The sequence below is a fragment of the Podarcis bocagei genome, assembly GCF_964188305.1.
Source record: "Podarcis bocagei genome assembly, chromosome: 11".
Classification (NCBI taxonomy): Eukaryota; Metazoa; Chordata; class Lepidosauria; order Squamata; family Lacertidae; genus Podarcis; species Podarcis bocagei.
Window position 1 is genome coordinate 9,177,315 of NC_138136.1, and position 127,448 is coordinate 9,304,762.

The window sequence follows — 127,448 nt, forward strand, 5'->3', positions numbered from 1 at the left end:
AGTCAGACACGACTAAATGACTAAACAACAACACACAGGGCCGTCTTAACCAGGGGGTGCGAGGGGTGCATGGCACCCGGGCGCCCAGTTTGGGAGGGCGCCAGGCTGAGAGTCTGGGGCCAGGTTGAGGAGTCTGGAGAAGAGCTCCTTGTGGAGTAGTGGAGCCCGGCTGCGTGGGACTCGAACCCGCAGCTGCTCAGAGCCCACGTGGTGGTGTCTCGTAAGGGGCATTGCGTGCAACTCGCCAAGGCTCTGGCGTGCCCCTCCGCCACAGAGAAAGCAAGAAGGCAAACATGCAGCACGGATTGAGCCAGTGCAGCTGCCGTCCCTCCGTGTCGCCTCCAGTGGGGGAAGAAAGGCGCTGTGCGGGAAAAAGACCGGCTGCCTTGGCCAAGGGGGAGACAGCGGCAGATTTAAGTGCTCCCCAGGGAGGGAGGAAAGAGGGAGGGGGCACTGCAGCCACGAGTCCCGCCTGAAGGTGGGAATGTTAACGGCATTTCCGTGCGCTGCTCTGGTTCGCCAGAAGCGGCTTAGTCATGCTGGCCACATGACCTGGAAGCTGTACGCCGGCTCCCTCGGCCAATAAAGCGAGATGAGCACCGCAACCCCAGAGTCGGCCACGACTCCGGTCGTGGCCCCAATATGAATCTCTTCCTCGTGGTGTCTCCGCTGCCGCCACCCACCCGCCAAGGGGTCCTTTCGCATGTGAAAGGGATGTGGCCATCTCACGGCCCTGCTCCGGGTTCCCTCAAGACTCGCGTTGCTCCTCAGGAGCTGATCTCGCAGAGTTACGCCACGGAGGGGGCGTCGTGGGCAGACACGCGTCATAGGAGCCCCCAGTATTGCTTTCCAGGCGGATCCCTTCACCTGACAGCCGTGCTCCTCCCCGATGCTTTCCCGCCCCGTCCAGGGAGACGCTACGCCTTTTGCCCCGGCGGCAGGGAGTGCGGGCTGCCCGGCTACACCGGCTTCTACGGCGGAGAAGAGCGGCAAGAGCACAGGCCACAAAACATGTCTTGAGGGTGAAGGAAGGAATCGCAGTAGGGTAGAAGACAACTGTTGTCTTTGTCTCACCAAAGGAAGCCTTCCTTCAAAAAAGTCAACAACTTTGGGCAACCCGGGGTGTGTGTGCGCTGGGTGGATCTTTGCATCCGGCGCCACATATGCTTAAGACGGCCCAGTGGCGTAGCGTGGGGGGTGCAGGGGGGCGGCCACACCGGGCGCAACATCTGGGGGTTAGGGTTAGGGGGCGCAAATCCACGGGTTAGGGGGCGCAAATTACTTGCCTTGCCCCGGGTGCTGACAACCCATGCTACGCCACTGAGACGGCCCTGGTGATGCACTTGAAACCAGACTCATGGTTTGTCTCTAAAGCATGAGCAGTCATTGAAGAGCAAACTTTAATTACAACTTGTGGTATTCCTGGAGTGAGACAAACCACAACCCCAGGTTTATACATAATGCAAAGCCAAACCATGGCTTAGCTTTGGGGAGTGCACAGTTCCACGACTGGTGGGGAGCGAGCTGTGGCTTGCTTGTCTGTGCTAAGCTATGGTTTGGCTTAGTGTTATGTGTGTTCTGGGCCATTGTCATCAGTGCTGGATTTACTTACAAGCTAAACAAGCTATAGCTTAGGGCCCCACTCTCTTGGGGGCCCCCAAAAAATTTAAAGGGGAAAAAACCGGTATTAATTGTATTTCAGTTCAACAATTACTTTGATAAAATACATATTTTGTTATGTGCAAATGGCTTTAGATACATATTAGGTCCATAAATTACCATATAGCATATATTCAACACACAAAACAGCGACAGTTTGTTGTTGACAGCTGGACATATTACCTTCAGGAGCTTAGGGCCACATCAAACCTAAATCCGGCCCTGATTGTCATAGTCAGTTTCTTTATATATGTCATTTTCTACAAACACGTCTTGACACTCCCATACAGGTGCGTTTAGTTAGGTAGCTGTTGCTTCTGAATTACCTTTTGCAGAGTTTTTAGAAAGGTCTTCTGGGCTCCTGCCTATTTTTAAATGAAATTGAAAGCCCTCTTATCAACTTTATAAAATTCATTCTTTTACTACAGAATGTGCATTTGTCTTCTTATGCCTAATTATTGTTTTGGTCCACCTTTACTGATGGATATTCATCAACAATTTGGGGTGGGTTTTGTTTCTTTCAGTTTGCATTATCGGTGAGAAAGTTGTGTGTTTTCTCTAGGCAAAGCTGTTTCCTGTTTAATGTTCTGTTTGTGCTCCGCCTTATTCAAAATTAATTTCAGATCACAACTCAGATTTCTGTGTTGTGCTGGTATTAATAATTCCGGGTGAGACATTGGTGTCGATTTCCCCATCTTGCTCATGTTTTGTCGCAGTCTTAATAAAATCTGGTCCTGTGCCCTGGAGGTTTCCCCTCCAGTATAGGCAGAGATGTCATGAGAATTGTGATGCAACCCAAAGCTTCCCACAGCTACTACTAGCCGCATTGAGAAAAGGAGGTAGAGTGCTTTCAACCAAAACATATATATTGTTTAATTTCCTGCATCTGTGTTATTATGACGTCACACTGATCTGCAGAAGTTATCAACTTATTGGCTGGGATCAAAAGAATTGCTTAGGCTTTTGTCAGGGACTTGTGCAGAACTTTTAATGTTTATTTTTCTTCAAGGAGCAGAACGGCATGCCATCTAATAAACTACTTTTGAAACTACCCTCCATTCCAAAACCAGTAAGGGTGTGGCTATAGGATTAAAATGAGTCATAAAGTTTCATTGGACTCATGGATTTGGTTTCACAGTATTGTACATTCTGCCTGTTTATTCACTTGTTTCACACTATTGGTGCCAACTAGGGATGGGTGTGGGACCCGGGTGGCGCTGTGGGTTAAACCACAGAGCCTAGGACTTGCCGATCAGGAGGTCGGCGGTTCGAATCCCCGTGACGGGGTGAGCTCCCGTTGCTCAGTCCCTGCTCCTGCCCGCCAGCAGTTCGAAAGCACACCAGTGCAAGTAGATAAATAGGTACCACTCCAGCGGGAAGGTAAACGGCGTTTCCATGCTCTGCTCTGGTTTGCCAGAAGCGGCTTAATCATGCTGGCCACATGACCCGGAAGCTGTACGCCGGCTCCCTCGGCCAATAAAGCGAGATGAGCGCCGCAACCCCAGAGTCGGCCACAACTGGACCTAATGGTCAGGGGTCCCTTTACCTTTACCTTTTAGGGATGGGTGATTCAATTTCAGTTTCTCTCCATTTCTCATTCCCCCCCCCCCAGTCTCAAGTTCACTTGTCCACATTCCCACACCAGTTTGCAAGTTTAGTGTAAGTTTCTCTTAGTATACATGTTTGTATGCAATTTTGCCAAACATACACATTTTTGCATACAATGTCCCCCAAATATAATGCCTTTTGTATGTTATTTTCGGTAATATAGACATGTCCGTGCATACTTTACCCTAATATATGCAATTTTGTACACAGGGTATACGGTGTTGCACAATTTTGAAGGATTGTTGTGTTTCACTTCTCATATTATTTCAGAAAAGTGTGTGTGTTTTGGTAGGTTCACCAATAAAGGTGAACGGAATCAAATTTCTCCCCATCCCTTGTGCCGGCAGAAACTTCTGTCCCAACACAAATAGCAGCTTTGGAAGAATGGTTTTGCCAGGTGTTTAACTGGCCTCTGTGAATCTTAGGAGATTCAGGACAGACGAGAGGAAGTATTTCTTCACAGCAGCTAGTTCAACCATGTTGCCCACCAACTTGGATGAATTCAAAGGAGGATTAGCTAAATTCATGGAGAATAAGAGCGTCTCCACCCCCATCGTTCTGCCCGGACACTGAGGTCCAGTGCTGAGGGCCTTCTGGCAGTTCTCTCACTGTGAGAAGTGAAGTTACAGGAAACCAGGCAGAAGGCCTTCTCGGTAGTGGCGCCCACCCTGTGGAACGCCCTCCCATCAGATGTCAAAGAAATAAACAACTATGACTTTTAGAAGACATCTGAAGGCAGCCCTGATTAATATTTGATGACTTGTATTTTAATATTTTGCTGAAAGCCGCCCAGAGTGACTGGGGAAACCCAGCCAGATGGGCGGGGTTGTTGTTGTTTAGTCATTTAGTCGTGTCCGACTCTTCATGACCCCATATGGACCAGAGCACACCAGGCACTCCTGTTTTCCACTTCCTCCCACAGTTTGGTCAAACTCATGTCCGTAGCTTCGAGAACACTGTCCAACCATCTTGTCCTCTGTTGTCCCCTTCTCCTTGTGCCCTCAATCTTTCCCAGCATCAGGGTCTTTTCATGAGGTGGCCAAAGTACTGGAGCCTCAGCTTCAGGATCTGTCTTTCCAGTGAGCACTCAAGGCTGATTTCCTTCAGAATGGATAGATTTGATCTTCTTGCAGTCCATGGGACTCTCAAGAGTCTCCTCCAGCACCATAATTCAAAAGCATCAATTCTTCAGCGATCAGCCTTCTTTATGGTCCAGCTCTCACTTCCATACATCACTACTGGGGAAACCATAGCTTTAACTATACGGACCTTTGTTGGCAAGGTGATGTCTCTGCTTTTTAAGAATTATTGTTATTGTTATTGTCATTGTTATTATTGATTATGGCTATGTTTTACCTCCACTGTCGGAGGCATTATGCCTCTGAATATCAGATGCTGGGAATCATAAGTGTTGAGAATGCTGTTGTGTTCGTCTTCTGCTTGAACATCTCCTATGGACATCTTGTTGGCCACTGTGAGAACAGATGCTGGAACTTTTATGTTCCCTGCATCCCATGGTCCTAATCCTGATCAGCCTACCAGTGACCGGTTTGTTTTTGCAATTTCGAAAGTAGTTAAGTGTCACATGCAATTTGACACTTAGCCACCGTCACGTTTTCACTTTTTTAAACATGAAGAACAAATAAGTGCAGGGGTGATCAAGACTATGGCAAATAAGAAGGGGATCTAAGGGGATCTAACCCTTGTACTGCCGTGGTCGCAGTAAAAAGCACTGAGTCCTGAAATTGCTGTTTTCGTTGGCAGGGAAGCTGCCTATTGCTTTTTTAAAAACCTACAAACCCACCCACCCCCAATGAAAACACGTTAAGAGACAAAAAGGACATTGAGTGATTCTTATGAGAGCACCCTAAATTAGGATGTCTCTAGTTTTTGGTAACTCACTTGCTGTGGGATTATTGTACTGTGGGTTGGGGATATATATACAATGATACCTCGGGTTACATATGCTTCAGGTTACATACGCTTCAGGTTACAGACCCCGCTAACCCAGAAATATTACCTCTGGTTAAGAACTTTGCTTCAAGATGAGAACAGAAATTGTGCGGCAGCAGCGGGAGGCCCCATTAGATAAAGTGGTGCTTCAGGTTAAGAACAGGTTCAGGTTAAAAACGGACTTCCGAAACGAATTAAGTGCTTAACCCAAGGTACCACTATATATCTATATCGTAGCAGCTTAGAAACTTTTCATCCATGGAGAAATATTGGCTCCCTCCAGCACTGACAGCAGCTGCCGGAATCCAGGGGAGTGAGGAGGAAGTGATATTTACATGATATTTGCATTCCTTGCAAATTGGCATCTGCTCTAAACATTTCAACCATAAATGAGGACCTGGCCACTGTGTTTGCTCCCCCCCCCCCCCGCCCTCAAACGTCCCTTTTGATATTTAATGCAACATGATGACTGTGGTTACTAAAACCTAAAAAAGACATTTGCAAGCTATCAAAAGCGAGGGTGCCGCTCATACGACTAAATGGGAAAGACTGCTGGGTCTCAGGATATTTATAGAAGGTTAACCTCGCCCCCATTTGGCCTTTCAGGGAGGTCCTCTTGATTACTGATAGTGTGTGCCTTAGCCATGTGTACTGAATGCAACACTGAGAGTCACAAGTCTCCCCTCCTAGTTTCCTTTTAACTTTACAGCTCACCACAATAAGTGTGGCCCACCCAGAGAGCTGGCTGAGTGGTGAGTTTTTTGTTTTGTTTTGGGGGGAAACTTCTCCTCTACTTCTTTATGAAGTGCTACCACGTCCTACAGAACTGTCTCTCTGCATCAGCTCATGCCTTCCAAGTTGTTCACTGCAGACAGGATTTAGGGCTATCCTATTCCCATGCTGCTAGTACAGCCGTACCTCGGATTGCGAGCGTGATCCGTGTGGGAGGCACGTTTGCAACCCGCAGCACTGCGTCTGCGCACGCACGTGAGGCGATCCGGCACTTCTGTGCATGCGCTATGTCATTTTGTGCTTCTGTGCATGCGTGAGCGCTGAAACCGGGAAATAACCCGTTCCGGTATTTCCAGGTTCGTTGCGGTCCGCAACCCGAAAACTCACAACCTGCAGCGTTCGTAACCTGAGGTATGACTGTACAATGTTGTGATTGTTGATAAAGGAAAGAGCACAGGCTCTTTCCCTAGAAACCGGCAGCACAGAGTGTTGCTCTGTTGTGCTTCTTCAAAATATTTTTTGCTTGGGGCGTGCTGCGGACTCCTTAATGCACTTATGGCTCCTGCATCAAATCACTCATCTGGATTTGACCTTCTAACATCCCTGCAGCTCAGGCATCTTGCCAGGCATTTAAGCCACCTCCGAGTTTAAAAAGAAATGTTCCAATTCATTGCATGTTGATTTCTTGCTGTGAAAGTTGGCTCTTTTGGAATGCCGGATGGGATGGAAAATACAACCTGCCAAAGCATTTCGTAGAATCAGAAAGAAAGGAAAGGTACACCATTCATTTAAAGCACATGACTTCCCTCCAGAGAATCCTGGGAAATGTAGTTTATTAAGAGTGCTACAGTTCCCAAGATTCTTTGGGGAAAGTCGCATGCTTTCCTAGGGAAGTTTATTCATCAGAATCAAAGGCAAAGGTAAGGTAAAGGACGCCAGTCGAATTCGACTATAGGTATCAACAGTTTCTTGGCAGTGGGTACAGACTTAGGCCCCCTTTGCACTATACATTTAAAACAGTATGATACCACTTTAAAGGGGATGCGGGTGGCGCTGTGGGTTAAACCACAGAGCCTAGGACTTGCCGATCAGAAGGTCGGCAGTTCAAATCCCTGCGGTGGGGTGAGCTCCCGTTGCTCGGTCCCAGCTCCTGCCAACCTAGCAATTTGAAAGCACGTCAAAGTGCAAGTAGATAAATAGGGACCACTCCAGTGGGAAGGTAAATGGCATTTCCGTGTGCTGCTCTGGTTCGCCAGAAGTGGCTTAGTCATGCTGGCCACATGACCCGGAAGCTGTACACCGGCTCCCTCGGCCAATAAAACAAGATGAGCGCCACAACCCCAGAGTCAGTCACGTCTGGACCTAATGGTCAGGGGTCCCTTTATCTTTACCTTTACCACTTTAAAGAGTCATGGCTTCCCTCTAAGAATATTGAGAACTGTAGTCAGCTGAGAAGATCATGAGCATTGTTAGGAGGCCCTTATTACCTTCTCAGAGGTGTAATTCCCAGAGTGGTTTAACAATCATTCCCTCTCCATACTGACCTCTGGAATTACAGCTCTGTGAGGGGAATAGCGCTGTCTCTTGACAACTCTCATTATCGTTAACATATTACAGTTCCCAGGATCCTTTGGGGGAAAGCTGTGACTGTTTAAAGCAGTATCATGATGCTTTAAATTCACAATGCTGATGGGGCCTTGGTTTTGCTTAGAGTACAACTACTGAAATCAATAGGACGTAAGTTAATCATGAAAAATTAGGCCACATTGATTTCAATGGATCTAATCCAGGGATGACTGAAGTTTGGTTCACTGAGGACATCTAGTAAATCCAAATCAATCATTCTGTCAAAATGTATACTCTTCGCTCTCAAATGTAAACGTTAAACTGTCCCCAGTGCCATCATAAGGACTCCAGCAATCGCCACAATGCAGAATTTAGCGCATGTTTGTAATTTGTAAAGGACTTAGCTGGATAAACTGGCATTCAGATCAGTGTGGTACATATACATAAATAAAAGGCATTGCAATCACCTGTCATAATATCCTATATTGTTATAGGTCAAGATGAGAAGGCCCTCTGTGGGACTGACTTACTTGCTGTGAGAATTCAAAGGCTGTTTATCTCGATTAGTTAAAGACCTATAATTGCAGCAGTTTGACCTCAAGGAAGGCAATTACTCTACAAAAGCTCTCTACAGGAAACCAGACATTAGACTTGGCTAATTAGGCTGACATTCACAAGCTGCCCTTATCAGAATGCAGATGGTTTGGCAATAGCATCTATAAATGCTGCATGAGTTGTTCACATAAAACTTCTGCCACAATAATAGCTAAGATTGGAGTTATTTTCTTGCTGCCTTTTAATACCTTTCTTCAAGAAAGAAAGGAAGAAAAGATCCCTTTTCCCAGAGGCAGTTTCCCAGGAAGAAGGATGGAAGCTGACAGCAGCCTGGAGACCAAGGCAATTTATTATGGGGTGGAATGAACGTATTATATGAGGTGAATGTTGTTGTCATTCCATGTCCCGATGAAGCTGATTATTCATCTTGCCACCTGTTGGAACATTCTTTGAACCTTCATACTGTACCATCTCTGTGCTTTGTTTTTGTTTTGTGAGTGCAATTTGTATTCATCTTCTTGTATGGTTTATAGCTGGGATGTGCTATCCTGACTACGACATCATCTGGATGAGCTCTACCATTGGTCAAAGAACAAATGGTTTGTTGTTTAGTCATTTAGTCATGTCCAACTCTTCGTGATCCCATGGACCAGAGCACGCCAGGCACTTCTGTCTTCCACTGCCTCCCGTAGTTTGGTCAAACTCATGCTGGTAGCTTCGAGAACACTATCCAACCATCTCGTCCTCTGTCGTTCCCTTCTCCTTGTGCCCTCCATCTTTCCCAACATCAGAGTCTTTTCCAGGGAGTCTTCCCTTCTCATGAGGTGGCCAAAGTATTGGAGCCTCAGCTTCAGGATCTGTCCTTCCAGTGAGCACTCAGGGCAGATTTCCTTAAGAATGGATCGGTTTGATCTTCTTGCAGTCCATGGGACTCTCAAGAGTCTCCTCCAGCACCATAATTCTAAAGCATCAATTCTTCAGCAATCAGCCTTCTTCATGGTCCAGCTCTCACTTCCATACATCACTACTGGGAAAACCATAGCTTTTCCTATACGGACCTTTGTTGGCAAGGTGAGGTCTCTACTTTTTAAGATGCTGTCTAGGTTTGTCATTGCTTTTCTCCCAAATGGTTTAGAACAATACAATTCTAAAGAGTTGGAAGGGATCCTAAGAGCCCTCTAGTCCAACTCCCTGCAACTCAGGAATTTCAGCTAAAGCATCCAGGACAGATGGCCATCCAACTTCTGCTTAAAAACCTCCTAGGGAGTCTGTTCCACCATTGAACAGCTGTTACCATCAGAAAGGTCTTCCTAATGTTTGCTCAGACTCTCCTTCCTTGTAACTTGAAACCATTGGTTTGGGTCCTAGCCTCCAGAGCAGGAGTAAGCAAGCGTCTACGTGCCAGTCCTGGTGGCTATCAAATAACTATTACTAAATAACCCACAGTCTGACCTCCTTATGAGGAATATGTGTGGCTCATCTAGTTAGGAACTACACCCCCTATTGATCATGGACATGCTATAAGATAACTAAAAACAGAACACTTGTTATTCTACCAGATGATCAATAATAAGAAGAGTTATTCTATTAGTGCATATGATTATCACATTGCTTATGCATGCACACACACCCTTACAGGAATCAGTACTTTTAAAGCTGCAATTCTCTACTCGCTTACCTGAGCATAAGACCTCTTGTATTCAATAGTGCTTACTTCTGAGTAATGTGCATGTACAGGATTGTGCTGTAAAGCTACAATCCGCTGCACATTTACTTGAGAGCAAGCTCAGCTGAAGACAAGGCTTTTAAATGGAAAACTTTATCCCTGTGAGTATCTCTGTTGGATCCATTATTCTTTTCACATAGAAAATACTTTTTAATTGTTTTTTTCCTATATGGAATGGTTTTTAATTGCTTGCATATATGGAATGGTTTTTAATTGTTCTAACACACGGAACTCTAATTGTCAGTGGTTGTGCCATAGTCCAAGAGCCAAATGCTCCTAGACCGTTTCCCGGCCTTTGAGAGTACAGGAATCAGTACTAAAGCAGGGCTGGCGGACGTTTCACCATTCACGTGTTTCTGGACTGCAACTTCCACCAGCTCCCCAATGACTGGTGGACTACAGCTCCTATCAGCACAGCCAATGGTCAGCTGTGGACGGCCACACATTCCATAATCTCTGGTCTAGATTTGTTTATTTATTTATATTTCCAGCATTTATACCTCACCTTTATAACAAGCATTTAGGACAATTTACAATAAAAATGTATGCTCTGACTTTTAAGAAAAACAGTTGAACAAAGGATAGAATATCATTTTAAAAATACAGCCGTACCTCGGTTTTTCGAACAGCTTAGTTCCCAAACATTTTGGCTCCCAAATGTCGCAAACCCAGAAGTGACTGTTCCGGTTTGCGAACTATTTTTGGAAGCTGAATGTCTGACGGAGCTTCTGGTTTTCGAATGTTTTAGAAGTCAAATGGGCTTCTGGAACAGATTCCGTTCAACTTCCAAGGTATGACTGTACAATTGTCAAAATAAATAGCAGCAGGCAGACCAAAAAACCCCTAGAGGAATATAATAATTAATATAATTTATTATTTATACTCCACCCATCTGGCTGAGTTTCCCCAGCCACTCTGGGCGGCTCCCAATCAAGTGTTAAAAACAATACAGCATTAAATATTCAAAACTTTCCTAAAAAGGGCTGCCTTCAGATGTCTTTTAAAAATAGGATAGCTGCTTATTTCCTTGACATCTGATGGGAGGGCGTTCCACAGGGCGGGCACCACTACTGAGAAGGCCCTCTGTCTGGTTCCCTGTTACCTCACTTCTCGCAATGAGGGAACCGCCAGAAGGCCCTCGGCGCTGGATCTCAGTGTCTGGGCTGAACGATGGGTGTGGAGATGCTCCTTCAGGTATACAGGACTGAGTAAATACAGAATCAAGTAAAAAAAGCGAAAATCAAATTTAAACTGCTAAAAAGAAAACCCAATGAAGATAATTAACTCCTAAGATGCAAAATGGAAAACTCAAAAAACAAAAACCAGAATACGGAATGGGCTTTGCCTGGTTCTAAAGGATAACAAAGATTTGGCCTGGCAGTTTTCCCTTGGGAAGGAGTTCCATGATCCACATGCCACCACAGAAGGAAACTCTCTCTGGTAACCACCTACTAATCTATGCAGCAAAGGGCCTCCGGGGATGATCTCAGTTGCTTGGCATGTTCATAAAGTGCTATTCTCCTTCCTTTGGTGGTATGCGAGCACCTTTGGTAACATACATACTCATAAGTCAAAGTAATTATAATAATTATGGTGAACCAGCATTGCTGGGTTTGGTCATACAGATGATAATGACATAACTCAACTTCGACAGGGTATGCAAAGCTTTGGTACATACTAGCATCTTTATAAGAAATGTCCCCCAAAAATGCTTGCAAACCATGAGACCAAAGATTTAAATTTTTTAACTAAGACTTTGATCATTATAGGTAGGAGTGCTGAACTACAATAATACCAATATCCAGAATTCAATTGGACACACCAAAGGGCTCCTGCTTTCCCAATGTTATTTTTGAAAGTGTTTCCTTTGGATGGCAGACTGTGTCACTAAGCAGTGCTTGAATTTTTCTTCAAAAGGATCAAGGTGTCTTCGTGAATCGCAAAGCAGCAGCACAAAGTGGTTGTTAAGAGGGCTAATGCAAACTTAGGCTGCACTGACAGAAGCCTAGTGCTCAGATCATGAAAAATGATAGTTCTGCTGTGTTCTGTGGTGGCTGCATTTGGAGTTCTGGGTAGGGGTCTACGCATGACATTTTAAAAACGACACTGGTGAACTGGCGGATTAGCAAGGTGGCGAGCGGTCTGGAAGCGAAGTACTGTGAGGAATGAGGGAAGGAGCTGGAGAAATTTAGGCTGGAGAAGAGAAAGGGGAACCAGGGGCGTAGGAAGGGGGGGTGCAGATGGCGCGGTTCACCCTGGGTGTCATCCTTGAGGGGGGAGACAAAATGGTGTCTCTCCTGGGAGTGACGCAGTGGCTCGGGCCCCTACACTGACTGAAACAGCAGCATGGGTCTTGCATCTGTCAAGTGGACTCTGTGGGTGGCTCACCCCACCCCCGCCGCTCCGGGTGCCGGAGCAGCAAGCTACGCCCCTGAGGGGAACGTAATACAGTGGTGCCCTGCAAGACGAATGCCTTCCAAGACGGAAAACCCGCTAGACGAAAGGGTTTTCCGTTTTTGAGCTGCTTCGCAAGACGATTTTCCCTATGGGCTTGCTTTGCAAGACGAAAACGTCTTGCGAGTGTTCCGATTCCCCCCCCCGCTTTCCCCCCCTTTTTCTAAGCCGCTAAGCCTCTAATAGCCTTTTAGCCGCTAATCCGCTAAGCCTTTAATAGCAGCTAAGCCTTTAATAGCCGCTAAACCGCTAATAGCGCTAAGCCGCTAATAGGGTTGCTTCGCAAGACGAAAAAACCGCTAGACGAAGAGACTCGCGGAACGGATTAATTTCGTCTTGCGAGGTGCCACTGTAGCTGCCTTCAAATATCTGAAGGGCTATCATGCAGAAGCTGGAAAAGACTTAAAAAGGTAAAGGGACCCCTGACCATTAGGTCCAGTCATGACCGACTCTGGGGTTGCGGCGCTCATCTCGCTTTATTGGCTGAGGGAGCCGGCATACAGCTTCTGGGTCATGTGGCCAGCATGACTAAGCCGCTTCTGGCGAACCAGAGCAGCGCACGGAAACGCCGTTTACCTTCCCGCCAGAGCGGTACCTATTTATCTACTCACACTTTGACGTGCTTTCAAACTGCTAGGTGGGCAGGAACTGGGACCGAACAACGGGAGCTCACCCCGTTGCAGGGATTCAAGCCGCTGACCTTCTGATCGGCAAGTCCTAGGCTCTGTGGTTTAACCCACTGTGCCACCCACGTCCCTACGGAACAGACTTATTCTTTGGCTAAATTATAGGGCAGAATGCAGAGAAATGCACAGCTGGGTCTCTACTCCCAAGGTTTTGGGGCTATGTCTGTTGAAGAGCAGTCCCCACCCTGTGCCACAATGCCACATGGCAGACTACTTTGGAAAAAGAGTTGTCCAGATCAGTTTGTCATATAGCATGGGGAGGTCTACTGCTCAGAAAAAAAAATGCGTCAAAAATTCCACTGGGCATGCCAAGCTCCTAAAACAGCTCTTTGGTTCCCAGGCATTATAAAACCTGTGGTCCTTTTCAACATTAGAAGTCAAGGACTCATCATGTATCTAGGTCATCTTGTCATTCTTTGAAATGACAAATATCAGATTCGGTCTGTAGGAAAAGGCTTCCCATTGCTTAAGTAAAACATTTTATTGCGAGTGTGTCTTTTTAAATGAGCTCATATTTGTTGAAAGGCCAAATGATGCAATATTCAAAGCACATCACTTGGCTTGTTAGTGCCATAAATACACATTATGAATGAAGACATGTTTTAGGAAGGGAGAAGCCGGCTGGGGTAAAGATGAATCAACGATCAGAAATATTAATATCCCTCAAAATGAATACTTGCTTTCTGTTCTGCCCCTGCCCCCAAATAATGTTACTTTAAAAAAAGTATTTGGCTTTCTAGCAGTCAGATGACTTTTATATTCTGCATAATCGTTCCTGAGTTTAATACAGGAAAAGCTTATAGTGTCTTCCCCTATTTTAAAAATGAGATGCAACTGAAAGGAGAACGGGGGAAGATTAAACCTTCCCAAGTGGATTTTGATATTTTCTATTCTCATTTTAAATAAAATGAGTCGCCTTTCATTATTTTGGTACATTTACATTTCACTTTTCCTCCCAAAAGTGATCTCAACAACAATAAAAAAACCCCAAATCATTAAGCATTTAAAACAGGGGTCAGCAAACTTGACTTGGAAACTGCAATTAATCCAGAATGTGGCAGCTAGACTGGTGGCTGGGAGCGGCTGCCGAGACCATATAACACCAGTCCTGAAAGACCTACATTGGCTCCCAGTACATTTCCGAGCACAATTCAAAGTGTTGGTGCTTACCTTTAAAGCCCTAAACCGGCCTCGGTCCTGTATACCTGAAGGAGCGTCTCCACCCCCATCATCCAGCCTGGACACTGAGGTCCAGTGCTGAGGGCCTTCTGGTGGTTCCCTCGCTGTGAGAAGTGAGGTTACAGGGAACCAGGCAGAGGGCCTTCTCGGTAGTGGCACCTGCCCTGTAGAACACGCCCCCAGCAGATGTCAAGGCAATAAACAACTATTTTACTTTTAAAAGACAACTGAAGGCAGCCCTGTTTAGGGAAGTTTTTTTATGTCTGATGCTGTATTGTTTTTAATATTCGGTTGGAAGCCGCCCAGGGTGGCTGGGGAAACCCAGCCAGATGGGCAGGGTGTAAAATATAAATTATTATTATTATTATTATTATTATTATTATTATTATTATTATTATTATTATTATTATTATTATTATTTAGAGATGCGCATCCAACTGACCTTTCACACTTGACCAGTGGGAGGCGTACCAAATGGGAACTACTGCTCAGCCCTGGTGGTCTCAGCCCATCTAAGGCTGCCAAACCATGGACAGTCATCTGCCTCCTTACACATCTTTAATATGAGCAGGCAAGAACCCATCACCTGACTAGTCAGGGTGGAGTCGCCCAGGACAGGTAGACAGTGGGAGATACATGCTCCCCCAGTGTTGACCTGAGGTTTAGGGACCACACTGAAAGGTTGTTAGCCTGTTGCTATCATGTTTGTGCTCCCTGCAGGTCTTGTAAGTTACGAAAACTGCCCATTTATCCTATTGGCTGTCTCCAGTCTTCATTCTTGGTTCTTTTTGGTTAAGGGCAGGGTCAAAACAGCTTCTGCATACACATAAACTCAGAGAAGCATTTCTCCTCGCTTCCTCTTTTTCCTCCAAAAGTTTATTTATTGTTCATGAAGGCACTGATGCCAAAACACAATCTGTATATTTAGTAGATGCATTTTATCCCATTGGTCCAGCTTCCTCTGGCAACAACAGGCTGCTCAAATGGACCATCCTTTGCACCAGTGCTTTCTTCTTATATATCTGGATGAAGTCTTCAATGATCAGCTGAAATCCAACTATACGGATGTAATTATATGAAGTCATTGCCCCGCATGCATTCATTTCACACAGATAAATGTCTGAAAAAGAATTAAAGCCTGAAGTTTATAGATTGGAACATTTATTTTCTTCCACCTGCCTGGATTCTGGGCTGTATCTATACATGCAGAGAAGGGAATAAATGTTCCAGTCAGACCTTTGAGATAATGATTGCATACCATGGGCGCAATCTGCAGAATTTCCAGCTGCCACCCCAGCCTGCGTCCCATGATGAATGTGGAAAACTGTATCCTAACAAAAACTAAATTTTCAAGAAGTAAATATTTAAAGAAGGACAGACACAGCACAACAAAGCACATTCATTTATATTTCCATCCTCAGCTGCCAAGGATCTCTCGGGTTTATACCCATCTAATGTTCAGCGTACCATATGTTTCTGAAGCAGCGGATTAGAGAACTTCTCCATGCTTGTGAAAAACATTGTTGCATTTGTCCTGGCCATTTTCCCTCAGCATTTGTTGTTAATTTACAAGTTTCTCACATCCCTCTGATGATTTCTGTCAGCCTGTTTACATGTTTTAAATTTCCCATGGAATGTACGTTTGCCTTACTGGATCTGCAGCAGATTTTCCATAGGAAGAGTTGATTGAGCACAACTGTGCTTTGCCGAGCATTTCAGAGCACTGACATCAAGTACCTGTGGCACACATTGAGCTCAAATTCCCCAAGCATGACTGTCAGGAAGATACGTCCTCTGGTTGTGTGCAGCACTAGAATGAAGGGCTCTGTACGTCCTTAGGAATGATAAATTTAAAAGCCCAATATGGCTTAGGACCAGAATGCCCCAATGAATGTTTGCGTTATTTTGTTATGAATAAAAAAAAATCATTTTAAATTAGAGCTAAATAATTATTTCACTACAGTGGTACCTCGGGTTACATACGCTTCAGGTTACATATGCTTCAGGTTACAGACTCCGCTAACCCAGAAATAGTACCTCGGGTTAAGAACTTTGCTTCAGGATGAGAACAGAAATCGTGCTCTGGCGGCGCAGCAGCAGCAAGAGGCCCCATTAGCTAAAGTGGTGCTTCAGGTTAAGAACAGTTTCAGGTTAAGTACGGACCTCCAGAACGAATTAAGTACTTAACCTGAGGTACCACTGTACTTGCTCTTGCATGAGCATCCCCAACCCAGATATCATCTTTAGAGCTCCTTCTTCACTGTCTCACCACAGATTGCTGGAGTCCAAAGACAGGGCCTTTGCTGTGGTGGCCCCTCATCTCCAGCATTTCCTCCCCAGAGAGGTTTGCTGGATGCCAACTATATATTTTTGGCGGCAGGCGAATGCCTTTCTATTTGCCCAAGGTCTTTTAGATGTGCTGATATGCTTGTTTTATCTTACTAGCGTAGAGTTTTCAAATGATTATAATAATCTGCCACAACAGCGAATGTTCTGTTGCTTTATTATTTAATGTGATGCTCATCGTTCTAAAAGGTCGGTTTTAATTATTCACTGCTGTATGGAAGCCTTTTATGGTTTGCAATGAAGAGAGGAGTTATCTGCAGGCAAGTAAATAAGTAAACGGGACGCGGGTGGCACTGGGACGCGGGTGGTGCTTAGGACTTGCCGATCAGAAAGTCAGCGGTTCGAATCCCCATGACGGGGTGAGCTCCCATTGCTTGGTCCCTGCTCCTGCCAACCTAGCAGTTTGAAAGCATGTCAAAGTGCAAGTAGATAAATAGGTACCGCTCTGGCCGGAAGGTAAGCAGCGTTTCCGTGCGCTGCTCTGGTTCGCCAGAAGCGGCTTAGTCATGCTGGCCACATGACCCGGAAGCTGTACGCCTGCTCCCTTGGCCAATAAAGCAAGATGAGCGCCGCAAACCCAGAGTCAGTCACAACTGGACCTAATGGTCAGGGGTCCCTTTACCTTTTTAAATAAGTAAATATTCAAGGCAAGGAAGAAGGCAAGGAAGGGGGAAAGGCAAATTAATCTCTGTAGAACTTGCAACACAAACCTCAGCCAAGAGACAAGTTGCTGAAAGGAGCCTCACATTCATACTTTTTGAATCTTAAAGCAAACTCCTCTTTTTTCTTTTCTTTTTTAGTTAAATGTGTTCCTTGTCTGGCCTGCATATGGGTCAGTCTGGTTCAATGGAAAGTGTTGGATGGCTTTGGATCAAATCCTAACAGAGAAACAAAGTTACTGGGTGGCCTCCTGTGTGTGACTCATACAGATCATCTTTGCAGAGTACCCTCCTTCTTCCTTTTCTCCCTTCCCTCCCATGTTTCCAGTTCAGATGTTAGTGTCAAACTGGCTGTGCACCAAAAAAGGAAGGCCTAATGGAATAATGTGTGCGAAATCCACAACCACCTTAGCTCAAAGGAAGCCCTGCTCTAATTCCTGTTTTCCGTGGAGATGGGGAGAGGGCCAATGCAATCTGTGTGATTTCTGATAAAATGTGTATAGTTATGCACACGTCTGATCTCTGCCTTCAGGCCTTAATTCCTTGCTTATGAAATTAGCAAAATTACTCATCTACCTCATCAGGCTGTTGCAAAGATGACTCACTAATAGGACTAGGGCAGGGGTGTCCAATTTTTTCCCAAAGAGGGCCAAATTTGAAGTGAAGGGCCGTGAGGGCTGACCAAAGGCCAACCAAAGTTGCTGACCTTTTTTAAGGATTGAAGTTGTTGAGGTTTTGGGGGGATTTTACCCCAGGGAATAAACTGCCATAGGCCCCTGAAACGGACTTCAGACGTGCCTGGACTAGGGGACTGTTAATATTCCTGAGAATGAAGTATGTATCGTATGGCCCATAAATCTCATTGCATCAGTGAATATGCCAACAAAAGGCTGCCACTTAAATGATTAAAAACAACATTTGAATATATTGTTATGAATTTTGAGGGTGGGGATGGGGTTAGAAAGAATGCCCGGGCCTCTAATTCTTGCAATAACCAGGCTAGATTCCTGTTGAGGTATAGGCCACTAATGGGAACAAAGGAAGGGGCTCTGTGCAAGATGGAAAATGGATGAAACCCCCTCCCTCAACTCACGGGTTGTTAGAAGGACAAAGACAGAGTTGAGAGCAGAGAATGAAGTCATATGAGAAAGAAGGAATGCAGCAAGATGGGAACCAAGAGAGACAGAGAGATTTTGATTTCTGTTTGAATCCAAGGCTGCAACAATGGGAGACACAAGGCCCCCTTGGGGTGTTAAAGCTGTGAATCCCTCCATCATAGGCTCAGGTTGTATATATAAACAAACCATATATCATAAAGACACCACAGTCTCTGCTGTACACAGGGCATATTTAGGTTTGATGAGGCCCTAAGCTACTGAAAGGGACGTGGGTGGTGCTGTGAGTTAAACCACAGAGCCTAGGACTTGCCGATCAGAAGGTCGGTGGTTCAAATCCCTGCGACGGGGTGAGCTCCCATTGCTCGGTCCCTGCTCCTGTCAACCTAGCAGTTCGAAAGCACGTCAAAGTGCAAGTAGATAAATAGGTACCACTCCGGCGGGAAGGTAAACAGCGTTTCTGTGCGCTGCTCTGGTTCGGCAGAAGCAGCTTAGTCATGCTGGCCACATGACCCGGAAGCTGTACGCTGGCTACCTCGGCCAATAAAGCGAGATGAGGCAGCAACTTCAGAGTCGGTCACGACTGGACCTAATGGTCAGGGGTCTCTTTACCTTTAAGCTACTGAAGGTAATGGGGCCCTTTATATGTCCAGCTGTCCTTTGTCAAAAACAAATTGTCACTCTTTTTTGTGTTGAATATATGCCATATGGTAATTTATGGACCTAAGAGGTATCTAAATGCATTTGCACATTCAGAATGTAGGCACCCTATATATAGAAATGAGCAAACCAGTGATATTTTAGGGAGCAGGCTAACAGGTGGGGCCCATTGTTTACATCATAGGAGCCTACACAACATAAAACACTGTACATCCAGTTTTTCCCCCCTTTACATTTTGGGCCCCCCCAAGAGAGTGGGGCCCTAAGCTATAGGTTGTTTAGCTTATACATAAATCCGGCACTGGCTGTACCTCATTTTGAAGGAGACCCCTGGAATCTCGCACCACTAGGAGATTGGGGTGCCGTGCAACAATATAATAATGCCTTTTGGAACTGTTAAAGTATCATTCATTGTCATTCAGAATGAGGCACACCCAAATACTGAGCAAAAATAGAGCGGGTTGAGTACTGCCAAAACAATCTGCCAGACAAACAAACCCTGAAATTTGCATTTGAATGTTTTGACCAATGTGTTTCCAATGTGTGCATTCCCTTTGTGTTTTCTGTTTGGTGCATTCTGTGCCCCATACTTCCTCTAAGCAGTTCAGAGAAGAATTTTAGCCTTCCGGTGATATGCAGAACAGTCTGTAGACACGCCATACATTTAAAGCAGCCCCCCCCCCCCGAATCCTATGAACTGTATTATGTTTTTTTTAAAAAATTAAATCTTTTAATTATTATTTTCCAACAAGTATTAAAACTAACCCACAAACATAACAGAACAACAAAGTACATACAAACAAACAATACATGTAGCATAGATAACTACATACTATATCTTTAGTCTGACTTCCTCCCACCACGGTTTGAGCTGTATTCCACCATTATCTTCTGCAGTGTCCTTTTACAACCATTGTCTCTACATCACTGGTTTTATATTACGCCTACTGTGATTTTAATGTTTCCTAAATTCGTTTCCATGTATAAAATAAATTTATTCCAATCATTAATAAATTTGGAGTTTTTCTGATGCCTGATCTTTTGTGTCATCATTGCTAGGTCTACATATTCAAATAGTTTGGTTTGCCATTCTCTAATTGTTGGGATATTAGGTGTTTTCCAATTCTGCGCGAACAATATCCTGGCAGCTGCCGTTGCGTATTGGAATAAGGTTTGGTCCTCTTTCTTAATCTCGTCTCCCACCATTCCTAAAAGTAAGGCTTCGGGTTTTTTAGGGAAGGTGTATTTCAAAATCTTTTTTAATTCATCATAGATAAGACCCCAGAATCTCCTCACCTCTTCACACTTCCACCACATATGATGGAAATCCCCCTCTTTCTTTTTACATTTCCAGCACGTTTTGTCCCCAGTCTTATACATCTTTGCCAATTTCGCTGGGGTGATGTACCAACGGTGATGTACCTGAACTGTATTATGTTAAGGATGCTGGGAAATGCAGCTGTGTGGGGGTAAACTGCAGTTTCCAGGATACTTTGGGGGGAGTGCTTTAAATGTACGATGTGTCTTCAGCTCGGGGCATAAAGCTTCAAGGAATGGCTCACTCTTGCCTTGCTTCCATGTTCCAAGAGACGAGAAAAGATGAAATATACTCGGAGTCGAGAGTGGATTTTATGCTCTTTTTTCAGCTCATAGCGGTGAGGAGGAATGGAAGTTCCCCCAGAATGTCTGCTTTATATACATAATTTACCCAATGGGCCCCACGTGATTGGCTAATTCCAGGATTCTCCTGTTGGCCAATCAGGTTGCGGATGCACTTCCACCTGGAGTTGGATTGGGAAGCTCCTGCGGACCAATCAGACTACAGCATTCTGAATCCTATTATTCTAGGACCAATCAGACTGCTGCATTTTGGATCCTATTCAACTCAGTACATAACAAAAGAGTTGTGAGGAGAACTACGCGGGTCAAGGATTATGGTAGTTGTAGCCCAAAACATCTGGCCCACACAAAGTTAGGGAAGGCTGGTGTAGGCAAACAGCAGCTTTTAAGAGAGCGGAACACAATTTGAAAGGGGTTGTGAACTCATTCCGGTTGTGAACTCCACATATTTTGTCCCATTGACTCTTCTGCTCAAACAGGGTTGACACGTTTTTGTAACAGGGTAGCAGACCAAGCCTGCTGATCAGCGACTATAATGGAAAGGTACACGCATCAAATACTGTGTTGGTGATTTCAAACTGCTTTCAATTGTCTGAAAAAATGTTGCTCCTGCCTTGGAAAATGAAGATTACATTCAAGTCCCTGTGGACCCTGAAACTAAAATCAATTATGGAATGATTCATTTGTTAATTATTTCTTCCCTTAGATTGCAAAGACGAAACAATATACCAGAAGCTATTCAAGTCCCAGTTCTAGTTTTCTGCTTTTTTTGTGGGACGGATGTTTTTTGCCCCAGCAAGAACTTTAAGAAAATTTCACCGAGGCTCTGCAGTTTGACCTACATTTGTTCCACCTCAAGATTTTAGTCCAATAAAACAGCTATGTTATAAGTTTCCTGGCCAGAAGAACAGAACAGAGAAGTGTAATAACCACTGGCAAACATCTGTACTATGTTTGAGCTGTGTGTACTAAAAAGACCTCAAATAAGCACCAATTTAAGGGCCAAGTTTGCTAAATTCCACAGCTAAATGGAGGGCTTGTGTGGTAGATAAATTTGCACAGTAACTTAAGCCCCTCGCTGCAGATGTTTGGAATTGTACATGCTATCAGGAGGCACGGATAAAGAATCAAATATGGAATTAAAACGGCTGTAACTTAGGGAAGCATCACTAAAAGGAGGAAACGCATCACCAAAAATGAGGGGAGAAATTTGCAAAATTAAATAAATTGCACAATGCTAATTTATAGGCGTAGGTGCAGATTAAGAAATAATTACTGTTATTCAAATACGGTGGTACCTCGGGTTAAGAACTTAATTCGTTCTGGAGGTCCGTTCTTAACCTGAGGTACCACTTCAGCTAATGGGGCTTCCCACTGCTGCCGTGCCACCGGAGCATGATTTCTGTTCTCATCCTGAAGCAAAGTTCTTAACCCAAGGTACTATTTCTGGGTTAGCAGAGTCTGTAACCTGAAGCGTCTGTAACCTGAAGCATCTGTAACCCGATGTACCACTGTATAAATAATATAATCTGGAGAAGACTGGCCAGGTAAATTGTGTGCCTATTTAGTTTATTACCCGGGTACAACTTGATGGGCAATTTCAAGGGTCTTCCTGCTGTGGGGTTCCTTATCTTAACTGGGGCAGAGCTGTGGTGCCACCCCCCAGCCTCTGCCCCACCCCCAAGAATCCCGTGAACTGTGGCATCGCTACGGTTTGGCTGGATAGGGATGGGATGCAGCAGGGAAGTAGTGGCAAGGTCAGTGCTTCCAAGTACTCTTGACAGACTAGAGTTCCCAGGAGTCTTTGGGGGAAGTCGTGCACTTTAAATGTCTGGTCCATTTACAGCGCATAATCTGGTTGAAGTGTCACAGTTTCTCCCTTTTCTTCCTAATGTCTCAACAAATAAAAATGTTAGATGGGGGGGGAATATGAGAGATAGATTTGCGTACACTTTTGTAAATCAAGAAAATATTTAATAATAATAATAATAATAATAATAATAATAATAATAATAATAATAATAAACCGACAAAATATATCCTGATCCGGCATTCTTGTTCACTTGTAGCCAGTTACAAATTGCCCTTTCAGACCTGACGGTATACCAGTTGCTCACAACATGCACCCACAAAAATGAACTTGTGGCTTCAGCATGTGTGTGTGCAGGTGCATGCCCGGGTGCCAACGTATGTGTGTTTTACGTAGAAAATAAGGGATGTGGACTTTTGCATGGCTATCTATCACAGAGTGTCCGGCTCAAGATGTAAACTTCTAGCACAGGGGTCAGCAAACCTTTTCAGCAAGGGGCCGGTCCACTGTCCGTCAAACCTTGCGGGGGGTTGGACTATATTTTGAAAAAAATAATGAACGAATTCCTATGCCCCACAAATAACCCAGAGATGCATTTTAAATAAAAGGACACATTCTACTCCTGTAAAAAAACACTGATTCCCGGACCATCCGCGGGCTGGATTTAGAAGGCGATTGGGCCGGAACCGGCCCCCGGGCCTTAGTTTGCCTAACTATATTCTAGCATTTTTCAAACAGATGCATCTGCAAAAATATATTTTTTTTAATTTCTTTTTTCTTCACAATAGCAATGTAGGCACTGTCTGCTCAAGCTACCACCCAAAGAAATGGCAGGTGCTTTTTTGCATGGCCCTCTTCATGTCCCAGCTCATCTGAATATTAAAAGGGCCCGTTTGTGCGCAAGGGGGTAAAGGAAGGGTCAGGGTCATATTGTTCTCATTTTCCTTTGTTCCCTTAGAACAAAGCAAGGAGTCAAACTTGAATCCTCAGAGTGGAGGGAAGCCAAACAGCATGCTTGGGAATCTGTTTGCATCTGTAACTAGTGTAATGTTAATTAATTTGGAATAGACTCACAGGCACTCTCTGTCCTCACTTGGTTTGTTTTTTTGCCTTCTCAATATAATGCTCAGTTCACTCATTTTCCTCTTATTTTTCATAGCTCAAGTGTTTTTTTTTAAAGTCTGCTATCTATTTATGTAGAGCTGCTGGTTAATTTTTTTCAAAATCCAAATTAAGAATTGTAGGGATGGTTAGGGTTTTGGATGGGGGTGTGTGTGTGTCACATTCCATTGTCATATAAAATTGCAATTCTGTTGTAAACCCAAAGTGAGGTTTGGAGTTTTTTAAATCCTACTGTATTCAATGGGGCTTACTCCCAGGTAAGTGGGGTTTGGTCTGCAGCCTTAACGGGTGATGTAAAATGTTGGGTTACATTCAAGCAGCACTTTATTCTGTTTTCCCATCCTTTTCTTACCTGATAATTGTTGCATCTTATGTGAGCAACGCGGGCTGCGGGTGTGAGGGTGGTGCTGTGGGTTAAACCACAGAGCCTAGGGCTTGCCGATCAGAAGGTTGGCGGTTCGAATCCCTGCGACGGGGTGAGCTCCCGTTGTTCGGTCCCTGCTCCTGCCAACCTAGCAGTTCGAAAGCACGTCAAAGTGCAAGTAGATAAATAGGAACCGCTCTGGCGGGAAGGTAAACGGCGTTTCTGTGCGCTGCTCTGGTTCGCCAAAAGTGGCTTAGTCATGATGGCCACATGACCTGGAAGCTGTACGCCGGCTCCCTCGGCCAATAAATCGAGATGAGCGCCACAACTCCAGAGTCAGCCATGACTGGACCTAATGGTCAGGGGTCCCTTTATCTTTACCTTATGTGAGCTTTCAAATGATGTAAAAGCCACTTCTAATGGAATCTACTAAATGTCTTGGGCTCATTTCCATGCTAACTGCCACCCCCTCAAAATTTTTGCAACCCTGTTAAACTCAGAAAATAGCAGGATGTAATTTGCATACAATTCTTCTGTCATTTCCATGGGTGAATCATGAGGCAACAGTAATACATATGTACATAAAGAGTGGTGGTTGTGATGTCCGCTGTTGTGTAACACACCACACATTGATGTGAATACATTTTAGCATGACAAACTGGTATATTGATTTTTAAAAGCCTCAGTTCCGTAAGGCAATAAATAACACAGTGTAAAATGAATGTTAGCAGAAAAGAAGCGCTAGCGTTATAAGCAGGAAAACTAATGCAATAATCCCCACGTCTGAATGCACCCTAAGTCATACCAAATCAGACTCATTCCAATCAATGGACTCCACTCTTTGAGTATGACTTTGTTGGACATCACCCAATACTTTTCTTTTCTGGCCTTGAAGCACTTTCATCTTTAACGGCAGCATAACATGGTCCCATCCACTCACAGACACTGATTGTTGGAGATGATGGAGTATGGTAAGGAATTGCAGCTCAATTTGAAGGTTAAAAAGGTAAAGGTAAAGGGACCACTGACAGTTACGTCCAGTCGCGAACAACTCTGGGGTTGCAGTACTCATCTTGTTTTACAGGCTGAGGGAGCCGGCATTTGTCTGCTCTGCAGATAGTTTTTCTGGGTCATGTGGCCAGCATGACTAAGCCGCTTCTGGCGCAACGGGACACCGAAACCAGAGCAGTGCATGGAAACGCCGTTTACCTTCCCACCGGAGCGGTACCTATTTATCTACTTGCACATTTTGGTGTGCTTTCGAACTGCTAGGTTGGCAGGAGCAGGGACCGAGAAATGGGAGCTCACCCCGTTGCGAGGATTCGAACCGCCGACCTTCTGATTGACAAATCCTAGGCTCTGTGGTTTGGACCACTGCGCCACCTGCGTCCCAATTTGAATGTTAAAGCTGCCGTTTTTAGTGCTCAAGTTTCATGGAAGAATAAAAAGTGGTCTGAGGACAGGACTACAACAGTGGAAGGCTTGATGTTTGCAACCTGATTAATTAAAATGGTGATTATAGACACTGAAGAACCCACATTCCTTGGCAGGTAAGGGAAATGGAGATCCCATTCTTCCTGTTGCCCCTGGATGTTTATATACAGGCTTGTGGTGGCGTTCAGAGTCTCAAGCCTCGGTGGCGGCTGGTGCCCATTGGAACTGGTAGGGCAGAGGACCAGGAGACCAGCAGCAAGAGGAGCCAAAGCCAATGACAAGTACAGACAGCCAATGATGGACAGATCCAGCTAAGTCTAGTTTTGTCTCCATCCTCCTCCCTGCAGAGTTCTACAAGGCCAACACAAAGGATGAAGGCAACGCTAAACTGGTAACCAGTGCCACCTCCTGGACTGGAAGTAACTAAGTAGACAGACACAGGGGTGTAGGAAAGGGCGGGGGGGTAATTCGCCCCAGGTGCCATCATGGAGGGGGGTGACAAATTATCAAGGAACAATTACTGCCCTACTGCCTTTTTGAAAATGCCTGCTCCAAAGGTCTTATCTTACCACACTAGGGATTATATAGCTACATATGAAAATTCATGCATATCAGTTAATATCTTGACCTTCCTCCATGAAAATAGCTGTTTACTTGGCCGTTTTCCTATGTCGTGAAGGCTGAAATTTCAACAAAGCACGTTCCTTTGCTAGACTCTTTTCGGGCACCTGCTAAAAGCATTCTTCTTTAGGCAAGCATACCTAGATGCTTAGGAAGCTGAAGTAATTTTAATCTTAATATTTTAGCTTTTGTATTTTTTAAAGTAGGATTGTTAATTTTTCTTGATTTTACTGCTGTGGTTTGTTTGTTTGTTTTGGTAAACAACTTTGCAGGTTTTTTAAAAAATAAATTTTATTAAATAAATAAACAATAAATATAAATAAAAGAACACAAGCCAAAACACCACCCATCCTGTAGATTTAAGTATCTGTCCATAGTCGCCTACTTGTTATCAGAGGCTCAGAATCCACATTCCTTTGTTAGAAAATATGAAATAACGTAAAACCATTTTTGCAGGCAAAAAATAATAATAACTGTGGGGGGCGGGTTGACAAGAAATTTTTTCGCGCCAGGTACCAGCTGACCTTCCTATGCCTCTGGGCAGACACATAATCAGGCAATCAGGCTGAATCTCTCCTAAGATGCCTTCTGGGATCCCTCCTTCCCAAGGTAATATTGGGAAGGTGATGAGTGTCTGAGAAGAAGAAGAAGAAGAAGAGTTTGGATTTGATATCCCGCTTTATCACTACCCGAAGGAGTCTCAAAGCGGCTAACATTCTCCTTTCCCTTCCTCCCCCACAACAAACACTCTGTGAGGTGAGTGGGGCTGAGAGACTTCAGAGAAGTGTGACTGGCCCAAGGTCACCCAGCAGCTGCATGTGGAGGAGTGGGGACACGAACCCGGTTCCCCAGATTACGAGTCTACCGCTCTTAACCACTACACCACTGAGAACTTCTATAAGAGGTCCTCAGGCTTCTGTATGCCAAAATATGAAGTTATTTTGGACTGGACTGGACCCTAGAGTGGCAAGGGCTCTAGTGGGGCTTGAATCATCACTCCTTTTCAGATTCTGCCACATCACCAGAAATTCACTAGCACCTAAGGAATGACTGGCATCTGTGCAGAGTGAAGTCAATAACCCAAAATGCATCACGCTATACCCTCAGCAAAGCTTTGCGATTTGACTCTTGCTTGCCACGCCAGACTTATGCCACAACCTAACATAAGGAGAGCCTGCTGGTATGCCCCGCGGAGGACCTTAAGGTCCACAAATGACAACATTTTGGAGGTCCCAGGTTGCAAGGTGGTTAGATTGGTCTCAACTAGGGCCAGGGCCTTTTCAGTACTGGCCCTGACTTGGTGGAACGCTCTGTCACAAGAGACTAGGGCCCTGCGGGACTTGACATCTTTCCGCAGGGCCTGCAAGACAGAGCTGTTCCGCCTGGCCTTTGGTTTGGACTCAGTCTGACCCTTATGCTTCCCTCCCCTTATGGTCTTGATTTATCAGCTACTTTAAAATGAGGGTGCATTTTAAATTGCCTTTTAACCTGTATTTTAAATTGGTCCCCCCCCCATTATGTTTTTAATATAATTTTACTGTTGTTAGCCGCCCTGAGCACAGCTCTGGCCGGGGAGGGCGGGGTATAAATAAAGATGATGATGATGATGATGATGATGATGATGATGATGAATGGCCAATCTGGTCCAGCACCCTGTTCTCACAGTGGTCCACCAGACGCCTGTACACGAAGTTCCAAGTGTCACAGACTTCTCTCATGGTGGCATTTGGAAAAGTTGGCCCAACAACAGCAGATCACCCCCCGGCACTGTGACTTACGATTCCAAACATAGCTTTTAGCCGAGAGATTGTCAGAACCCGGCAGAATGGAAACTTAACAGCTCGGTGCCACATCTATTCACTCTGTGAGAGCTGAGATTACAGCTAATCCATAGAGGCTCTGGGCTACGTCCTATTGGAAACCATTCCAACCGTTTTGTGGGAACTTGCTTTCTTGAGGCTTTCTCAGTCTTTTTTTTCCTCCTTCCAGGATGCTTTCAAAGTCACCCCATGGCTGCCCTCCAAGTGCTAACAGGACACTGCTGAGGTCTGCACTGACACAATTTGGTCACCAATTGTTTGAAGGGTAGCGCTTAGTGGGTGGCATTGAATAGCTCTGGAATTCCCCCCCCCTCATCTCCTTGTTACTATTTGGTTGTTTCTCTCTGGCCCCCCATCTCATCTCCCCCCCCTACATTTCCCAAGGGAGGTATGGAAAGGGGTGTTTATGGTGGGTGGAAAGAGTCTTTGCAGCTAGCCTGAGACACTGACTGGTTTATTTACTCAAACAACAAACATTCGGCCTGCCGTGAGTGCAGTGACAGAGGGCAGTTTCTGAATGGGATGGGACCGGGTGTCTTCAGAGGGGGCCACCCACGTCGAATGGGGCTCCTTCCTTGCAAGGAAATGACAGTTTGAGTCACAGGCTGGCCAACAATGTACGTGTGTGATGCAAAGGGTCTCACAGGCTGTTTGCTAATAGCCAGGGGCGAAAACTGTGCTCCTTATTTTCCTTTGGCTCCTTCCTTCCCTCCCTCCACCCCCAACAGCCTTCCCTCACAGCCCTCATTCTTCTCACACTTCTTCACGCAGCTGGCACTGAACACCAAAGTGATCTCCAGGCTTCCTCCTTAGAAGGGCAGTGGGGTCGGGGTGCTGGGGGGGTGGTGGACTGAGATGCTGGATAAACAAACAGAACAATAAGTTTCTCAGTGCTGTGTCCAAAGCTGCCCTCTTGTTGGTTTTATGTCAGCCAGAAAACAAAGGGCTTCTAGGGGAGCCCGAATTGCAGGGAGGGAAACAGGAACCCCCTTTGAGCGTCTGTGCCTGTTCCGAGATGACCGCGCGGAGCTCTTGAACTTGCAAGCTTTGAAAATACAAGCTCTTTCTGTGTACAGTAAGCAAAACGCAGGGAAGCAAATGGGACATATTAAAAACAACTTGGCATTCTCAACCCACCCAACTCCCCGCAACCCGTCCCTGATTGGCTTGATTTCTTGAACACAGTAATCTTTCACTAACGCCTCTGCTTGCTGGTTTTCAGTCCAGTGGAAGTTGACACATCGGGGCCAGTGGGGCAGTGATGCACCACCAACCCCAGTGAGTCTGCCCCTCCCCACCAACCAGTCCAGAGGGTGGCCCTGCCTGCCTCCTTCCACCTTCTTCTTGTTGTTTTTTAGTCGTTTAGTCATGTTCGACTCTTCGTCGCCAGGCACTCCTGTCTCCCACTGCCTCCCGCAGTTTGGTCAAACTCATGTTCGTAGCTTCGAGAACACTGTCCAACCATCTCGTCCTCTGTCGTCCCCGTCTCTTTGTGCCCTCCATCTTCCCAACATCAGGGTCTTTTCCAGGGAGTCTTCTCTTCTCATGAAGTGGCCAAAGTACTGGAGCCTCAGCTTCATGATCTGTCCTTCCAGTGAGTACTCAGGGCTGATTTCCTTCAGAATGGATACGTTTGATCTTCTTGCAGTCCATGGGACTCTCCAGAGTCTCCTCCAGCACCATAATTCAAAAGCATCAATTCTTCGGCGATCAGCCTTCTTTATGGTCCAGTTCTCACTTCCATACATCACTATTGGGAAAACCATAGCTTTAACTATACGGACCTTTGTTGGCAAGGTGATGTCTCTGCTTCTTAGTCTCAGTTCATACTCTCCAACGTTTCTCTGGGGAGAAAGTGTTAACGGAGAAATCTGAGGGCTCCCTTGGACAAAAAACAAGGACACCAGCCAGGAATACCAGAGCAAAACAGCAGCCAGTAGGCTTGGTCTTTATTGAAGACTGTCACGACATGACTCCCACCTGCCACAAGGTGGAACAAGATGGAAGCCCCGAATGAAAGAGAACCCAAACTTTTATTAGCGGCTAATCCCCATGTTACACCCCCAAAAAACTACATCACGGTTACATCACGGTTACATCATGAAAGGGGAGGTCTGGTGGCAGTAATCTGAGCATCCTGAACCCTGCCCCATGGTTCCCCTTAAAGGTAAAGGGGCCCCTGACCATTAGGTCCAGTTGTGGCCGACTGGGGTTGCGGCGCTCATCTCGCTTTATTGGCCGAGGGAGCCGGCGTACAGCTTCCGGGTCATGTGGCCAGCATGACTAAGCTGCTTCTGGAGAACCAGAGCAGCGCACGGAAACGCCATTTACCTTCCCACCGGAGCGGTACCTATTTATCTACTTGCACTTTGACGTGCTTTCGAACTGCTAGGTTGGCAGGAGCAGGGACCGAGCAAAGGGAGCTCACCCCATCGCAGGGATTCGAACCACCGACCTTCTGATCGGCAAGTCCTAGGCTCTGTGGTTTAGCCCACAGCGCCACCCATGTCCCAATATGATTCCCCTTGCCCTCCACCAAACACCCATCAAGTGTAACAAAAGAGATATTTACATTTCCCTGTTTCCCAGCCAAGTTAATCACACCCTTTTGTCTTCATCTGGGTTTGTTATTTCTGGAATGGCTACCTGTCAGGCACTTAGGTATCAGGATGCCAGGAATTATCACTCAGGCAGAGGGGCTGCTGAGTAGCTGAGCTCACATGTCTATATGAATTTCTGAAGTTTTCCCAGTGAGCCAGTACATAGATACATTTATCAGTGAATTGCTACATTTGGTATTGTGCAGCAGAGACCCTTTGAATAGATAGGTAGAAGCTGTGATGAAGGGTTTTGTGGGGACAAATCACAAAAATCACAAAAGTGATTGTGCTGATTTTGGTAGTGGGCTGCATGTGCATTATATCTGCTGGAGGGGCAACTGCCCCCCCCCAACCTATACATAAATTCCTGCAACTAAAGTAAATCTGGTCTATGTGTTCCTGAACCCATTATCAGTATACAAACAGGCCCGAGTGTGCATTGAATCCATTGCACCAAGCTACTTTGAAAACTGAGGAAAAAATGCATTAATGGAAGGAATTAACCGCTGAGTCATAAAACTGCAGGCCCTGGAGCATATCTGACTGCACTCATGTACATCTGCTTCACAGAATGTCCAAGGACATAAGCCAGAACTACTGTACAAGTCCTTTCCGCTGGGGACAATGTGAAAGCACAGCAACGGGTCAGGCTGCCAGACTGAGTTGCATGTTGCATTTGTAGGCGGAAGCACTTTCCAGATTAGCTGACTTATTTCTCTAGCCTTTTTTTTTTTTTTTTAAAGGTAGAACAATCACTGGTAAAATTCTAATCACTCTTCTCTTTTCCTGAAAGAAAACAGGCGTTCTAGAAGGTTGGATGTTGACAATAAGGGGGTGGTGGACAAGATCTAGCCAAATATATGCTATCGTGCTGAAACATTGGGAATGAAAAGCATTAGGGGTGGAACATAGGGAGCTATCCTGTTTAATCATCTCACCCAGCAATATCTCCTCTGAAAGAGGTAGTGGATGTCTAGGCTGCCATACATTACTGTGATTTCAATGTGGAATTGACGTCTGGGGCAAATCTCCAAAAGGCTGCGCTTTGACCTGGATCTTAGGTAAGTCAATGGAAAACCACATTTTGCCTAAAAAATGAAAAAGCTCAACAGCTCTCGGGGTGTCCTGGTTTTTATTTTATCATTTGAAATATGGCAACCCTAGTTATGCCAACCTTGCCATTTTTCCAATCTGATATGCAGGCTCTGAAGTTTATGTGGATATACAGTGGTACCTCGGGTTACATACGCTTCAGGTTACAGACGCTTCAGGTTACAGACTCCGCTAACCCAGAAATAGTACCTTGGGTTAAGAACTTTGCTTCAGGGTGAGAACAGAAATCGTGCTCCGGTGGCACGGCAGCAGCGGGAGGCCCCATTAACTAAAGTGGTGCTTCAGGTTAAGAACAGTTTCAAGTTAAGAACGGACCTCCGGAACGAATAAAGTACTTAACCCGATGTACCACTGTACCCTAAAGTACCATTACCAGCCTCATCTCCCCATCTCCTTGGCATAGGACAGGTTAAAAATCCAAAGAGAGAAATAGCCATTCTCTCTGGATAGTATTTAGAGACTAGAGGTTAGTGCCCATCATCTGTTATTGTTGCCGTTTGTTAAGGAGAAGTACTTATTGCTTCCTTTCTCTGCCCTGTTTCATGAGCCTCATTAATGAAAGGCTGCAAAAGAGAAAAGAGAAAAACCAAGACAAAATTGGGCAGAGCAAAACACTGGGAGACCTGCAGCAGAGCATATTGAACAGCTGCTAGACCTATAGAATCCACACTGTTTCCTGCGCTGATTGTTCCAGGGGGTTGAGCTTATTGAAGTCAGGGTGACTTGAAAAAGCTGAGAAGGGAACTACTGACTGAAGAGCCCCTTTTGTATGGAACAGCATTGTCCCACAAAGGTTTTTTGGGCCATGCCACTTTTTTAACAGGAGGAATTTTAACAAGGAAGATTTCATTCCTTTATGAAGTGGGTGAGCCCCATCCCTCGTTTCTCCACAGATTTAAGAGCTCTGCTCTAAGAAGCCCTCTCGTAATTTTGTGTGCTGCGAAAAGAAAAGACCGGCTTAGATTTTTGTGGTGCAAAACATTTAAGAGGATTTCTCCTTTTATTTATCGTTAGGCGGTTCCTGCAGCTTCAAGCTTCAGTTTTCTGTTTGCAAGGGAAGCTTCATGCAGGCCACAATCCACTGGCAACTTCCTGTGTAATGAGCTTGGTACTAAACCAGAAGCATAGAGTGATTTCATTAAAGAAGAGGCAGATATTTTCCCATGCTCTGTGTGTGTGTGCATGAGAGCGAGAGAGCGAGAGAGAACGAAATTGGTTGTGTCAGCTGCATTCTGATTCTTCCCTTTTGAGTTACAAGAGACACGTGGACATTCATTGCAGACTAGAAATGCCTCTCTGTGCATGTGTGAAAGCTGTCGAGTATCCTGTCCCAAGAATGCACCATACCCTGGCAGGAGAGCATTATACATGCTCAGGTTACGATTCCTCCCCATGTGCCCTGGATGGATTCAATAGCATATTGGATTCCTAAAGCAAAACCTTGTAGGGTTGCTATTTTCCCCCCCGACTTTCATTTTAACATCTCCAGGTCAGGCAGATATCCAGGAAGCTTCAGCTTTCCATAAGAATATAAGAGGTCTGTTGCGTCAGACCAAAGCACCCCCTAATCCCCACACCCTGTTTCCCACAGGTTGTGGGAAGCTCAAAATGTAGGACATGAGGGAGATGTTAGGATATACCGTATTTTTTGCACCATAACACTCACTTTTTTCTTCCTAGAAAGTAAGGGGAAATGTCTGTGCGTGTTATGGAGCGAATGCCTGCGGGTGGCGGGGGGGGGATCTGCTGCAGTCGTGAGCAGAGGATCCATGGTTCCCCTTCCTTCCCTCCTCCGTGGTTACAAAGCATGGATCCACATGGATCCTCAGGATTTTTGCATTGGGCTACTCCAAACTCACTGTCAGATCACATGTCTGTGGCCACAGCATGAACTACAAAAATCATATATCCACTATTTTGTTTAGAATATTTTTTTTCTTGTTTTCCTCCTCTAAAAACTATGTGCGTGTTATGGTCTGGTGCGTGTTATAGAGCGAAAAATACGGTAGTTCCGTTCCACCTTTAGAACAGGCATGTGGAATTGTTGCATGTCACATGTCTGTTTACTTCCAGCACAGTCTGCTGGGAACTTCCATTGTATATAGCTTTTGCCTATGCTGTTTGCTTGGACACGAAGGGAAACAGACATGTTTTTCCTTTGTCTTTGTTTACATAGGTTCCCTATTGGTAGGAGAGAATAACAGAGGCCAACCAGAGAATATTGAGAAGCAAAGCAGCTAGTAAGCTTGATCTTTATTGATCTGTTGCAACAGGGTGCTCCCCTCACCTGCAGGAGAGAGGAGGGACCCAGAAAAATGGCACGCAAGGCCTTATAAAGACTTTTGAAATTTCCACCCTGTAGACCAAGACCACCCCCAGAAACATCATACATACATCACAGAAAAGGCGGTCTAAAACAGAAATTTGAATATTGTTTTTCTCCTGTCATTGTTTATCTCCTGTCTGACAGGTTACTTGATTGGATTGCCTGGGGAGCCTGGCCATTCTTTTGTAGTGATAAATTCTTAGTTTCTGGGCCAGGTCACAGGCTCACACCCTATTCATATCTTAAATGTGTCTTTAAGACAGGATTTGTGAGGAAAGAGACAATGGAGAGTTTTCCCACTTTGACCTTGCATAGAAAACATTTGGTCTGTTTAGGAATCAAAATAGTTCCAGGTTGGCCTTCCTGTGCTGATCTATGTATGTGCTTGGTTGCTACACTTATGAACATTACCATATACAGTGGTGCCCCGCAAGACGAATGCCTCGCAAGACGGAAAACCCGCTAGACGACAGGGTTTTCCGTTTTTGAGCTGCTTCGCAAGACGATTTTCCCTATGGGCTTGCTGTGCAAGACGAAAACGTCTTGCGAGTGTTCCGATTTTTTTTTTTGCTTCCCCCCTTTTTCTAAGCCGCTAAGCCGCTAATAGCCTTTTAGCCGCTAATCCGCTAAGCCTTTAATAGCCGCTAAGCCTTTAATAGCCGCTAAACCGCTAATAGCGCTAATCTGCTAAGCCGCTAATAGGGTTGCTTCGCAAGACGGAAAAACCGCTAGACGAAGAGACTCGCGGAACGGATTAATTTCGTCTTGCGAGGCACCACTGTATTTAAGACCATAAAATTCCTATCACATCTTGATGCTGAATAAATGCTTGTAAATATGCTTACATATGCCTCTGTCCACTACTTCTGTTGCAAAGAGTTATTATCTCTGCTGGCTTTTGTGCTAAGCTTCTGAAGGCTTCTGAGGCTTGAGTCGCAGTTTTGATCCTGTTCCGATAACCGGAGTTTGCCCTGCTGCCGGCCGGTGGGCTGGAGCCAGCTGGGGGCCTGCCAATTGCCCCCATCTCCCCGGACACATCCCAACAGGAATAGCCTTATCATGTTGTTGTCCCCCAGCAACTGGCATTCAAAGGAAACAGCATAAGCCTTTATGGACAGCAGCCGCTGATAGCCTACCCTCTATGAATTTGTCTAATTTCATTTGAAAGCCATCTAAATTGATGGCCTTCAGCCCCAGCAGGCATGGCCAATAGCCAGAATGATACAAGTTGTGGTTCCGCAATTTCTGGAGGACAAAGATCCCCCACACCTGGACTATGCAAAGAAGGGCTGCCCCATCTCTGTCCCAAACCTTCCATCATTCAGCTTCCTTGAATAACATTGGGTTATAATACAGTGGTGCCTCGCAAGACGAACGCCTCGCAAAACGAAAAACTCGCAAGACGAAAGAGTTTTCTGTTTTTGAGTCGTTCCGCAAGACGAATTTCCCTATGGGCTTGCTTCGCAAGAAGAAAGCCCATAGGGAAATCTCCGGGGACCTCTTTTAAAATGCTGGCGGTTGGGAGCAAAGACTTTCACCCAACGCCGGCCTTCAGAAGAGGTCCTGGACCTCTTCTGAAGGCCGGCGGGGGGCAAAAGTCTTTGCCCCCCCCCGCCTGCCTTCCCGGGACAGCGGAGACTTCTCCGCTGTCCCGGGCGATCTTAAAATGCTGGCGGGCGGCAGCGAAGCTTTCGCTGCCGACCCCCAGCATTTTAAAAGCCCCCGGGGCAGCGGAGGCTTCGCTGCTGCCCGCCAGCATTTTAAAATCGCCCCGGGACAGCGGGGGCTTTTAAAATGCTGGCGGTCAGCAGCAAAGCGCTCCTGTCCCTGGAGCTTGCGGGGCGGGAGGTGGGGAGAAGGGCTTTTCTTCCCACCGCCAGCCTTCAGAACAGCCTTCTGAAGGCTGGCGGTGGGAAGAAAAGCCCTTGTCCCCCCCCAGCCTTCAGAAGAGGTCGGGGGGACAGACTGTCCCCGGACCTGGTCTGAAGGCAGTTTCCATAGGAACGCATTGATTGATTTTCAATGCATTCCTATGGGAAACCGTGCTTCGCAAGACGAAAAACTCGCAAGAAGAAAAAACTTGCGGAACGAATTAATTTCGTCTTGCGAGGCACCACTGTACTATGGGAGAGGAAGAAAACCACTATCCACACTTATCTGAAGAAGTGTGCATGCACACGAAAGCTCATACCAAGAACTAACTTAGTTGGTCTTTAAGGTGCTACTGGAAGGAATTTTTTTATTTTGACTATGGCAGACCAACACGGCTACCTATCTACTACTGGAACTATCCACACTGTGCAGGATTTTCTTAATCTCTGCCATGGTTCCCTTTTTCTAAACGAAAAGGTGCAAGTCGTCATCTCCTTTCTTCACAGAATTACTGCTCTTGTATGCCAGGCCTCCCAGAAAGTTTTCCAGCCTTAAAAGCCCTGCCCAGATGCATCCTCCTAAGGAAATAAATTTCCATTGGATTGTTATATGTTACCAAACCTTCTGGGGGAGAATTATGAAACAATTCAATTTGGGTTTTTGTTCATAGACTTTATGCATGTCTTGGAATAGCCATAATGGAATAGTACTAGGACTTAAAAACATGTGTTCTCTGCCACAGCAGAAGCAGCTAATTTATAGCATTTGAAGAAGACAGTCTAACCTGGAGGTACAACACTTCAAACAAAACCACCTGTATTTCACAGAGGATCTGTTACAGAGAAAGAGCTGTTGAGGGCAGTAAATGGGAGAGAGCATCCCCACAAGCTCACTAATCTTAGCAGCTGCAAGATGTAGATTACAGTTATTCTGATTTCTGGATCAGATAAATACTGTGTTGGTTACAGCGCTCTATGTGTGGTCTTGAAGGTGGAGTGTTTGCACTTGCAGTCTTAGTTCTCCCTCAAAGTATAGGTGATTTGTGAAGCATATTAAATCTTAAAAAACTTCCAGGCTCTGTTGATATCAAACATTTGTGCCGTATTGAATTATACGCAGCTCTCAGATAGTAGAGTATTGCTTGGGGGAAAGAATCTCTGTCTGAGATGCCAGAGGGCAGCTGAGTTGGGAGTAGAAATATTGGGCTAGATAGACAAATGGTCTGGCTGGATGTAAGGCAGCTGCCCTATGTTTACCACACATGTACTCATTTCACCTGAACCCAGCCCGCCAGCAAGGCCAAAGGCTCGAAAGCAGCTGGGCGGAAAGAGCCCTGAGGTAAAAGCGTGTGCGTGTAACAAAGCCCTGGTAACGTGGTTGTTACCGCTGGCGCCATGGGACGCGGGTGGCGCTGTGGGTTAAACCACAGAGCCTAGGACTTGCCAATCAGAAGGCTGGCGGTTCGAATCCCCACAACGGGGTGAGCTCCCATTGCTCGGTCCCAGCTCCTGCCAACCTAGCAGTTCGAAAGCACAGCAAAGATAAATAGGTACCGCTCCGGCAGGGAAGGTAAACGGCGTTTCCATGCGCTGCTCTGGTTCGCCAGAAGTGGCTTAGTCATGCTGTACGCCGGCTCCCTCAGCCAATAAAGCAAGATGAGCGCTGCAACCCCAGAGTCGGTCACGACTGGACCTAATGGTCAGGGGTCCCTTTACCTTTACCTTTTACCGCCGGCGTCAACTGCTTGATAAAGGCACACTGCCCCTTTAAGCCGCCGGAGGACGGGATGGCGGCGAAGGAACCCCTTCCATGCCAGCCCTTACCCTCCTCCCGTCCCCTCAGGCCAGCTCCATGCCCACCGGAGCAGCGCCTCGCCAACCGGTTGCCCCCTTAACACACTCGTGGGTCCCATGCAGTGGCCTTCGCAACCTTAAAAGTTAGGGAAGCACCAAAAACACAAGCAACATATGCAAGTAGAATTAGCAAGAAGAGAAGTCTGAATCACAACGGTTTATTGTACAAGAGAATCTCCATGTAAATAGTGGTGGGTTAATCTTTAAAATAAAGCTCTCCACCCAAACTTCCCCAAGTTTGAAAATAAACTTCAACAACAACAACAACAACAACAACAACAATAATAATAACAATAACAATAATAATAATTTATTTATACCCCACCCATCTGGCTGGGTTTCCCCAGCCACTCTGGGCAGCTTCCAACAGAATATTAAAATACAATAGTCTATTAAACATTAAAAACTTCCCCACAGAGAAAGTCACATGCATGAGGAACAACGACATAAAAAATAACCCAGAAGAAGTATAAAGGTGAGGTATAGGTTACTTATATAATTACTGATAGCCAGAACAGACACACAACAGGTGCTATTATTTTGAAACAAGGTTTTTTATATATAAAAATATATATGAAAAAGATAAATAGATAAATGAGTCATGCGTATAGCTTTAAAACACCATTTCATCCTTTTCAAGTCAGCTATAGGACATCGGGCAGAAAACCCGCAGCCTTCCCAACTCTTCCAAACCACATAGGCTACTTTGATCGAGCCTCTTCTCTTCCAATATTCAGCTTCCAGCAAAACCTTCCTAGCCACAGCCTAAAATGTTAATATTGCTATCAACTTTCCAAAAATATGTAATGTAGTGTAATTCCTCCCCCCCCCCAAGTAACATGCTGGTGAGGCAGACCCCTGCGGCTTGTGAGTGGAGGGGGGTGGGGTTTCAATTCTGCTCAGTTTGACTGCATGTGAATGTGTTCTGCTAATGAGGACAGGCACCCTGTCAAAGTGTGGTGTGGGGCTGTTTAAAAGCCCTCTTGCAAACTTCTGTAGGCTGCCCTTTGGGGAGGCTGCTTGTGTCTCCTTGCTGCCCAGTGCTCTACCCCTGACAGCCCAGTATTGCCCTAGCTGGCCTAACCCAACTGGAGATCTGAGGTGGTCCGGACCCAAGTTGATTGAACCTCATATCCACCCAAGTTAACCTGATTTGGTTTGGGATTTGCCTGGATCCATGCCAAATTTTTGTTAAAATCATTACAGTTTTGAAAGGTTCAGCTGGCCATCTTAATTCAAAATGGCAGCCAGTGGTATCCAGACATAAACTAAAACCTGCTGCTCCATCTCAGAAACTGTTGTGCTAAATTGTGCACATTATCTTCAGAGTTTGGCACGGTGTGGTTTACCATATTACTTCAAAATGGCATCTAACAGTATCCAAACATAGACCAAAACGTACTCCTTGAATTTAGGAACCATCACACCGAATAGGAATGACAGTATAATCTGAGGCATCCAAGTCAGTGCAGTTTGGAGTGGTTTGGTCGGCCACCTTTCTTCACAATCATGTCCAATTGTTTTCAAATAAAACCAGAAACCACTCCTCAATTTCAGGAACTGTCGTGGCAAATTGGGCAATGATACCTTCAGTAGCATCCAAATCAGCCCAATATGGAACTGTCATGCTAAACTGGTCAACAATATATTCAGAGGCTTTCAAGTTGTTGCAGTTTGGAATGGTTTGGTCCACCATCTTGCTTTAAAATGGCGTCCAACTGTTTTCAAGCATAGGCCAAAACCTGCTCCTTGATCTTCGGAGCTATCACACCAATTTGGAATAGTGGTATCTTCAGATGTATCCATATTGGTGCAGTTTGGAACCAGCACACCAAATTAGGTGATGTTCTTGGCAGTGCAGTTCACCATCCTGATTCAAAATGCCATCCAATGGTTTGCACTCCAAAACCCACTCCTTGATCTCAGGAACCATCACACCAGATTGGTGGACAGTATCTTTAGGGGCAGACGTGGGTGGCGCTGTGGGTTAAACCACAGAGCCTAGGACTTGCCAATCAGAAGGTCATCGGTTCGAATCCCCACGACGGGGTGAGCTCCCATTGCTCGGTCCCTGCTCCTGCCAACCTAGCAGTTCGAAAGCACGTCAAAGTGCAAGTACATAAATAGGTACCGCTCCGGCGGGAAGGTAAACAGCGTTTCCGTGCGCTGCTCTGGTTCGCCAGAAGTGGCTTAGTCATGCTGGCCACATGACCTGGAAGCTGTACGCCGGCTCCCTCGGCCAATAAAGCGAGATGAGCGCTACAACCTCAGAGTCGGCCACAACTGGACCTAATGGTCAGGGGTCCCTTTACCTTTATCTTCGGGGCATCCTGATTGGTGCAGCTTGGAACTACTTTATTCCTACTACTTACCTCCACCCCCACCCCCACCCTCTGCCTGCTGCTGGCGTGTACATCAATCTTTCAGATTCTAGAGAGGTGAAGTACCATATCCCTTTGAAAATGAGCACCAGAGGATTTTATATTAGGGGCAATTTTGGTCAGACTGATTTCATAGATGTGAACAGTGCGAAGTACATTGAAGTACAACAGCTTCCACACTGTCCCTATTCAATTGCATATCAGCCAATTCAGGTTGCACAACAAAAGTGGATTTGGTGCTTTTGCATCACAAACCTTTCTCCCCCCCATGCCCCCCCCCCCCATAAAAAAGAAGATTAAAATGTGATGGGCAACGCGGCGAGAAGTGTTGCGTAATAATTGCTTGAGATGGTATCGTATAACTTTCCACATATGAAGGAGAATGAATGCTCAGTAAACAAGGAGACGCCTTAAAACCTCCCTGCCAGCTTAGTACAAACAAATCAGGATGAACGCTCAATAAAACAGGTTCTCTGGAAGCGGCCTCAGTCCCGCTGCGTCCAGCAGGACCTACCCCTGCATGAGCACGCACAAAACTGCAGCTGTAGTTAAAGCATGAGGCGCCCTCCCCTTCCCTCCTCCCTCCAGCTTCAGAAGCATTTACAGGAATAGCTGAGCTTCCCAAAAGCTGCAGCTTTCCAGGGCCGTCTTTGAAGTAGAACAGCAGGCATGGTTTGGGGACACTTTTGAGCAAGCACTAATTGCCTACAGCTGTGCGCTGCCTCCCCCTTGGGGGGAACTCGGCCTGCAACCAGGAGGAACCGCAGAATGGTGAACTGTGGCACATCTCGGGTGTGAAGAAGATGCTGTGCCCCTGACAATTTAACTCTCGGCTGCCTGGCTCTGGATGATGGCAGATGTGAAGCCCTTGCCGTTAAGAGCACCTCTCCGTGCTACTGCACAGTTGCTAGCCTGGCTTTGTTGCTGATGATATAACACAGCTGCAGGCATTAATTAACACCCCTCTTTTATTTTATTTCGCTCTAAAGGAAGTCATTCAGACCCTGGTGATGGAAGACTTCTGAAGGCATTTTAAACCTATCGCTTGTAATCGCTGGCTCCCAAATCCACGATATGATCTTTTCCAAATGGGCGGGCAGAGCCTCCTATTTAATTTCCAAGGAAGTGACAACAGCCTTGGCAAAGAAGGAGCCTTAATGACACATCCAGCACAAAGAAGCAGCGGCGAAGCCTTGGAGCCTGGGATTAACTGTTCACAGGGCAGCCCTTAAGCATCTTCATATGTTTATTATACTGGGGGTGGAGAAGAGATTGCTTTCTTCCTGAAAGCTCCCCGTGCTCATAAATCACATCAAAAAGAATACACCAACATGTACCTTCCATGCTAGTGTACCAGGACCAGCCCAATGTAGTCAGGTCTGTGCCAGAAAGGAAGGTGGCAAAAAAAAGCAGGATTTGGGGAGCTCCAATTTTAACTCAGTCTCCCCCTGACCCTTGGAAGAAGGTTGTCTCTAAGGTGTAGGGTCAGCTGCCCATTTCACTGCCGTCTCTTTCTGCTCGCTCCATAAAAACAAATGGAATGAAAGCCCCTTCACTCCACTTGCTTGCGTGAAGGTGGAGGTGCCACAAGGATAGGACTTCAGGGCAGAGATCCAGGTCCTTGCACGATGAGCAGGACTGATCCCAATTGCAGCCGTGCTGGTGTGGCACGTTTGGAAGTACAGTGGTACCTCAGGTTACAAACACCTCAGGTTACAGAATCCACTAACCCAGAAGTAGTACATCGGGTTAAGAACTTTACCTCAGGATGAGAACAGAAATCGCACAGCAGCAGCAGGAGGCCCCATTAGCTAAAGTGGTACCAGGGACGTCTTACCCATAGAGGCTAGTGGCGCAGGGTGCCAGGGCGCCAAGTTCTGGAGGGAGCCAGGGAAGAGGCAGAGGCTGGATACAGTGCCTGCCGGCATCAGCTTGCTGCCCTCACCCGCCTCCGCCATGCCACACCAAAGCAGCGCCGCGCCTGGAGCCTCTGCCTGCTGTGGCCACCACAGCACGAAGCGACCATCTGAGCCAGGAGCCGCCACATCCAGCCTCCACCGCTTCCCCTCCAGAGGAGCTGCCCTCCAGCCGCTGTCCGCCTCCTCCAGCCCCGCCGGCAGTGCCGTCCTCCCTAAAAAAGGTCGGCAACTCTGGGAAAGCGGGGAGGCCACTGGCGGGATCTTCGCACCACGGCGCCGGATACGCTTAAGATGGCCCTGAGTGGTTGTTGTTGTTTAGTCGTTTAGTCGTGTATGATTCTTTGTGACTCCATGGACCAGAGCACACCAGGCCCTCCTGTCTTCCACTGCCTCCCGCAGTCAAATTCATGTTCATAGCTTCAAGAACACTGTCCAACCATCTTGTCCTCTGCCCAGGGACGCGGACTTATAAAAAATATTGGGGGGGGGGCGGGAAAGCTCATGAATAATAAATAAGCTCATGAATATGCAAATAAAGTGGCGCCTCCTCCTCGTGAGCCAATAGGGGAGAGCGTGCTGCGCCTATTAATCAGCTCCGAAGGAAATTGGGTGGAGCTTTTGCTCGGGAGGGAGGGCAGGAGGCATGCAGCCCGACCCTGTGCATTTTGGGCTGGGGGAGGGGCGGCGGTGGCGCTCTGCTGGAGGGGCGCCGGAGATTATTGGGGGGGCGGAGCCTATGCCTCTGCCGTCACCTTCTCCTTGTGCCCTCAATCTTTCCCAACACCAGGGTCTTTTCCAGGGAGTCTTCTCTTCTCATGAGGTGGCCAAAGTATTGGAGTCTCAGCTTCACGATCTGTCCTTCCTGAGTGGTAGCTCAGGTTAAGAACAGTTTCAGGTTAAGAACGGACCTCCGGAACGAATTAAGTTCGTAACCAGAGGTACCACTGTACGCAAAGTGGTACACATTGCTGCCTAAAGTGGGGGGCTCCTGGAAGAGCAGGAAGGCCAGAATCTGAAGCTACCTGGCTGTACTTCTGCCTGGATCAGAGAAAAGAAACTCTTGAGGTAGCACTCCCCAAAACACACGCGCACTGCATAAGACGAGATGCTGGGGGTCCCATAAATTACACTCTGCCTCGGGCAGCAAACTAGCCTGAGCCACCTCAGCAACGCACAGCAGATGCCAATTTGTCTTTCTCTCCCATTATTGTCTCTCTCTCCCCTGACACGAGCCGGGTGGCCTCCAGGCCTGATGATAATCACCTTGCTTCCCAGAATTGCTTTAGTCCATAAACGGTGCCGTCCACCCTCATCTGGGTTGCGAGCTAACTGTTTTGAGGCAGCCACAGAGGATGTCAGTAAAATGTTGAATAATATTCTTTTAATGGGGAATAATCATGTCGACCTGGCAGCGCTCACGCAGCATCTCCATATGGCAGGCACATGATCCGCATTCCGCACTCTGCACCAGTCCTCTCTCCGTCGGGTTTCAAAACTGCTTCAGTCTAGGCGATGATTCCACAGCCAGCACATGGTTTGCGATAGCTTGCTGGAAGAATGACTGAGAGAGACAGAGAGGAAGACACAGGGAGATGAGAGCGGGACAGTATCTTGCACTGTTTGAGCCATGGGAATGCGCTGGACTCCTGGAGCTGTCACTGAAAATGGCCTCCCCACAGCAAGGGCTGTCCATCTCACTCGTAGTGCTTGCGAGTTCTTTCCATGGGTGGGATTCTGCTAATGAGTCCCATCAGTGGAAGCCCTGCACAATGACTTCTGCTTGCATGACAGGGTTTGTCTCATTGGCTCGGTGTGTGTGTGTGTGTGTGTGTGTGTGTGTGTGTATCAGAATCCATGTTGTGATTGCGGCATGTCATGCGAACTTTGCTGGTTGGGTAGGGTTATCCGACTTGTGGAGCGCATTTCCCCTATGAGAACCAGTGGTACAGTTAGGTAATCACCCCCCTGGTTTACATGTCAGTGCCGGATTTACGTATAAGCTAAACAAGCTATTTTTTGGGTCGCCCCAAAAAATTTAAAGGAAAAAACCACCTGGATGTACATTTCCAAAATACAGTGGTACCTCAGGTTTAGGTTAAATATGTTTCAGGTTACAGACTCCGCTAACCCAGAAATAGTACCTCGGGTTAAGAACTTTGCTTCAGGATGAGAACAGAAATCGTGCTCCAGCGGCACGGCAGCAGCAGGAGGCCCCATTAGCTAAAGTGGTGTTTCAGGTTAAGAACAGTTTCAGGTTAAGTACGGACCTCCAGAACAAATTAAGTACTTAACCCGAGGTACCACTGTATAAGATAAGAAAACAAATAAATTAAAACCTACATACGGCAACAGTGTTTTGTGTTGTGCAGGCTCCTATGATGTAAGTAATGGGCCTCGCCTGCTCCCTAAAATATCACTGGTTTGCTCCTTTCTATATACAGTGGTGCCTCGCAAGACGAAAAGAATCCGTTCTGTGATTCTCTTCGTCTAGCGGTTTTTTCGTCTTGCGAAGCAAGCCCATTGAAGGATTAGCGGATTAGCGCTATTAGCGGCTTTTAGCGGCTTTTGGCGGCTTTTAGCGGCTTTTAGCGGCTTATCTGCTGATCGGATCAGCTGATAAGCGGCTTAGCGGCTTAGAAAAAGGGGGGGAGGGAGAAAAAACCAGCAGGAACTCGCAAGACATTTTCGTCTTGCGAAGCAAGCCCATAGGAAATTCGTTTTGCGAAGCACCTCCAAAACGGAAAACTCTTTCGTCTAGCGAGTTTTCCGTCTTGCGAGGCATTCGTCTTGTGGGGCACCACTGTATAGGGTGCCTACATTCTGCATGGACTGGTCGCATGGCAACATGTGCCAATGGCTTTAGATACCTGTTAGGTCCATAAATTACCATATAGCATGTATTCAACACAAAAAACAGTGACAATTTGTTGTTGACGAAGGGCAGCTGGACATATAAAGGGCTCCATTACCTTCAGCAGCTTAGGGCCTCACTAAAGCTAAATCTGGCCATGTCTATATTATTGCACTGACTTCAAAATGCGGTAAACCAGCATTGCTGTACCTGGTTGCCTTCCTGAGCAGTAAGCCAAGTGGGGCCTTGGCTTCTGCCTAAATGGTGCCATTGACAACCACCTGAGGTTGCTCAAGCCCAGCTTTTCTTCCTTCTCATCTGAAGAATGACTGTAGATCCTACTTTGCATTTGGGTGGGTGTTGTGGTGTCATTTTGGGGTGAAATAATAAAAGCAATCACTCACTTGCTTGGGTGGGTGGTGTTTTCGTGCACCTGTATTCTGTAGCGGGACGCGGGTGGCACTGTGGGTTAAACCACAGAGCCTAGGACTTGCCGATCAGAAGGTCGGCGGTTCGAATCCCCGTGACGGGGTGAGCTCCCGTTGCTTGGTCCCTGCTCCTGCCAACCTAGCAGTTCGAAAGCACATCCAAGTGCAAGTAGATAAATAGGTACCGCTCCGGCGGCATAGTAAACTGCGTTTCCGTGCGCTGCTCTGGTTCGCCAGAAGCGGCTTAGTCATGCTGGCCACATGACCCGGAAGCTGTACGCTGGCTCCCTCAGCCAATAAAGCGAGATGAGCGCCGCAACCCCAGAGTCGGTCACAACTGGACCTAATGGTCAGGGGTTCCTTTACCTTTACCTTTATTCTGCAGCACGCCATTGACACCACAATAGTGAATTAGCTGTGGATCACTACTGGACTGGCCACACATCGTTCTGCTTTATTTCGTTGTTATATTTTGCCCCAGTGTTACCGCATTGTTGCTGTCAGAGCACTCTTGTGCTATAGCACAACCAAACAGGACAAAGAACATCTGTGGTATGAAAAGTTATTGGGATTCAGCAGGAAGCTTCAGCTTCAGCAGGAAGCTACAGGACTTGCATGGATTGGAAATGAAGGAGGATGTTTACCATGAAACCTCTGCAGGTGTCAATAGTATTGAAAGTGGGATTTCTGCCCTGATACCATCATGAGCACACATTCTCAGGAACGCACAATAAAAAGGACTTTCGGAGGGACAGCTTGGAAATAATATAGGAACCTGCTGCTCTGATGCTATCTACGTTTAATTATATATCAGGACAAATATGAAGGGTGTGTGTGTGTGTGTGTGTGTGTGTGTGAGAGAGAGAGAGAGAGAGAGAGAGAGAGAGAGAGAGAGAGAGAGAGAGAGAGAGAATGAGTTGTAACCTTTCCCTCAAGGCCATCATGATAAAATGTAAAAATATTATCCCATCTTAAAAGTTAAGTCCTAACAAATTACAGTACGTAATGCGCATGCAATGGGAGGTTAATGGGAGGTTGCCTGTTTTTTAAAACAACAACCACAGAGGAAGCCAAGTCCAAAGTAAGTAGGTGGATTATTTTTTAATAGGTCATAGGATGAAATGCAACTCCAGCGAGAATTATCCACAGCTCATTGCCATTCGATAGCTCTTTGGTATTTCCCCCTCCCCTTTTTTTAAACTGAAGGATCACAACATTGTCAACCAAAGCTTAGGCAACAAATCCATCGCTGATTGACTATTGTAATGTGAGAAGCAAGCGGGGGGGGGGGACGGGACTTCATGGCTGTAATCCAACAGAGGAAGCGCAGAGCAATTGCAGGGGTGTGCAGGTACCTTGCTAAAGAAAGCTGAAACCCCAGCAAGCAACTGGCAGGAGGGGAAGGGGAAGGCTGTTGGACTAAAGTCGCCCCCTTCTCCAGTCCCTTTCCGAGCAGACTGGCAGCATATGAGCTTCTAAAATAAAAATAAAAATGCTAGATATGCTCAGCCTCACTACTGGAACAGGCAGGAGAATTGTGCTGTGTCTTCCCATCCAGCAATGTGTGTGCATGTCTGATTTCACATGTATCTTGTCCCTAGCGGAGTGGGGCACATCAATGATTCCAGACCAGCATAAAACTAGGGAACTGTCAAGTCCCCTTCATACATTATTTTTAATATGCATTCATGACTGTTTGTGTTCATGATGGTATCAAGCCATTTATACACAATCACACTTTGAATACTGTTCGTGACTGCAGAAGTTTCAGGGTGGCATACGGCTTTGTTTCCATTTAGTATATGTCCCATAGAGACGGAAGAGCTACCCACCTTGGAAGAATGGCAGATGAAGGTGATAGACTATATGGGACTGGCAGAAATGACCGGCAGAATCCGAGACCAGGGAAAAGAGGCGGTGGAAGAAGATTGGAAAAAATTTAAGAACTATCTTAAGAAATACTATAAAATTAATGAGTGCTAGAATGGCACTGGTTTTATAAAATTAAGGGGTTTACAGCTGTAAAGATTAAGACTAAAAAGAAGAAAGGAGGTTATAAATTTGAGAAGATTGAGAGTAAGAATTTGCTGAAAAGAAGTTTGAAATTAGAATGCAGTAAGGGGAGGTATGCGGGAGTCTGGGAAATAAGTTATACTAAAATAAGGATTTGAAATTATACATGTTTTTGTTTAGTTTTGTGTTTGTTTGTGTTGTTGTGTTTGTTAAATTTTTTGTGTGAAATCTGAATAAAAATTTTATTAAAAAAAAAATAGTATATGTCCCGTAAGTACCTGCTGAAGACTTTTTTCGGCTACCAATGTTCTGTTGTGCATGTGTTTTGTCCTGCATTTGTTGTGCCTCTTCAGGTAGCAATGGTGCCCCAGCTGAAACCTGCACAATAAACTCCCAGGCTTAGCACTGCAATGTGCTTCCTGCTTTGTGTGTGAGTGTCACACACACACAGAGAGCGAGAGTTTACAAGTACAGCAATCCTACACCCAATTTCTTGCCTGAGCTCAATAGACTTACTTCTGAGTATGCATTCATGCATAGAATTGCATTGTAAACATACTAGGCTCAGCATTGCTCTCCTCAATTTCACCAGTCTGGACTCAGACCCTCCAAGTGTCCCTATTTTCCAGGGACAGTACCGGATTTACAGACGTCATCCCAGTTTCAGATATGATCCTGGAATGTCCCACTTTTCCTTAGGATGTCCCTATTTTCATTGGAGAAAAGTTGAAGGGTTTGGAGTTATGTGACCCCCTGAGCCAAGGAGATAAGTAACTTTACAACCTTTAGAAGGTATCTGAAGACAGCCCTGTATAGGGAAAGTTTTTTTTTTAATGTTTAATGTTTTATGATGTTTTTATATATGCTGGAAGCCGCCCAGAGTGGCTGGGGAAACCCAGTCAGGTAGGGAAGAAGAAGAAGAAGAAGAAGAAGAAGAAGAAGAAGAAGAAGAAGAAGAAGAAGAAGAAGAAGAAGAAGAAGAAGAAGAAGAAGAAGAGGAAGGGGGGAATAGGATGTCCCTATTTTCATTGGAGAAATGTTGGACGATATGTGGACAGTCCCACTTTTGATGTAGTTTTGCACTCAAGCAAATTCCCACCATATGGAGAACGGACTCTCAGGGAGATCTAGCTTATTTTCCCCCTGAACTGCTCCTTTTCTATATTTTGGAAACTGTTTTTGCATGCGGGTGGCTGGGGGAAACTTTTGTTGTATAAGCCCTCACATGTTCATCGTCTCCTCTATAGCTGCAAGAACAAGGCCACAGAAGAAAGTGAGCGAGAGGCCGGTGGGTGGAAGTTGCCTGCTTGGAACTAGTAACATAAAACAATATTGCCCTCTAGTGGGTTCATGACAAGTTATTTGTCAGGCCATTCAAGTGAAATGGGATGCAGCAGCAGCCAACTAAATGTGTTTCGGATCAGGATGGCAGAGAGAGAGAGTAGGTTATCTCTTTTATGCAACCAATGTTTATTTGTTAGGAAAAACAAGCATGCTTTCCATTAATGTTTCACCATGCTCTTCTGTACCACAAAGAGTATGTGTGTTTTGCTTAAGCCTGGAGACAGATCTGCAGAACTGCTTATGTTGTGGAAAAATATTGTGTTTCTTTATTCCCAGGTGTTCCTTCACTCCAGCATCCCTAGGTGTAACTTGAAACCTGCACAACACTCAGAAGATTATTGATCTATTAAGGCTCTTCCACCTATGGATGGGGAAGAAATTTAATTTTTGTTTGCATTTTTAAACCAAGATACGAATGGAAACACAACCGCCCTTTGAAATTCACACTAACCGATTGAGTTCTTACAAACGCAGAACCGGTATCATGTGGCACCTGTAATTCCACTGGCTGAAGCAGTCAAACAGGCATCTGTGGAGTAAGTAGATCTCATAGGTAAACTGGTCTCAAGGGCTTTATACGCAAATAGTAACACCTTGAACTTGGCTCGGTAGCAAACTGGCAACCAACGAAGATCTCTGAGCACAGGTGTTCTCAGTGTCATATGCCAGTGTTTCCCAAACGTTTTTGGGCAACGGCACACCTGTTTACCGGGAAAAAATCTCGCGGCACACCACCATTAAAGCCCCGCCCCCGTGACGTCATTCGGGGAGCCGGCGGCCCGGGCCTGAGCTGGAAGGAGAGGCGGTGCTTTTCGGCACAAGGCAATCGGCCTGGAATTGTTTCCCGCGCGCTGCAAAAGGGAACAGCTGCGGTCGCGCGAACCCTCCGGCGCTGGGAGGGGAAAGGGCGGAGTCGCAGAGCACCAGCTGGCCGAGCGGTTGCGCGCAGCGTTGCGCTTTTGGAGAGCGTGCGGCTGCTGCTAGGGGATCCGGGGACGTGAGCAGGCCTGGCCCGACCCGGGTTGAAGGAGGACAAGCCGGCAGCGCGCCAAGTGAGTTCGGTTGCGCGCGACGGCCCCCGCTCCCCCCACCCCCGCCGGATCCCCGCCGCCGCCGCCTCTCGCCCGCCTCCCTCCCACGGCACACCAGCCGATGTCTCGCGGCACAGTAGTGTGCCGCGGAACACCGGTTGGGAAACACTGTCATATGCTGACAAAGCCTCACTCCTGTCAGCAGTTGTGCTCCAGCATTTTCGCACTAACTGCAGTTTCTGGATCAAGCGTGACGGAAGCCCCACATAGAGTGCATTGAAGTAATCTGGTCTTGAAGCATGAACTACTGTGGCAAGGAATGCATGCCCTCCAACATTTCTCCGATGAAAACACAGATGTCCCCTCCAACATTTTTCCAATGCAAATAGCAGGTGGTGCTGTGGTCTAAACCACAGAGCCTAGGACTTGCCGATCAGAAGGTCAGTGGTTCGAATCCCCGTGACAGAGTGTGCTCCCGTTGCTCGGTCCCTGCTCCTGCCAACCTAGCAGTTCGAAAGCACGTCAAAGTGCAAGTAGATAAATAGGTACCACTCTGGCGGGAAGGTAAATGGCGTTTCCATACACTGCTCTGGTTCACCAGAAGCGGCAGAGTCATGCTGGCCACATGACCCAGAAAGCTGTCTGCGGACAAAACGCTGGCTCCCTTGGCCAGTAAATTGAGATGAGCGCCACAACCCCAGAGTCATCCGCGACTGGACTTAACAGTCAGGGGTCCCTTTACCTTTAAGGAAAAGTGGAGCATTCTGGGATCAAATCAGAAACCAGGACTTTTGCTTCTTTTGAAGCAAGGGGCGGCGGGGAGAAGATCGCTTCTCCCCGTTGCCAGCCCCGCAATCTCCCAATCTCCGGGGAGAGAGGGGAAGGTGCACGCGCCTTCCCCTCTGTCCCCTCTTTTGAAGCAAGGGGTGGAGGGGAGAAGATCGCTTCTCCCTGTTGCTGCCCCTTGGAAGGTGCGCACGCCTTCCCCTCTGTCCCCGGAGATTGGGAGATTGCGGGGTTGGCAACGGGGAGAAGCGATCTTCTCCCCGCCCCCCCCCTTGGTTCAAAAGAGGTCCGGGGACAGCAGGGAAGAAGCGCTGTGCTTCCCGCTGTCCCCGGACCTGGGGCTGCGGGGAGAAGATCGCTTCTCCCCGCCACCCCTTGCTTCAAAAGAGGTCCGGGGACAGCGGGGAAGACGCGCTGCACTTCCCGCTGTCCCCGGACCTGGGGCTGCGGGGAGAAGATCGCTTCTCCCCGCCCCCCCTTGGCTCAAAAGAGGTCCGGGGAGAGAGGGGAAGGTGTGCGGCGCTTCCCCTCTGTCCCCGGAGCTTGCGGGGCAAGCTTCGTTTTGCGAAGCAAGCCCATAGGGAAATGCGTCTTGCGAAGCGGCTAAGAAAACAAAAAACTCCTTCGTCTAGCGAGTTTTTCGTCTTCCGAGGCGTTCGTCTTGCGGGGTACCACTGTATATATTTTTTGAAGTGTAATCAAAATGGTGTAGTATTCATGTGGTTACTTTACCACAAAGTGGTCAGCAGTTGTTTGAATTATCGTGGCACTATAAACGTGGCTTTTGTTGTATGTTGTGCATTTCGAAGAGGAAGATGCTGGATTCTTTATGGACTCTCAGCATGTGGAACTGGTCATGAGGAAAAATGGGCCAATGGCTGATTTTGCCATAAGAGAAATACCGGTAATTTCCTTGAAGGAAAAGCTGCTCCATGGCTCAAGAATCTTTGCTTTCCGAAGCACGAAATCCAAGAGTGCTCACCTCAGCAAGTGAAGAACATAGGGATTTATTTATTTATTCAATTTATATCCCCTCTTTCTTCCAAAAAGCTGGTTCTAACCCACTTCTCCATTTATCCTCAAAACAACTCTATAAAGTAGATTAGACAGAGAGACTGTGGCTGGCATAAGGGCACCGAGTTGGCTGCACAGCTGAGTGGAGATGTGAATCTCTAGCCTCAGAGATCCTAGTCCAGTACTCTAACCACTACCCCACACTGCGGTTTTAAAAATGGGGGGGGTTGTGTGTGTGTGTGTGTGTGTGTGTGTGTGTGTGTGTGTGTGTGTCATCTTACTCTGTGATCTTCTGAAACTGAGTAGGCCATACTAAGGTAAATTCCAATCTGTTTTTTCTTCCTTATTGACATTTGCGGCAAGCACTTCTCATGGGAAGGAGAGAACTCCTGATATAAACGCAGTGTAATGTAGCGGTTAGAATATTGAATGGAGACTGGAAGAATCTGAATTCAAATCTTCACAAACTCGGTGAATTCACTGGGTGTACCCGCCTTCAGCCTGAACTGCCTCACAGGATTATCATTAAGGATAAATGTGATCAGAGAACAATGTGCAAAACCCTGAGCTCGTTAGAATAAAGGCGGAATACAAAGGGACACGGGTGGCACTGTGGGTTAAACCACAGAGCCTAGGGCTTGCCGATCAGAAGCTCAGCGGTTCGAATCCCCGCGATGGGGTGAGCTCCCGTTGCTCGGTCCCTGCTCCTGCCAACCTAGCAGTTTAAAAGCACGTCAAAGTGCAAGTACATAAATAAGTACTGCTCCAGCGGGAAGGTAAACAGCATTTCTGTGCGCTGCTCTGGTTCGCCAGAAGCGGCTTTGTCATGCTGGCCACATGACCTGGAAGCTGTACGCCGGCTCCCTTGGCCAATAAAGCGAGATGAGCGCCGCAACCCCAGAGTCGGCCACGTCTGCACCTAATGGTCAGGAGTCCCTTTACCTTTACCTTACAAAGGTGATAAATAAAAATATTTTCCAGCAATAGCTGACTTATCTTAGCATAGTTGTTGTATAAAACAATAGATTAATAACCCCAGTGTCATTTTCAATAGCTTAGAGAGCTGTAATAGACAGATTCCTGGCTTTATCATTTCAACAAGGTCAAGCGATGGGAGGATTTAAGACAAGTGTGAGAAAAAGTCTCTGTGTATTTCATTATCTTGTCATTGCTTTTGCAGTTGCATTTGGCACAGAAACCCAGCAGAATTTTTCTAAGCAGCTACTTTCGGAAAAGGCATGTATCCTGAAAATACGTGCCGCCATTCCAGCTCCAAGGCCCAATCTGCCCTAGATCGCCCCAGAAGTTCCTTCAGGCTTTGCTGCGACACCACAATAAAGTATTTCAGGCAAACGGCACATCAAATTCTTTCTCTTGCGGGTGGTCTTTTGAGAACAGTAGGGCCCTGTCTGTCCTGCCAGTCATGATAATAAGAGTGTTTACAACACTGGAGATCAATGGTTCACTTAAGCAAAAAGATTTACTGCACTGTAAATTGCTTGTCTAGACAGATTTGCTGCTCTGATCTCTGTAAAAGTAAATCTTTGACTCTCTTAAGGCTGCAATCCTCAAGCCACTTACCCCAGAAAAGTCCTACTAACTAGGGTGGGATTACACCACAGCAAGTGACTGCAGAGCTGAAGCCTTAGAGCTACAGGGCAGATGTAATCTGCCAGGCTGGGAGCACATTGTACATGGTCATGGGTTAAAAGCAGTTTCCCATCCTCTTAATCTGCTTTTCTTTGTGACTGACAAAGTGCAAATATTCTGCACGAAGCCATGTCCCCTTGAGGCAAGCTCAGCGACTGGAAAGTCTCAAAATGTAGTACACCTGACTGAGCAGAACCTTGCAATTTCCTAGGGAAATACTGGCACCCTGTTTCCTGTGAGAGCTCATCCAAGATGCCACCAACATCTCCGGCCCTCCAGATGTTTGGGACTACAATTCCCATCATCCCTAGCTCACAGGACCAGTGGTCAGGGATGATGGGAATTGTAGTCCCAAACATCCCAAACATCTGGAGGGCTGGAATTTGCCCATGCCTGGTCTTGAAAGGTCTTGAAAGCCACTGACATCATGCCTCTCCTGGCTTGTCTTTTTTTGAAAGTAAAAAGCCCCTTACAGGAGTGTCAACTTGGTCCTGTGATTGTGGGTGCCCAGGGCTATGGGTGCCATCCAGTATGGCCCTGGCACCAAAATTTTGTGGGCACTCAGGGCCCCATATGTCTCTAGAATATCACAACAGTTCAGGCAAAAGGATCCAACAGAGAGCTCATTACAAGTGATGGACTGAACCAAACCCAAATAAATGTTGAGAAATTAAGTATAAACTAGGCCACATTTCACTGACGTTTTAATGTTTGTTATGTGGGTTTAAAAATGGAGGCAATGAACATAAAACAGTAAAACCAAAAGCAAACGAAGTGTAATATTCTTTAGTTTATACAACGCATTTATTAGTTTATCCTACTGGATATCAGCCATAACAGATGTATTAGTTAACAGTAGTTTGATAGTCTACGACTCGGCTCAAACTAGGCAAGATCACTACATTATAGATCAGCTAAGTTACCAGCCTGAAATGTTTAATTGGTTAATTGGTTAGATTAATAAACACTTTTAACCAAGTAAGAAGGTGTTCCTGATTTTAAAATTTATATATCAATTTAATACAAATCTTGATAACTGCACATAGAAAATACCATTTTAAAAGTGGCAGTTTTTCTAAGATGGCGCCTACTATGAAATATGTGTCATATTAGATTCAAGCAGAGAAACTGTGCAACCTGATTCAGGACATTTGCTTTTGTCCACATGCAACTTTAATCAATTAATTAAAATTTATTAAGTCATATGATCAAACAGCTAATATTTGTTGACAATGGTCCCACACAGTGGCGTAGCGTGGGGAGTGCAGGGGGGGCGGGCCGCACCGGGCGCAACATCTGGGGGTTAGGGGCGCAAATCCACGGGTTAGGGGGCGCAAATTACTTGCCTTGCCCCGGGTGCTGACAACCCACGCTACGCCACTGGTCCCACAAAGCACTCATTTCTCCTGCTTGCTCCTCCTAATAACTAATAGAGTCCAACCCTTCGCAGGGCTGGAGCTGACGGAAGTTTAGACCAAAACATCTGGAAGTCATTAGGCTGGTGAACCTGTTTTTCACCCATGCTGGTGGAAAGAGCTTCTGGACACGCTCTTTGAGCCCCCCCCCTCCTCCACCATCTCCTCAAAAACTCTCTTCATATTTTAACATTTCAATTCTTTCAGACGTAGTGAAATAAATCTTCAGAACAATACTACACTGTTGTGATCAATGTTAAGATCAAATCAACATCAAAATCAATGTTGCAAAAATCAAATTACATCTAAGCGTGCGCCATCTGTAAACTCTGGCTCCAAAGGGACTACAGAAGCAGAAATACTTAATATATGGCATTGAAACAGGACAAAAAAAGACAGTGGTTGAAGGGCTCTTCTTACTCATAATGAAAGCCTTTCAACGAATCAAGTTCACTCCTGGCATGTTCATACCAGACAATCCAGACTGGATCTGCAGCACCATAAGCTCCAAAGAAGGCTTTCTCAGGTACTCTTCCCATTCTTCTTCTCTTTTTCTGTATATCTAACTAGTATAGTCTCTTGTAACCAGTCACTGTGGATGATCCATTCAGGAATGCACTTTATGATCCTTGCCTTTAGAAGGTATATATAAAAATGGGGAGACACATTAATATCTCATGCATATGGCTAGGTTTCATAAGATTCAGGCTGATCGTTTTTGCATGTGATTTTTACAGGATAGCACATTGTGGGTGAATGGTAAACGCTACTGCTCAGATGACGGCCTTCTCGGTGGTGGCGCCTGCCCTGTGGAACGTCCTCCCACCAGATGTCAAGGAGATAAACAACTATCTGACTTTTAGAAGACATCTGAAGGCAGCCCTGTTTGGGGAGCTTTTTAATGTTTGAAGTTTTATCATGTTTTTTAATATTCTGTTGGGAGCTGGGTTTCCGGCGGAAACCCAGCCAGATAGGCGGGGTATGTATAAACAAACAAAAAACATTATTATTATTATTATTATTATTATTATTATTATTATTATTAATCATCTGCCTTTTTTAGGGTGACAGTGAGAAAGGTGCAATGATGATGGGAGCTTCTAGGCCAGCTGTCTATTAAGCATCCATGCAGAGATGCTCGCACAAAAACTTGTGCTGAAGTTATAGGACATTGCCTACTTATTGTGCAATGCACCTTGCGTCTGCTTGCTCAGTCCACAAGCTGGCAAGGGGTTGGGATGTGGCAGACTGTCCACCATTTCACTCCCTAGCCCCCTTACCCATTTAGGATTGCACCCAAGGTTGCAATCCTAATTTTCATTGGGGGATGAGTCCCACTGGACACAGTGGGACTGACTTCGGAATGGGCATGGATAGGATTGGGCAATAAATAATGTTATTGAAGAATAGTCTTCAAAAGCCACCAGTAGGCCCTAGATGTTGGTGATGGGGAACCCTAGCCATCTCCTTCATCTGATTAAAGTTTGCAGTTCAGTTACCAAGAATTCATGAGATAAGGATCCACATGTCTCGTCCCCAAATGTAACACAGTCCAACGATTGTCTAGCAAAGTCTTCTGCTGACTTCATGAAGATATTGGTCTCTACCCAGTTGGTCATTGGAGTAGAGACACCCAAAGGAGTCAAAGCCTAAACCAAGAAACAAACACAGCAGCAGCAGCAACCTTTTCACAATCTTGAATGCTTTGTAGATTATAGGAGGCTTAAATGACAATTAGTGAAAAAAGCGCATCTCCTAGGATGGACTAAAGGAGAGAAATGGACATGTTTCACATAATTAAGAAGAAAGAATAGAAAATGGCAAAAACATCCAAGGTCTCCCGGTATCTCATCTATGCAGACCATTTAGATTTAGATTTATTGTAAAAGCAGAGAGATATAAATTACCTGTATGATAATTCCCTTTCCTTTATATTCTGCTTGAAGAGCTTTGGAAAACATACATACAAAAGCCTAGACAGACAAAATTAAATACAGGTTAGTGTTTTGCACTTTAATTAATTGCCGAAACATCAAGAATCCCATCCCTACCCCCCAAACACTCTGATTTATCTTTCTTATCACTAGAGATAGAAGGATTTGTTAATTTTGGATATCCCAGTTTCTAATTTTTCCAATCTTAAATCCAGTTTGCTGGAACCATTTCTACAGGAAATTTGTGAATTTTCTTTTTAAAAAAATCCTCATGAAAATTCATCAGCATTTTAGTGTGACTTTCTCCTAATAAACACAAGTTTTGCAAGTCATGCTTCCTCATATAGCACAATTTTGTAGTTTTTAAATGAATATATTCCTTTATATGCACACTTTTACCTAATATGTGCATTTCTGTAAACATTAGTTAGATGGAGAGCTGCATTGCCAAATTCGGATCAATGCAAATTTCAAAGGCTACATGGTGTTAAATGCTATGATTTGGGGTGATTTGTGATATGGAGGAAGAATATAAGCTGCAAAGGAATTTCTGGGTAGTCTGGCCAAACTAGGGCCAAACTGTGGGTCATGACCACAGACTGGAGTATCTACTCTGAAGGAGGCAAAGCACTTCTGGGAAGAAGAAAGGGGAAGAAACAAACCAGAAGCTTTCTTATTAGAAATTTTAGGTCCAGAAATACAAAAAGAGCAGAAAAAACTGTTTATGTACCCTACGACAGCTGCGCAGATGTTGCTAGCCCAAAGATGGAAGAGAAGAACGGTTGGCAAAGATGATGGGCTATGCCAAAATGGCAAAAATGACCGGAAAGATCAGAGATGAAGAAGATAATAAATTTAATAAAGAATGGGGGAAATTTATAAGTTACTTAAAAGAACACTGTAAACATTGGCCGGATTCTAAAAAACACACCTGCAATGTAACGAGACCTATGGTGAGAACTGAGTTTTAAGGAAGTATGGAGAACATTATAAGATGCAGTTGGAAAAGAATAACCAGGGAAACTATGGAGGGGTGGAGGGGAGTCAAGGAATTTGGAGAATAATACATGTACATGAGTATGACTTATTTGTGATGCTAACTGTTAAAACTAAAAAATGAATAAAAATATTTTTTTGAAGAAAGGGGAAGAAAGAGTGAAATCCATCTTGGCGAGGGAGAAGGACAGACTGCCTGCGATGCTTTGGGCCATGCTGTAAGATCTGGAACCCCTCCATGCAGACTGAGGGTGTAAATAGGCGAATAAACCTTATTTCTTAAAGTGCAAGAGTCTCCACTGTGTCTTCTATTCTCCAAAGGGACACAGATCCTGTGTTGATGCCTGTGATCCCATGTGCTCTGGACACTGCTTGGCAGTGGGCTTTTGTAATAATACGTTTTGTTTCCTCGGTAGGTTGACGAGCATGCAGAAGAGACTCTTTTCTCCTTGTGGCACCCAGACCAGTGTTTCCCAGCCGGTGTTCCGCGGCACACGAGTGTGCCGTGAGACATCGGCTGGTGTGCCGCGAGATGCCTGGAGGGAGGCGGGCGAGTCGGGCGGCGAGAGGCGGGGCGGCGGCGGCGAGGAGAGGCCGCGCCTCCTGCTGCTGCCTGGCGCTCCTCCTCGCAGCCGGCAGCGCTGCCTGGGCGCCTCCGTGCGACTCTGCCTCGCTGGGTTTGGTCTCCCAGCAGAGACGGGTCACACGCGCCCCTCCCTCCCTCCCTCAGCCTGCGCGGAGGGAGAGCCAGAGAGAGGCATCGCTCCTGCGCGGCGGGAGAGGGAGCAGCCGGAGCGATGCCCCAAACGAAGGCATGGGACCGGAGGGGAAATCCTCTCCGAGGAGGATTGAGCGCAGCTGAGAGAAGCCTTTCGAGGAGCTGCCATGTCCCCTGGAAACCCCCTTCCCAGCTCTGCCTGCCTGCCTGCCCAAAGCTTGGAGGTTCCCCGGCAAGGGGGAGGGGAAAAACTTTCACTTTTGTGCGTCCCTCCCGGTGTGACGCTGCGCGCTGACGTCACGGGGCGGGGCTTTAATGGTGGTGTGCCGCGAGATTTTTTTTCAGTAAACAGGTGTGCCGTTGCCCAAAAACGTTTGGGAAACACTGACCCAGACTGTGGAACTCACTTTTCCCTCAGAGATCTAGCAGATCCCCTACCTGGTGGTGTTTAGACACTTAGCAAAACAGTTTTATTACAGCATGCCCACAGTATATGAGCAGTGTTTGGGTGTTTATTCCTATCTTAGCTTCTTCTAATGTGCTGCTTGTACTGTATCTACATCCTGTTGCTCTGAGCTGCCTCAGGTGACCCATTAATGGGATGGAAAGGCAGACAGGTAACCCCCCCCCCACACACATATTTACATAAATATACGTGTGTTAGAGTGTGGAGAATTTGGTTTGAGGTGTGTCTCCTCCCTTTCACAGAACTGCACTTCTCAGGGGACATTCCAAGGCCCATGTGAAGATGCTGAAAATCACACCTGGGACCTTCTGCCTGCAAATCATAGGCTTTACTCATGAGTTGCTACCTTGCCTTTGCTTCCAGTAGATCCTACTTCCACTGGAGATAAGGACAGCAGGCTGCTGCTGTAATTTCAATTTCCTTCTGGTCCCATAAATCCTAGAACGACGCAGAAAATGTCTAAAACAAGCACAGAATTCTTACCTTAGAGGCAGAATAGACTGCATATAATGGACAGACAAAGGTGGCTACGGCAGAAGAGACGTTCAGAATCAGTCCCTTTTGTCTGAAAAACAACATGACATTAAACTTGCAATGTAAACACTCGTTTTGTAACCTAATGTTAAACATATCAAGGGCTTCCAATAAAAAGGTAAAGGTAAAGGACAACTGAACGGTTAAGTCCAGTCAAAGGCGACAATGGGGTTGTGGTGCTCATCTCGCTTTCAGGCCGAGGTAGCCAATGTTTGTCCACAGTGATCATGATGTTCTCCAGGGAGGCAAGCCCCTGGTTGCACCAAGTAACACAACTGGATTCTGGAAGTTAAACCAAAGTGAATTCCAGTTCGAAAGCTTCTTTTTGTTTTTTTCTGTTTGTTTGTTTTTTAAAATCTTGAACATAAGAAAGAGGTTTACCTTGACACCATCTGTTTCAAAATCATCCGTGTCATCTAAAAATATATATATATACATGAATAACAACAACAACAACAACAACAACAACAACAACAACAACAACAACAACAACAATTTATTTATACCCCACCCATCTGGCTGGGTTTCCCCAACCACTCTGGGTTGCTTGCAACAAAATATAATAATTTATACGAGCCAGAGCATTAACACAGAGTAGACCATCTGGAATGTGCTATATACCAAACTCCACAGCTCAACATTTCATGCAAATCCACCTTTGCACTTCCTAAAACAATACTTAACCAAAACACAGCTATCCTTTGGAATCCAGGCTTCTCTGAATTCTGTGATCCAGTTCCCCAACCAAAAAACTGCGTAGAAAAATGAATATATTTGGGGACAGGTTGTAATTTGTAAGCAATTTCCATATATATATATATATATATATATATATATATATATATATATATATAATATTTGCTAATCTGTGCCTTTTTATTAACATTTCCTCTGTTAAACACATTTTTAGCACATTTTTGGGTTGGAGCACTGCATCGCAAAATTTGGAGAAGTGCCATTTTCAAAGCTTAGCTGCATTTCGGTTCATGTATCATTTTGGGAAGTGGAAATCAGGTAGGTTCGCATTAAACTGTGAACTGAACGGAATGTTCCTTCATCTTCTTGGCTCAGACAAGGCTTTCTAAGAATGACAAGCATTCCGTTCAAATGTTGCACTTTTGTTCTGGCAAGCACACAACCTGCAACATGTCTCCATAAAGTGTGAAGCAGCCCACAGCAACCACAATTCAGTTTGGTCCTCAAAAACTCCTCCAGGATCTTCTCAGTGAATAAGAAACATAGCTATCACCAGCTATCCACACTGTGTGAGGAAAACATCTTTGACCACAGCCGAGATGTCTGTGAAATCTCCCCCCCCCAAAAAAAAATCTTTATTTTCCACACATGCATAGCTATTGTGTGGTACATACCTTGGTGACAGAGAAGATGTTGCAGTTGATGAGGTCCTATAGGGAATAAAAAGTGGATTACATGAGAGGCTGACTGATCTGGTGGAGAGAAAGAGTTCCAGAAAGTTCAATTGCACATAATGTCTTAAACGGGAATGGAGAGCATTTGGCGCTGCAAGCGTTGTTGAATTCCATCTCCCGTATTCTCCTACCATTGGCCATCTGGCTGGGGCAGGACAGGGGTTGAAGTTCAACAACATCTGGAGGGCCACAGGGAAAAAAAGGAAACATTTAAGGATGAATAAAGGTTGTCTGTGCCCAAACATGCCTTTTAATATTATGTGGTAGGAAAATAATGGATTTGTTTGCATGGAGCCACCCCACCAATAGGGATGAGGTGCCCTGCCCCAAATAACAGGCTTTGGGAGACCATTAAATGGGCCACAAAGTGTCAGATATAGCTTATTTATAAAAACAACAACCCACTACTCTCTCTGTGCGTGGGGTGTGTGTATTTTCTACCTTGGATATCAAGATGTTGTGGGCCATTTTTCCATCTGCAGAACCATCTTTTGAGCTATATAGTATCAAAAACGGGATGATTGTTGCACAGTGAAACATCGGCTGCCCAGAGTGGCTGGGGAAACCCAGCCAGATGGGCAAGGTATAAATAATAAATTGTTGTTGTTGTTGTTGTTAGATGCACAGTGAAGATGCACTTGATTTATTCCCCAGTGATTAGGGTCAGCGGCGGAGCAAGCCAATTGTGGCGTAGTGGTTAAGAGCGGTAGACTCGTAATCTGGTGAACCGGGTTCGCTTCCCCGCTCCTCCACGTGCAGCTGCTGGGTGACCTTGGGCCAGTCACAGTTCTCTGAAGTCTCTCAGCCCCACTCACCTCACAGAGTGTTTGTTGTGGGGGAGGAAGGGAAAGGAGATTGTTAGCTGCTTTGAGACTCCTTAGGGTAGTGATAAAGTGGGATATCAAATCCAAACTCTTTAAATTGGGTGCCTGGGACGGCGGCACGCATACCCTGCGCCCTGGGCAGGGGCAGCCACCTGTGGGGTGGGGTGAGCCGGGGCAGGACGTCCCATGGGGCCTCCAGAGTCTGTCTGCCTTCTCCCACTCCTACAGCTGAGGGGGAGGCGGCGAGTGGACCGTTTGGGCAGCGCGGAGCCCTGTGTGGCTCAGGCGTGCTGCAGGCCCCGCGGTGAGTGCCGCCCGTCATTTTGTCACCCCCCTCAGCGGTGACACCCGGGGTGGCCCGCCCCTACTGCACCCCCTTCGTCCGCCCCCGATTAAGGTGGCCATGTGTCCCACTTTGAGCGTTGACATCTGGTTTAAAGTGAAGGAATAATCAGGTCGCACAGGCACGGCTGAAACAGGAGGCAGCTCAACTCTCCGTGTTTTACTGCGTGCAAAACTGCATGGCCACCGCACCCTCCCCTCGCTAAAGGTACTGTAATCTAAGCAGAAAAGATATAAATCTGGCTAGTAAATATAAGGCAGGACACTGTCTGCTAGATCAAAACAGCTTTTCGCTGGGACCAGTGAGATTTATAATATAGCCCTATTCATGTTTGTTCAGAAGCAAGTCCCATAGTTTTCATTGAGACTTACTCCCCGTAGGTATGCATAGGATGGCAGCCTCAATTTTGCTTTCTCTGTTATGTTCAGGCCATCATAAAGTTGGGCATTATAGATTAATTGTACTGCATTTCCCCCTTCCCTTCCCTTATGTTTGCAGGTTTTTTTCCTATGGATTCTGCAGAGACTTTATCATTTCTGCACTATGGTCTTCAGGGAAATAAAGGAAGGTTTAAGGACTTTGGCTAAAAATAGCTGGTCCAATAACTCTGTGGAAATATCTTATTCTAGGGGGGAGTCCATGTGGTGCCCTTCAAATGTTGCTGGACCACAATTCCCATCATCCCTGTTCATTGATCATTCAGGCTGGGGCTGATGGAAATTTGCATCTAAGAACACCTGGAGGAACTTGCGATACTGGCTACACTTGCTCTGTTCAGATCAAATGTAACTTGATCGAAATTAATTCAATGAACAATAAATGTTGTTGTTTAGTCGTTTAGTCATGTCTGACTCTTCGTGACCCCATGGACCAGAGCACGCCAGGCACTCTTGTCTTCCACTGCCTCCCGCAGCTTGGTCAAACTCATGTCCGTAGCTTTGAGAACACTGTCCAACCATCTCGTCCTCTGTCGTCCCCTTCTCCTTATGCCCTCAATCTTTCCCAACATCAGGGTCTTTCCCAGGGAGTCTTCTCTTCTCATGAGGTGGTCAAAGTATTGGAGCCTCAGCTTCAAGATCTGTCATTCCAGTGAGCACTCAGGGCTGATTTCCTTAAGAATGGAGAGGTTTGATCTTCTTGCAGTCCATGGGACTCTCAAGAGTCTCCTCCAGCACCATAATTCAAAAGCATCAATTCTTCAGCGTTCAGCCTTCTTTATGGTCCGGCTCTCACTTCCATACATCACTACCCTTGCCTACCATCACTACCCTCATGGATCACTGCCTTGCCGTGGCGAAGGGGCTTGAATAACTCAGAGAAGCTATGAGCTATGCTGTGCAGGGCCACCCAAGATAGACAGGTCATAGTGGAGAGTTTTGACCAAATGTGATCCACCTGGAGCAGGAACCAGCAAGCCACTCCAATATCCCTGCCAAGAAAACTCCATGGACAAAGACAATAATAAATAAATAAACTAATTTCTCCGTTCCATATGAAAGGAAAGTGTGGGCCTTCTGAGCAGTTGCTTTCAAGAGTACAAACCTTACCCCGTCATTCTCTGGTCCATTAAGAAAACGTGTTGGAGAGCGGCTAGGAAGCATTCCAACGTTGTTAACTAATAAACAGAAACACAGTGAGTCACACAACTAGCTGGCACAACTACTTAGACCAATTGCTGCTGGTTTAACCTGGTGCCTTCCAGATGTTTTGGACTAAAGGACCCCTGGACGGTTAAGTCTAGGCAAAGGCGACTATGGGGTTGTAGCGCTCATCTTGCTTTTCAGGCCGAGGGAGCAGGTGTTTGTCCACAGACAGCTTTCTGGGTCATGTGGCCAGCAGGACTAAACTGCTTCTGGTGCAATGGGACACCGTGATGGAAGCCAGAACGCATGGAAGCATTGTTTACCTTCCCGCCACAGCGGTATCTATTTAGCCACTTGTGTTGCTGTGCTTTTGAACTGCTAGGTTGGCAGGAGCTGGGACGGAGCAATGGGAGCTCACCCCACTGTGCAGATTTGAACCGCCGACCTTCCAATCGGTAAGCCCAAGAGGCTCAGTGGTGGCGCTGTGTTTTGGACTACATCTACCTGGGACTGATAGGAGTTGTAGTCCAAAACATCTGGAAGGCACCATTAGTAAAAGTTGCCTTAAACTGAGCTACTGTGAAGGCATAGCATCTGTTGAACTCATTCAGAAGATAATAGGCCTTTTAAACATAATACAAAATTGACCCCAGATCAGCCACTTGTAGGTCTGATGAGGACCAGTTTGACACTATATAATTTCAATAACTATGAGAGAAGAGTTTGTTTTATTTACTTATTTGTTGCCTTTATCCCACCTTCCTCCCCTTCCAAAGGAGCTCAATGTGTTCCTGGTGTTCCCTCCCTTTCCATTTTAGCCTCACAATAACCCTGAGAGGAAGGTTAGGCTGAGAGGTGGTGACTGACCCAAGTGAGCTTCAAGATGGCTGAGTGGAGATTAGGAACCCTGGTCTCCCAGGTCCTCGTCCGACAATCTAACCCAGGCATAGGCAAACTGTCTCTCCAGATGTTTGGGACTACAATTCCCATCATCCCTGACCACTGGTCCTGTTAGCTAAGGATGATGGGAATTGTAGTCTCAAACATTTGGAGGGCCGGAGTTTGCCGGTGCCCGATCTAACCACTACACCACACTGCCTCACTGCAACCCAAAAGGAACTCTTGAAAAGCGCTATTGGAAACTTTACCCAAAATTCCAATTTCTAATCCTTGAAGACCATCTTCAATGTCATTGTACACGCTCCTTTTGGTAAAGTCAGCTTGTATAATTTTCACTTTTCTCCCTGTGGACTGCTCTGCATTTGGGGGGAGGGGGAGAAAGAGAGTCATTTTTGTGCTCTTTAAGAATTTCCTTGGCTACTGCTAAGACAGCAATGCATTGAGGCAATATGGTTCTCAAAGGTGTCTCCTCCTCCCAAGACCTCTTGACTATTGTTTGAGGTCTCAGCAGACCACGTAACTTACTTACCGGTATTTTGTTCTATAAAGCTAAACACATACATAAGTCATGTTTTAACAACGCTTTTCCTTAAGCACTGGCAGAAGCACCAAAACTACAGTAGTGCTATATTATGACAATCACAGGCCCTAGGCCAGGATATTGACAAAGGATTCTCTAACTGGTGATTTTTAAGGGGGAAATTAGTAGACTGTAGCAAAACTGTATTATGGAAATTACAAGACTTAGGCCATAGTCTTGACAGCCTCATGGCCCTGGTCAAAACTACCCCTTATCTCCATCATCATAAACAAACAAACAAATCAAGTGCAGAATGGAGTAGAAATATTACTGACTGTGTTTTTCTGTGAAACACTTTAATGAAACTTGTGGACCACCACAAGGTCACAGTTTGAGAACCTGAGCGCTGGATCCTGCCTTAAACCAAAGCAATGGCTCCAACTATTGCACCAGTACAAGAGCTCTTAAATTTAATTCTACATATGTACAGCCAGCTCACACTTTACGCAGACAACACTGGTGTAGAATATCCATTCCATTCACCTAGTAAGCTAAAGTAAAAGGTAAAGGACCCCTGGACGGTTAAGTCCAGTCAAAGGCGACTATGGGGTTGTGGCACTCATCTCACTTTCAGGCCACAGACAGCTTTCCAGGTCATGTGGCCAGCATGAATAAACCGCCTCTGGCACAATGGAACACTGTGACAGAAACCAGAGGACACAGAAATGCCATTTGTCTTCCCACCGCAGCGGTACCTATTTACCTACTTGCACTGGTGTGCTTTCGAACTGCTAGGTTGGCAGGAGCTGGGACAGGGCAACAGGAACTCACTCTGTCATGGGGACTCAAACTGCCGACCTTGTGATCAGCAAGTCCAAGTGGCCATAGTAACGTCTGATGGGATGGGGTATGTCTCTAAACATGCAGTGAACCACACTGACATGTCATTGGACTCCAACAACTGTGAATCTGTGTCCCTCCAGATGTTGATGGATTCCAGGTTCCATCAACCCTGGTCAGCATGGGTAACAGTCAGGGATTATGAGAGCTGTAGTCCAGTATCAAATCTGAAGTGCCTCACTTCTACGTTAGTGTTCACTGAGGCAAGTGGTGAGTAAGCCACAACTTCAAATGCTGTGTCAAGTGTGGATCAACTTTTATTTGCCAGCAAAATGGGTTGTGCTGTTAGATACAGCATACACTTTCCTGGCAAAGGAGAATCTGGGATGCCCCACACTCCGTGCAGCAAAGGTTTTTCCCTAGTCAGGCTATCGCCTAATTAAATAATTCCTAGTTGATTAATAAAATGAATTTTACAGGGCACTTCTAAGCCTGTTTATACAGCAAAATGTCCCACTGAATTCAAAGGTACTTCCTCCTGCACACTTAGCAAGTCTGCTTCGGATTACAACCGAAGGCATAAAGATATCAGGTGATAACTTTTTCACATATTAGATACTTACCAATTTCAGAGGCTACCTTCTGCATTTTTGTTAGTGTTCTGCTAATCAAAACAATATTTAATCCACGTCTGGCGAGCTATGGAAGCAAGTCGTAAATATATTAGTATTTCAGGAATGACTGGGCTGCACTGACATGGCAGAAGCTACCCAGATGATTGTTGCATTTGTCCTAATATCTGCAACTGCGGAGGATACACAAGTGCAGCTAAAAGGAAGCAATTGCTTTCCAGTTGTGCGATGCAGGTCAGGGAAATTCTGACTCCTAGTGGCAAAAGTATTGAAATCCTAATAAAGGGTGAGATTATGAGCACCATTCAAGGTGCTCATTAACTGTCTCTATTTCCTGGTGGGATTCAATCACGTGCTGGCAAATTCAGGTTGAACAATTATAGTGGACTGGGAAGTTTCATGTAACCAAAAGATGAAACTTTTTGCAATAAGGGAAATGATGGGGACCTGAACAGGAAGACGCAGAACACTTGCTCTGATGCAATGGCTTCTAATCTTCCCACAAACAAATCAGGTGAATGCTTTAAATAGCCAACATCATCTAATCTTCCTGCAAACAAATCAGGATAAATGCAAAATAAGCAGGTCATAAGGAAGTTTCCTAACTCTCTTCTTTACTTTCTCTAACCTTCCCCCTCCCCCGTGGTATAAGAACTGGGAACCAAATAAGACAAGACCGGGGTGGGTGTGAGAAGTACAAGATATCACTCTTAAAATATTTGAAATAGTGTTACATAGCAGAAGACAAAGACGACTTCTCTGCTGTTCCAGAGAGCAGAACTAGATCAAATAAGTTTAAATTACAGGAGGGTGGGTTTTAGTTGAACATTAGAAGTAAATGAATGCAGGTCAATTATGGGACCATTTGTTTATTTGGAAATAATACCACAGGAGGCGGTGTTCAGTAAAAAACACACACACATTCAAATTCAAAACAACAACTCATAACCAATTGAATATACCAATAATAAAAAAACCACAATAGGCAGATGAAGATGATGGACTATATGGAACTTGCCGAACTGACTGGGAGACTCCGAGACCAGAGAGAAGAGATGGTGGAAGAAGACTAGAAGAAATTTAAGGAATATTTGAAAAAATATGTTAATATTTAAATCTTTGAATAGCTTTGGAAGTGGATATAGGCTGTAGGGTTAGAAGCAGAATAAAGTTTATTTTAAAATAGTATTATTTTTTATAAAATGTGAAGTTATTTTAAATTTGATTTAAAAAAGATGGTTAGAAACTATGATATATGTAAACTGCTAAAGATGAAGTAAAATGAAAATCAGATGGGTGGACCTTGGGGAAACCCACTTAACAATGTTTAGAAAAAGAAGGATATGACAATAATTTGTTTTTACTGGGTTTTTTGTGTTCTTTATTTGTGTTATAAAATGAATAAAACAATTTTGGGGGAAAAACAAAATAAAAACAACCTATCTCAATTATAGCAGTCAGGAATCATTCAAGTGGGATCAGGCCAAAGGAAGTTTGAGTAAGTAAGTTGCATTTTAAACAGCCGGCAGGAGCTCACCACAGTTGGTCCCCAATGTGTCTAGGTGGAGAGACAAGCTCTCCTTCCCTGGAAGTCTTCAAGCAGAGGCATCTCTTTGGGATGCTTTGGTTCCAACACTTCTTGCATCCGACAGCAGATAGACTAAGTGGTCCACAAGGCCTCCACTCCAAACTCTATGCTTCTCTGATGTGTCCACACAGGGGCGAAGGAAGGAGAACCGGCACCCGGGGCGGGGTGTCGGGGGTGGGGCAAACTGCCCACCAGCGCATGCACACACAATGTACGTATAGCGCATGCGCACGTGCCGCTACTACCACGTGTGGCGATCACACAGGGTCCCCGGACGTTTCACCGTCTATTGATCCCTCTACCACCATTTTATTTCTCGCTGCCACCACCCAGGCCCTACCTGGTATAATACTGAGTCCAGTCAGGGTTAAATTGGAACATAAACTTCTGTTTATTTATTGCAGTTTAACAAGCATGTGGTTTCATAAACGGTATCGGTCAATTACATTCATGGGGAGCCTATCCAGACCTATAACTTCCGCTACCTGCTCTCACTCACTAAACCACCTCTCAGATATTTACTCGTCTTCCTAGCTCCTAACCGTTCCTGACTCAGCTTATTTCGCTACACTAACTCAAACTACCCATAGACCTACCCAATTCACTCCCACTCCAACCAACCACCCAACTCCCAACGAACTCCCCTTTCGCCCCTCCCAGAGCTGGTTTTATAGTCCCTCTGACTCCACCCCCCTGGGTTCTGATTGGGTAACCTGATTAACTATTTCACCTCCACCACTCTCATATGTTAACGTCACACCACACATGCCGCTACGTATCGTGCATGCACGCACACAATACACACAGTGGTGGGATCCTCTGCTCGCGGCGGCAGAGGGATCCCACCACCATCCATACGGGGCAGGCATGCACGGTATATAGCAGCGCGGATACCGCCGCCGCCCATATGGCACATGTGTGCAGCCCGCATGTGCGGTATGTACAGCACACGCGCATGCGCCACTGGGCGGTTTGCCGACGGCACCGCTCGAGCGCTGAATAGACGGCGGCGGAGGGTGCAGCCGCGAGCGGAGGATCCTTCGCCCGGAGCTGCGGCGGTGCAATGGCGGTGGCTTGTGTTGCCGCGCCCGGGGGCGGTGGGGTGCCTTCTTGTCACCCCTCCTCAGAGATGGCACCCGGGGTGGACCGCCCTCCCACCCCCTTCTTCCGCCACTGTGTCCACATCAGTCTGACCCTTATGTTTCCCTCCCCTTAAGGTTTTGATCTATGAGCTACTATTAAAACGAGGCTGCATTTTAAATTATATTTTAACCTGTATTTTAAATTGGTTTATTTTTTATTTTTTATTGTAATTTTACTGGTGTTAGCCGCCCTGAGCCCGGCTCTGGCCAGGGAGGGCAGGGTATAAATAAATGTTATTATTATTATTATAGAAGCTTCTCTCTTCCTGCCTCTTCAATACATCAGCGTTATGCAGAATGCAATCCCCCTGCGCCAAAGACTGTTGGTTCCATGTTGCAGGAGCTTTGGGACAACATTCCCCCAATTTCCTTTGGGAGGCTGCAAAGAATGACTTTCTGTAGCAGAGAATCCCTGATCTGGCTGGAGCACTAAGCTGTTCATCCCGTGGAATTCCACCATCATGTTGCTGTGCTCCTAATTCCCCTACGTCGAGGGAGCTTCCCACATAGCCACATGCACACTCCTGTCCCTCGGATAAATATAGTTTTACAGGACTGTAAGGATTGCTGTGAGAAACTAAGGTCCACTGGCCAGAATCCCTCCTACATGATTTTATATCTCTTCACAGACACAGATAAGTATATGACCTGGCTGTATGTGACTCTTTGCAATTACCGCTAGGAAAATTAGAGCAAATTATATAGCCAAGATAGCCACCAACTGTAAAGGAGATGAATTTATTTGACCCTATTGACCTCAAGCTATATTCTATCTTTATCACCAAACTCTGAATATAATTGCACATTGTACTAATTAATATTATTTTTTAATATATTAGTGGCCATGTGACGATTTTAGCCTATAAATTTTATTGTTTAATGTCTTAACCTGTATATTAAGGTACTTTTATAGCTCTGTTTAAAGTAGGTAATGTCTTGATCATATAAATGTTTTAAGTTTTTCGTATTAATCCAGCATATTTTAATTGTTGGTTGATTCTTGTGTACATTGCGGCAGCCTTAGGCTATGTGCAATAAAACTGACTGACTGACTGACTGTGAGAAACATGTATGCAAAGCCCTATGAATAGTCCAAAACACGACATAAATGCAAAGAGATTCTGTACATGTTTATCATACCTCAAAGGAATAGGCTTTTCCAATCCCGTCGCCAGATCCTGTGATCACTAAATGATGAGATAATAAAGACGGTATGTGATCTTTAGTTGGCTTGTTCTTTCTTGCATTTCAAACACTGCGGTTCCACATGATTTATTTATTTATTTTTGCATCCCAGTCTCATTGATGGAGAAATGCAGAGACAGCATCCCTTGAGATATTGCTGGGCAATAGCTCCCATCATCTCTGACCATCGGTTTGTCAATTATATAAAATTGTACATCTCCTAAACAACCTATATGCAGGGATTTGTTTGCTTTTTAAGCAGGGTGGAATCTAGACACATATAAAAAACGTTGTGAAAATGCTTTTTTAAAAAACGTTTTGAAAAATATATTGAATTTGCCATAGCTCACCATCGCCATCTAGTATCACATTTGTATAATGCACTTTACAACACACTTATTTGCAGCCGTATAGCTGAGTCCCATATGGAACTCAGGGGAACCGAGTTCCCTTACCTTTTAAATTTAAACAATTGTTATTTTTGGTCTGGTGGGGCTGTAACGGATATACAGTGGTACCTCAGGTTAAGTACTTAATTCATTCCGGAGGTTCGTACTTAACCTGAAACTGTTCTTAACCTGAAGCACCACTTTAGCTAATGGGGCCTCCCACTGCTGCCGCGCCGCCAGGGCATGATTTCTGTTCTCATCCTGAAGCAAAGTTCTTAACCCGAGGTACTATTTCTGGGTTAGCGGAGTCTGTAACCTGAAGCGTATGTGTCAGGGGTTCAGGAGCAGAGGCAAGGGCAAGGGAGGAAACAGAGAGCGAGGGGGAGGAGGCAGAAGAAAAGATGAGTGATGACGACGACCCGAGATCTCCGAGTCTTTCCAGTGAATCGGAAGATTCACAGAAAGGAGCACCAGTGGCCAGGGCAAGGGGGGAGCCTAGGGGGACACCCCAGCAAGATAGAGCCAGAGGGGACTCAGAGGAGAGCAGTTGGAAATCGGGACCAGCGTCACCGCCAGAGAGCAGGGAAGAGGAAGGGAGCCAGGGATTAAGCGCTGGCAGCTCACAACAGGGGGGAGGGCATGAGTCAGGAGTGGCCACACCTCCATCGGGGAGCGAAGAAACGGTCAGACGGAAAGTGGAAGGTTGGGCGCGCTCGCCAAGTTCAAATGCACAGGAAAGTGACGCAGTAGGCAGCCCTGAAAGAGAGCCAGGTCCTAAAGCCCGGCGCAAGGAGACAGGAGGGTCCGGGGGGTCGGCGTCAGAAGAATCCAGGAAGGAAGAGACCCCGGGGGGCAGAGGGACCCAGAGGAGAACAGTCAGGCGGAAAAGGTGGAGCAGGGCTAGGATATTAAGTTGGTGCACAAAGGGCGGAGACTCAGACGGAGCTTCGCCGATCTAGCCACTAGACGTAGAGTTGCACGCAGTAGCTTGAGAATGAAAACTGTAACTCAATAAAGACTTTTACTTAATGATTGCTGGCTAGCGTGATCCTCTGTGAGCTAGGATCTGGAAGCAACTCTGACAGTATGTAACCTGAGGTACCACTATACATACACTCAGTGCCTGAGCCAAAAATCCCCTATATCTGTAATCAATAAAGTTGTGGCCATTTCTAATCCAAATCACTGTCTGGGTGTGTGTGTGTGTGTGGCAGCACTGTGACTGGGCCCACAACAAACAAACAAACAAACAAACAAACAAACAAACATTTTGGTGAGTTCCTCCCTTTTTCCCCCAGAAGAAAAGCACTGCATATGTATGTGTACAAGCTGCTCAACCCCTCACATGAAAAGAAGACATACTTCTAGATATTGGTTCTACTGGAAATGGTTTAGGGCAGCACTATATATTTTGGAGGTCACTACATATTTGGAGGTCCCAGGTCGCAAGGTGGTTAGATTGGTCTCAACTAGGGCCAGGGCCTTTTCAGCACTGGCCCCGACGTGGCGGAACGCTCTGTCACAAGAGACTAGGGCCCTGCGGGACTTGACATCTTTCCGCAGGGCCTGCAAGACAGAGCTGTTCCGCCTGGCCTTTGGACTGGACTCAGTCTGACCCTTATGTTTCCCTCACCTTACGGTTTTGGTCTATGGGCTACTTTTAAAATGAGGCTGCATTTTAAATTGCATTTTAACCTGTATTTTAAATTGGTTCCCCCCCATTATGTTTTTACTGTAATTTTACTGGTGTTAGCCTCCCTGGCTGGGGAGGGTGGGGTATAAATAAATATTATTATTATTATTATTATTATTATTATTATTATTATTATTATTATTGAAATGGTACAGTGGTGCCCCACAAGACGAATGCCTCGCAAGACGGAAAACTCGCTAGACGAAAGAGTTTTCCGTTTTGGAGGTGCTTCGCAAAACGAATTTCCTATGGGCTTGCTTCGCAAGACGACAATGTCTTGCGAGTTCCTTCTGGTTTTTTTTCCTCCCCCCCCCCTTTTCTAAGCCGCTAAGCCGCTTATCAGCTGATCCGATCAGCAGATAAGCCGCTAAAAGCTGCTAAAAGCCGCTAATAGCGCTAATAGCGCTAATCTGCTAATCCTTCAATGGGCTTGCTTCGCAAGACGGAAAAACCGCTAGACGAAGAGAATCACAGAACGGATTCTTTTCGTCTTGCGAGGCACCACTGTAAGTAGTATGACTAGAAAACTTGTGAGTTTGAAACCAAATTGGGAAACAGACTTTAATTATGATACGTATTGAGAACAGAATGTGGACCAATAGACTAATCAAACAACTTTCTGTAAGGGTGAGGGAACTCGCTCTCAAAATAAACTGCAGGTGGTAGGCCAGTCTCTCTTTCATGTTTTACCTCCAGGCTAGTGCTCCAGATTGCTAGCAGGGATGTGGCTCCTCTCGAACTCACTTCCATTTATGGGGGGGGGGGCATGTCTACTAGTTAAAGTCTTTGGTTTAAATTAGCAGGCATGTCCAAAGTCCATTTCGGGGGGCTAATCCAGCCCGCCAGTCGACTTAATCCGGCCCCCGTGGCAGTATATGTCCTGGGGTAAAATCCTTAAAAAATCTGAACAACTTTGGGGTAAAACTGTAAAACTCTTTAATCCTAAATTAAATCAACAACTTTGGTCGGCCCTAACGCATGTTCACTTCATCAAATCTGGCCCTCTTTGGAAAAAGCACCCCTGGAAGTTTTTGAAGAAATCTCTAAAATTATTAAGGAACCTATTCAATTCACCCCACAACTGGTACTCCTCTCTTTATTTGAGGAGGGTAATCATGACATAAAAGCAAAATAAATAAATAAAAATACTGCTTCTTTTATTCGCAGCAGCAGGTCTCTCAAATGTACAAAAATGGAAAACTTTGTCTAACCTCTGTGTTTGGAATATTCCTCTTCTGCAAAATATTCCATGGCATGTGAGAGCTTTGTTGGACATTTGGAATGTGTGATTCTCATTTTTTCAGAACCCCAAGGACAAAATTATTTATCTGGTGTTTGTTGGCAGCCTTGACAAAAGCTGTGCAACATGTCCATGACTTCTTTTCACTTTGTTATAGTTTGTGTTTTACTTTTGGGGACTCTTTACTTTTTGTTTCTTTGGAAAATCACTGAAAATTATTATTTTTTGAACTACTTTTACTCAGAGTAGATGTATTGAAATTAACAAACACAACTAAGTTAGGTCCATCCATTTCTTTAGAGCTGCATTGCATAAAGGTTTACAAAGCATCCATTACAGTGGTACCCCGCAAGACGAACGCCTCGCAAGACGGAAAACCCGCTAGACGAAAGGGTTTTCCGTTTTGGAGGCGCTTCGCAAAACGAATTTCCCTATGGGCTTCCTTTGCAAGACGAAAGCCCATAGGGAAATCTCCGGGACCGCGGGGAAGCGCAGCGCGTCTTCCCCACTGTCCTCGGACCTCCTCCGAAGCCTGGCGGTGGGGCGGAGAGACCTTCTCCCCACGCCAGCCTTCGGATGGCTGTCCTGAAGACTTGCGGTGGGAGGAGGGTTTTCCTTCCCACCGCCAACATTCAGAATGCTGTTCTGAATGTTGGCGGTGGGGAGGAAAAACCCTCCTCCCACCGCAAGCCCCGGGAACAGAGGAGAAGCGCTGCGCCCCTTCCCCTCTGTTCCCGTACCTGTCCTGAAGGCTTGCGGTGGGGAGAAAAGCCCTTCTCCGCACCGCCAGCCTGGCAAGCGGTTTCCATAGGAACGCATTAATTGATTTTCAATGCATTCCTATGGGAAACGGTGCTTCGCAAGACGAAAAACTCGCAAGAAGAAAAAACTTGCGGAACGAATTAATTTCGTCTTGCGAGGCACCACTGTATCTTAGCATCCAAGCCCATGGGTTTGTTTTTATTTTAAATTATCAGTTTGTAGTCACATCACTGAGCAGGAGATCTCTCTATTCACTCATAAAAAATGATAATGGCCGGAGAACTTAGGTTTGTAAATCGTATTAAGATGATGTGGGCTAGGAAACTGCCATTGGCAAACCAGTCATTGTCATAAGCAAAAGTAATTCTTATTGCTGTCCTGCATGTGTCTGTTCCAAAACAAGTTCTACTGAGTTTACTGGCGCTTACTTCCAGATAAATTTGTGTAGGACTGCAGCCTGAATTTCTTTGTATTTCAAAAAGATTGAAGTTGCATATTAATGCTTCTCAGTTACATAACTGCATTTAAAAAAACATTTCAAGGGTGCATGTGTCAATATTATAATATGTTTTTTGCGCTGAATATATGCTATATGGAAATTTATGGACCTAACAGGTATCTAAAGCCATTTGCACATCACAAAATATGTATTTTATCAAAGTAATTGTTGAACTAAAATACAATTAAGAAGAAGTACAGTGGTACCTCTGGATGTGAATGAGATCCGTTCCGGAGCCCCGTTCGTATCCTGAAGCGAATGCAACCCACGTCTGCGCGTGTGTGGGTCGCGATTTGCCTCTTCCGTGCATGCGCGTGACATCATTTTGAGCGTCTGCGCATGTGTGAGTGACAAAACCCTTAAGTAACACGTTCCGTTACTTCTGGGTCGCCGCGGAGCGCAACCCGAAAATGCTCAACCTGAAGCTACTTCAACCCGACGTATGTCTGTATATTAATAGTGAAAGAATTATTAAGTTATTCTTAAAATGATTGGTGGCTCATTCCTTACATCATAGGAGCCTATACAACACAAAACACTGTTGCTGTATGTAGGTTTTATTATATTTATTTTTTATCTTATATTTTGAAAATGTACATCCATGTTCTTTTCCTTAAATTTTTTTGGGGCCCCCAAGAGACTGGGGCCCTAAGCTATAGCTTGTTTAGCTTATACAGTGGTACCTCGGGTTACAAACACCTCGGGTTACAAACACTTCGGGTTACAGACTCCGCTAACCTGGATGTAGTACCTCGGGTTAAGAACTTTACCTCAGGATGAGAACGGAAATCGTGCGCCAGTAGCGCGGCGGCAGCGGGAGGCCCCACTAAAGCTAAAGTGGTACCTCAGGTTAAGAATGGTTTCAGGTTAAGAACGGACCTCTGGAACGAATTTAAGTTCATAACCAGAGGTACCACTGTACATAAGTCTGGCACTGCTCATGAACCTTTGAAGATTGAGAGCTAGTGTCGTGGTTAGAGGACTGGATTAGGTCCATCTAGATTCTAGCTCAATACTTCCCGCTCTGACTGGCATCAACTCTCCAGGATTGCAGACAAGAGTCTTTCCTAGCCCCGTTTGGAGATGCCACAAGCTGGGACCTTTTGTGTTGCAAAGCTGGCGTCCACAGCGTTGCTCCCCTGCTCCCATCCCAACACATCAGTTCACATTTTCCCAGAACTAAAAATATGAGGGAAAGTTGCTTTACCTGCCCATTCTCCCATGGACCGAAAAAAAGACTCAGGCACAGTCCTCCATACAAGCGGAGAGAAATATTTCAAAAGCCGAACGCATTTCACCAGGAAAACGAGACAAGTGAAGCCCCCGAGGCAAGCGAGGAACTGCTGCAGGAATTCACCCATGATGAACCGATGCTGTGGGTTCAGATAAGATACTGCCACTCTCTCTCTTCTGGTGCACTGCTACTTTTCGCTCTGGTAAAAGGAAGAAGAAGCCTGTCTAATCATAAACGTGTGAGTCATGTGATTTATTTTTTTACCCATAGAGATCATAGAATAACTTTCTTGGCCCAGATATGTAAACTACCCAAACAAAAACAGGAGAGCTAAAATTGTTGTTGTTTTTTTTGCATGGAGAGCTGCTCATTCTCAAGGGCACATTGTGGTCAGGGTCAGGCCAGCTGGTTTGCAGGATGATGTTGCCTTTGGCTCTCTGCTGTCTGTCGCCGAGATAAAAGATGTTCTGGAACATAACCCCCCTATGGATACAATATGCCTACTCCTAGTTAAGATACTCACATACAGGTACCGAAATCACAGTCGTCTGTTATTCCAGACCTGGAATAAATCTCATTTCCAGCATCTGGGCTTTTCTCTCCGGGTTCCAGCGGTGCTCTCCTAGTTTTGTGGTTGGTCCCTGTGACAGGACCACTTAACCAGCTCTTGAATGAACAGCGCAATTTTGTACACTCTTAGTTGGCTCTGCCCTTGAATCCAGTCTGGAAGCCGAAACTAGTAAACAATTTAGCAGCCAGATTTCTCACAGGAACAGGTCATTGGCAAGATGTTATTCTCCTGTTGAGAGAGCTACAGTGGCAACCAATCTGCTATCAGGCCAGGGGCCTGTGTTAATTCACAATTACTTAAATAACTTGCACCCAAGGTTATTTAAGAACCACCTCATTTCTTACATTCTGTCTCAGTCACTGAAGTCTTCTGATGGGGGACTGTTTGTGGTCTCACATGCCCCTGAAGTCTGGCTGGCCTTCACTTCACTTCACTTCACTTCACTTCACTTCACTTCACTTCACTTCACTGCCTGGTGGAGGGGCTGAACCCCTAGTATGGCAGGCTGTGTCTTGTGGTACTCCCTGCTAATAGAAGTTCAGCAAGAGTCATACCTTTCTCTTTTTACATGTCTTCTAAAAACTATATTTATTAGGCAGGCTTTCTGAATCTCTGTTTCTTTGCCAACCCTCTCTCACTGATGTCTTTGATTTTGATTTTGTAATAGGGTGCTTTTAGCCTTATAGGAAAGTGCAGTGCATAAAATTTTAAAATAAATACTCAAATGTAAATCTCACTGATTTCAGTGGGGCTAATTCTCAGCCATTTTGCTGTCGTTTAACTGTGCGATGGTTTGTTTTGCCTTTAGGCAAAAAAGTGGTCTAAACCACTGAGCCTCTTGGGCTTGCTGATCAGAAGGTTGGTGGTTCGAAAGCATGTCAGTGCAAGTAGATAAATAGGTACCACTGCAGTGGGAAGGTAAACGGCGTTTCCGTGCGCTCTAGCTTCCATTATGGTGTCCCATTGCGCCAGAAGCAGTTTAGTCATGCTGGCCACATGACCCGGAAAGCTGTCTGAGGACAAACGCTGGCTCCCTCGGCCTGAAAGCGAGATGAGCGCTGCACCCCACAGTCGCCTTTGACTGGACTTTAGCTTTAGCTTTGCCTTTAGGACAAAGACTCATTACATGAAGGCACAAGGATTCATCATTAACCCTGGTGGCTGAGACCATTGAGGATCCAGAATGACCATCACAAGCCAGTTATTATGCAACCCCCTGAGGCTCCCATATGGACCTCCTGCCGGCATTAGAAACAGCAGAACAGCAACCAGTTCCTTGAGAAAGAAAAGCTATAGCATTGAGCAGAGCCTGGAGGCACAAGACACTTTCTTTGACCATTGCCGGCTGCTGGAAAAACCTGCTTTATCTCAAGGTACCTTGAAAGCATGTGCATAATGTGGGCTGAATCGTGCATGTTTTTAGTGCTTACTACCACCATTCACCTGCTTGAGGGTGTGTGTGTGTGTGGGAAATGGTAACTGAATCTAACACTCTATGCTAGAGCTTTCCAAACTGTGTGTTGTGACACACAAGTGTGTTGGCCGCAGGGTGTAGGTGTGTTGCGCAAATGCTCCCCACGCTCTTCCCGCGGCTAGAAAGGGGTTAGTTTAACCTCTGGTTTGTCAGTAAAACTGAATTATTGTGTTACGAAATGATGCATGCCCGCAAAGTGTGTCGCCAACATGAAAAGTTTAGAAAGCTCTGCTCTACGACCTACTCCCATACCCTGATCAGCAGTGCTAGGCATTGTCAGTTGCAGCCCAAGCTCCCGAATCAAGTGTTCAACCTAGGGAATCTCAAGTGCAAAGCTCCATTTCCCCCTCTTACTAGGTCAGGGTAAATAGATTTTGGGGGTAAGTCAGTTTTGATGAGATTGGCACAGGGTTAAGAGTCAAGCTTCCTCTCACTGCAGCCCCAATCCAATTCCATACTTTTCTTTGGGTGCTCATGTGGTGCAGTGAGGTTGTTATCTCAGGCGGGAATCTGGAAAGGTGTTGATTAAAAATGAGACTGCTTATGGTAGACTTAGGATCATAGAACAGAGTTGGACCACAAGGGTCATTTAGTCCAACTCCCGAACCTGCCTGAAGGCTCATAAAAACACAAGGAAAAAGGGACAAGGAGGGGAGAGGCCAGGGCAGGGATCAAACTCAGGTACAGTGGTACCTTGGGTTACATACACTTCAGGTTACATACGCTTCAGGTTACACACTCCGCTAACCCAGAAATAGTACTTCAGGTTGAGAACTTTGCTTCAGGATAAGAACAGAAATCGGGCTCCTATTATGGCAGCAGCAGGAGGCCCCATTAGCTAAAGTGGTGCTTCAGGTTAAGAACAGTTTCAGGTTAAGAACGGAACGAATTAAGTACTTAACCTGAGGCACCACTGTACCAGCTTTTAAACAGTTATTCTTATAATGAACAGTTGGAATTAGGAGGTACCTAATTTCTTCTGCTGAGGCAGACAAATGATATCTTATTATTGTTGACATATGCATTCTTATGTATACAGTGGTACCTCAGGTTACATACGCTCCAGGTTACAAATGCTTCAGGTTACAGACTCTGCTAACCCAGAAATAGTGCTTCAGCTTAAGAACTTTGCTTCAGAATGAGAACAGAAATCGTGCTCCGGCGGCGCAGCAGGAGGCCCCATTAGCTAAAGTGGTGCTTCAGGTTAAGAACAGTTTCAGGTTAAGAACGGACCTCCAGAACGAATTAAGTACTTAACCTGAGGTACCACTGTGCTTTACCCTATTATGGCTGGAGAACCGTATTGCAAAATTCAGAGAAGATCACATTTCAAAGGAAGGCTATGTTTGGGTTCTCATATTGCTTCTGCAAAAATTCAGATTTGCATAGCTGTCAACGTTTCCCTTTTTTAAAGGGAAATTCCCTTATTCTGAATAGGATTCCTCGCAAGAAAAGGGAAAAGTTGACAGCTATGGATTTGGTTGGTCTGCCTTTAAATGTGAACTGAATCGAATTTACTCCCCCCAATGCTACTTGATCTGCTTAGTAAAATCCAGCACCAATTTTTCACTCACCCAGGTTTGTGCTTCCACTGGGAAATCAAGGCACAATGGAGTCTGCAGATGTGGTTTATTCACACATACAGTACCTGTGATTCTATGATATACACCTGAGTTTATGGAGATTTCTGCCCACTTCCCTGCTCCTTCCTGTGTTGTAAAAAGGCACCCTCTCTTCCCGTGGTGACATCGTGGCCCCTGTTACCCTGGCAGCTTCTCCCTCTGTGTCTGCCAGAACCTTCGACCTGGTTGAGGACTTCCATCGAGCGGCTGGCTATCAGCACCATCGTTTCGACCCACCGTCACCAGGATGGCCTCATGAGGAGGTTAGCTGGCATTGCTCTCAGCCAAGTCCAGGAATCTGTGAGTTTGCTCAAATTCTGACCCTCCCCGAATGCAGAAGACATTATGGGGAGTCTGACTGGCCTGCCAAATTAATTACAATACGAAATGTAGCTTGACTTACATGCCACTTACTCAGCAGTGGGCCACAGTACACAGCGCACTTGCTAGCAGCTCAGAGGAAGCTACCTGTGAACGAACTCTCACCCGTCACATTCCCTCACCCTTCCTTTCTTCAGTTGGAGGCAAAAGGTGCCAGGGAAACCTGTCACACCCATATCTGATAAGCAGCAGCCTATCATGTAAGAGGAGGGGAACATTTAATCACATTGAAGTTTAACTTTTATAGGCTAAGGTTCAAAGAGTGCTGCATTTTTATGCATCTGTCAGGAACGTGGAAACGAGAGGAATTTGCAACAAAAATGCCCCTTGCTTCCTCCATAGACTTATTTTGAAACAGAGGGAGAGTTCTTTTAAAGGGTGCAAAACGTGTCTGGGCCTTTGGCCTGCCTAACTAGATTCTAGCTCATGGGTAGGCAAACTAAGGCCCAGGGGCTGGATCCGTCCCAATCGCCTTCTCAATCCGGCCTGCGGACGGTCCGGGAATCAGCGTGTTTTTACACGATTAGAACGTGTGCTTTTAATTAAAATGCATCTCTGGGTTGTTTGTGGGACAAAGGAATTCATTCACCCCCTCCCATATAGTCCGGCCCCCCACAAGGTCTGAGGGACAGTGGACCGGCCCCCTGCTGAAAAAGTTTGCTGACCCCTGTTCTAGTCGTAGGCTTTATCCACAAGAACTGTTTCAAGCTCACGCTCAGAAACACCCCAAGAATTCTGGGAAATGTAGTCTGTTAAGGGTGCTGGGAATGGTAGCTCTGTGAGGGGGTAAACTACAGTTCCCAGGATTCTTCGGGGGGGGGTACTTTAAATGTGCTTGAGAGGTATGGTGTTCACAGCCATAGACCGTATTTGAAATACCACATGTTGCTAATACTTTCAGAAAATAAACCCTCCCACAGGGAGAAAGGGTAGAATAAACTCTCCCCACAGGGAGAAAGGGTAGTATAAAAGACCTTTGACCTGTGAAAGTTGGGCTCAGGTGATGAAACAGTGTCAGGGTACCACTTTAGATTGGAGGTGTGAAGAGTCCCATACGTTGGTGCTGACCTTTAAAGCCCTAAAAGGCTTTAAAAAAAAAAAATGTGTCCACAAGCCCAGAAAGGTTGGTGGTATCTGCCTTAAGTGAATTCAACTTTCCTTTTTACATTATAATCCTGCATTTAATATATTCTTCTTCTTTTTAGATGCCAGGCTTTTAGAAGCTGGTGGGTTAAGTACTGTATTTTTCGCCCTATAGGACGCACTTTTTCCCCTTCAAAAATGAATGGGGCGAATGCAGGCTTTTGCTGAAGCTTGGAGAGCGAGAGGGGTCGGTGCGCACCGACCCCTCTCGCTCTCCAGGCTTCAGGAAGACATCCGCAGCCTAGGCAGCCCTGTGGGAGTTCCCCGCAAGGCTCCCCACGCTGCGGATAGCAGCCTGCTGCCCAGCGCGAGGAGCGCCCTGAAGCAGAGCGCCCCCCGCGCCCGGCAGACATCCGCAGCGTGGGGAGCCTTGCAGGAGTTCCCTGCAAAGCTCCCCATGCTGCGGATAGCAGCCTGCTGCCCAGCGCGAAGGGCGCCCTGAAGCAGAGCGCCCCCCGCGCCCGGCAGACATCCGCAGCGTGGGGAGCCTTGCAAGAGTTCCCCGCAGGGCTCCCCACGCTGCGGATAGCAGCCTGCCGCCCGGCGGGCAGGGCACCCTGAAACAGAGCGCCCCTCGCGCCAGGCAGACATGGGCCAGCCCCACAAGCTCGGGGGACAGCAGGGAGGCGCAGTGCCGCCATCCCACTGTTCCTCGACCTGGTTCGATTTCCCCGACCTGCTTTTGGGGGGGAAATAAAGGGGGAAAAATTTCCTTTATTTTCCCCCAAAAAAACTAGGTGCGTCCTATGGGACGGAGCGTCCTATGGGACGAAAAATACGGTAATTTTAATGATGTTGTTACTTATGGAATTTATGAAAATTATTAATGTTTCTGTTTATTGTGTACAGTACTATCTATTACCCTAGATTTTTAAACCACCCTGTGACCATTTTTGGTGAGATATAGATTCCCCAATAAATAAAGATGCCATAGCTCTTTAGAAATTGTATGAATTTTGAATTATTGATCTCAGCAGTTGATTGGTCACATGGAACTTTAGGTCAGATATACAAAATATTAACAGAATTGCTATAAAGCAAGATGGCAAGCAGATTTGTCTATTCAAATACTGACAGACAAATGGTATTTGATTTGGAAACTCTTAAAGGAACGTTCTGTATGGATTTGACAGGATGGTACCTGACTCCTGCCAGGTTGAGTAAAATATTTTTGAGGGCCAGTGACCCATGATAGAGATGTGGAACTTCTGGTGTAAACATGTTTCACGTCATGTGGGCATACTGAGCAATCAGATTTTGGGAATTTGTGCCAACAGAAATAACAAGCATCCTGGGCTATCATTTCCCAAAAGATCCTGTTGTAATTATAATTGGACAGAGTAAGGATATTAAAGCAGAAGAGGATTGGGAAATGACTTTCAGCTATTAATAGTGGCCAAAACAGTCATCTGTCAGAGACAGAAAACTCCCATATCATTATCTCTAGGTGCCTCGGGAGCTAAAGTTTGGGAAGGTGCTTATATGATGAAATTTGCTAACTTCTAGGAAAGGGCAGACAGGGCAGTTGGAAAAGGGAGACAAAAAGACAGCGAATTCATTGCAAAAAGGATTTTATTTATTTTTAATTAAGTACAAGATGAAAGAATTCCCATTTTTTTATTTTGAGACATATAAAAGGTCGTAGTACAATGTGGTAAAATATAGGCAACTTCATTCTTATAAGAGTGGTCGATAAATTTTAAGGACAAACCTAGACAGCATCTTAAAAAGTAGAGACATCACCTTGCCAACAAAGGTCCGTATAGTTAAAGCTATGGTTTTCCCAGTAGTGATGTATGGAAGTGAGAGCTGGACCATAAAGAAGGCTGATCGCTGAAGAATTGATGCTTTTGAATTATGGTGCTGGAGGAGACTCTTGAGAGTCCCATAGACTGCAAGAAGAACAAACCTATCCATTCTTAAGGAAATCAGCCCTGAGTACTCACTGGAAGGACAGATCATGAAGCTGAGGCTCCAATACTTTGGCCACCTCATGAGAAGAGAAGACTCCCTGGAAAAGACCCTGGTGTTGGGAAAGATTGAGGCCACAAGGAGAAGGGAACAACAGAGGGTGAGATGGTTGGACAGTGTTCTCGAAGCTACCAGCATGAGTTTGACCAAACTGCGGGAGGCAGTGGAAGACAGGAGTGCCTGGCGTGCTCTGGTCCATGGGGTCACGAAGAGTCGGACACGACTAAACGACTAAACAACATAAATTTTAAGTAACAGAAACATCAATGTAACAACCCTTTTCTTGAGGTTTTCTGTACCAGTGCACCATATTCTCTACAAACTAAGATGAAGTATTTGGTTGCTTCCATAAATTTATATGTGTATACAATCATTCTATCTATGGATTTATTTGTAATTATTTTGCAAAAATTTAAAGGAAAAGAACCCAAAATAGTAATAGTGTCCAGGATCTTTCACACTATACTTGTCCTGACTAATGTAAGATTGCTCCCCAGTTAATACTGGGGCTCTTTTCATCAGATCATTCTGAATATGGCATCTCTGTTGAACATGCAGAGTTGTGGAACTCAGCTTTTGACTCATTGGGCAGGGAGGAAGCAGCTGTGGTCTTCAAAAGTTGTTGGGCTAGACCTGTCATCACCCCTGGCCATTGGGCATGTTCCCTAAAGCTGACGGGAATTGGAAAAATAAAAAACTCCTTCCAGTAGCACCTTAAAGACCAACTAAGTTAGTTCTTGGTATGAGCTTTCGTGTGCATGCACACTTCTTCAGATACACTGAAACAGAAGTTGCCAGATCTGTTTCAGTGTATCTGAAGAAGTGTGCATGCACACGAAAGCTCATACCAAGAACTAACTTAGTTGGTCTTTAAGGTGCTACTGGAAGGAGTTTTTTATTTTGACTATGGCAGACCAACACGGCTACCTACCTGTAACGGGAATTGGAAAGTAATATATACAGAAGGCCACAGGTGCCTCAGCCCTAACTTTAAGAATCACACAATCAGGCTGGGAGGAAACAAACAGGTCTCCACACTGATGTTTTAGAACAGGCATAGGCAAACTCAGCCCTCCAGAAGTTTTGAGACTACAATTCCCATCATCCCTGACCACTGGTCCTGTTAGCTAGGGATGATGGGAGCTGTAGTCCCAAAACATCTGGAGAACTGAGTTTGCCTATACCTGTTTTAGAACCTGTCCTGGATAGAAAAATCTAAAGCATGAGCTGGGTCAAAGTGAAGCTGTAGCTTTGCCCAAGTGGATTTTTCTGAACCACGGAAGAAACATGGTCTGGGTGTTTTGTTTCCTATTCTTGATATCTCCTGCCCTGCACAGAGTTCCAGAAACCAGCTCTGATCTGTGATGGAAGATTGATGGTCTCCTACATGCCCATATGCTCCTTACCTAGCATGGGTGAATCAAACCCAGAAATGACCAGACCAGCAGCCATTTAAGCCTGGAGAAGCTACAGGCCAGCTCTGCCCCTTCCATTGCAAGGTTGTGAATGTTCTGCCTACACGTTTATTATCTTTGGCTATTCATTGCTTTTTCTCAAGTGATCCAGCAGCAAAAGGGAAAACTACCGTATTTTTCGCCCTATAAGAAGCACTTTTTCCCCTCCAAAAATGAAGGGGAAATGTGGGTGCGTCTTATGGGGCGAATGCAGGCTTTCACTGAAGCCTGGAGAGCGAGAGGGGTTGGTGCGCACCGACCCCTCTCGCTCTCCAGGCTTCAGGAGAGCCCCAGCGCCAGCCCCACAAGGTCGGGGGACAGAGGGAGGCGGAACGCCGCCATCCCGCTGTCTCCCGAAGTGGCTTGGAGGCTGACGGCGGGGAGAAGAGCGCTTCTCCCCGCTGCCTGCCCCACCACTCAGGGGACAGCAGGGAGACGCGCTGTGTCTCCCTGCTGTCCCCAGACCTGATCGCAAGGCGGGCAGGGGGGTGGGGGGAGAAGAGCGCTTCTCCCCGCTGCCTGCCCCACCACTCCAGGGACAGCAGGGAGACGCGCTGCGTCTCCCTGCTGTCCCCGGACCTGATCGCAAGGCGGGCGGGGGGGGGGGAGAAGAGCGCTTCTCCCTGCTGCCTGCCCCACAAGCGCCTGGGGGGGAAATATTTTTTCTTCTTCTTTATTTCCCCCCAAAAAACGTGATGCGTCCTATGGGCCGGTGCGTCCTATGGGGTGAAAAATACGGTACCTATCTGTGACTGTACAGCAAATGATTATGGAAATAGGTTTGGATATCGCTGAAGAAAATAGTTTTATGGAGAGAATTAAATGACTAATAAAAATGAACTCTCGTACTCAAATATACTGGCTTGGGTCAAAAGATGCCATTGCCTAAGAGGAAATGAATAAAGGGGCTTCCTGATGTTGTCTATTTTCCAACTCCCACTGAAGTTGGCACCAAATTCTATGACATTCCATAGGTCCCTGTGGCGTTTGCCTCCTAGGATGGGTCATAAGGAAAGGGTTAAAATAGGTGTGATATGATTGGCCAGTGAGAATGCAAGGGGGGAATAAAAGTTAGAGTGGGAGGTTTTGAAAGTCAGTTGAGAGTTGAGTTCAGTTGAGTTGAGGTTTGGGAATTGAAGAAGGAAGAGGGAGGTTTAGGTGTGGGTTGGTAAAGTTGTATTGTGAAAGAGTGAGAGGAATTGTTAGGTGGAGTCAGATAGATAGTTGGGAATAATCAGTTTGGAGTTGTAGGAACTAAGAATAAGAAACTGACAAGAGAAAAATTAACTGAAACCATAAGCTTGTTCCTGCATTTAAAAATAAACTTGATCATTTGTTTATGTTAACAACTGACTGGACTCTGTGTGTCCCCGTGAGATACGGGGTGGTGGCAGCGGAAAAAGCAATCGCAGTGGCGGCACAGCGTCAATAGACCATTAAACGCCCGGGGGCCCTGTGTGTGATCGCCACAGTCCCCTAACCAGAGAGGCTCTTCAGTGGGTCCAAGAGGGTGTAGCAGACAGGTGGGAAGTAGGGAAGGGATCCCATATCACTCATAGCTCCACTGGGAGAATCACACAAGGAGTGTTGGGCCAATAAGAGAGAAATCCTCAATGCAAACATATTGAACACTTAAGCCTGTCCTTCAGGCACAGCAGTTTTGGGGCACCAGATCTGCTCGTTCAGAGTGTGCAAGCCTCACACAGTTCACTACACCAGGTAGTGACGATGGAACCATACATGCCCCCAAACCTGAAACGGATGCTCATGGCGCCATCGTAGGTTATACAACCAGCAAAGGACATTTCCCCCCCTTTATTTGACAGTAGCATCATAGAACTGACTGGAGCCAAAGGGCATAGACTCCAACCACTTTTCATGAGACAGGATATTTTGTATGCAAGAAACAGTTGAGAGAGTTGGGCATGTTTAGCCCGGAAAAGAGGAGACTGAGAGGAGATATGGTAGCCATCTTCAAGTATCTAAAGGGCTCTCACAGGCTAGGACCCAAATCAATGCCTTCAAGTTACAAGGAAGGAGATTCCAACTAAATATCAGGAAGAACTTTCTGGCAGTAAGAGCTGTTTGAAAGTGGAACAAACTTCACTGAGAGGTGGTGGACTCTCCTTCCTTGAAGATTTTTAAGCAGAGGTTGGATGGCCAGCTGTCATGGGTGCTTAGTTTATAAACCTGCATTGAAGGATCCCTTCAAACTCTATGATACTTCAGTATTGACTATTTTGACTGGCAGCAGTTTCTTCAGGGCCTCCCAGCCCTCTTACATTCATTTTGTTTTCTTTTTTAGATGAGTGAAACATCCTTCATACAGACCACATACTCTGCCACAAAGCCACAGATCCCATTTTATGTATTGTAACATGTGTGAAATGTGGAATTGTTTACATGAATGATATATAACTGATACAGTAAATTGAATTTTAAAAATTTCTTCTTAGATTTTTCGTTTCATATTCATTCATATATAGCATAACGTAAATATTATTCCTTTTCATTATTATTATTATTATTCTTTATTATAGAAAAGCCATAGAGGGAATTGACAGTTTAATTACAGATATGAACAAGTTATAAACAGAACAGATACTATTTTCATGACTTACAAGAAGGTATCCCATTACAAGATAGTTGAGTGCTTTCATATTTAGGGATATTTCCATCTCAAGATTTATGTCTGACTATCATCAATCACCACATAATTATCTCCTTTGGCAACCTGCCGACAAAATACATTCAATCCGCCGTGTTCCTCTCCCTGAATTTCTGGATATTTCCATTTTTCTAGAACAGGCATAGGCAAACTCGGCCCTCCAGATGTTTGGGGAGTACAACTCCCATCATCCCTGACCACTGGTCCTGTTAGCTAGGGATGATGGGACCTGTAGTCCCAAAACATCTGGAGGGCCGAGTTTACCTATGCCTGCTCTAGAACATATGTGCCACAATATTCATGTACTTAATCAGAAGTACTTACAGCATCTCCTTTCAATGCATTTGCACTGTGCAGACTGGCTAGCAAAAGATACCCAAAACCTGATTGTCTCAGATATATTAATGAAAACCATTCTAGTACCTCTTGCTTCCTTAAACTGCAACCTATTCAAAGCTCCCAATTTAGGGTTTTCATGAGTCGTGAAAGGCAGGTGAATGAAACAGTAAGAACATTTCCCCAAAATTTCTCCAAATGGTAAAGGAATATTAGAATCTCCTCTCTACTTGTGTCATTTGCTGGTGGTGTTCTGGTCAGAATCCTGAGGGTCAGACAGAGACCTGGAGGGGCCACATTTGACTCCAACTTGGCCTGAGGATCCCAGCTCCTGCCAGGGAGATTTAAGCAAAAGCCAAGTGATTTGAACTGAGGTATTAAGCAGCCAATTCAGGTTCTGCAAACGGCAAGCAGCCAACCTCTGTACCTGTGTTATTATTTTATGCCACTAGCTATGAACGTTCTGTACCTCTGTCTCCCATCTAAAATATTCCTGTTCTAAAGGTGAAAAGTGTCTGAGAAAGGAATTTTAAGGAACTTTGCCCTGCACTGCAGCTTGTCTAATACTTTAACCTCCATTGGCTTTCTCTCAATTAACCCAATTAGCCCAATTAACCTGGAACAGCCCGACCAGGGCAGCATAGCCAGAGATGATGGAGTCAGGTTTGGATCTGGCTGAAGACAATTGTCCCACTGGGAGAATTAAACAAACGGAACCAGCACAGTAAGAAGGAAAGCCCTTAATAAAAACACTCTGGCTTGGACCCAAAGCTTGTGTTGTGCCATTCTAGAGGGTTCCTTGACCTTCATGGGCTGCCAGAGGCTCAGCTGGAAGCGGGAGAGGGAAAACCCCAATTCCATGAGCAGAACTGCATTCAGAGAAGTTAGGGTCCATGCCAGTGAACACCAACCTGCTGTTCATCCTTAAGGCACAGAATGTATTTGGTATTGGATGTGCCCATGCCCTGCAGGGCATATTTGGCATCCAGTAAGATCATTCAGTGCAATCAATCCCCAGACCGCCCAATGTATCTGGAGGTTGCAGATCATACTGGAGACCTATGCTCCCACAAAACTGGTGGGGCACATTCACAAGATCACATTAATCTCTGCAATCGAATGGCTAGTTTCTGGATAGCACTGGAGTTGCCTTTGCAAATGACATATTTCTTGCCCTTTCATCTCCAGCATCCTAGAGCCTTGGGGAGCCAAGGGGACATCTAAGTCCATCCTCCAACCAGTACAATGGAGCCCAGATCTCTAAAGCTCTGAACCAAGGCAGCTAGATGTGGGCATGGCAGATGTGTGCTGTCGAGTTCCTAACCGAAGTCCACACATGTGTGGCTGTTAGCACAACAATATTTTGCAGTCTGTATCTTCTGGTCAATCCTTTTCAAAAATGTAAGCAAGGAGTCTACCCACAGCTACAGGCAGTCTAGGAGAAAATGCGATTCAACACCCTCGACAGAATAAACATGGAGGAAGGACCCCTGGATTTGACCCAGTGCAAAGATTTCCCGTGGAAGGAGCAAATTCCCAAACCCTGCCACCCATCCATCTATTGTAATTAGTCTTACTACATAAATAATGATCAAACATGCCTGCGGCTGGCTGTTTCCAAGATCATGCCTTGTCTAACAAGGATGCCCTGGACCGCAACGCGAGATGAGGTAGAACGTCCACTCCTCAGCCGCTTCTGCGTTGAACTTCCACAGGAGCTGCATCCTCCCAGATTCTCTTTCCTTTTGTTTCTGCTAGCTCTTGGCATCTGGCAATGCTTTTTCTTCATCTGTGGAGATCTTAGGACTGTCGCTTCCCCGTATGGTTAGAAACGAGTATCTCAGACCTCCTGCCATGCTGTAGGGGGAAAGCAGAGAACACACACACACGGTCAGAAAGCCATGTCTCCTGTCCGCCGTGTGAACTGGACATGCAATTCAAAACCCCCACTCACCAGATATTGAGCCCTATGAAGTTCAGCACGGAAAAGATATAGTCTCCACCAATTAGCATTCCAATGTAAGCGATGGACACATTCTGAAAAAAATAAAGAGGCATGCTTTAACTTATTAACCAGCGAAGGCGGTGAAGGTCCTATGTGAGTGTCTGGAGGCGGTTGGAGGATGGATGGCAGCTAACAGATTGAGGTTGAATCCTGACAAGACAGAAGTACTGTTCTTGGGGGACAGGGGGTGGGCTGGTGTGGAGGACTCCCTGGTCCTGAATAGGGTAACTGTGCCCCTGAAGGACCAGGTGCGCAGCCTGGGAGTCATTCTGGACTCACAGCTGCCCATGGAGGCGCAGGTCAGTTCTGTGTCCAGGGCAAATGTTTACCAGCTCCATCTGGTACGCAGGGTGAGACCCTACCTGCCCGCAGACTGTCTCGCCAGAGTGGTGCATGTTCTAGTTATCTTTCACTTGGACTACTGCAATACGCTTTATGTGGGGCTACCTTTGAAGGTGACTCAGAAACTGCAATTAATCCAGAATGTGGCAGCTAGACTGGTGACTGGGAGTGGCTGCCGAGACCATATAACACCGGTCCTGAAAGATCTTCATTGGCTCCCAGTATGTTTCCGAGCACAATTCAAAGTGTTGGTGCTGACCTTTAAAGCCCTAAATGGCCTCGGCCCAGTAGACCTGAAGGAGCGTCTCCACCCCCATCGTTCAGCCCAGACACTGAGGTCCAGCGCCAAGGGCCTTCTGGTGGTTCCCTCGCTGTGAGAAGTGAGGTTACAGGGAACCAGGCAGTTGTCATTTAAACTACTTTTAAATGACAACTGTTTTAGGGAAGTTTTTAATGTCTGACGCTGTGTTGTTTTTAATATTCGGTTGGAAGCCGCCCAGAGTGGCTGGGGAAACCCAGCCAGATGGGCCGGGTATAAATAAATTATTATTATAATTATTATTACAATTATTATATTCTCCTAGTATCACTGTGCTGTGAGGCATACTTGTTCCCAAGAATTACAAGCAGTTGAGAAAATATTCTGATCTAATGTTGATGAACTGAAACTAACATGTACTTTTGGGTTGTCAGTAATGGCCACTACAGTGGTACCTCAGGTTACATATACTTCAGGTTACATATGCTTCAGGTTACAGACGCCGCTAACCCAGGAATAGTGCTTCAGGTTAAGAACTTTGCTTCAGGATGAGAACAGAAATTGTGCTCCGGTGGCACGGCAGCAGCAGGAGGCCCCATTAGCTAAAGTGGTGCTTCAGGTCAAGAACAGTTTCAGGTTAAGAACAGACCTCCGGAACGAATTAAGTACTTAACCCGAGGTACCACTGTATGTCTCAATAAAACTTCAAAATAATAATATGTGGGATCCATGGCAGGAGAAGAAAAAGATTCCCCCATGCTGTTCTGTTTTTTAATACACACAGCAATCTCCCTTCATTTGATACATTGAGTTGCCCTCCTGGGGAAACAAGAGATATTTGTTCCGTGAGTAACATCTCATCAGGCTATGAACTGCACAAACTGCAGATAAGAAGTATTTGGCCTTCATGATGACACTGTCCACATCCTTTAGAATCCTAGGAATGTCCACAGTATTTATAACCCCCCAGTTCTCATGATAAAGGTTTTTTTTTAAGGGCAATTAATGAATACGTCTTTGTTCACCTCTCAGGGTTTGCTTTTCTTCCCAAAAATAAATGAACCTTTATCATATTTCTAAATTTTGATTTTCAAAAATAACAATACCAAAAATAGAAGAGAGACGAAGAAAGCAAAAATGGCAAGAACTGCCGCAGTACAATGTCAATAGAGCACAGCATCACATAGTACAGATAAGCACAGACATATTAGAGTCCTAATATGGTTTCCCCTTAAGAAATCATGTCTGGAGAAATCCTAAGCATTAATTCCACCCCCTTCCAACTTATTCCAAGTATAAGATTACTCACACCAGACCCAGTCTTCATACGTCTTGTACTGTCTCCTATTGTATAGAAACATGACCTCTTAGGTGTTTGTTTTACTGGTCCAAGATGCCTGTTTGCCTATCATGATAATATAGGCTCAGGAACGATTTGTCTTTGCCATTTTATGAGCTAACCGAAATAAAATTCACTCGCCCACTTTTTGTGGCGTATCCCGTCGAATCCATTTCTCTTTAGCAAATGCACCGTCCTTCAAACAAATTAAGTTTCCCTATCGGAAGACGAAAATGAAATCTGAATGGATTCCATAGCTAGTTCTGATGCTGTCACTCATCAACAGGTCCTGTTGGTTTCGCTTACCTTTATAGCACCAACCACTGTGGTTGTGAGGGCAGAATTATAATGGCTGCAGAGGACTGTAGAATACATCAGAAGGAACCTAAAGTAAAAAAAAAGAAAAAGTATCTTGATCCTTTTCCCAGAAGCAAGCATGCACAGGATTGCAAACTTATGATGCCATCATTTCACTGCTCCTCTTAAACAGGGCTGTATATATTTTTAACTCCTCCAGCGTGATCTAAAAGAAGTTGAGCTGGGAGACTTATGTATAAGATGATTAAATAAAAGCTTGTGTGGACTTCACCACCCATGTTTGACTATACAATTTTCACATCCTTCCATGTAGGCCAGAGTGGATAAAAATAAATGATTTTAAAAAATAATAATTTTAAAAATCTGATTTCTTTTATTTAAATCCATTTTTTAAAATTAAAATCTGATTATATATATATATATATATATATATATATATATATATATATATATGTATGTATGTATTGAATTTTCAAAATAAAATGCTTTTGGAGAAAAAGTCTTACTAAAGATAGTTTTCTATTTAAGTTACATTATGGTCCAAAGGCTATTCAGCAGGAAATAAAGATTTGTTTTAAGTTTCTCATGTGTGCTAAAACTCAGTCTAAATTTTCTTTTTTTAAAAAACTGTTTAACTACATCAGTTAACAAACATTGATACATATGCTGTAACGTTTTCATTTTAGTTAAATAAATTGTTTAAATGTTCTTAAGGAAATGATTGTTTTTCTCCTTCCAATAAAGTACAGCATAAAAGGTGTACAGATATAAACAGTTAACTTATTAAACCTCACAGTAATTTCATAATTATCTATCTACGTATTTCTAATAGTATAACCAAATCAGTAATTTTTGGTATAACTGTAAAAACTACATACTCTGAAAATTTATTATGCCAAAAATGAAACCTTCATCTGGTTGTAAATATTAAGATTATACCAGCAAGAATGAGTCTTTCTGTAAAAAAAATGATGTATATCAAGCCTTAGTGACTAGTGATTTAAATTGTGATCTAAATTGTGATTTAAATCAATTTGATTTAAATCAGATCCACCCTGATGTGGGCTATCCAAAACTTGCTGTCAGGGACTGGACTGAAGGGGACGAGATTGAGGAGGAATGGAGATCACCCCCTGCCTTCTCCTGAAGCTTCCAGGGAATAGGAAGGCAGTACAGTCACACCTTGGTTCTGGAACATCTTGCGACTCAAACGTTTTGGCTCCCGAACGACGCAAACCCGGAAGTGAGTGTTCCAGTTTGCAAACGTTTTTTGGAAGCTGAATATCTGACGTGGCTTCCGATTGACTGCAAGAAGCTCCTGCAGCCAATCGGAAGCTGCACCTCGGTTTTCGAACTTTTTCGGAAGTCGAATGGGCTTCCGGAACGGATTCCATTCGAGAACCAAGGTACGACTGCATTGAATTAAAGTGGCGGTTTGAGGAAGGTCACAGCTCAGAGAGAGGTGAACAGAAGAGTTGGGAGGTGTTGGGAGAAGAGGAAGGGGAGACAGAGTCAGAGCAGCCTGCTGACACGTTATAACTGGAGAGTATTTCTGACCCCTCTTCTCCCAGAACCCGGCACCCATTGAGAGTACAAGAGCAAAAGACTCAAGAGACAATTAGTCCCTGTCGGCCACCATAAGGGAAAGTGCTGTTGCTAGGAAAGGACAGGGAAGGAGCTCAGTTGGAGCAATGCCATTAATGGGAGACAGACTGCATTCTTTTGTCTCGTTGTGATGATTGAATAAACTCATTAGTCAGACCTCTTCTTTGTTTTCTTTGCTTCTTGCTGCCACTGGGGGAGGGATAGAATTTCCAGAAGCCTGACAATTGCTCTCTCAGAGACAAATGAAATGAGGGCCGCTGCTCTGCATCGTATAATCACAGAGTCATAAAACTGTTGAGTTGGAATGGACCCCAAGATCATCTAGTCCCATGTAGGAGTCACAGCTAAAGGATCCCTGATAGATAACCACCCAACCTCCAACGAAGAGTCCACCGCCTTCACAACCTTCTTTGTGCTTCAGAATACATGGTTCTGAATTTCCTGGCAAATAAACTGGGGCGTTGCCCTAAAGATGGGGAATTAAAACCCTATTTGAACCAATCGGGTTTCTTCATCTTCCTAGGGTTTTGCTGTAGTTATTAGCTGTAATCCCAACCCGCTGACTATATAAAGGTCAATAGCAGATTTGCCAGATGAAAAAACCAAAACAAATACAAAAAACCCAGCCAGCGATTACTTGTCAAAGACACCTTACCCCAGTACACAGGAAAGAAGAAATTGAAAGATAAATAAAACATTTGTCCACTCCTTGAAGTTGGTGGCCTATAAAAATAAAGAAGGACATGTTTTAGGTATGTTTTATGGAAAATAGATATTCTAATAACCCAGTTAAATAAACAGAAAGATGACAAGGTTGATATATCTGATGCTTGAGAATTGCACCAAGATGTCTGCTCTAAATTTAACCGCCAGCATTTTTTGAATCATCTTGCAATCAAGATGGATCTAAAGACCTATTCCTTACAACCCCCACAAAAGGTTAGATATGTGCTGTTTTCATGTCAGTTTCAAACCCAGACATGCCTTTAGAATGTGCAGAGAAAATAAAGGAAATTTAAGTTGTGCCCCATGTTTACTTGCGATCTCTCTAATTTCTCAAACCTGTTGCACCAAGTTTGCATAATGAGGACTTGTTTGCTGTTGGCCACTCTGCAGTTGGGGAACTCCCTCCTCTTGTAAATTTGAATCAATTCTTTCCATTTACATTTGGCTTTAATGGCCATTTTCAGGAAGACTTTGATTCTGCAAGATTCAAAGGATTAACCCCTTCTTCTTTCAAAAAGTGTTGCTATGCAACCCCTGAAACCATCTGCATAAAATATTTCCCTATTTAAAACACACTTGTTCTCGATTGGGCAGAAAGACTGCTAATTTACATTTTTTGTTGCCAATTGTTATTTGCAATCATGCTTCTAATTTCCAGTGGTTATAGTCCCCCTTCATTGTCAGAATTATGCCTGCCTTGATGAATTTTAGGGAACCGTTCCATAATGCTGACCCTGGGCTTTGTTGACCAGCTGCACATGGTCACCGGAAACCCTCTCTCCCTGAATTTTTTTACTCAAAACTTTCCTAAGTTATCTTCTTTCCATGAGCTGAAGAGAAATTCCTACCATTCTGAGAACAGAAATGAGGATCCAAGACAATGGATGTATTACAATGACTTAAGTGGTTTGCAAGCACAGCTTACCTGTTGGAAGTCTCCACTGAAGAAGCTTATGAGAACTGTAGGAATTACCATAAAACAGGCATTATAAAAAATGACTCCATATTTTCCCAGCTCCTGTATAAAACAGACACACCTGTTTGACAAGCTAGTTAAAGATCACAATAGCCACGGGGGAATTTTGTATTTAAAGATCTAATGGCACTCTAGCAAGAAAGCAATTCATCCATTTAATATATGCTTGCAGTTTCTGTAATATATGCTTCTGTAAGAAGAGGTTTCTTACTAAATAATCAACTCAGTGAAGTCCTACCTATGAAATGCTTGTGTAGGCCTGGTTAAAACTGACCAAAATTGGAGTAGACACTCAAACATCTTACCATCTTTTTTATTATTATTAAAGATTTTCTTGTTTTACAGAAGTAAGTGTAATGCCTCGTATTTTTTCCATGTAACATTTTTACAAATCCGTTTCATTTGTTGAGACATTAGGGGGAGAAGGGGGGAAGGGGGGGAGGTGGAGGGAGGGAAGATGGGTGGGGGTGGGGTCAGATGGCGACCTCAAAGTGGTTTACATAGAGAATCTCTCTCTCTCTCTCTCTCTCTCTCTCTCTCTCTCTCTCTCTCACACACACACACACACAACTTATTGGTAAAAACAATTAAAACAATGATTTAAAACATAAAAAAATTTAAACCCTGCAATAAACTAAAAATTGCATCATCAGTCCAGGCATCTAGGCAGGTTTGTCTAAACAAAATGCTTTTGCAGGCGTCAAAACGCTGCTTGCCTAATATCAATAGGCAAAGTGTGGTTGGTGACATACTAAAAGGTTGATTTTTTGGCAAACGCTGAACAGGGATTATGTGGCACCTATCATAGGAAAAGGGACATGGGTGGCACTGTAGTCTAAACCACAGAGCCGAAGGCTTGCCAATCAGAAGGTTGGTGGTTCGAATCCCCACAATGGGGTGAGCTCCCGTTTCTCGGTCCCTGCTCCTGCCAACCTAGCAGTTCGAAAGCATGCCGAAAAGTGCAAGCAGATAAATAGGTACCGGGAAGGTAAATGGCGTTTTTGTGCCCTGCTGCGGTTTGCCATGCTGGCCATGCTGGCTTAGTCATGCTGGCCACATGACCCAGAAAAACTGTCTGCGGACAAACGCCGGCTCCATTGGCCAGTAAAGTGAGATGAGCACCGCAACCCCAGAGTTGTCTGCGACTGGACCTAACTGACAGGGGTCCCTTTACCTTTATCATAGGAAACGTTCTGCAGATAGAAGCAGTCAAGTGGGAATATATGGAGTAAAACATTATGTCAGGTAAACTGGTCCCAAGTTCCTTAGTGCTCCTCATACTAATAGTAACGTTTTGAACCTGGCCTGGTAGCAAATAATCAAACCTAAAGGGAAGTTCTCTTTCTGCACATAACTGTTGCATTATGGGGAAGCATTGCTTCTTTTCTCTTGCATTCTGGGAAGTCTCGCTTATAATCTTTTCTCTGCTTCTGCACACACTGTACAACCTGTTCCAAAGACCAAGACATTCCCTTATTTCCCTAGACTGCTCAGTTCATCTTAAGTTCATGAAAAACACTATGACCTGTCCTTAATGCATAGCTGACCACATCTACAGAACTCGGTTATTATATTCTTTCATGTTATGATCAATCATTAGTAATTGCTTTAGTCATGTTATATCAATCTTTAGTTATAATTTAATTAGGAGGTTTCATGCCTGTCTAGTTCCAGCTTCGTTTCTCAGCCTTTAATCTATCGGTGATTAATGTTCACATGTAATTCCCGCCTTGTACTTATGTTAACCAATCAGCAACAAGTTGCTTTGTGTTTGTATCAACCAATCAGCCACAAGCACACCTGTGGCAATGTTTGTAATATTCAATAAAAGAGAGTTCCCGGGGCTCGCCCCGGCAGACGCCTCTCTCATGACACCTGCTACTCGTCTGTCGTGGTTTCATTCCAACACAAACCAGTGCAGGTCTCTGAAGCACAAGTGTGATATGGCGAGAAGGTCTCACTCCTGCCAACAATTGTGCTTTGTCTAGCCGGTGCTCTGTCTATCATATATGATGTGAACTTCCTTTCTACCCTCCCTCCCCCAAAACAAGCTGAACCCAGCAAAGGTGGTGACAGCAAATGGTTAAGATAGCAAACACAGAAGTAGATTTCCTAGGAAGCAGAAGATCAATATTTGAGAAGTAGGCGGGAGGATGGAAGAGAAATATGTTACAAGCAGGTGAGGAAGAAACTGCCAGTAAAAGCCCATTTACATGCTACTATGCTCTGCTCATTTTTTCTCATGAAGAAACATGGCCTGAATTTTACTATCTAGTGGTTATGTGCCTGTTCTAACCATCTCTAAACTGCAACACACCAGGGCCATTAAAAATCTTCCCAAAGTGAGTTCAGCAAGGATTCGAGGAATAAGATTCCAAAAAAATTGCATAGCTGCCATACACTGTGCATTTTTTTTTTAAAATCCAAAAAGATCTCGTAACAGTTATGTGAAGATCTCTTGAATTAGTCTAATGAAGGATACAGGGAGTGTAAAGGCAAGAGAAGCTAATGAGATAACTGAATTTTGCTGATAGTTGAATCATGGGCTGGTTGAATCATAGCAGCAACTCCTTGGGCGCAATGCAGCCCAGCTTTTCCAAGACTTTAGCCAAGATTTACAAAGCTCCCTGTGTCTATGTTTGCATAAAGATCAGTTTCCTTCTTGATCTAGCAGCTAGCCAATCTTAGATTTCCTTTTCTGAGATGTTTCTGGCTTCTTAGAAAGATGACACATCCTTTTAGAATCATGGCATCAGTGTGAAGGCCAAAGCTGGAAAACGATTAACTAAATACCTAAATATTTAACTGCTGTACTGTCAACCTCTTAGCAGGGACAGTATGTACAAAATTGAAGTTGACTTTCACAATCTTACTCAAGTCCTAATTAAGGCTGTCTATGAACATATTCATAAATTCTTAGAACAAAGATGATCATTCCTTGGTTTTCCGTGGAAATGAAATCCCCACATAGTTACCTTGGGGTCAATTTTTTGTTTTGTGTAAACACCATTTGCTGCTGTGAAGACATCGTTCAGCAACACAGAGGCATAGCCTTCCATGCTGAAAGCTAGATCTGATCTGGAAGAGAGAATACAGAGATGAAGGCATTTAAAAGGCATCCTTTGAACAGTGTTGTGCGTTGCTGGCTTCCCAAATCAGTTCCATATTATAAAACCTGATTATAACAGCAGGTTCAGAAGTCCGTAGTAGTAAAGACAACAGCAAATGAAACGAAACAGCTGGACTGTTCCAGATAGCATTTCACTCAGAAATCGCTCCGATTCATTCCTGGCAACTTCTCTAATGGTGACTTAGCTGATCTATGCAACCAAGAGTCAAAATCAGACTAATTCTCAAAAGAGATGGGCAGGAAATAGCCATGAGTGGACTTTAACAAGTGCTACAGCTAAATATCCCCTGTTCATTTCAACAGAGCTTGTGCGGTGCAAACCTCCCAAACAAGTTAGTAGCAGTTTATTGGTGGGTCATGACTAGGGTTTGAATCTTCCCTTAGGTCTGAGACCATTTCCCCACCTATATAACTATCACAGACTCATAGAATTGTTGGGTTGTAAGGGACCACAACTATCATCTAGTCCAGGGTTTCCCAAACTTGGGTCTCCAGCTGGACTACAATTCCCATCACCCCTGACTACTGGTTCTGCTAACTAGGGATGATGGGAGTTGTAGTTCAAAAGCAACTGGCGACCCAAGTTTTGAAAACCCTGATCTAGTTCAACCCCCTGCGATGCAGAAATCTTTTGCTCAATGTGGTACCCTTCTTTTTTGTGGTGATGCAGGAAAACAATTTGCCTACTGTAAAAAGGTAAAGGTAAAGGTACCCCTGACCATTAGGTCCAGTCACAAACGACTCTGGGGTTGCAGCGCTCATCTCGCTTTACTGGCTGAGGGAGCCGGCGTGCAGCTTCTGGGTCATGTGGCCAGCATGACTAAGCCACTTCTGGTAAACCAGAGCAGTGCACGGAAACGCCATTTGCCTTCCTGCCGGAGCGGTTCCTATTTATCTACTTGCACTTTGACGTGCTTTTGAACTGCTAGGTTGTCAGGAGCTGGGACCGAGCAACAGGAGCTCACCCCGTTGTGGGGATTCAAACCGCTGACCTTCCAATTGGCAAGCCCAAATGTCAGAGGTTTAGACCACAGCACCACCCGCATCACCTACTGTGTCTTGGGGCAATTCCCAGCAGAAGTACAAGGTTAGTAAATGAGAGTGAAGTGAAGAAATGACTTTGCTTAGGAGAGCAAGCACTTTTTATGTTTAGCAGAAACACGAAAGGCAGTACTGACTCAGCTGAAGCTAGTTTTTAAGTGATTTTCATATTTCATAGCCCCAGATCCAAAGAACAGTGCAAATAATTCCAAGCACTCAAGGAAGGCCTTGGACCTGTGTTTCTCCAACAACAGCCCATCTTTTGGAACTGAAGAGAGATTTAGTTGTAGTTTTTATATGGTATGGAAAAGGCAGTGTGCTGTCAAAGGAGAGGAAATCAACAGACCAGTGCTGAGAGCATCTGAGGCATGTGCAGATCAGCGCATTGCTCTGCTGTTTCCAGCACCAATCAGAAGGGAAACAGAGGCGGTTTTAGGGCGGCACAACTGGTGCGGCCGCACTGGGCTCCGTGCTGTGGGGGGCAACACAACAGTGCTGCAGAACTGACCACGAGAGTTGGAGGTGTGCCAAATTTTTGGGCTGCTGAAATTTGAGAGCCCAATGTCCGCCACTGAGGGCAACAGGGTGGGGAAAGAACCAGCTGGGAAGGGGGACTACAAGCCACAGGGACATCAGTTAAAGGGTTGCATGCGGCTCATACATTATGGGATGTAAAGGACTACGGAATAAAAGCATTTTGCACCAGCCATCTCCTGCACTAATTCTTCTGACAGTTCCTGACGAAATGGTTTCATTCTTGTGGTACACTCAAGAAACAACGATCCAACACAGAAGGAAAGGACTTTAAAATCTTACCCTGCTGCTATGAAAGCTCCAAGGATGATTGCGAACACACTAATTACAATGCTCAGTGAATAGCGCTTCCTGTAAAGAGAAACCGCATGGTTGATCCTATTCAGTTTATAATTAGGATGAACACTAATCAAACTAAACACTTATCTGAACCAGTATTATGCCTCTCAGAAAGTGCTTTATGATACAGCAGAACGAAACAAAAGAATTAGGTTTATTTCTTTTAATCATACAGCACCTGCAGGCTGACAAGATTCCAATTTTTCCCCATTCGAAAATATTGTGAAGCTTCCTTTAAAAAGGGTTGTAGATCCCAGTTTTAATCCCTGGGATCTTCAGGAAGAGCTGGGAAATATTACCACCTGAAACCCTGGATAACACAGCAAAAATGCTGTAATGAGTAATGGTCTGGCTCAGTGAAAGGCCTATGCTCCCATTCTGTCTTACGAATAGGTCAGTCAAAGCCAGGCATCATTTGCGATGCCTTTCCAGGGATTTGTTTCTGATGCGCAAGCTCCAGTGGCTTAGTGGAACTCGCTGGGGGTAGCTCAAAGAAGAGGGAAACTTCAGCCATGGAAAGGTTAATGAAGTATCTCACACAAACAAAAGCAAATGCATCTCCAGACAGAGTCACCTGTATCTTGCAATGCAAATCTGAGACAGGTCTACTCACAATTTTGTCCCATGGTACATGGTTCCAGACAATTGTGTATAGGACTGTGTACTCAATGATTCAGTGACAAGAGACGGTTACAGTAAGACATGGGTAGGCAAACTAAGGGCAGGGGGCCAGATCCGGCCCAATCGCCTTCTAAATCCAGCCTGCAGACGGTCCGGGAATCAGCGAGTTTTTACATGAGTCGAATATGTCCTTTTATTTAAAATGCATCTCTGGGTTATTTCTGAGGCCTGCCTGGTGTTTTTACATGAGTCAAATGTGTGCTTTTATTTAAAATGCATCTCTGGGTTGTTTGTGGGGCCTGCCTGGTGTTTTTACATGAGTCAAATGTGTGCTTTTATTTAAAATGCATCTCTGGGTTATTTGTGGGGCATAGGAATTCGTTCATTTTTTCTCTTCAAAATATAGCCTGGCCCCCCACAAGGTCTGAGGGACAGTGGACTGGCCCCCTGCTGAAAAAGTTTGCTGACCCCTGCAATAAAACAAGAGTATATGTAGAATCCTTAAAATACTCTATGCAAATTGCTAATTGGTTTTACGATGAACTTCTTGCAATGCACTGGGATTCTTGCAATAGCTCAGTGCTAACTTTGAGTTGGGATTACATCCTCCCTTTCCACTATGAAAGCATTTGGGAACACCCATAATAAATCCCAATAATCTACATTCCAAACTTGTACATGAGTCATCTGATTTCGGCAAAAATGCAAAGCATTGCAGCTCTAACATCATGCATGTGGCAGTGCCTGATGCTCCACAGAAAAGGGAAATCCTTTTCCTTTCATGTGTGAGTGAAATAAATTCGATTTGGGACATTAATAGGAGAAAACCCCTTTATGACCCAATCATTAAGGAGCCTGACTCAAAGGCATATTGCAATCTTTACTGTATTGTGACACAGCCTGGCTGAGATGGTGTGTTGTTATAATGTTCACAAATATTCCAAATGCTCTGGAAGCAAGGAATCTTTGTGATCCAAATTCTGTGAGGTGGAGAACAGCTGTCAGTTTCATTGCGATCATCTCTCCCCGGCCCTAGGAACAGGAAAAGCACAATAGGCAGGCTACTGACTGGAAAGGAAAGATGAAGGAAGGGTGTCATGTTGGCAATGAACTGAGAACAGGAACCTGAAGAAAGTTCGAGAAGAGGGAATACAAGGAGGTCAAGGTAAGGAAAGGAAATGAAACGAAGAAAGCCGTGTGCTAAAAAAATCTGGAAAACAGTATGTGATTGGGGCATGGATATATCAGGAGCCAATGAGAAGGAGAAGATAAGGGAAGTCTGGGAGGACAAGGTTATGAGGTCCAGATGTGCACAGTACCTTTGAGAGTTTTGTAGAAGATGTGGCTTCTGCTGTCATTCTACTGTTGGGCCAAGAAACCAGCGGGGTATTATGGGGTGGAGGGCTGAACTTCACATACTGAGTCAAACTAACAAGCCAATTCTTTTGCTGCAAGTTTCTAGTGCTCGTAGATTAACTGGTGTCTGTTTTGTACCCAGTGCATAGTGTTCTGAGAAGCCCAAATATTATCGTCAAAATTCAATTAGCCAACAGGAACTACTCATCCATGCATTCTGGCCAGATAGCCTATCTGATAGATTGCAGTTGTATTTTAAAAATGGGAGGCAAATACTCACCCAAGAACAATAACTTCCAGCAGTAATGTAAGAGGAATGGTAAACTTCCTAAGGACTGTAAACATTGGCAAACTGGATTGTTTAAAATAGAAAGAGAGGGGGGAAATATCCATGTCATGTCAGTTTCAAGGTTTTTTTATTACAATTAACGCTTCTTTGTCTCTGCTAATGATATCATCCTGCATTAAGAAACGTGCCTGAACAAATTCTCAGCCTCTGTCGCGGCCAAATGTCAGTCTGACACCACAGGCCTAATACACAACAGAATAGTTGGAAGTGACAATTCAAAAAATAAAGCAAAACTTGGAACTCTGCACAGCACAATATTCAATGAAGAAAAAGTCATAGTATCAACCAATGAGGGCTTTAAGATCAGCTGGGGATGCTCATAACATGCAGCAGAATAATTCTTAGTGGCTGTACCCCACTTACGGAATTCCCTCCCAGTACAGATCTCCAATTGTCCCTCACATTCTATGGATGTCAGGCGCCAAGTTAAAGTGAATTCATTTATTTTCATTGGCTTTTGGAGCACCACGAGGATGGCTTTGTTGCAATGTTTTATTTTGCCACTGCCTGCTTTGGACTGCAGCAATTGTATTCCATGCCAACTAATTCATTTTAATATTGTGCTGTTTATTGCATCCATTGTTAGCCACTCTGGGCTCTGCTCAGAGAAAGAGCAAATTATAAGCAAGAAATAAGAAGCAATGTGTCAATTAAGGTTTTGTGCAAACCATTTAAGAAGAGGGTTTTTTTAAAAAAATATTCATTTATGCTTCTTGTTAAATAAATAAATGATATAATGTCTCCCAACAATCACTAGCTATAGGCCAAGGTGTCAGGGCAGTCACTGCCAAAGGTATTGGGGCTGAATCAGCCTTGGTTGCCCTAATGGATGATTTTTATTGAGAGAGGACGTGCCACTCATGTCTTTCAGCCACTTTTGAGACCACTGACTATGGTAACCTCCTGGGCTGAGTGCTCAGGATGGGTACCGGAGACACTGTGTTTCAGTGATTTCATTCCTCCTTGCACTGAAGAGTCCGGAGAGCGGCAGATTCCACAAGGTGCCATTTTGTCCCTGAGGACAAACATCAACATTGGGTAGGGCCTCCCCGAACCCAACTCCAGAAGTGGCAGGAAAAAACCACACTCTATTTCCTCACACAAAAAGCCGAGAATAAGTCCTAGATACCTGCACCTCCCCTCCTCAGAAGGAGGATGGGGAATCCCCAGCGTAGAATCATATTACATCGCCAACTAAGTACACCACATAATCCGGCATATTCTAGAAGACGAGGCGAAACAATGGGTGCATTTGGAGAGAGACGCCATCAAAAACATCCCCCACAACAAGCATACCCATTTCTTCAACACAAACTAAAGAAAATCCCCACAACTCTGAACAGGTTCACACAGGGAAAAGTAGGCAAACTATCCCCATCCCCCTGGCCTATCACCCACTATTCCAACACGCAGCACAAAACCTCCCGATAAAAACCTGGAAAGCCAAAGGCCTACACTGTCTGAAGGACTTCTACAAAAACAACAAGCCCATATCAAGACAACATTGGATATGGTCCCTAGGAGTTTTGGAGCATGATGGCATCAGTACACTGGTGACACCTAAGCTTTATTTCTCATCTGATTCAGGAGTGGCTACCCAAGCCCTGGGCCGGTGTCCAAATGCAGTTGTCAGCGGGCTGAGCTCCAATAAATGGAGTCAGAACCCTGGAAAGATGGAGGCTCTGTGGGCGGTAGCTCCCATAAACACAGTTCAGGCAGCTGGCAGCATGTGACATGTCTGCTAAAGCATGTGCACCAGTCGCCCATGTGTAATGATGGGGGCTAGTCTCAGTTTTTTACGTGCTTTCTTTCTGGAGATCATGGAGCTAGCATGAATCAAATATAAAACACTAGCTTTTACCTGAAACGTGGCCAGGAAGGTACAGCAAACATCATGATCGTTAATGCTTACGGAAAACATCAGCACACTAAACTTGAAGTCACCAGAAAGTTAATCATCACCCTCCTGTACGTAGGAACCAGGCTTCACACACACAATAAAATCCTCTTTCAAGGGTAAAATTATGATTCGGGAAGCATACGGTCTTCCTGAGATTAAGGTTGTGTCCCTTCTGCTTCAAATATACCTCAGCAAACAGGAATATACAATGGTTCAAATGACTAAAGTATTGTGATATTCGCTCAGCCAGGAAGTCCCCTCCCTTCTCCACAGATTACAGTAGAACCCATTGCTTTTTTCCTGCGGGTACGCAGGGGTACGCATACCCCTAAATGCAGTCATACCTCATGTTACGTTTGCTTCAGGTTGAGCGTTTTCAGGTTGCGTCCCGCGGCGATCCGGAAGTACCGGAAAGGGTTACTTCCGGGTTTCGCTGCTCGCACATGCACAGATACTCAGAATGATGTCACGCGCATGCGCAGAAGCGGCAAATCTCGACCCGCAGGCGCGGGTTGCATTCTGCTCATGTTGCAAACAGGCCTCAGGAACGGATCCTGTTCGCAACCAGAGGTACCACTGTATTTTGTGAATCTAAGTTTGGCCTCATTGAGGGGCAGTATTTCAATCTGAGTAGGAAAATGAGAGTACAGTGGTACCTTGGGTTAAGTACTTAATTCGTTCCGGAGGTCCGTTCTTAACCTGAAACTGTTCTTAACCTGAAGCACCACTTTAGCTAATGGGGCCTGCTGCTGCACAATTTCTGTTCTCATCCTGAAGCAAAGTTCTTCACCCGAGGTACTATTTCTGGGTTAGCAGAGTCTGTAACCTGAAGTATATGTAACCTGAAGCGTATGTAACCCAAGGTACCACTGTACCCCTAAACATTTTTCTTAGGAAAAAAAGCACTGGTGGGACCTAAACTATAATTAAACACCAAATTTCCAATGGTCAGGTAGCTCACAGCTCCTGTAGCTGATTATCTAGGTTCTCTTACTGGAGGTCATAGTTTGGTCTCTTACTCCCCCTTCCCTCCCTCGTCTTCCTCCCTCTTTGCTCTATGATCTCAAGAATTATCCCGGCACTTCACTAGACCGCAAATCAAAGAATGGGCGTGAGATTCTGCTGCCTTGCTGGCATAGGAAATGGAAGCGGAGAGCTCAACTCACACGGAAAGCATAGATCTCTATCCCTGACTTGCACTCGGCTTGCTTCAAGACCGAGTACAGACAGCCTCCCCTTTTTCTTTTACCATGGGCCTGTGCCACATCGATACAGTGGTACCTCGGGTTAAGTACTTAATTCGTTCTGGAGGTCCGTTCTTAACCTGAAACTGTACTTAACCTGAAGCACCACTTTAGCTAATGGGGCCTCCCGCTGCCGCTGCGCCGCCGGAGCACAATTTCTGTTCTTATCATGAAGCAAAGTTCTTAACCCGAGGTATTATTTCTGGGTTAGCGGAGTCTTTAACCTGAAGCATATGTAACCCGAGGTACCACTGTACACCCACTTCCAGGCTGAGGTAACTTTACAATTAAGCTGTGTGTGTGTGTTGTGCAATTTGCTGCCTGGGTGTTTGCTACCTAGCAGCCCGAAGGAGCATCTGTGTGCTCAGTCTCTTTTATTTTCATGCAATAAACCTCTACATCCTGGTGCGTGAACTTCTTTACTGGGCATAAGGTTCAAGGGGGGTGCGCAATGACTCCAAATAAAAGATTCAGTTCCTCTCAGAGCTGTACTTTCGGTAGGGTTCCTCTTTTTCCAGGACCCGCCCTCTTTTTCAGGGGTAAAATTTGAGACAAATTGCATTTATTTGCTTGGAATGGCCGTCATAGCATCCTCTCTTTTTTTTTGCTCTTCAAAATATGGCAACCCTAACCCTAACCCAGATGGTGGACATACACCTGGTTACACAAGGCCAGGTACAAGGCTCTTGCATTGATAAACAAAGCCTTTATATCCCAGCGCAGTCACTGAGTTCATCAGGAAGAGCGCTGCTAGTTCCTCCCCATGTTTCAGAAGCCTGACGGGCTTCAACTACAAGTCAGGTCTTTAACGTTGCTACTCGCATACTGTGGAATACTCTCCCTGCCCTCTCTCTGCACGCCTCCTTGCTGTTAACTTTCAGATGTCTCTTGAAGATTTTTCTTTTTTTTTTTTTATAAAAATTTTTTATTGCGTTTCTTTCCATAGGTTAACAGATTTGTTTACACAGCAACATGCAAGAAACATTTTTTTATATATATATAAAGAAAAATAAAGAAAAAGAAGAAAAAGTTAAGATACTTTCATAACGTCCTTCGACGGCTCATTTTTGGACCTCCTCGCATCCTCTCAGCATTGCATTCATTATTCTAACCCGTTCAGCAATTTGTTATCTTGTTTCCCATCTTATTATACCTTTAAATTTATTATGTTACCAATTTCGAAAGTTTGTAATTTAGTTTTAACACTCTTAATAAACATAATATTTTGTTTCTAATTTGTCTCGTTTTTTTCCATCAATACTTACTTTATCATTTACTTAAAATAAATTGCAGAAGCATAACGTTTCTTAATCGTGCGCAATCTTAACATTCAAACAACTTATAATGTTTTTGCAAATAGTCCTTAAATTTTTTCCAGTCCTCCTCCATTGTTTCTTCGCTCAGATCTCGAATTCTGCCAGTCATTTCTGCCAATTCCATGTAGTCCATCAGCTGCGTCTGCCAGTCCTCCAGTGTGGGTAAATCTGGTGTCTTCCAGAACTTTGCGATAAGAATCCTAGCTGCTGTGGTTGCATACATAAACAAGGTTCTGTCCTTCTTTGGCACCTTCCGGTCCACCATGCCCAGAAGAAAGGCCTCTGGTTTCTTAGAAAAGGTATATCTAAATACCTTTTTCAGCTCATTATGTATCATTTCCCAAAAGGCCTTTACTTTCGGGCAGGTCCACCAGAGGTGAAAGAATGTCCCTTCTGCCTCCTTGCATTTCCAACACTTATTATCAGAAAGATGATATATTTTAGCCAACTTGACTGGGGTCATGTACCACCGGTATACCATTTTCATAATGTTCTCTTTCAAGGCACTACATGCCGTGAATTTCATACCGGTGTTCCATAACCTTTCCCAGTCCTCAGACATAATGTTGTGTCCTACATCCTGTGCCCATTTTATCATAGCAGATTTAACTGTCTCATCCTGTGTGTTCCATTTAAGCAGCAAGTCATACATCCTCGAAAGTACCTTAGTCTTTGGTTCTAGTAACTCCGTCTCCAGTTTCGATTTCTCCAACTGGAAACCCACTTTTTTATCCATTTTAAATACCTCTTGAATTTGAGCATAATGTAACCAATCTCGCACCTTGTTTTTTAGTTTGTCCTGGCTTTGGAGCTTCCAATTATCTCCAACTCTTTCAATCAATTCCCAATATTTTGGCCAGTAGGCCTCCATATTGGGCCTTTTTTTAGAGATCTTGGCTTCCACTGGTGATAACCACCTCGGGGTCTTGCTTTCTAGTAAGTCCTTATACTTCATCCAGACGGCAAAAATTGATTTTCTGACAATATGGTTTTTAAACAGTTTATGAACCTTCGCCTTGTCATACCACAAGTATGCATGCCAACCATAAACATTGTCAAACCCTTCCAGATCTAGGACATCGGTGTTTTCCAACAGAAACCAATCCTTCAGCCAGCAGAAGGCTGCAGCCTCATAGTACAACCTTAAATCCGGCAGGGCAAACCCCCCTCTTTCTTTTGAGTCAGTTAGTATTTTGAATTTAATTCGGGGCTTTTTGCCCTGCCAGACAAACTTAGAGATATCCTTCTGCCATTTTCCAAAACATTCCATTCTGTCCACGACCTGGAGGGTTTGAAATAAAAATAACATTTTTGGCAAAACACACATCTTTATAGCTGCGATTCGGCCTGACAAGGTAAGTTTCAATCTTGACCAAATATCCAAGTCTTTTTTAATCTCCGACCAACATTTTTCATAATTATCTTTAAATAGGTTTAAGTTTTTGGTGGACAAAGATACCCCCAGGTATTTCACTTTTTTAACCACACTTAGCTCTGTCTCTTTCTGGTACCCCTCTATCTCTGTAGGCGTCAAATTTTTGGCCAAAACCTTAGTTTTTTGTTTGTTTAGCTTGAATCCCGCCACCCGACCAAACTCCAAAATAAGTTCAAGAACTCTTTTTGTGCTAGATTCTGGCTCCTGTACTGTAATGACTAGGTCATCTGCAAAAGCTTTCAGTTTGTATTGTTTCGCTCCGACCACTATACCCTGCACCAACTGGTCCTCCCTGATCATATTCAGCAATACCTCCAAAACAGAAATAAATAGCAGAGGGGATAAAGGGCACCCCTGTCGTGTCCCTTTTTCAATTTGGAGTTCCTCAGATACCACATTGTTCACTATCAGTTTGGCTTTTTGTTCTGAATAGATTGCTTCTAATCCATTTTCAAACCCCCGTCCCACTCCCATCCCTTTCAAGTTTTTCTTCATAAACATCCAAGAAATGTTGTCAAATGCTTTCTCCGCATCAATAAAGATTAAAGCAGCCCTTGTGTTTCTAATTCGCAACAACTCCAATATATCAATAATGTTCCTGGTGTTGTCAGACATGTGTCTACCAGGGAGAAAGCCTCTCTTGAAGATTTTTCAATGCTTTTCACAGAATCATACAGTTGGAAGGAATCTTTCGAACCCTTGACCCTGAGATTAAGACTCTCATGCTCTACCGACTGCGCTATACTGATAGGCGTATTCAGTGGTTTAGATTTTCCCTCCTCTTATTATTATTTTTATTGCTTTATATCGCTTATGTTTTATTGCATTTCTATATATTGTCGAACAGCACCTTGATATTTTGAGTGGAAGGTACATAAATATTTTTTTTAATAAACAAAATAAAATAAATCAACGGAAGGTATGTACTAATCCTTTCTAACTGCCTCACGCAGCACATAAGAGCAATTTTACCCAGTGTGTCTTGTCCAAAACAATCTGCGGATGTGGCAATATGGCTCTCATTCAATCAACATGTAGCTACAGAACGGCTCTAATAGTCTCAAAACATTTTCACTTACAGGGGCTAAATGAAAACCAAACTGCCCGGCAACAACCCAACTTACGCTGTACCTTAACTTGCTTGTACTTGATAATCCACTTATGTGATTCCCGACGTAAATGAGAGGAAGTGGAAACAGCTGCAACACAATGAGGGTACCATTTAGAATGAAACCAGTTTTTTCCCCGAAACTGTGGAAGAAATCTATTCAGTTTAGTTCATACACTCCAGCACAGAGAGAAAAAAGTAAATACAGCAAGCAGCAAACTTTGTAAATGATTGCCACTTTTGAACTTTGGCAATGTTTTATGCAACATTCCAGGCCCTGCTTCTTTCAATCAAAGAAGTTTGATCGCACAAAAATGAAGATTACCAGGAACCATGAAAATAAAATGCAGTAAAAAATCAACACGTCATGTTTACACCAACCACAATTTTGACCCCACTAAGCCTAACAAAGGGATGCGGGTGGCGTTGTGGTCTAAACTACAGAGCCTAGGGCTTGCCGATCAGAAGGTTGGCGGTTCGAATCCCCGCCACGGGGTGAGCTCCCGTTGCTCGGTCCCTGCTCCTGCCAACCTAGCAGTTCGAAAGCACGTCAAGGTGCAAGTAGATAAATAGGTACCACTCTGGTGGAAAGGTAAACGGTGTTTCCGTGCGCTGCTCTGGTTCGCCAGAAGCGGCTTAGTCATGCTGGCCACATGACCCGGAAGCTGTCTGCGGACAAACGCCGGCTCCCTCGGCCCATAGAGCGAGATGAGCGCTGCAAACCCAGAGTTGTCTGCAACTGGACCTAACAGTCAGAGGTCCCTTTACCTTTAAGCCTAACAAGAGTGCAGCGGAAGGCAACCATTTCACATTATAAAGTAGGGGTGGAGAATTTGTTGGGACTCCAAATCCTATCATCCCACACTGACTAGGGCTTATGGGAGCTGGAGTTAAACACCATCTGGAGGACCAAAGGTTCCACACCCCTGCTCTAAAGACGCAATAAACATGGGCCAAATTGAAAAATTAAAAATCTAATGGATGTTTACTTGGAGCACTTTGTGTTTAATGGGGCTCATTTCCCGATGACTGTAGAAAATTGCAGCCTATGTTTGTTCTAATGTTTCCAGCCCAACATCTGGGCTGAAAAATATGGATCTACACAACACACAATTCGCCAGGTGGGAGCCAATTCAGAGGCAGCATTGAACACAAAGTCCACTCTTTAATTGAATGAATAGGAGTGCGAGAGAGGAGAAGCCACCCCAAGCCTGCTGTTACCCTCTGCTCTTGCAAGCGACTCCTGCCTTTTTGGATATATAAGAACTGGTACAGGGAGACGCAAGGATGCTATTCCTATACAGTTGTACCTTGGAAGTCAAACAGAATCCGTTCCAGCAGTCCGTTCGACTTAAAAAAATTAAAATAAAATAAAAAATTTTGTTTATACCCCACCCATCTGGCTGGGTTTCCCCAGCCACTCTGGATGGCTCCCAACAGAATAAGCGCAATAAAACGTCAAACTTAAAAAACTTCCCTAAGCAGCCCTGTGGAACACCCTCCCATCAGATGTCAAGGCAATAAACAACTATTTTACTTTTAAAAGACAACTGAAGGCAGCCCTGTTTAGGGAAGTTTTTAATGTCTGATGGTGTATTGTTTTTAATATTCAGTTGGAAGCCTCCCAGAGTGGCTGGGGAAACCCAGCCAGATGGGCGGGGTATAAATAAATTATTATTATTATTATTATTATTATTATTATTATTATTATTATCATCATCATCATCATCATCATGCCTGCAGTAAACCATGGTTTAGCATTACATACTTTGTTGGAGAGAAAACTCAGGATTCCCTGTGGCGCTTAGACAAGCATGGGGCAAAAAAGCTCTAAAGCACTGATTATATTATGCAACCTATAACATAGCATCAGATTAGGATTTTCACTTTCTAAAGTTATGCACTTTGTCTTACCTTCATAGGAATACTCTTATCAAAATCGGGGAAGTGAATGATTCTATTCAGTTTTGACACATATAAGATCAGGATAGTGGTTACCATCTAAAAAGCAAAATAATAATTGTCATGTACACAACAGCAAAATACTATTTCAAATACAGTGGTGCCTCGCAAGACGAAATTAATCCGTTCCGTGAGTCTCTTCGTCTTGCGGTTTTTTCGTCTTGCGAAGCACGGCTATTAGCGGCTATTAACGGCTTAGAGGCTTTAAGAAAAAGGAAACAAACTCGCAAGAACTCGCAAGACGTTTCGTCTTGCGAAGCAAGCCCATAGGGAAATTCGTCTTGCGGAACGACTCAAAAAACGGAAAACTCTTTCGTCTTGCGAGGCATTCGTCTTGCGAGGCATTCGTCTTGCGGGGCACCACTGTATGCGGATGGGTGAATCACAAAACACTCTCTGTTAGTCTGCAGAAAAGCTACATTGCTGCACAGCAAGGCTGGGTTCTCCTTTCAGTGATTCTAACAGGCATTCCATGTTTGCAGACTTCATCAGTAGAGACAGATCCTAACCAATGGCAGCAACCATTTTAGGCGTGTCAGATATGTGTGTGACCGCGCACACTTGCACTGAGCCAAACCTGGAAGTGACCGCAAAATGTCACAAAAACATTGCTAAAAGGGGCAGAATGGGGCAGAGCTGGAAGGGGGAGGAACGGGGAGAAAGGATTTGATGATAATAAATCAAAATTTGAAATAGAAGTATTGAATAACAAGTATAAAACTTTGTCCAAAATGTATAAACTGCTGCTTGAATGGCATATGAAAGATGAAGAGGTGAAGTTGGTTATGATACATTGGGCTACATTCTGGGGCTCCGGAATGGATTTTGGGTATAATATACAGTTAAAAGATTGGGGAAAACAATGGAAAGAAGGATTAAAATTTACTGCATGCAATGCTTTGAAAGAAAATGTGATGGAAATGATGTATAGGTAGTATATTACCCCTGTGAAATTAGCTAGAATGTATAAAACAAGTAATAAATGTTGGAAATGTAAAGAAAAGGAAGGAACTTTCTATCACATGTGGTGGGGATGTAAAAAAGTGAAAAACTTCTGGGAAATAATATATAATGAGATGAAAAAGATGTTCAAATATACATTTATTAAGAAACCAGAAGCATTTTTACTTGGCATTGTAGTAGATGATATTAATAGACAGGATTGTAAGTTGTTTTTATACGCAATGACAGCAGCAGGAATATTACTGGCACAAAAATGGAAGCAAGAAGAATTACTGACAAAAGAAGAATGGCAGATGAAATTGATGGACTATGCAGAATTTGATAAACTAACAGGCAACCTGCAGGACCAGAGATTCTTAGAAGACTGGAGTAAATATACAAACTATTTGAAAAGTAACTGTAATGAACAGACTACGCTAGTAAGACAGCAAGAAGTTTTCTAAGGAGGACTATTTGAAATATTGCAAAAAAGACTATGAGGAGAATTATTAGTTAATGATAATTAAGAGTAATAGAGAAATTAAGAAATGCAGAGTAAGTGATAAAGAACGAAAAATCATCAGAGGTGTTGGCGGAAGTCTAAAACATTGTATAAGATAAGAAGTTATGTTATATGATTGTTGGAAATATGTTTAAAAAAACAATAAAAATGTATTTTAAAAAAAGGAAAGGGGGAAGAACGAGGCAGAGTGGCCTTATGCGGGCCCACCTACACGCATGGGGGTCCAGAACATAACCACTGTGCAAGCTGGTCACAGTCTGCACTGCACATCCAGAACGGCAGTGCCACTGGGAAGCTTTGAATGTACTGTACAGTGGTACCTCGGGTTACATACGCTTCAGGTTACAGACTCCGCTAACCCAGAAATAGTGCTTCAGGTTAAGAACTTTGCTTCAGGATGAGAACAGAAATTGTGTTCCGGCGGCGCAGCAGCAGCAGGAGGCCCCATTAGCTAAAGTGATGCTTCAGGTTAAGAACAGTTTCAGGTTAAGTATGGACTTCCAGAACGAATTAAGTACTTAACCCGAGGTACCACTGTAACAAGCTAGAATGAGTCCGAGCAAAGCACTGGGCTTGTGCTCTGTCTGCCTGCCTTCCCTCCATATGGCCTGAATTCTGCGGTGTTTAGTTTTGCTTTCAAAGAATCTCCAGTTAAAGGGAAATCACGGTTGAAAACTCTTGTGACTCAACAAGGCTATGGATTGAAATTGGCTTGTTTAGAAAGTAAATGGAGTTTTAAACCATGGTTCATATTCAGCACTAAGTCAGCATTTCTTGAAAGTGAAACTAAACACTGCAGAAGTCCTTTTTCTGGCTATGCAGGAGTGCAAGTCCAGATTCTGGTTGTGCTCATTCTAGCTCATGCATGCAGCGCTAAACCATGGTTCAGTGTTACATGCCACCATGGTCACTGTATCCCAGCTTTATGGCTGGACCACACCTCAAGTTGTACATTAGTGACTAGGTTATACAGTCCTATCTTGGTTTTCAAACAGCTTAGTTCTCAAACGTTTTGGCTCCCAAACGCCGCAAATTCGGAAGTGACTGTTCCGGTTTGCAAACTATTTTTGGAAGCTGGGCTTCCATGGCTTCTGATTGGCTGCAGGAGCTTCCTGCAGCCAATCAGAAGCTGTGCTTTGGTTTCCAAACATTTTGGAAGTTGAATGGACTTCCAGAATGGAGTTCATTCGACTTCCAAGGTACGACTGTACTCAAAAGGAAGCACCAATCTGCATTTCATCCATTTTGAGACGAAGGTGAATAGACATACTACTCAGGTGTTCCCCTCACACAATTTCAGTCATGTAAGTGCGGAGAGCTGGGGCACTATTTTTGGCCCTGTCCTCACTGTCACATTTCACGTGTCGAGAAGGTGCATGTCTGTGGCAGGAAACCTTCAAGAGTAGAGAACGCCCCTGCGACAGACATGCACCTTCTCGACACACGAAATGTGACATGTGATTCAAGATCCTGATCAGGTGATGAAGCCAGAGATGGTGGTGCAATACAGTGGTGCCTTGCAAGACGAAATTAATTCATTCCGCGAATTTTTTCATCTAGTGAATTTTTCGTCTTGCGAAGCACGGTTTCCCATAGGAATGCATTGAAAATCAATTAATGTGTTCCTATGGTCAAAAAAAAGTCCAAACAAAGCCAAATTTGGTACAACAAGAGTTTATTAAGTGCTCTTTAAAGTCACACATACTGTAAAGAGGATTTCAAAATTCAAACCCAGAATTTTTTTAAAAAAACAGCAGAGTGGCCCAATGGTCACAGAAAATCATAAAAATGCAGAAAAAAAACCACAAGCTTCCAGATTCTTGCAAACCCCTCCCCAACTGTTCCCCCAGCCACCCAGCACACAGAAATTCAAACCCATAATTTTTTTAAAAAAACAGCAGAGTGGCCCAATGGTCACAGAAAATCATAAAAATGCAGAAAAAACACAAGCTTCCAGATTCTTGCAAACCCCTTCCCAACACCAAGTCCTTGAATTCCAAACACCCCAACCCAAAATCCAAACCCCCCCCCAAAAAAAGTTTTAAAAGCTTAACTTACCAAATGGCTGCAAAATAAGTTTTGGAAAAGCTTCAAAAATCACCAGTCTTTAAAAACCTCAAAAAAGGCTACTATGTACACTGCGTTCTATGAGTTGCTCCTCGAAGTCAAGTCGCAACTGTATTAACGGTGTTAAGAAAAAGGAAACAAACTTGCAAGACATTTTTGTCTTGCGAAGCAAGCCCATAGGGAAATTCGTCTTGCGAAGCAGCTCAAAAACGGAAAACCCTTTCGTCTAGCGAGTTTTCCGTCTTGCGAGGCATTCGTCTTGCGGGGCACCACTGTATAGGGGAAACTCCAGGGGCCCTGTCTGGGCTCTCCCATCTCAAATGATGGGACATATGAAGCTACCATGTCCTGAGTCAGACCACTGGTCAACGTAGCTCAGTATTGATATTGACTAGCATTATGGTGCTGGAGGAGACTCTTGAGAGTCCCATGGACTACAAGAAGATCAAACCTATCCATTCTGAAGGAAATCAGCCCTGAGTGCTCACTGGAAGGACAGATCCTGAAGCTGAGGCTCCAATACTTTGCCCACCTCATGGGAAGAGAAAACTCCCTGGAAAAGACCCTGATGTTGGGAAAGATGGAGGGCACAAGGAGAAGGGGACGACAGAGGACGAGATGGTTGGACAGTGTTCTCGAAGCTACCAGCATGAGTTTGACCAAACTGCGGGAGGCAGTGGAAGACAGGAGTGCCTGGCGTGCTCTGGTCCATGGGGTCATGAAGAGTCAGACACGACTAAACAACTAAACAACAACAACAACAACAAAGCAGTACCACTCCAGGGTTTTGGATGAGAGTCTCTCCCAGCTATACCTGGAGATAACAGAGACTTAACATGAGATCTCCTGTGTGCAAGGCTCTACCACTACCACTAAGCTTCAGCCCTTTCCCACCCAAAGTTACAGAACTGCATAAGGTAAAGGGACCCCTGACCATTTGGTCCAGTCGTGACCGACTCTGGGGTTGCGGCGCTCATCTCGATTTATTGGCCGAGGGAGCCGGCGTACAGCTTCTGGGTCATGTGGCCAGCATGACTAAGTCACTTCTGGAGAACCAGAGCAGCGCACAGAAACGCCGTTTACCTTCCCGCCGGAGCGGTACCTATTTATCCACTTGCACTTTGACGTGCTTTCGAACTGTTAGGTTGGCAGGAGCTGGGACTGAACAACGGGAGCTCACCCTATCGCAGGGATTTGAACTGCTGACCTTCTGATCGGCAAGTCCTAGGCTCTGTGGTTTAACCCACAGCGCTACCCGCATCCACCGTGCATGAATAGGCCTTAAACCTTAATCGGAAGTCATTCAACACTGATATCCCAAGCCACTGATATCAACAAAACCCACATTTTGGAACTAGCCTTAAGCTACCTGTCATTTAGAACCTTTTAATCTTTGAACATACCTGTCCTACTCCAAGGAACATTGGAGATGGGAATCTAGAAAGAAAAGAAAACTGTATCAGATGCAATTTAAAAACAAAACAAAACAAGATTTAGACAACTCTTTTTTTATTTCAGAAAGAAACAAAGCTCTTGAAGACATTGATAAAATGAAAGAAAATATAACAGCTCTTCAAATTAGGTTCTGATATTGCCTGAAGGAAAATAAAATTGGCTTATTCCCTTTCAAAGAAGGTTAGTGCAAATTAAGGGGGGGGGCAGTTAGCTTTTCAATACAATATTTTCATGACAATTGAAAGACAAGACAAGCAACAGTTGACAATACAGATTACCGTACTTGGCAATTTTTCTGTGCAATTCTCATCAACAGCATATGAACCTATTTCTCTAATCTGGCAGGAATTTGTTTTTCCTTTGGCAAAGAAAGATGAAAAAACTGCCTGGTTCTGAAGCTACAGACTAAAACTTCCATTGTTTTCACAAGCTGCTTGGAATCGTACTTTTGTGATCGCATTGAACATTTCCTGCTACAGAGATGTGGTCTTCTCATAGAACTTTATAGTTCCCAGCAAGCCTTGGGAAGAAACCACAGCTGTAAAACTATTTATCATTACTTAGAAATAAAAAAAATAAAATGTTACATGGTGGGATGCAAAGCTGCCCTTCTACAAGCAGAAAGTCTCTACCACTCACAAAAGGGCTATCTCTGACTCGAGGGAAGAGTTTTGCACATGGAAGGTGACCCCAAAGCCAGGAATTATTTTGCTTGTACAGGCTCAAGACTGTGATCCAGTGGAGTTTACACGTTACAGAAGGAGTAAGGAACCTTTCGTCCTCCAGATGATGTTGAACTGCAACTCCCATCTTCTCTTACCATTGACCATGCTTGCTGGAGCTGATGGGAGTTTAATCATGAATCTGGCGATCTATCACGCCAACTGAGGAGGCCTTTTCCTCTCCCAGCAGCCACCACAGGGCTTTCTGAGGACCATCTGGCCCTATGGGGAAAGCTGCCCCCCATCTAGCTCTTGCTGTTCTGTGTGAGATGGACTCTTTCCCCCCGTCAACTGCAACCACAGGACCATTCAACAGCCATCTTGCCCTACGGGAAGTTCTAGTTTTCAAAGAGCTCCCTCTCCACACAGCTCAAGATGGAGGATCTATGGTTGAGTGGCTCCTGTGGGATGCGGGTGGCACTGTGGGTTAAACCACAGAGCCTAGGACTTGTCGATCAGAAGGTCGGCGGTTCGAATCCCCGCGACGGGGTGAGCTCCCGTTGCTCGGTCCCTGCTCCTGCCAACCTAGCAGTTCGAAAGCACATCAAAGTGCAAGTAGATAAATGGGTACCACTCCGGCAGGAAGGCAAATGGCGTTTCCCTGTGCTGCTCTGGTTTGCCAGAAGCGGCTTAGTCATCCTGGCCACATGACCCGGAAGCTGTACGCCAGCTCCCTCGGCCAATAAAGCGAGATGAGTGCTGCAACCCCGTCGGTCACGACTGGACCTAATGGTCAGGGGTCCCTTTACCTTTACCTTATGTCCGGGAGATAGGCCTGTTGCTGGTTCTAGATGGGGCTGCACTCTCTTTGTAGGAGAGCTCCACATTCTGGGGGTGTTACTTGATCCATCTTTTGTAACCTTGGGTGCAGGTCCCCCCTGAGGCTAGGAATGCCCATTATCAGTTCCAGCTGATGCAACAGCTGTAGCTGTTCCTGGACTAAGGCCATAGTGGTCCAGACACTGCTCTTTAAAGATCTCCGCTGGCAGTCAATATGCTCTCAGGCCAAATTTAAGAGGTAACTATTCACATATAAAGCCCAGCCAACTTGAAGGACCACCTTTATCCATACATTAGGGCTGCCATGTTTCAAAAAGTAAAAACCAGGACACCCCAAACTTGCTGAGCTTTTCTAAGACCCCCCCCCAAAAAAAGTGGTTTTCCTATTGACTTGTCTAAGATCAAGGACAAAGTGCCACCTTTCAGAAATTCTCCTCAGACGTCAATTCCACCTTTGAAATCCCAGTAAAGTCCAGGAAAATCAGAACGTACGGCAGCCCTAATACATGTCTGCCTGTCCTTTGTGATCTGCTGGAGAAGCACTGCTAACTGTCCTGTGTGATATCTGAGTTTGACAGCTAAAAGAAATGGGAGTTTGTAATGTAGTACAGCCTGCATTGAGGAATTCACATATTAAAAGAGGTGTCTTCTGTGCTTAGTTTTAGATACCATCTTAAATCATTTTTATTTGTACAAGCTTACCTTGCCATGTGGCCTGCGTACACTGCTTTGAGAAGCTTTTTTTTTTTTGCATTTGATTTAAGGGTTTAGAAATGTATGGATAAATAAAGTAAAAAAGAGAAATTCTTGAAGAATGCATTCTTGAACCATGAAAGCTCTTAGTTTTGACTGTATGCGTATGATTCATGAAACACATTCCTGCATTTCCACTCTCCCAGGCTGGCTAACCACCAGAAAAAGCAACAGCTGAGCAAGAACTTTGGACTGAGAAGCTCTGGAGCTCAGTTCAACCTTTGCCACCAAAGCCAAAGCTGTCCAAATTTCGAACGATATTTATTGAATTCTATATCTCACTTTTTCCTCTAAGGAGGGAACACATGGTTCTCTGCCTCCTCATTAATCCCTACAATAACCCTGTGAGGCTTAGATAGAGTGACTGGCCCAAGGTCACCCCAGAGCTTCATGGCCCAGCAGGGATTTGAACCCAGGTCTCTTCCAGCGCCTAGCCCAACACTCTAACCACTACACCACACTGTCTCCCCAAAGAGACCTGAACAGGAAACCTGATGCTCTCACACTGAGCTTCCCAGTCACCAAACACCTTGCAAAATGCAAGTGTGAGTTCAAGAAGAGATTGGGGGGGGGGGGGAGCACTATTTACAGAAAGAGAAGCACCGATGAAGGAGGTTTGTGGCCCAGCCAGGAAACTACGGGACAAATGGGGTTGGGTTGCCGTCGAGTTAGCAGGATCGGTGCCCAGAGGCGGCGGGGACGGACGCTGCAAAGGAAGTCTTGGGTAGAAACGTAGCTTTTGAATGGGGCAGGGGCGGGAAGCGGATCTCACAACCACGATCGGGGAGGGGGAAGGTGGGGGTTTGTCCCCCCACCTCCGACGGTGCGCGGGGTCGCCAGCCGTCCAGGTGCTCGTCCTCCTCCTCCTCCTCACCTGTAAGCCGTCAGCACCGCCTTGTTGACCAGGACGATGCAGAAAGAGCAGATCCCGTAGAAGAGGGCGGAAAGCAGCCGGAGCAGAGGGGAAGGGGCGGCGGCGGCGGCAGAAGCGGCCGGCTCCGGCTTCTCCTCTTGGCTGCCTTTCATCTCTTGGCGAGACCCGGGCGCCCGGCCATTCCGCGCGGCATCCCCACCGCCGCCGCCGCCGGAGGAAGCCGAGCCAAACAGGAAGGAGATCGCGGCCGGCCGGCCAGCCAGCCAGCCTGCCCGTCCCCACCCACTTGGCGGCGGCAGCAACGCGCCCTCTTGCGCTCCCGCGGAAACTTCTCGCCAGCGCTGAGTTTGGGGCGCCCTCTGGTGCCGCTTTCGCCTCTCCAGGCAGCGCGACCCATGCCCCGCGCGAGAGTTATGGGGACTGTGATAGGAATTTTGAGGTCTTGTTGTTGTTGTTTAGTCGTTTAGTTGTGTCCGACTCTTCGTGACCCCACACAAAAAAGAGTTGTCTAAATCTTGTTTTGTTTTTAAATTGCATCTGATATAGCTTTCTTTTCTTTCTAGATTCCCATCTCCAGTGTTCCTTGGAGTAGGACAGGTATGCTCAAAGAGTAAAAGGTTCTAAATGACAGGTAGCTTAAGGCTAGTTCCAAAATGTGGGTTTTGTTGATGTCAGTGGCTTGGGATATCAGTGTTGAATGACTTCCGATTAAGGTTTAAGGCCTATTCATGCAATTCTGTAACTTTGGGTGGGAAAGGGCTGAAGCTCAGTGGTAGAACCTTGCACACGGGAGATCTCATGTTAAAGTCTCTGGCATCTCCACATATAGCTGGGAGAGACTCTCATCCAAAACCCTGGAGTGGTACTGCTTTGTTGTTGTTGTTGTTTAGTCGTGTCCGACTCTTCGTGACTCCATGGACCAGAACACGCCAGGCACTCCTGTCTTCCACTGCCTCCCACAGTTTGGTCAAACTCATGCTTGGTAGCTTCGAGAACACTGTCCAACCATCTCGTCCTCTGTCGTCCCCTTCTCCTTGTGCCCTCCATCTTTCCCAACATCAGGGTCTTTTCCAGGGAGTCTTCTCTTCTCATGAGGCGGCCAAAGTATTGGAGCCTCAGCTTTAGGATCTGTCCTTCCAGTGAGCACTCAGGGCTGATTTCCTTAAGAGTGGCTAGGTTTGATCTTCTTGCAGTCCATGGGACTCTCAAGAGTCTCCTCCAGCACCATAATTCAAAAGTATCAATTCTTCGGTGATCAGCCTTGTTTATGGTCCAGCTTTCACTTCCATACATCACTACTGGGAAAACCATAGCTTTTACTATACGGACCTTTGTAGGCAAGGTGATGTCTCTGCCGGATTTACAGATAAGCTAAACAAGCGCTTACGGCCCCACTCTCTCTCTTCTTTTTTTCCAAATATTTTTTATTGGTTTTCACAAAATTATAAACAAACACATAAAACAAACATAAATCATAACCTTATTAAAAAGTACACTTATTAACATGGTGAAGTGACTTCCTCGCTTCCCCTTGGTTGAATTTCAGTGCATATGCTTTTAACGGCTTTCCAAGTCACAGTTCTTATAAAATTTAACTTGAACATTAACATCCTTAGATCTTTTCATTTTGAAATTATACATATAAATTCATCACTTAACTTATATAAAATCCTAAGCCAATTAAGTATCTGCAAGCTGTTTCCAATTAATTTAACTTGACATATTTAACTCTCTTGGCCCCCCCCCCCGACGAAATTTAAAGGGGGGGAACAACACCTGGATGTGCATTTCCAAAATATAAGATAAAAAACAAATAAAACTTGCATACAGCAACAGTGTTTTGTGTTGTGTAGGCTCCTATGATGTAAGTAATGGGCCCCGCCTGCTCCCTAAAATATCACTGGTTTGCTCATTTCTATATATAGGGTACCAACATTCTATTTGTTTATTTTTTTTCTTTTCAAAATATAGTCCGGTCCCCCACAAGGTCTGAGGGACAGTGGACCAGCCCCCTGCTGAAAGTTTGCTGACCCCTGGACTAGATTATGAGTCTTTGTAAATTGTGTTTCTAAAGGAACTTATGTTGTTGCCAAATGCCAATGTGTTTATAATCCATTATTATTATTATTGCATTTTGGTGCCTTTGTTGTTCAGGAACGCAGGTTGCTTTCTTACCTGTTACAATTGGTTTTCTGAGAGATCTTCTATTCCTAATCCATTATGAAGCACAGCAACACCCGTTATTAAAGGTTCATTCCTGGAGACCCCATCAGCAAGGCCGCGAGTGGGGTCTTGTCATCTGGGCAGCCCAAGACCTCCATACACACTGCCCATGTTTTCACCCAAGGAAGGTCACTTTGGTCCAACTAACGCAGTGGTTAGACTTCACCCTCAGAGGCGAACTCCATTGTTTCGAGACTGATGGATGCCAATAGTCCTGGAGGTCAAATGCTTTTGCACACTGCCATGAGAATGGCAAACTGAAGTGACAAACATTACTCAGCCATAACAGCCTTTGTATGACCTACACATATTTCCCCTTCAGCAAATCCTAGAACCCATTTCTCATTCTATTTCACAACTGATTTATGTTTAACTTTCTCAGCCCTTCACAGCAGCAGGATTGATGTTCACATTCTTTCTTGAGAGATCAAGATCTAGGCATCTTATTTTGAATGTATACTTATGAACCTATAATAGCATGTTAAAAAAATTCTCCTAACCATACACTAACACACTCAACTGTTCATATGTTGTTTAGTCGTGTCCGACTCTTCGTGACCCCATGTGCCAGAGCACGCCAGGCACTCCTGTCTTCCACTGCCTCCCGCAGTTTGGTCAGACTCATGTTTGTGGCTTCGAGAACACCATCCAACCATCTCGTCCTCTGTCGTCCCCTTCTCCTTGTGCCCTCCATCTTTATATGCAACTCTGCATCTACAGGAATTCAAACTGTATGGCAGCAAGTTTGCCCTCTTCTATAAAAGCTGAAGTTTTATCAGTTTGTTGGTCTGGAGCATTCAGGTGTGTTTTAACACAATGCCAAGGAGGAAAGACGACAAGGCTCTTAGAGAAGCAAGTGCTTCTCATGAAACTGGGCTACCTCCAACCAATTTTACGCCCATCATTCTACCGTGGGAAAGAAAGGCTATTCAAAAATGGAAAACATTCAAGACAGTTCCCAATCTTCTCCGTGTGAGGGAGGAGAGCATGTTTAGGGAAGCTTTTAAGGTTTGATACATTACTGTATTTTATGGAAGCTGCCCAGAGCGGCTGGGGAAGCCCAGCCAGATGGGCAGGGTATTAATAATAATAATAATAATAATTCGGAGCTGGCACAAGTGACTCAACATCAACACACCTGGCACTGAATTGCTAAAGAAGTTTGGATGAATATTCTAAGAGCTCAAGAATGATAACTACAAACTGATCAAATATATAGAACAATGACAAGTGGTACACTTGCTGATGATCAATTAAGCAAGGGCATTTGATTAGCAACCCGTTTGCTACTTAGCCTCCTAATTCCTATGGAAGCAGTCAGGGTGTACTTCAATTTTCACACATGATTTCTCCACCTTGACTTTATTTCTCTTAAATAAATCATGACATGATGTAATATGTGTTGTTGTTCATCTGAGGTTGTATGTATCCCATTTTAAGACCTGCTAAGGAACAAATGATTGCTTTTATGTCCTGATACTGATATTCAAAACCACAGAATTCAAAGAACACTTTCTTTTCCCCACGGCTGTATTTGTAGCTCCTTCTCCTCACTCACAGTTTAATAAAAATATTTTCCAGTGCTAGAATAAGCCAGCCCTTAAGAAAGCATATGAACAAAAACAGGCTTATTAGTCAAGGTTTCAAATGCACACAAGGTGCTTTGCATTTCCTGTTAAATAACTGTTAAATAAATTAGAGAGAGAACTGTACCAACCAGTTCTTCAGTGTACAAGAGTCAGAGACACAGAACTATTGTGCATGCACCAGAACTTCTGAATGTAGCATACGATCTCAAGGATACAATGCAAAGCAACAGTATTATCATAAACAGTTTTAAAACTCAGGCAACTTTTTATTCAAAGCTTATTAGAATTACAGCATTTTAATTCATGCCAAAAGTACAGCTTAATCATATGAAGCAGAGAATTCTTGAACCACCATTTCAAAAAGCCAATCTTTTTCACAAATGTAACTTATTCTGGAGTTTTCCCAAAGATGTATTTTATACATAATTGGTAAAGCAGCTCAACTAGCCTAGAACTAGTCCGTATGCAGGGTTTTCTTTAAAAAAATAATTAAATGCATATTTTCAATATGCATTCTGTGTAAATATAGATTGAAAAAAGGGGATGTGTTTGTGTGTGCCAACAATGAACTAAGTCTTGCTCGCAATACCAGATGTTGCAGTCGTAAGTTTACCTTTAAGTTATCAGTTGGATTCCATGAAGTGCAAAATGTTTTTCCCCTTTCGGGGAAAGCATCAAAGTTGGCATTTGAGGGTCCTTAGCCTTTTCCCCCCAAGGACTTCATGTCAATTGTTATGTGCTTGAAAAATCCAGGTTGAAGTGCTTTGCTTTAAAGAATCAGAGGTGGCAAACAAACATAAGAAATTAACAAGCCCAAAAGTGACAGTGTAATTTAAATCCATCTACTGCACTACCTTCCCCCTTTCTAGCTGTTTGCCAGCATTAATACATACCGTATTTTTTGCACCATAACACTCACTTTTTTTCCTCCTAGAAAGTAAGGGGAAATGTCTGTGCGTGTTATGGAGGGAATGCCTACGGATTTTCCTCCTCTAAAAACTACGTGCGTGTTATGGTCGGGTGCGTGTTATAGAGCGAAAAATACGGTAATTCTTAAGGATATACAAAAATGACTTTGACACTATATAAGTATAACCCTGGAAATGTATCTTTATCTTGCCAATGACAAGACATCTGTAATTAAACTTTATACTGGGAAATAACATTCTTTGCTCATTTGTTGTGGTCAGAAGGAATGAAGTCCAACAAATGCATATAGGTGGTTGTTAGGTCAAGTATCACATAGTTTATATTTTTATGCCAATAGCCTTAATTTTTTTCTAAAAACAGGAGCATAAAATTCTCTTAGTCTATTATGCACCTCTACTCAGTTTGATCACAAATCGCTATAAAAGGCACATGCCTGGCATATGATAACTTAAAACTATTAAGGCTATACCTTTTTTCCCCGTTGAGTGCTCAAGAGCACGAAGTGCTATCCCTATATCTTAATTTGGGGGGAAAGGGGAAAAAAATACTAATCCATATATCTCACACTTGCAACTACTTCCAGAAGCCTAATTTACTAATTGTATAGCAAATATTTTTATCAATAACTGTACTAGCTAGTGAACACAAAACTTGGTATGTAACGTTTCAAATGGAAGCAATAAGGTGGCGTTATGCAAGAAATATCTATCTGCAATAAAATCTTCTGAAGCAGTATTAGTGTTTGCTGTCTTTTACTAAAACCAATGCTACCCTGTAAATATCCCCATTACCAAAAACAAATCCCATTGCTCTAGGGTCTAAATCTGAAAGAAATCCTCAATTGATGGAATGTTACCATGATGCCTAGAATTTGCAAGATGTATCACTCAGTTATAGGTGAGTCCAACAATGTGCAAATGCTCCCAATATTCTGTTGGGAACAAGAAGTGCTACTCAACCAAGAGACTGCCAAGACCTCAGCCTACTAAAAGGAAAGTCAGTCTCCATGTCAGTAGTCACAGTGAAGATTCTGAACGACATACTACCCAGTTATTCTATGCTGCTACAAGGTTACAACAGCTATTTCTAGCACTCTTGCGAGCAATGCTAGGTAAAATATTGATGTTTGAAAAACCATGGTTGCATCACTGTTTACATCCAATTTTTTTAAAGAAAGTTTCAACTATTTTCTTTGAACATACGTACCATTATTCTAATCTAGTGAGTTCAGAAAGTGCTTCCTGTGAAAACTTTATCAAAGAATGACAGGAATTCTGACTTTACACACTTTTACATAGAGGCAAGCCCCACTGATTGCAGTGACTTACTTCCACATAATTGTGATCAAGAGCAAAGCCCTAACTTTGCAAATCTAGCTTTCCATAACATGAGCATTTCCCACTCTGCATTATACAGTCTCCTATTTACAAAATACTTTAAAAAGCTTTACATCTGACTTTCTCATACAAAAAAAAAAGTGCAATTCTCTTACCCCATTTTCTGGGGCAACAACATTCTTCATAAATTCTACAGAATAGCAGCCTATAGAAGCAAATAAGGTGCTTAGCTTATGCCCAGGAGCTAACTGGTTTTAAGTACCAAATGCAGTACTTTTTATCAGCAGGTCCAGTTCGTATATTACTGTCGCAATGGTGCCCCAGCCAAGTTGGCAAGCTCAATTAGTGCCAGTGCTCCATGCAAGCGTTCGCGCTGTTCTTGGAGGCGGCTACAGGAAACTGAATGGGCAATATTTTTTTCCTCCTCCTCCTCATCTTCAGACTGAAGATATTCCATGGGATCCTGCTGCTCCTGGTCAGGCTTATGAGTAGTTTTGCTTTTCAACATAGGAGTGCGCTGTTCTCTCATCTCCCAGTACCTGTCAGTAAAGATGAATGTTAGCATTATAAATAGCAACTGAAAACACTGTAGCCTGATAGTCACTTGGATTTCATTTAATTAAGCTAAGGAAAGGATTGGTTCATTCAAAGCAAAGACTGTGAAGTAAGAAGGAATAAGAAGCCTTTAAAAAATAAGACTTGCCGAGTGTGGTTTGAAATGCCATACTTACAATACATCCAACGTGACATGACAAAATGTTCCCAATTCTCAATGCTTTTAAACTTATTTCATTTACGAATTGCTTTTAAACATTGCAAAGTATTTTAATAATAATAATATAAAAAACAGCTTTGCATTTTATATGAAATAACTAACTTTGCCAGCCATTCAGCAACAGCTTTGTTCTCTGCAGTTTGTTTTTTATTCAGTCTGTCTGTTGGTTCTTCTCTCCTCAGCTTTGCATATGGATGTTTGGGACAATGCCGGTTTGCATGCGTGAATCTGCTTACGCATCCTTATTAAAAAGACAAGACAGTCATACCAATAATTTAAACAAAGACATTCTACTAACTTCCCATGTTTAAAACACAAACGCTGCTTGGCCCAGAAAACATAACATTAAAAACATACACCAAGTGGAGTTTTTCTGTAATTAGTGTTACAAAGTAGACACTAGCACTTGGCAACCAAAATTCTGGCTTATGTGTTCCTTTAGCCCCTTTAGCTTTCCAAATTATTCTTGCATCTCCTCCCCACTTATTCCAAAGATGTATTGCCCTATGGCCACACATGCTAACTGGCCATGAAATGGCTTTCCCCCCTTCAAGCTACATAATCCCCATAGGTCCTTCCTTCTAAGGAAGCAAGGGGCCTACACAAAATACTCCCCTCCTCCATATTCAAGCACACAGCTTCAGCTTTCACCATTTTCAGCGATCCCAAACCCCCACGCCCAGTCCTAGTGCTTCACTACATGATGCATTCTTTCAAAAGTGCTTTCTTTTCACACATTCCAGGCAAAGCACTCATTATCACCAGTTTTAGCTGAGGAATTAAATATTAGTTGAACACCCACCCATAGATTTCAATGGATTTCTAAGCACTTTATTTTACTGTTAATACCATTATTTTTTCAAACTAGTAGTACACATAATCTTCCTTCCCTCTCGTATAGTACATATTAGAAGCAGGCACGTCTTATTCCCAATTGTATTCACGGCAGTTTATTTCAACAAAGGTTAATTGTGTCTTGGCTCACCATTTTCAGCGCACACAAAAGGTTTTTCCCCTGTATGGAGACGTTGGTGCGTTTTAAGTTGCCCACTCTGAACAAAAGCTTTCCCACACTCTGGGTAGTCACACAAATAAGGCCTTTCACCTGGGTGAAAAAAACAATCACGGGGTTGAAAAGGGTATTTGTAGAAATAAAAGCACTGAAAACTCATTCTGAAAAGTGTGTTATTTTTGTTTGTATTGTAAAGCTGTCAAA

General features: G+C 44.7%; 4 protein-coding genes and 1 long non-coding RNA gene across 13 annotated transcripts in view; 1 reads left to right on the forward strand and 4 right to left on the reverse strand.

Moving 5' to 3' along the window:
• Window positions 1–54,463: 54,463 nt before the first annotated feature.
• HSD17B3 (hydroxysteroid 17-beta dehydrogenase 3) lies at window positions 54,464–79,938 on the reverse strand. Of its 3 annotated transcripts, none has more exons than XM_081213863.1 (12): window positions 79,808–79,938; window positions 75,711–75,936; window positions 69,876–69,922; window positions 65,997–66,072; window positions 64,262–64,369; window positions 63,078–63,145; window positions 60,304–60,339; window positions 59,315–59,349; window positions 58,883–58,964; window positions 56,193–56,258; window positions 55,785–55,934; window positions 54,464–54,918 (listed from the first exon to the last, which is right to left on the reverse strand). In XM_081213863.1, exons 2-12 carry the CDS (start codon window positions 75,862–75,864, stop codon window positions 54,808–54,810), a joined length of 933 nt encoding a protein of 310 aa, XP_081069989.1. In that variant the 5' UTR covers window positions 75,865–75,936; window positions 79,808–79,938; the 3' UTR covers window positions 54,464–54,807. The 3 variants fall into 3 exon arrangements, with proteins under 3 accessions (XP_081069989.1, XP_081069988.1, XP_081069990.1); XM_081213862.1 differs by lacking the exon at window positions 79,808–79,938 and adding an exon at window positions 76,261–76,488; XM_081213864.1 differs by lacking the exons at window positions 75,711–75,936; window positions 79,808–79,938 and adding an exon at window positions 74,710–74,842.
• Window positions 77,059–86,801, forward strand: LOC308597811 (uncharacterized protein). 7 transcript variants are annotated; one of them, XR_014013139.1, is made up of 3 exons: window positions 77,059–77,681; window positions 79,555–79,704; window positions 84,237–84,479. XR_014013139.1 is itself a non-coding variant. In XM_081213956.1 (3 exons), the coding sequence occupies exons 1-3, from the start codon at window positions 77,492–77,494 to the stop codon at window positions 86,664–86,666; spliced, it is 396 nt and encodes a 131-aa protein (XP_081070082.1). In that variant the 5' UTR covers window positions 77,059–77,491; the 3' UTR covers window positions 86,667–86,801. The 7 variants fall into 7 exon arrangements, 4 of the variants coding, with proteins under 4 accessions (XP_081070082.1, XP_081070081.1, XP_081070083.1 ...); XM_081213956.1 differs by lacking the exon at window positions 84,237–84,479 and adding an exon at window positions 86,659–86,801 and having other exon boundaries at window positions 79,507–79,704; XM_081213955.1 differs by lacking the exon at window positions 84,237–84,479 and adding an exon at window positions 86,659–86,801 and having other exon boundaries at window positions 79,507–79,667.
• On the reverse strand, window positions 82,483–83,955 carry LOC308597827. The gene is made up of 2 exons (XR_014013161.1): window positions 83,827–83,955; window positions 82,483–83,564 (listed from the first exon to the last, which is right to left on the reverse strand). It is a non-coding gene; the product is annotated as an uncharacterized lncRNA (long non-coding RNA).
• Window positions 86,802–86,901: 100 nt separating the features above from the next.
• SLC35D2 (solute carrier family 35 member D2) lies at window positions 86,902–119,608 on the reverse strand. Its single transcript, XM_081213847.1, has 12 exons — window positions 119,379–119,608; window positions 116,198–116,231; window positions 111,215–111,301; window positions 109,324–109,391; window positions 102,229–102,300; window positions 99,915–99,983; window positions 97,903–98,005; window positions 94,877–94,969; window positions 93,881–93,948; window positions 91,609–91,687; window positions 89,312–89,394; window positions 86,902–89,214 (listed from the first exon to the last, which is right to left on the reverse strand). The coding sequence occupies exons 1-12, from the start codon at window positions 119,528–119,530 to the stop codon at window positions 89,112–89,114; spliced, it is 1,011 nt and encodes a 336-aa protein (XP_081069973.1). The 5' UTR covers window positions 119,531–119,608; the 3' UTR covers window positions 86,902–89,111.
• A 6,098-nt stretch (window positions 119,609–125,706) lies between these two features.
• ZNF367 (zinc finger protein 367) overlaps window positions 125,707–127,448 on the reverse strand; it is a 7,540-nt gene continuing 5,798 nt past the window's right edge. The window contains exons 3-5 of the mRNA XM_081213843.1: window positions 127,218–127,337; window positions 126,335–126,473; window positions 125,707–125,996 (exon numbers count right to left, since the gene is read on the reverse strand). Of these exons, the coding sequence (XP_081069969.1) occupies window positions 125,759–125,996; window positions 126,335–126,473; window positions 127,218–127,337 (497 nt within the window). The 3' untranslated portion in view covers window positions 125,707–125,758. The remainder of the gene's footprint in view (window positions 125,997–126,334; window positions 126,474–127,217; window positions 127,338–127,448) is intronic.

Bases quoted from the DNA above. Each gene is read 5' to 3' on its own strand.
- HSD17B3 (XM_081213863.1), bottom strand. From the start codon at position 75,864: ATGGGTGAATTCCTGCAGCAGTTCCTCGCTTGCCTCGGGGGCTTCACT. The intron at 63,146-64,261 runs GTAAAGTTTCCA...TCTGTTTATTAG, and splicing joins ATTAGAAATTGGAATTTTGG to TTAACAACGTTGGAATGCTT. The intron at 58,965-59,314 runs GTAAACCTCTTT...GTTGTTTTTCAG, and splicing joins TTGAAACAGATGGTGTCAAG to ACAAAAGGGACTGATTCTGA.
- LOC308597811 (XM_081213955.1), top strand. From the start codon at position 77,492: ATGACCATCACAAGCCAGTTATTATGCAACCCCCTGAGGCTCCCATAT. The intron at 77,682-79,506 runs GTACCTTGAAAG...TGTTGTAAAAAG, and splicing joins AAAACCTGCTTTATCTCAAG to GCACCCTCTCTTCCCGTGGT. The intron at 79,668-86,658 runs GTTAGCTGGCAT...TTTCTTTTTTAG, and splicing joins CAGGATGGCCTCATGAGGAG to ATGAGTGAAACATCCTTCAT.
- SLC35D2 (XM_081213847.1), bottom strand. From the start codon at position 119,530: ATGAAAGGCAGCCAAGAGGAGAAGCCGGAGCCGGCCGCTTCTGCCGCC. The intron at 89,395-91,608 runs GTAAGCGAAACC...TATTTTTTTCAG, and splicing joins CAGTGGTTGGTGCTATAAAG to AATGTGTCCATCGCTTACAT. The intron at 89,215-89,311 runs GTGAGTGGGGGT...TTCCCCCTACAG, and splicing joins TTCATAGGGCTCAATATCTG to CATGGCAGGAGGTCTGAGAT.